Source organism: Myotis nattereri (assembly GCF_964212035.1).
Source record: "Myotis nattereri genome assembly, chromosome: X".
NCBI classification, from domain to species: Eukaryota; Metazoa; Chordata; class Mammalia; order Chiroptera; family Vespertilionidae; genus Myotis; species Myotis nattereri.
Window position 1 is genome coordinate 147,621,048 of NC_138078.1, and position 120,476 is coordinate 147,741,523.

General features: G+C 50.9%; 8 protein-coding genes across 13 annotated transcripts; 5 read left to right on the forward strand and 3 right to left on the reverse strand.

Annotated features, from left to right (window-relative positions):
* Positions 1-6,841: 6,841 nt before the first annotated feature.
* FOXP3 (forkhead box P3) lies at positions 6,842-14,856 on the forward strand. Its single transcript, XM_081115288.1, is given in 12 exon segments — positions 6,842-7,185; positions 7,708-7,855; positions 7,858-7,877; positions 7,880-8,046; positions 8,048-8,103; positions 8,393-8,654; positions 10,062-10,149; positions 10,354-10,434; positions 11,391-11,541; positions 12,161-12,237; positions 13,540-13,641; positions 13,836-14,856. Coding segments are annotated over 12 exon segments (1,512 nt in total). The 5' UTR covers positions 6,842-6,975; the 3' UTR covers positions 13,986-14,856.
* On the reverse strand, positions 14,774-31,355 carry CCDC22 (CCC complex scaffolding subunit CCDC22). 3 transcript variants are annotated; one of them, XM_081115285.1, is made up of 17 exons: positions 31,052-31,355; positions 29,608-29,785; positions 22,580-22,712; positions 21,534-21,640; positions 21,321-21,387; positions 21,067-21,245; positions 18,515-18,709; positions 17,889-17,951; positions 17,684-17,803; positions 16,996-17,115; positions 16,774-16,890; positions 16,568-16,669; positions 16,378-16,485; positions 16,019-16,114; positions 15,713-15,772; positions 15,558-15,632; positions 14,774-15,141 (listed from the first exon to the last, which is right to left on the reverse strand). In XM_081115285.1, exons 1-17 carry the CDS (start codon positions 31,099-31,101, stop codon positions 15,028-15,030), a joined length of 1,884 nt encoding a protein of 627 aa, XP_080971411.1. In that variant the 5' UTR covers positions 31,102-31,355; the 3' UTR covers positions 14,774-15,027. The 3 variants fall into 3 exon arrangements, with proteins under 3 accessions (XP_080971411.1, XP_080971412.1, XP_080971413.1); XM_081115286.1 differs by lacking the exon at positions 16,019-16,114 and having other exon boundaries at positions 31,052-31,208; XM_081115287.1 differs by lacking the exons at positions 16,019-16,114; positions 18,515-18,709 and having other exon boundaries at positions 31,052-31,198.
* A 2,161-nt stretch (positions 31,356-33,516) lies between these two features.
* Positions 33,517-59,670, forward strand: CACNA1F (calcium voltage-gated channel subunit alpha1 F; the record flags this gene model as incomplete). The annotated part of the gene is made up of 48 exons (XM_081081789.1): positions 33,517-33,541; positions 34,983-35,265; positions 35,531-35,636; positions 35,841-35,980; positions 36,224-36,366; positions 36,466-36,618; positions 37,227-37,432; positions 37,545-37,648; positions 38,433-38,623; positions 38,867-38,959; positions 39,072-39,165; positions 39,337-39,363; positions 39,480-39,640; positions 40,549-40,774; positions 41,654-41,861; positions 41,954-42,074; positions 42,187-42,268; positions 43,151-43,196; positions 43,382-43,433; positions 45,359-45,506; positions 45,670-45,799; positions 46,287-46,346; positions 46,484-46,590; positions 46,672-46,759; positions 47,165-47,272; positions 47,359-47,411; positions 48,457-48,603; positions 49,341-49,542; positions 49,640-49,798; positions 51,479-51,589; positions 51,806-51,889; positions 52,690-52,710; positions 52,916-53,044; positions 53,392-53,457; positions 53,713-53,804; positions 54,453-54,612; positions 54,839-54,966; positions 55,268-55,364; positions 55,559-55,661; positions 55,911-56,012; positions 56,164-56,294; positions 56,541-56,675; positions 56,936-57,105; positions 57,763-57,870; positions 57,986-58,113; positions 58,238-58,350; positions 58,910-59,107; positions 59,371-59,670. The coding sequence occupies 48 exons, from the start codon at positions 33,517-33,519 to the stop codon at positions 59,599-59,601; spliced, it is 5,970 nt and encodes a 1,989-aa protein (XP_080937915.1). The 3' UTR covers positions 59,602-59,670.
* Positions 59,671-64,757: 5,087 nt separating this feature from the next.
* Positions 64,758-76,413, forward strand: SYP (synaptophysin). Its single transcript, XM_081115060.1, has 7 exons — positions 64,758-64,794; positions 65,934-65,999; positions 67,149-67,273; positions 69,973-70,168; positions 70,829-71,020; positions 72,634-72,964; positions 76,283-76,413. The coding sequence occupies exons 1-6, from the start codon at positions 64,777-64,779 to the stop codon at positions 72,958-72,960; spliced, it is 924 nt and encodes a 307-aa protein (XP_080971186.1). The 5' UTR covers positions 64,758-64,776; the 3' UTR covers positions 72,961-72,964; positions 76,283-76,413.
* A 3,127-nt stretch (positions 76,414-79,540) lies between these two features.
* On the forward strand, positions 79,541-88,861 carry PRICKLE3 (prickle planar cell polarity protein 3). Of its 2 annotated transcripts, XM_081115111.1 has the most exons (9): positions 79,541-79,673; positions 80,852-80,937; positions 81,666-81,849; positions 84,437-84,550; positions 84,858-84,995; positions 85,697-85,900; positions 85,991-86,177; positions 87,238-87,537; positions 88,072-88,861. In XM_081115111.1, the coding sequence occupies exons 1-9, from the start codon at positions 79,632-79,634 to the stop codon at positions 88,632-88,634; spliced, it is 1,818 nt and encodes a 605-aa protein (XP_080971237.1). In that variant the 5' UTR covers positions 79,541-79,631; the 3' UTR covers positions 88,635-88,861. The 2 variants fall into 2 exon arrangements, with proteins under 2 accessions (XP_080971237.1, XP_080971238.1); XM_081115112.1 differs by lacking the exon at positions 84,437-84,550 and having other exon boundaries at positions 79,548-79,673; positions 88,072-88,854.
* Positions 88,851-92,492, reverse strand: PLP2 (proteolipid protein 2). 2 transcript variants are annotated; one of them, XM_081115113.1, is made up of 5 exons: positions 91,770-92,492; positions 90,346-90,498; positions 90,145-90,240; positions 89,469-89,559; positions 88,851-89,267 (listed from the first exon to the last, which is right to left on the reverse strand). In XM_081115113.1, exons 1-5 carry the CDS (start codon positions 91,863-91,865, stop codon positions 89,245-89,247), a joined length of 459 nt encoding a protein of 152 aa, XP_080971239.1. In that variant the 5' UTR covers positions 91,866-92,492; the 3' UTR covers positions 88,851-89,244. The 2 variants fall into 2 exon arrangements, with proteins under 2 accessions (XP_080971239.1, XP_080971240.1); XM_081115114.1 differs by lacking the exon at positions 90,346-90,498 and having other exon boundaries at positions 91,770-91,975.
* Positions 92,493-95,051: 2,559 nt separating this feature from the next.
* Positions 95,052-98,836, reverse strand: MAGIX (MAGI family member, X-linked). Of its 2 annotated transcripts, XM_081115118.1 has the most exons (6): positions 98,730-98,836; positions 97,822-97,968; positions 97,082-97,164; positions 96,769-97,005; positions 96,519-96,690; positions 95,055-95,591 (listed from the first exon to the last, which is right to left on the reverse strand). In XM_081115118.1, exons 1-6 carry the CDS (start codon positions 98,776-98,778, stop codon positions 95,287-95,289), a joined length of 993 nt encoding a protein of 330 aa, XP_080971244.1. In that variant the 5' UTR covers positions 98,779-98,836; the 3' UTR covers positions 95,055-95,286. The 2 variants fall into 2 exon arrangements, with proteins under 2 accessions (XP_080971243.1, XP_080971244.1); XM_081115117.1 differs by lacking the exon at positions 98,730-98,836 and having other exon boundaries at positions 95,052-95,591; positions 97,822-98,320.
* A 4,862-nt stretch (positions 98,837-103,698) lies between these two features.
* Positions 103,699-113,572, forward strand: GPKOW (G-patch domain and KOW motifs). Its single transcript, XM_081081375.1, has 11 exons — positions 103,699-103,893; positions 104,581-104,735; positions 104,835-104,959; positions 109,079-109,188; positions 109,947-110,160; positions 110,715-110,856; positions 111,462-111,576; positions 111,776-111,899; positions 111,992-112,061; positions 113,023-113,108; positions 113,203-113,572. The coding sequence occupies exons 1-11, from the start codon at positions 103,718-103,720 to the stop codon at positions 113,335-113,337; spliced, it is 1,452 nt and encodes a 483-aa protein (XP_080937501.1). The 5' UTR covers positions 103,699-103,717; the 3' UTR covers positions 113,338-113,572.
* The last annotated feature ends 6,904 nt before the right edge of the window (positions 113,573-120,476 follow it).

Here is a 120,476-nt window from a genome sequence, read left to right on the forward strand (position 1 = left end):
CCTTCCTGGTCAGTAAGAACAGTGATGACCATAGCAATGCCATCTAAGGGGGAACTGAGGCCCGAAGCAGGGCAAATCCTCTGGAAACCCAGCCCTATTCCATTTTTTCCCTGGTGTTTCCCATCCACACATAGGGGTTTGGTGCCTCTGTTTCTTTTCCCGGAGACCCTCAAATAGCTTCTCACTCACAGAGTAGGGTCTGTGAACACCCAGGGCGCCCTGTGATTTATTTGATTTCTTTTCCTTTGTTGTTTTTCCTAACTCTACACACTTTTGTTTAAAAAAAAAAACTGTGGTTTCTCATGAGTCCTGTTATCTCATTGATAGCTCTCACCTCTGTGGTGAGGGGAAGAAATATTTTCAGATGACTTGTAAAGGGCAAGAGAAAAACCAAAATTTCAAAATTTCCGTTTAAGTCACATAATCAAGAAGAGGAGAAACGAGAGAGAGAGAGAGAGAGAGAGAGAGAGAGAGAGAGAGAGAGAGAGAGAGAGAGAGAACTATGAGAGCCCCCCCCACCCAGTGATAATAAGTGCACACAGTCATCGAAAAAAATTGGATTATTAGAAGAGAGAGGTGGCTTCCACACTGTGGGTTTTCTTCTCGGTATAAAAGCAAAGTTGTTTTTGATATATGACAGTTTCCCACAAGCCAGGCTGATCTTTTTCTGTCAGTCTACTTCACCAAGGTGAGTGTTCCCGCTCTTCCCCACCAGATGCGGGTCCAGTGGAAGAGATGACAATGAGGTAGGCACTGGAGGGTCAGAAGTCCTCCATATAGTCCAAACACATGCGGCTACTGTGGTCCTGGTCAGGTAAGGTATTTTTTACAATAATAATAATAAATGCCAGAAGACTGATAGGTAAAGTACTTAATCTATGCTTGGGTGGAGGCAAAGATAATTAAATTGATATGTAGATGGGTAGGATTTTTTAAAATATGTCAACTGCCAATCTTTATGAATTTCAGATCTTTAAACAGCTTGAAATGCTGTCCAGGTATAAGTGGAAATTTCAATTACATCTCTCACCTCTCTTCGTCTCTTCTCTTTTAGTATCGCCCATCCTTCTGTCTCTATTCGCCCTGTCTCACTTATTCCATATTTATCTGACCCGCTCTTTCTCTGTCTGTTGCCCTGACTCAGATTTTCCGTCCTTCTGTCTTTATCTGCTATGACCATTTTTCCTGTCTGTGTCCTCTGTCTTGACCACACTCCATCTGATTCCTTTCCTCAGTCTTTCTCCCACCATCTCACCTGCTCTCTTGTCTTGCCTTCCCACCCAGCATACAGCACAGAACTTTATACACAGTTGGAGCTCAATAACAGTGTGTGAATAATGCTGATGAGGACATTTACATTTTATAAGAATGATCATCAATTTTGTGTGCTCCGATCAAAGGAGGACCATGAGCTGTCGGGTCAGGTTGTGGGCTCAACTGAACTTGTTCTTGCATAAAAGGAGACCCTCCTGGAGGGCACTTGATGCCATTGTCAACTGTGGTTTAACTGTGTGGTCCTAATCCCAGGACCTTGTGTGTGTGTGTGTGTGTGTGTGTGTGTGTGTGTGTGTCCAGAATCCATGTCCAGGAACAGAACAGGCTGTTCAAGGCTGGGATGAGTTCATCTCTGCAGGCTTAGCAAGTGCTCAAAAAGTTTTAGCTGTTAGTATTTTTTAACTCAATTAGAATCACACTATTTATTGGCTTTGTTACTGTTTTATTCAATTAATAGGAGCATTTTTGTAGATCACTAAAAATTGTTTCAACATATGATCTTTCACGGATGTCAAAACTGACCTCACATTGGCATGAACCATGATTGATTCGACCAAATGCCCATCACTGGACATTTGGGTTGTTTCTCGTTTTCCCCCATAGTCATCCCTGATTAGTCCCTTGGATTCCTGAAAATAGAGTTCTTATGGCAAAGGGTGTGTGCATTTTTAAGGTTTTTGACCCTCTTTGCAAACTGTTCTTCCAAAGGTTGTGCTGTTTTATGCTCCCTCTACTCAATCTAACCCTGGGTGGGTATTGTCATTTTTAAATCCTTTACTCAACATAACAGGTAAGAAAAAAAATTACCACATTGTTGAAATTTACGTTCTTTGATTACTTAACTGTTTATTGACTATTTGTGCTTTGGGGGGTCTGGTGTCCTTCATCCTAATAGGGTGTTCATCTTTTTTTCTTATTGATTTACCATAGCTCTTTATTTAAAAGGATATTAACCTTCCATCAGTCCTACATATATAGCAAATATTTTCTTTTTCTATTTGTTCACAGTGTTTTGTGATACTTGTGATGTTTTTATATAGTCAAATAGATTAGCCTTTTCTTCTGTGGTTACTGTCTTTGGTTTTGTGCTTAGAAAGTCCTTTCCCACTTGAAAATGAGATGTGTTCACATGTGTTGGAATCAGACCCAGCCTCACCCCAAGCCATCTGTGTGATTTTTAGCCAGGCATCTAAACTTTCTGTACCTCCATTTCCTCATACATACTGTGATAGTAATAATAGTATCTACCTCAAATGTGGTTGTGAGAATTAAATCTATTAACCATGTTAAGTTCTTAGCATAGGGCCTGGAATACAATAAACCCAAGATCCATATTAGCTATTATTATTTATCTTTTTTAATGGATCTGGAATTTATTTTAGGTTATATGATGATGCTGATATTTCAAACTGGGCAGGGAGGGGTTAGTGGGAAAATGGACTAATTGTTCATTCAATCATTTTATTTTTCCCTTAATTATCCCAGAAACATTTATTAAACCATCTATCCTACACCATCCCCCAGTTTGGGCAGTCATCACAAACTCCATTCCCTGTAGTCATGGGTCTGTGTTTGGGCTTTCTTTTCTGTTCTGTTCCTCAGTGCCTGCTCTTATACTAGAGCCATACCACTTTGCTGATTATTGCTTTGCAACACAATACAATACCCAGCCCTAGGTGTAGCCCTCATGTTGCCCTTTGTTATTCCTCATCATTTCAGGCACCATCCAGAGGCCAGCAACTGTTCTTATTTGGGGCATTCTCTCTCTCTCTCTCTCTCTCTCTCTCTCTCTCTCTCTATATATATATATATATATATATATATATATATATATATATAGTTTCTCCTCTCAGAATCTCTCACTGTCTCTATTGTTCTTTGTCTCTCATTCCCCTGGATAGAGGAGCAGTTGTCAACTTGAAGCTCTACACCTAACAACTCACCTTGACACAGAGTGGAAGGGCCCTGGCCCTCACCTATTCCACACCTCTCCCCTTCCCACTGTATAAGAGGAGCAAATTAAAGCCCAGAAATGGGTGAGAGGGCCTCTCCCAAGTCCTCACAGAAATACATTGGCAGATTTGAGACCCTATCTCAGCTCTTAAGACTCTCAGTGGAAGCGTTGCTCTCTCTCCCCTACTCTGAGCTTCAGTTTACCTCTCAGCATCCATGAGGGGGCAAGGGGACATGGGCTGTCCCCCATCTGTTGCCATTCCTCATTCTGTCTTCTCACAGGTGGGACCCTCACTAAGGCAGGAGGATCCATGGTCACAGTGTGGGGCTTAGCCTCCCAAGAGCTAGCTGGGTGGGTCCCGGGGCCTCATGGGAAAGGAGGCCTCGTGGGCAGAGGGTGGTGTTACTAGGAGGACATCGGTCAGTGGATCTGACTATGGACAGAGTTCAGCCATGTCCCCAGAGTTGGCACCGGTTCCCAGCGCCTTTCCGGAGAGCCTGGTGGTGGTATCTCTACTAGCAAAGGCCAGGGCTTTTCCTGCTTCCTGCGACAAGGCCCTCACCAAAGGTGCACCAGCCTCAACCTCCCCTGTCTTCCTTCCCCATCTCCGGCAGAGTGACCGTGAGTCTGGAACATTGTCCCAGAATGGATAGGGAGTCTGAGGTCCTGCAGTGTCCATTCATAGATCACTGACATTTTGCTAAGCATTTCATGGAAGATGGGGATTGTTATTGTCCCAATTCACATAGGAGCCTGAAGAGAATTGTAGCTAGTTAGTAGCAGAGCCTGGCTCCAGGCTGGAGAAAGGAGAGGGGGTAATCCTGACTCTCCTGCCTTCACAGAACTTGGGATGGAGACTGGGGGAGGGGGGTTGTTATTGCAATTCCAGGCCTGGTAGGTGAAAGACCCAATGAAGTAGTGAGCTTTCTGTCCTTTTGGGAGTTTCGGTATGTTTGGATACCAGGAACATTGGTTCACATACTAAGAAGTTGGACACATGGACCCCATAGAGTCTGTGGGTTTGAGATTCTGGGATCCTTTGAATCTAAGTAATGATGCCCCATGACTCTGGGGTCCTGGTGTAATACCATTTGAAGACCCTGAGGGTCCCAGTATCTGTAGGATCTGCATGGCACTCCTCAAACCTCAAATCTTGGGCCTATTCTTGCCTGAGAAGGGCCAGGTCTACAGGGCCCGGGGCTTGTCATGGTGGCCAGATGGACGTCACTCACCACATCCGCCAGCACCCTCATCACCCCACCTGGGCCACACCAGCTGAAGGATGGGCCAGCCAATTCTCGGAACGAAACCTGTGGGGTTGGGTGTCTGCCCCTTTGTCTTCCTCCTCGGTGCCGATGAAGCCCAGCGCATCCGGCCGCTGTGACGTCAATGGCGGAAAAATCTGGGGAAGTTGGAGGCTCTGACAACCGGGCCCAGATGCAGACCCCGATATGAAAACACAATCTATGTCCCAGAAACATCCTCCATGCGTCTTCTGAGAAATAGTCAGAAAGGGATGCCCCACCAGACAGTGCAGGAAGCTGGCTGCCCAGCCCAGCCCTCCCGTACCCCACTACCAGACAGACCATACCCATGTCCCCTTTCTCAGAATGTATCTCTGCTTCCCTGAGTCAGGCCATTCCACATGTGTTTGGGGAGGAGATTTCTTATAAGCTCTGGCCAACTGTCCAGGCAGCTTCAGAAGTGACCGCAGGAAGCTGTGTGGACCACGCCAGGGTAATGGAAAACATCCACTCACTAGTTTGCTCTACTTCTGTAACAAAGTACCACAAACAGGGTGACTTAACAGAAATGTATTGTCTTGGTTCTGGAGGCCTGAAGTCCTAGATCAAGGTGATGGCAGGATTGGCTCCTTCTACAGCAGTGAGGGAGAAAGTGTCCAGGCCTCCCTCCTAGCTTCTCATGGTTTCCTGGTAATTTTTGGCATTCTTTGGCTTGTAGAAGCATCACCCTGATTTCCACCTTCATTCATCCGCTCATTCCTTCACGTACCTCCTCGTTGTCACTGGTGTTCTCTCAGGCTATTATCCTGAGCCTTCAGAGGCCCAGGCTCCTGCTTCTCACACAGTAATGTTCTAACCCCGAGAGGAGACTAAGAGTTGAGGATCTGAATTTTCACCCCACCTCCTTCAGCACCACAGCTCTGACAACCCCCATGGCTGACAGCAAAGAAAGGAAGGTGCAAGCTGTTCTCGGCAGCTGTTTGCCCCACCCTGTACTGTTGGGTGATGCGGGAGACACACACAGCCCCACAGCAGGGGGCCTGTGAAATGTGGACACACACACACAACCTTTCTGGAGAAAGCAGTGGAGCTCCCAAGTCACCATGGAACTGTGGAATGCTGCACCTGGGTGTCCTCTTCAGTAACATGGAGGTTGGACTGGGCAGTCCCTTCTAGCTCTGACTTCCTCTAGAACTGGGATTACAGGATTCTGGGAAACCAAAGCCCTGCCTGTTGGGAAGTATAGGGTTCTAGAGCCACTATGAAGGGCTTTCTGGATTGGCCTTGGACAGGGGAAGAGGAGGAAGAGTGGGCATTTCAGGCAAGCCAGACGGCATGAGCACAAAGGCTTTGGGGCAGGCTGGGGGTAGATTCTGATAGGGACTGAATTGAGGAGCTCTCACAGGCCCCGGCTCAAGAGAGCCTGTCTCTCCTCGTCTGGCACCTGCCATGTCAGTTCTGTGCAGGGTAGAGCCCAGAGATGACCAGACTCCTGTGCTCAGCCGTCCATTCAGCATTGCCACTAGTATGTCTAATGCCAGACTTCATGTTCACCCACACCTGGATCATCATCACCCCCCTACTTTGTTTCCCCCATCTCCCTCATCCCAGGTCACATCATCTCTGTCCCTACAGCTGCTCTGTCACTTTGACTCTCTCTCTCTCTCTCTCTCTCTCTCTCTCTCTCTCTCTCTCTCTCAGCCCCAGATCCAAGCTACCAGAAAGTTTTCTGACTCCACCTTCCAAACATGCTCAGAATCCACCCACTCCTCACCATCTCCACTGTCACCATCCTGGTCTGTGCTACCATCGTCACTTATTGGGACTGTTGCAGTAGCTTCCTCACTAGTCCTCTATTTCTGCCCTCACCTTCTTAAGAGTCTGTCCCTTCACAGCAACCAGCGGGATCTTTTGAGTCCACATCCCCTGCCACTCCCAGATATGCCCAAGTCACTGGGGTAAAATTATGTTCCCAGAAGAAAATCAGAGACCAGCCCCAGTGGGATCAGCAAAGATTGTGGGATCAGCAAAAGTTGTGTGACCGATGCCAGGTTCAGGGAGGACTGGAGGGCTGAGGCCTCAATTCAAGGCCTCAAGTGGTGGGGGAAGGAGCTGAGACCTACCCTGGCTGAGGCCCCACAAACCACCATGAACCCCCAGCTGCCCTCTGGAGAACACATCCCCACCAGGGCTGTGCCAGCATGTGCAGGCAAGCCACATGCTGAATGGTGCAAGTCTGCACATGGGACATGTGTGTGGACACACACACACACACACACACACACCCATGTTCCTGACACCAATGTGTATGTATGTGTGCATGCACCCATGATTAGAGCTGGGGTCTAATTGTGGGATACTTCGGGACATGTCCCAGCCAATGACTGCTCTGACCAGAGGGGGTGTCCACATGGTTCAGGTGGATGAGTATTTTGCACACCACCAACACATGTATAACTCCTTCCCCTATGTCTCTACAGCCTGACCTTGGACAAGGACCCAATGCCCAACCCCAGGCCTGCCAAGCCCTTGGCCCCTTCCTTGGTGCTCAGCCCATCCCCAGGAATCTCATCCAGCTGGAGGGCTGCACCCAAGGCCTCAGACCTGCTGGGGGCCAAGGGCCCGGGGGCAACCTTCCAGGGCCGGGACCTCCGAGGTGGGGCCCATGCCTCCTCCTCCTCCTTGAACCCCATGCCACCATCACAGCTGCAGGTGAGGCCCGGGGCCCAGGATGGAGCAAGCAGGGTGGAGTACCTGGGCCTACAGGTGCCGACCTTTACTGTGGCACCGGGCGGGGGGCCCGGCTGGGGAACAGGAAGTGGTTTTCTGGGTCCCAGGCAAGTCTGTGACTTATGCAGATGTCACGGGGCTAAGAAAGTCCCCACTTAGCAGGTCTCAGAGATCCGAGGCTCTCCCCAAAGTCCCAATCCCTCTCAGGAGAGAAGACTTTATCATGGTCCCACAGGTATGGCCATGTGTCCCCATCCCCATGTGACAGAAAAGAGGATGGGGCCCTAGAACATGAGATGACAGAGTTGAGGCCAGTTCTGCCACTTATTAGTTGGTTGATCTTGTGAAAGTCACTCAATCTCCCTGAGGTTGAGTTTTTACATATGTATAAAGGGGATGGTCCTAGCACCTACCACGTGAGGTTGTGGTGAGGAGCATATGAATTCAACATTTAGAACAGTGAGGATGAGGACAGCATCTCTCCTGCCTGCTTTCTCCCCCCAGCTGCCCACAGTGCCCCTAGTCATGGTGGCACCTTCTGGAACACGGCTGGGTCCTTCGCCCCACTTGCAGGCACTCCTCCAAGACAGGCCACACTTCATGCACCAGGTATGGCCCGTGACTGGGCAGGGAGGAGGGAGTAGGTGGGGGAATTGGGAGGAGGCCAGGTGGAACCATAGTCCATATATGCCCCCAGCTCTCAACAGTGGATGCCCATGCCCGGACCCCCATGCTGCAGGTGCACCCACTGGAAAGACCAGCTATGATCAGCCTCCCGCCACCCACTGCTGCCACTGGGGTCTTCTCTCTCAAGGCCCGGCCTGGCCTGCCACCTGGTAATACCACACCCCACAGCCCCACAGAATCCCAGAGCCCCCCAAGTCCTTGACTATGAGCAGTGTAGGCTGCTGAATTGTGGCCCTCAAGTGTTAGGTGTCAGCTTTTATCATCTCGGAAACTCCAACCTCCGAAAAATGTCAGGCTCAGAACCTGAAGGGTACAGAACATCAAAATCACGGAACCAGATCTTTGCAGAGTTCATCAAAATGTCAGCACTTGTGAATGGCAGTCTTTGAGCTGTTCCACCAAAAACCTTGGGCGTTACGGACACCAGAGGCTCAGGAGGGTGGGAAGCTCAAAAGGAGAGGCCTTGTCTCTGTCTCCAAAGGTTCCCTGCCCCTTCCTACAGGGATCAACATGGCCAGCCTGGAGTGGGTGTCCAGGGAACCAGCATTGCTCTGCACCTTCCCAAGCCCTGGTGCACCCAAGAAAGACAGGTCAGTGGGAAAAGCTGGGAAGGACCCTTGCCTTGGTATTCCCTCCCCTGACACCTTCTGTCCCCCCAGCACCCTTTCGACCGTGCCCCAGGGCTCCTACTCACTGCTGGCAAATGGTGTCTGCAAGTGGCCCGGATGTGAGAAGGTCTTTGAGGAGCCGGAGGACTTCCTCAAGTGAGTGGCCCAGGCCTATTCCAGTCCAGAGCGGTCCCCAGTTTGTGGGAGGAGGTCTTGGGTGCAGGTCTCAGCTCAGGCCTCACCCCGGTAGGTAGTAATTTGATAAAAGAGGCAAAAGCTGAGCCCTGGCTGCTGTGATAAGTGGTTGGAGCATCGGCCTGCACACCAAAGGGTTGTGGGTTCAATTCCTGGTCAAGGGTATGTACCTACAATCCCAGTACCAGTACATACCTACAATCTCCTACATGTGCAGGATATCCATGTGTCTTTCACATCAATGTCTCTCTCTCTCTCACACACTCCCTCCCTTCCACTCTCTCTAAAAATCTATGGAAAATATATCCTCGGGCCCTGACTGGTTTGGCTCGGTGGATAGAGCATCGGCCTGCGGACTGAGGGGTCCCAGGTTCGATTCAAATAAAGGGCATGTGCCTTGGTTGCGGGCATATCCCCAGTGGAGGGTGTGCAGGAGGCAGCTGATCGATGTTTCTTTCTCATCGATGTTTCTAACTCTCTATCCCTCTCCCTCTCTGTAAAAAATCAATAAAATATATTTATATATATATATATATATATATATATATATATATATATATATATATATATATATAAAATCTCCTTGGTAAGGATTAAAAAAAAAAGAGGCAAAAGCTGAGACTGAGAATTCAAATCCAGGCTCTGTCCATCACTGGCTATAAGATCTTGGGCAAGTTGCTTAGCTTCCCTGGGCCTTGGTTTTCTCATCTGTATATGGGGCATAATAATGTATACTATTATTTACCTGTACTATTATATTACAGACTAAGAAGCAGGCCAAAGAGGTTCAGTGTGTTGATGAAGATTACCAAGTTCCTGAGTGACAGAGCTGGGATTTGAACCCAGGCAGCCAGGCTTCAGAATCCACACTCCTACCTGCTTTGCCCTTCTACCTGTCATGCCAACACACCAGGCTGATTTTATTGATCCCCAAAGTCCCAGCTCCTCAAAATGGCTTTTGCTGCCTCTTCTTAGCCTCATCACAACCAGATACAAGATACCCCCCAGATACTACACACACACACAGTCACACACTTTCTCCAACCCTACCCAACTATCACTGGCAACTCAATGCATCCTATCCTCTTCACCACCAGGCCTTCCCTCCATCTGAATGCCTTTCCTGCTCTCACCTATCTGGCTGCTTCCAGCTTACCTCCTTCTAAGTCATCTCCAACACCCTGGCCAGGCTCAAGTAGCCAGCTCAGGCCTGGCACAAAGGAGATACCAAGTAGCATGTGTTGAAGGAATGGTGTGAGAGGGAGACTGAGGTAGAGGGGTTAGAGGCTGAGCCCTCCCCATTGAGAACATTGAGCCACGAGGCCAGGTCTGCCATGGTCACCTGCATGGACTCTTCCCTCTCCCCAGGCACTGCCAGGCAGACCATCTCCTGGATGAGAAGGGCAGGGCACAGTGTCTCCTCCAGAGGGAGGTGGTGCAGTCTCTGGAGCAGCAGGTAACATGGGGCCGGGGGTGACGGTGGGGGGATGGTGGGCAAACCTTATGTCCACCCTGTGCCAGAAGCTGAGCTCACCCAGGATGGAGACTAACATAAAGGAAGGAAGGAAGGGGGAAGGGCACTCCCAGAGAAGAACATAGCCTGAGCAAAAACATGGTGGAAAGAGGGCAAGTTGAGGTTTCACTGTGCCTGTCCTCACAGCTGGTGCTGGAGAAGGAGAAGCTGGGTGCTATGCAGGCCCACCTGGCTGGGAAGATGGCCCTGACCACGCCTCCATCTGTGGTAAGTCACCCCAGGCCTCATGGCAGCACAGACTGCTGGTGGAACGGGACAGGGAAGGGCCCTGCAGTGTGCAGGGGACCCATCCTTACACCCAGGCCCTGGGATCTGTGGGCCCCTGTTCCCAGCTCCAAACATGCCCAGATCTGAGAACCTGTGCCCCTCCACTTACAACCCCTCTGACCCTAAGCTCTTGAAATATCATAACCTTGTTTTCAAAGCCACATCAAGTAGCTAGACACTTAATGAACGCAGACTGTGTGTCACTGGCAGGACTGGCTGTATAACTTGTAGGGCCCAGGGAAAAATTAAAATGCAGGCCTCGGATTTCAAGGTGGCAGCCACAGAGCATTAAACAAAGGGAGGGCCCTGTATGGCTGGCTGTACAGGTCACATGCCCATGAGGTGGGCCCTGGGTGACGGGTCACAGGCATCACTTCTGATCCCTTGGCTGATGTGAACTTACTCAGTCCTCACGATGCCACTGTAATGTAGGCACTGCTATTATCCCTAACCCCCAGATGAGGGAAACTGAGGCCAGGCAGACATAAGTGACTTGGGTAATAGAGGAGCCCAATTCAACCCCAGCTCAAGACCCCCAGCATTGGTGAGTTACACACACACTCGTGCCCACACCACAGTCTGATAAACACAGCTCATGCTGCTTTGTGGGAATACATATCAGACTGGAGTTGAGAAGAGAGCACCCTTGCTTTTAAGTGTTTTGTTTTGTGTGTTTTTTTAATTGATGAAAGAGAGGGAGAGAGAGACATGATAGAGAAACCTGGACATGTGCCCTGACCAGGAATTGAACTGGTGACCTTTTGGGACAACACTCAACCAACTGAGCCACACTGACCAGGGCATGGCGCCCTTAGTTTTAAAAACACTCACTTATTTAAAATTCAAGTGGAAAGTTTCAGCCTTCAGGTCACCAACCTCTCCCTCATCACACCCAGGTGTCATCTGACAAGGGCTCCTGCTGCATTGTAGCTGCTGGCACCCCGGGCACCACCCTTCCGGCCTGGCCTGGCCCCCAGGAGGGCCCCAATGGCCTGTTTGCTGTGCGGAGGCACCTCTGGGGCAGCCATGGACATAGTACATTCCCAGGTAAGAATAGTCCGTGCCCTGCATGGTGTCCCTGAAACCCTGACCCCCAGACTGACATGCAATGGAGTGGGGCTCCATACTGCTCTTCCCCACCACCACCACCTGGCCTTTGGACAAGCACATCTGCTTGCAAAGCTTCCTCTCCGGGTGTCCGTGGCCTGTAGGCTCCCATTAGGATCTCAGATGTCTAGCCCTATCTCCCCTGGGCACTGGGGCTTCAGCTATTCCATTTGGTCGTCATAGAGAAGGGAGGGAACTACCTATGTAATTTCCAGGGACTCTCCCTCTCCCCCTCAAGGGAAAATGGGGTGATTTGTCCAAGTTTACCAATCCCCTACTACCCAAAACGCCTGGGCTGTGGGTTTACCAGGGATCAGGGCTCTTGAGTGTCATCCTGGTTCTACCATTTAACAGTTACGTCTTTTTGGTGTATAAGTTACTTCCCTTCTTTTAAACCTGAGAGGTTACACCCCATTTTGGTGGGAGTGGTACAGAGTAAGTGACACAAGTTACATCCAGTGCTCAGCAAACAGTAACTGATCATGGGAAGAGCAGAGGGTAGGAGAGGGAGTGAGGAGGTTTAGGTGGGGCCTGACTCCTCTCCCCCCCCCTTGGACAGAGTTCTTCCACAACATGGACTACTTCAAGTTCCATAACATGCGGCCCCCGTTCACCTATGCCACTCTCATCCGCTGGGTAAGCAGGGCAGTGCAGGCCAAGAAGGAAGAGAAAGACGGGGTGGGGACCTGCCTCCCCAACTCCAGCCTCCCTCTAAGCACCCCCAGGGAGGGCTCCTGCATGAAAAAAAAAAAAACTACACCTCAGATGTGATTCCCCATGCCAGCTTCACCTCAGACCTGCCCCCACCCCCAAACCTAAACCATCACCCATGCCAAAGCAGGCCAAATGCTGGCCTTAAACCCACTCCTTTCCTGATGTCCACCTCAACCCCATACCTATCCGCCTTCCAAAGCTGTAAAATCACCCGAACACTAATCAGATCTCTGCCCCTTGCCCTAAACCCCTTCTAGGTATTACCCTAATTCCTTCCCATCCCCGATGTGCCCCAGTATGTCAGCACATCCCCCAGCTAGACCCCATCCCTAACCTCTTCCTTTTAACACCTATCTGACCTTTAACTTCACCCCATCCAAACCCCTTCATCTGAATCTCCCTAATGCCTTCCCAGAACCTTCACCAGAGCCCACTCAGACTTTCAACTTAGGCTCATACCTAACACCAAACCTGAACCTTAACCTAACCCCCACACAATGCCACAGTCTCCTACCTGGCCCCATCCTGACCCTGAACATCATTGCAACTGTAATAACTGCCCCTTAACTTAATCCCATTCCTACATCCAAAACGATCAAATACCCTCACCCTTAGCCTCACTCCACACCTAACTCCAGCCCTGACCCTAAACAACTATACACAATTAACCTCAACTTCACCACAACTAACCTCATTCTTGATCCTGAGCCTAACCACATCCCTGGCCCATAAAATAGATAACTAGGTAACTAGGCCAATCTCTGACTCCTAACCTAATGCCACCTGGCATCCTGTTATATGCCCCATGAATAGTCATAGTCCATCCCCAGCCTGAGTCTAACCAACCCCTTCCCTGACCTTTAACTCTGCCTGGCCCTTTACATCTTCCAAGCCCTTAACTTGACCCTACCCCTAGCCCTTAATCTTCCAAAACCTTGAAACCTCACCCCTATAGAGAACCCCCACTCCAACCCCATCCCAGACCTTTAACCTAACTCCAGCCCTAACCCTGAGCTGAACTCTGCTCTAAACTCAGCCCTGATCCTTCACCTAACCCCATCCTGGCCCATTCTCACCCCACTTCTAACCCTGTCTCTGATCCATCACCTCCACACCATTGCCCTCCCTCCCTTCTCCTGCCCCATTTCCACCCCATGTCAGATGCCCCTCTCAGCCCAACTTTGGGGGAGCACATGCCCTTACCCCCATACCCCTGAATTCCAGGCCATCCTGGAGGCTCCTGAGAAGCAGCGGACACTCAATGAGATCTATCACTGGTTCACACGCATGTTCGCCTTCTTCAGAAACCACCCTGCCACCTGGAAGGTGAGTACCTCTGGAGGTGGCAGGGCCAGGATGGTCTCAAATGCTACCAGTACTGGGCCAAGCCTGGGGCTGGGCTTGCAAACATGATGGGAAGGGGCAGGAGGCTGGTTTTTAGTAGAGACTGCTGACATCAGAGGATGATGGCCCACCCGTTGCCTCCACCCCGGCCTGACTGGCTGCTCCTCCTTCCACAGAATGCCATCCGCCACAACCTGAGCCTGCACAAGTGCTTCGTGCGGGTGGAGAGCGAAAAGGGGGCTGTGTGGACCGTGGATGAGTTTGAATTCCGCAAGAAGAGGAGCCAGAGGCCCAGCAGGTGTTCCAACCCCCTAGCTGGCCCCTGACTGCAAGCCAAGGAAAGGAAGGAAGGACAGGGGCCAACATGTGGGGCAAAAGTGGCTGGGGGCGGGGGTGACAGGCCCGGACATACTCGCAGCGACCAAGAAGTGCGTGCAGGGACCCTACTACCAAGCTGACTACCCACCCCCTGGATCATATGCTCTGCACCAAGGCTGCTCAGAGGGACCTCAACCCCGCATTCCCATCATAGCCCCCCACGACAGGCTCTCCAGGCAAACTGAGCTTTCACAATTGACCACACACACAGCCTGCCTTGGGCACTCACAGGCAACCTAGGGCTGAAAAAAAGTCACAATCCTGTCCCTTGGACTTCATACAAACCCCCAAATGAAGAGCCTGTCTCAGTACACTCACACAACCTCAAATCTGCAGTCACACGGACAATCGCACCTGAGTACGCCTGTCAACCCACATACTCTGAAGCACACTCCCTCAGCCAGTCTCCAGGCCCCTAGGTGCATCACAGGGGGGATGCCTACACACCCACACAGAAGCAGCCTTAGTGCCTTCAGGGTCTCAGGTCCTAGAAAGCCACATAGACACATACCAGTCACACACAGTCTTATGCAGCTCCTACCACTTACACTTGGTCACACAGTCCATTAGAACTCACCTGCACACCACGCACACCCACACAGCGCCCCAGTGGGTCTCGAGTCCCACACGACACACATGGTCACGTACACTGACTCGCCAAAATGTGCCCTGGGTCTCACCTGCCACCCACCCCTGCCCCGCCCTGAGCCCTGTGCCCCCAACCATGCCTCAGCTTACACTGCAGACAGAGCCCCTCATTTATTTGGGATCGAAGGCCCCAACCCCCAGTACTGTCCCCAATAAAGTGCAGCCAAGCTCCCAGTGTCTGGATGTTCACCCCAAATAAGGGTTGGGGTCAGGTGGGCGCCACAGCAGGAGGGACTGGACAACAAACACAGGGAACAGCTAGGGCAAGCGCCTGGCCATCACTTCCAACACCGCAAATCCCTGCTGAAGCCTGGGGTGAGGGAGATCTCTGCCTGCGGCCCCTCAGGTCTCACGGACCCGTCCCAGGAGGCCAGCATTCTCCTGGCGAAGGGCCCGATAGTCCTCTTGGATCTTCTCCAGGTTGCTGAGGGTCTTCTTGCCCATCTCAGTCTCGATCTAGGCAACATGAGTGATGTCCCTTCAGCAAGCAGGCCCTCTTTCCCAGCTCTTGCTTGCCACCCCTCCATCATAGCCACTCGGGGCCCTTCCTGGGCTCCTCCCACCCCTAACAAAGTCTTCTCTGTCCCACTGCCAGGCCTTTTTGTGTGTCATCCCTACGTGGTAGGATTACCCACCACATACATACTCAAGCTGAAGCCTCTGCCAACGCCCCTGGGAGGCAGCCATAGGAGCCTTTGGGGTGGAAGCTGGAGCTCAGAGCAGGCCACCGACCTTTTCCAGGTCAAGTGCATGGCTAAGGGGCAGGGCAGAGACTCCAGCCATAAGCTGTGTCTGCTTCCATAGCCTGTCATGGGACAAACTGAGCTGTCCCCTGGCCTGCCTTGGTTTCCCCTCCCACCCCCAGGCCTCACCTGCTCCTCAAGGTCTCGAACCTCACGCATGATGGTGCCTGTGTCCTCAATGGTCTGGATGAGCTGGCTGCAGTTCTGGGAACAGCAGGAAGACAAGGCTTGCGCCCCCAACCTGGCCCCTCCCCAGCCAGCCCAAGGCATGCTTCTCCACTCACCTCATGCAGGGCAGCTAGGTACTTGTAGGCCTTCCGAACAGCATCATCCTTCTTGGCATCCTGAGCAGACAGAAAGGACCTCAAAGGTATCAGTGGGCTGCCCCCCTACACACCACCTGCAGGACCCCACAAGGCCACCCTCTCCCACCCCCATGACTACATCCTCCATGGAGCAAAGCCAGGCCTGAGCATCAGTGTACCTGCAAGGCTCACATAGGGCCTAGGCCCAAGGCAGCCCATGAGCACATGGGCAGGCAGCAGCTCAGCCCCACGCCCCTCCTCCACCCGACCCCGCCTGCCCCACACCTTGAACACAAGCTCATCAGTCACCGCAAACGTCCGGTCCAGCTTCCCAGACAGGGAGTTGATTTCCTTCTGAAGCTCCTTTGTATCAGACAAGATCTGGCAGAGACCAGGGCCGTGAGCCTATGCCTGGGGTAGGCAGCTGACCAGCTAAAGGCTTTCCTGCACATGAGCTCACATCCAGACAGGGCCTGTGTCACTGTGTCAGTGGGAACTGGAGTATACTGGGTGGGACTGCTTTGGGTCATGGTGTGGCTCTGCCTATCAGAGGGTGTGGAATCCCTGTGCAGCCACACAACACACAGTTGCCCTTTGGGCATGTCTGCCCATAGGACCCACCCTCCATGGCCACGGCAGCGCACCTTAGTGATCTCTTCCTTTTGCTTCCGGATATTGCCCACAATCTCCAGGATGCGCTGGGTGTAGGCCAGCCGGGACACGTCTCTGGGCAGGGTCTCCAGCTCGGACACCTAGGCAGAGACACGGCAGGCACTCCCCAGGACCCACCCCCACCCACTCTGAGCCCCCTCAGGGCTCCAGAACAGGCCTTACCAGCTGCTTATAGATCTCTTCCTTCCTGCGAGCCTCCTCAGCAGCTGCCCGAACACTCTGGTGCAGCTCCTGGATCTCTGCCAGCCGTCGAGAAGATTCCAGCTGTCAAGACCCCACAGGTAGAGGGCAGTAAGCAGAGCATGGGGATGGCCTCCTAGGAAAATACCAAACCTATCCCACCTACAGCCCAGGACCCCACCACCTACCTCTCTGCAATCCTGGAGCTTTCGGAGGTGGCGGTACTCAGCAAGGAGCGGGACCCGGTGTTTTTCCCACTGGCCCGCCAAATGGATGACCCGCTGGGCACTACTCTCTACCACGAGCTGGGAATGGTGGTAGGAGGGTAGATGTCACACAGTCTGGGCACTTCCACCTCTGACCCTCCTGGCCCAGCCCCAGCCCCAGCCAAACCCCAGCCCCAGCCCCACCTGCAGCTTGGCAAGGTTGGCAGCCCCATCTGGCAGCAGCTCCACCGCCCGGCTCTTCAGGCGCAGGGCCTGCTCCCTCTCGGCCATGCTGAGCTCAGTCTGCCGACACTCGGTCTCCACCTGGTAGCCCAGGACTCCCAGTCCCAGTCAGTGGGGGAGTTCGAACACACACCACAGGCTCCCAGCCCACACTGAGCCTGGGAAGCCCTGGCCCAGTCCGAGCCCCCATAGATAATGCCACACCCCTCCAGCCCCTATGAACCCCTTGGCCCCTCCTGAGAGCGACAGAGACTTATACGCAGAAATGGGCACCCACAGGCCCCTGTGACTCCTCCACCTCCACGCTGACCCACAGAAGCCCTGACAAGCCCCCAAACCTCCTGCCCGTACAGACCCATCATGCCCCACAGATGCCCAGAGATGCCCACACATCTCCTGATTCTCAGACACTTGCAAGGCCTGACGAACGCTCACAGGCACTCTCACCCCTACAGGTCCACCAAGCCCTGAATCATGCATCCCCCCTCGATTCTCCTGAACCCTGAAGAGACCACACATCCCCTATAAATCCTTCTGATACCTACAGACCTCTACAGAGTACCTCTCATCCCCCTCAAGCCCCTCTCCCCCACCCTAGCTCTCTAGCCCAGACTTGTGACTGGACCCCAGTCAGCAGCCCCACCCGCACCTGCACAAGGCCGATTCCCAGCGTCTTCATGCTGGCTCCAATCTCTTCAATGTTACGATTCACTCCCTCTAGCTGCTCCTGAAGGGCTTCCAGCTCCTGCTCTTGAGCTGCCCACGTGTCCTGGGAGGAACAAGCCAGTCAGGGTCAGGGTGTCGGGCCCAGTAGACAGGCAAGGGGCCAGGACACACCTCACTGCTCTGCTCACCTGTTCAGGCCACCGGGAGGTGGACAGCACCTCTGACACCTGGGCTGCCTGGGCCTCAGGCTCCTGGGGGAGTGAGGAGGGAGCATCTCGCTGTCAAGGAAGGCCTTGCCCCTCACAGCCCAGCCTCAACAACCCCCATGAGCACCTTCCCAGCCCATTAAACAGCTGATAACCGACAGTCATACCCATGCCCACTCAACAGCTGATGACTATCAGACTGTGACCATGTGAGGATCAAGGCATTCTCTGCGAACTCAGACTAGAGTGTTTGCTCACAAAGAAACCTCCCTGATCCTGACAGCTCCTGCTCACCTGCCCTATCTCTGAAGCCCCAACTGCCCATGAGAAGGATGAGTGCCCCTCTGGGTGACCATCCAAGGAGTGCCCAGAGGAAACTTCCTGGGGAAGCCTGGAGTTTGCACAACGAACTTCCATCCTTATATAGTTCCCACCCCTCCACCCTTTCTCCACTGGACTCCTCAGTACTAGCCCCTAGTTCGGAGAGGCCACACCTGGTGGGAACACAGGCACCTGAGTGGACAAGGTATGGTGTTTGTATATAAAGCAACCATCCAAGCCAGTCTTGGCCCCATCCGCAGGCCCACTGTCCACTCAGGCCCACCCACCAGATGGAAGGTGAACTTCTCTGAATGTGTGAAGCGGGAGCCCTTGGGAGCACCAGTCTTGGTCCCAGCACCCCAGGCCTGCAGCAGCTCTCCCAAGTCTCGGGCTTGTGGGGATGGCCCCAGCTGGCCCCAGGTCTGACGCAGATGTTCAGCCAGGTGCTTCTGCAGCCGTTGCCGCTGAGCCCGAGTATCCTCCTGAAAACAGAACGTGGGGCAAACGGGACAGTGTAGAGGCCTCCTGTTCACCCAAGGCCCTGCCTCTTCCAGGAGCCACCTGACAAGGTGCAACTGACAAATCACTCCCTCCAGCCACTCCCACTGAGGGGGCTTCCAGCCTGCTTTCCTGGCCCACGGGTCTGGGAGGTCTCCTCTTCCTCACAGCCACACTTCTCTCCACCTACTCACTCTTCTCACTGGAGGAGAATGTGGGAAGGTGGTGAACAAAACCTGCAGGCCCCAAATCAGAGAGTGACATGGACAGGATATGTGGGGACAGAGCAGAGACAGAGTCAGAGGTGCTGGTCAGAGAAGGGGGTGGAAGCAGAGAAAGATAAGAACAGGGATAGTTTTGCCCTAGCCAGTTTTGCTCAGTGGATAGAGTGTCAGCCTGTAGAAACAGAGGGTGAGTCAAATGAAACAGTATAGAGTCTCAGGTTCGATTCTGGTCAAGGGCATGTACCTTGGTTGCAGGTTCCCCGGCCCTGGTCAGGGTACATGCAGGAGGTAACCGATCAATGTGTCTCTCTCACATCAATGTTTCTCTTTATCTCTCCCTCTCCCTCCCACTCTCTCTAAAAATCAATGGAAAAATATCCTCGACTGAGGATTAACAGCAACAACAAAAGAATAGGGGTAGTTTTGCCCAGTCAGCATGGCTCAGTGGTTGAGCATCAATCTATGAACCAGGAGGTCATGGTTCAATTCCTGGTCAGGGCACATGCCCAGGTTGTGGGCTAGATCCCAAGTAGGGGGAGTGCAGGACACAGCCGATCAATGATTCCCTCTCATCATTGATGTTTCTCTCTCTCTTGCTCTCCCTTCCTCTCTGAAATCAATAAAAATATTTTTTTTTAAAGAACAGGGACAGTTTTGAGACAACTGAAGCAATGTGATTGTGAATGGTATTAAGAGATAATTGTGCCCTAGCCAGTTTGGCTCAGTGGATAGAGCATCTGCCTGTGGACTGAAGGGTCCTGGATTCAATTCTAGTCAAGGGCACATGCCTGGGTTGTGGGCTCAATTCCCAGTAAGGGGTGTGAAGGAGGCAGCTGATCAATGATTCTCTCTCATTGATGTTTCTTATCTCTCTCTCCATCTCTCTTCCTTTCTGAAATCAATAAAAATATATATTTTAAAAAAGAGAGAGATCATTGTTACTTTTTGTTAGGTGTGAAATGGTCCAGGGATTACATTAAAAAGTGAACGTCCTTATGAGTTAAGTATTTAGAGTTAAAATGACATGTCTGGGATTTGCTAGAAATTAATACAGAAGAAAAGTTGGGGAAACTAGATGAAGAAAGATTGGCAAAATGCTTGTAATTGAAGGTGAGTGACAGGTACATAGGATTCATTAGAACATTCTCTCTACTTCTGTGTTTGAAATTTTCTGTAAGTTTCAAAAAGACAGATAAAGATGGAACACATGGCAATGAGGGGAGACAGAAAGAGAATGTTGCATCTGGGGTGGGGCAGGAACCGGATGGAGGGGGCAATGGCAGGGGGAAGGAGGGAACATCTGTAATACTCTCAACAATAAAGATCTTAAAAAAGAAAGAGACCATTACAGCCCAGGCAGTGTGGCTCAGTGGTTGAGCATCAATCCATGCACTGATAGGTAGCCTGTTAGATTCCCGGTCAGGGCACATGCCCAGGTAGTGAGCTCTATCCCCAGGGGCGGGGGGGGGGGTGTACAGAAGGCAGCCAATTCATGTTTCTCTCTCATCAATATAGCTCTCTCTCCCTTCCTCTCTCTGAAGAAAAAAAAGAAGAGGCTGTTGCAGAGGTGGGCAGAGGGGAGAGGGGACAGATCCAGGTGGACAGAGTGGGAGAGACAGCACAGAAATGAGGAGACAGAGGGGTGAGAGAGAGGGACAGCAAACCTACAGAATGAGAGAGTGACCAGAAGAGATCATGCAGAGACCTCGAGACAGAAGAAATGAGCATCGCAGACAATGGCAGAGGCAGAGAAAGAGTGAGAGCCTCTGGGGTGGGAAGAAGGTAGTAGAAACAGGGAAGACAGAGCAGATCCTGACTGCTCTGGTTGCTAGAAGCTCATGCTCGTTTTCCAGTGAAACGCAGAGCACTATCACCATCCGTGTCTTAAAACAGCAAATTGAGACTCTGAGTAAGGATACTGACTTCTCCCCAATCCACAGCCTTTCTGACTTCAATGTTCTTGCAGGTGGGGAGCCAGGCAGATGCACACAGAGGGGAGACGATGAAAGAGAGGGACAAAGTGGGGAGAGAAGAGGGGCAGAAAACCAATGGGAGATAAAATTGGAGCAACAATGAGCAGGACCTTCTGCAGCAGGAAGCTAAGCATTGGGCGGTACCTGGGTGGGGTGGCGGGATGCCCGGTGGACCCAGTCCTTGTCCCCGGGGTGGTCCTGGCCTGTGTGCTGGCAGAGCTGGATGGCATGGCATTCGAGGAGCGAGGCTACCCTCCCCGCAGGCTGAGGCACCTGGGTAGGGGCCGGTAGTAACAGGGAACTTGCCTGGAACTCCCGGGCCTCTGGAGGCAGGAACAGAGTCAGCCAGGCCCACCTCTACCCTTCTCCCCAGCACCTCTCCACAGTCTCATGCTCACCTCCTTTGGAGCTCAATTCAGGCATGGCCAGCCTACTGGCATGGAAAGGATTCTGGGGGTCCGAGCCCTGGTGGGAGAGCAGAATCAGAGCCTCTAAGATGAACCGTGATGGAGGGCACTGGTGAGAGGGGGCCCACAATGCGAGCACCCAGAAGGGGACAAGGAAAGCCAGGCAGAGACAAGCAAAGATCAACCTGAGTTGGGGGGTCCCACCTGGAGGTGCTGCAGCTTAGGAGTGCGAAGGAGGGGTGGAACCCAGGGCAGAGCCAGCTGGTCCCGAATTTGGCTCCCAATGGCCCGGAGGAGGATAGCTGAGTCACCTATGGGAGTAGGGAGGGTCAATCAGGTGACAATGCCACAACTGCAAAAATACAGACCATGGGAAAATAGCCATCGCTCCCTGACACCACCCCCCAAGATTTGCATACCTATGTAGCTCTCAAACTCACACTCAGTCATTCAAAAAATACTTACTAAATACCTACTATGTACCAGCCACTACTTGAGACTCTCAGGCTCTCAGTGAACATGAGGAGATCATAAGGTCATAAGGAGGGTACAGAAAACTGTCAGATGGTGATCAGGAAAGGAAGATAATACTATTGAGAGGACAATGTCATTTTAAATGAGGCAGTCTGCGACTGGCCTCCCTGATGTGACATGATCAGAAATCAAGAGGCTATCTGGCCCAGCCAGTGTGGCTCAGTGGTTGAACATCAACATAGGAACCAGGATGTCATGGTTCATTTCCTGGTCAGGACACATGCCTGGGTTGCAGGCTTGATCCCCAGTAGAGGGCGTGCAGGAGGCAGCCGGTGGATGATTCTCTCTCATCGTTGATGTTTCTATCTCTCGCACCCTCTCCCTTCCTCTCTGAAATCAATAAAAATATATATATTTGTAAAAGGCTATCTGGGGGGACAATAATCCAACTGATTCAAAGGCCCTGAAGTTGCAGTGCACCTGGCATATGTGAGGGGCATCAAGGAGGCCAAGGGGGTTAGAATGAGGGGAAGCAAAGCAGGAGGTGAGGCAGGGAAGACCCTCCCAGCAACAACTCACCTGCTTCAGCCCAAGTCCTAGCCCCTTCCGCCTGCCCTGTATCCCTTCTCCCAGCCCTAATCCTAGCTCTCCCAAAGACACATATCCCCACCCTCTCTTTGGCAACCTCTTTACCATTTCCACCGCTCTCAGCCCCTATAACACCCAAGAATGCCACCCTCTCCCCTCACTCACATTATGCCCCAGGTACCCCATACCTGCAGGCTGGTCTGCATCCTCAGAGGCATCCGTAGGTAGACGCTCAGCCAAGAAAAGAAGCAGGTCACGGAGGTCAGGTTCACTGGGGTAAAGGAAGTTCTGATAGCCAAGCTCCAAAGGATAGCCCAAGTCCTAGGGGTTGAGGAAAGGGTCCCTATCAGCCGGCAGGCAGGCTTCTCCTGCTCTGGGAGCACTGGGCCTTGACCCTAAATGCTCCCACTGTCTCAACAACCATCACCCTCCGAACTTCTCTTTGGCTCCCCAAGGTCTCTAGGCTTCTGTGGGAAGAGCCATAGAGTGTTCTTGTCAACGTCCCAGAGGGCAAGAAATAAAATTAAAGCTCTAGCATTTCTAACTATGGCTTAAAATCCAGAGACCATAAAATGAAGATGGGTATTTCTGAATACATGAAAAGAAGCAAAAATTTTAAAGGAAAAATATAATAATCCAAGTCAAAAGAGTAATGACATGCTGGAAAAAATAATTTGGAACTCCTATCACAGGAAATAAAGAGCATCTAAAACTAAAGCAAAAAGACCAGCAATGCAATAGAAAAATGCGCAACAGGAAAGAAAAAACAGTTTACCAGAAAAGAAATGAAAATATCCCTTAGGAAGCTGGTGAAATGAGGGAGGATGGATCTTGGCACCATTGTACATGGTATGCATGATGCTTCAGTCTCAAGGATGAGCCAGCGCTGGGTTTTGTGCCTAGGAAAGCCATAGCTTTCAAGATCTCTGAAAGTTGCATCCATGTGAGGAGCACAGCATTTATGGGACACAGAATTGACTTTGGTGTTCAGGACCTCTGGCACCCTGGGGTCAACTGAGTCTCCCGTGGACCAAGGAAAGAGGCCTGGAACAGATGTTTCCTCATGGCCTCAGAGGGAACCAACCCTGCTGAAACCTTGATTTTGGACTTTTAGCTTCTACAACTGTGAGACAATACATTTGTTTTTTAAGCCAAAAAAAATCCCTTAAACATATGCAAATATGTCCAACCTTGCTTATAAGAGACATGAATGGAAGGCACACTGAGAGACTTCACACAAGCATCACCGATCGGGACAAACTGACGCTCCATTCTCCTGCAGTGCACACTGAGAGGGATACACTATCGCCAGGGCTGCGTTCCTACCCCAAACCTAAATCTACTCATTAGAAAACAGAGCAACTCAGACTGGGGGGCATCCCAAACAACCAGCCTGGACACTTCAAATACATTTGTCATAAAAAAAAATTTTTTAAGGATCCAAAAGCAAAAGAAGGCGGTTCAACACTTAAGATTAGACATGTAACAATGAATCAAAATGTAACTCTTGATTAGACTCTTTGAAGTTTAAAAAACCATAAAAGATACTTTTGTAACAACTGGGGAAATCTAATCTAGACCTTAGATACTATTACATTTCATAGCTGTGATCATAGTATTGTGGTTATGCTGGAGAATGTCTTTTTGCTTAGGAGAAACACATTCCGTTTTAGGTATAAAATGTCATGATGTAAGCCACTTTCAAAGGGTTCAGCAAAGAAGTGTGCATGTAGGTGTGTAAAAGAATGGAGCAAAATGTTCCAATGTAGGAACTAGGAGAAGGGTATACAGGTATTCACTGTTCCATTTTCATTTTTCTTTAAGTTTGAAAAAAAATTTAAGGTACAAAACTACACTGAGATACCATTTCTTACCTATTGAAAGGGGGGGGGATCTAAAAATCTGACAATACACTCAGTGGGAGAGGCTGTGGGGAAACAGGCTGGTGGGAATGCAAAATTAAAGTCCCAGTGAGGGCAACTGGCAAAATCTGACCAAACTACACATGCATTTACCATTCCACCTAGCAATCCTACCCCAAGAAGTAGAAATGCCTCCAACAATCTACACTAATAAAAGAGAAAAATGGTAATTGGCGTACGGCGCTACCCTTTTCATTGGCTAATCAGGGCTATATGCAAATTAACTGCCAACTAAGATTGGCAGTTAACTGCCAACTAAGATTGGCAGTTAACTGCCAACTAAGATTGGCAGTTAACTGCCAACTAAGATTGGCAGTTAACTGCCAACAAGATGGCGGTTAATTTGCATATGTAGGCACAATGCAGGGAGGCGAAAGGGAAAGCAGGAAGAAGCACCCTGCCACTGACAGTGATCGGAAACCCAGGGGGGAGCTAAGAGCTAGGGGGAAGCCATGATCGGAGAATCAGGTGCCTTTTCCGCCCTGGCCAGTGATAGCAGGAAGTAGGGGTGGAGCCAGCGATGGGAGCTGGGCACGGTCGAAGCTGGCAGTCCTGGGAGCTAGGGGTCCCTTGCCTGGGCCTAAAGCGAAGCCCACGATCGCGGCGCCCCCCGCTGCCACTGCAGGTCCCCGCTGCCTGGGCCGGACGCCTAGGCCAGAGGCGTTAGGCCTGGGCAGGGGCGGAGCCTGCAACCGCGGGGAGCTGGGGGTCCCCTGCCCAGGCCTGACACCTCTGCCGGAGGCCTCAGGCCTGGTCAAGGGGCCGATCCGGTGATTGGTGATTGGAGGGTGATGAGGGTCAACTCCTCTGGCCGAGGCATCAGGCCTGGGTGGGGGGCTGGGGGTCCCCTGCCCAGGCCTGATGCCTGGGCCAGAGGCTTCAGGCCTGGATGGGGGGCGGAGCCGGGGATTGGGGGGATATGATGGTCCCCTTGCCCAGGCCTGAAGCCTGGGTCAGAGGCGTCAGGCTTGGGTGGGGGGTGGAGCAAGCGATCAGAGGGAGATGGGGGTCCCCTGCCCAGGCATGATTCCTGGGCCAGAGGCCTCAGGCCTGGGCGGGGGCCAGAGCCAGTGATCGGGGGTAAATGGGGGTCCCCTGACCAGGCCTGACACCTCTGGCGGAGGCTTCAGGCCTGGGCAAGGGGCAGAGCCAGCAATCGGAGGGGTCTGGGGGTCCCCTGCCCAGGCCTGATGCCTGGGCCAGAGGCATCAGGCCTGGGCTGGGGGCAGAACCAGTGATGGGGGGAAATGAGGGTCCCCTGACCAGGCCTGACGCCTCTGTCTGAGGCGTCAGGCCTGGGCAAGGGGCCGATCCTGCGATTGGAGGGTGATGGGGGTCAATGCCTGAGGGCTCCCAGTATGTGAGAGGGGGCAGGCTGGGCTGAGGGACACTCCCCCACACACACACCCCCAGTGCACGAATTTCGTGCACTGGGCCCCTAGTTCAAGAATATATATGCACAAGATTACAGTATTCTTTGCAGAATATTGGAAACTCCCTAAATGTCCAAGCATAGGAGAGTGGTTGAATCAACTATGGTTCATAGATACAATGGACTACTTATCAGCTGTAGAAAATATTAAGATCTCTACTATTTGATATGAAATGATTTCCAGGATATACTGTTGGATTTTTTTTAGAAAAAAAAGCTAAAAAACTAAATATATGTTTTCTTTCGTGTAAGAAAGGGGGAAATAGAATATATATTTATATTTGCTTATATCTGCATTTTTAAAAAACTGGAAAGATACACAAGAAACTAAGCAAACAGGTAGGGGTAACGGGGTGAATGCTTGGGATGTAAGATGCCACAGGGTATCACACTACTTCTGTCACACCTTGGTGATCTCTTCTACAGTTTCAGTAGTTAACCACCTTTTACCTATTTCACAGTTTTTTATATTATGATACTCCTGTTCAAATTGCTAGGGTTTCTGTTGTGGACTGGGTCTTTAATAACAAAATAACCTACTCAAACCAATAAATAATTTTTTAAAAAGACACTACATGCTTTGGTGTAAAAAAGATTGGGGTTGAAACCCAGACTGTGCTACTTACTGGCTGTAAGGCCTTGAACTGGTTATTAACACCTAGAAGCTCAGATTCCTAGCTGTAAAATAGAGCTGATAGTTCTTTCCCTGTGTGGCTGCTTTAAGAGATAAAAGGCCCACCAGGGTTCTGGGAAGGGACTGAAAGAAAGCCTTTTTCTTCCAGAGTTGCTGTTGGTCTAGAGCAGTGATGGTGAACCTATGACACGCGTGTCAGAGGTGACACGCGAACTCATTTTTTTGGTTGATTTTTCTTTGTTAAATGGCATTTAAATATATAAAATAAATATCAAAAATATACATCTTTGTTTTACTATGGTTGCAAATATCAAAAAATTTCTATATGTGACACGGCACCAGAGTTAAGTTAGGGTTTTTCAAAATGCTGACATGCCGAGCTCAAAGGTTTGCCATCACTGCTCTAGAGCTACCTGGACTCTGAAATCAGACTTTCCCGAATTCATGTCTAAGTTCTGCCTCTTACCAACTGTGTGACCTCAGGCAAATCACTTAACCTCTCTGTGCTTCACTTTCCTCTTCTGAAAAAAAAGGGATACCAACAGTACCCACCTCAGAAAGTTGTCATGAGAATTAAATGAGTTAACACCATGTTACCACAGTGCCTGGCACAGAGAACACACTCAGAAAAAAATCATTATCATACGCACATGTACAGTGTACTGGGTCACAACGTGAGATATATTTATTTTAGAGGGTCATGGTCAAAAACGTGTGAAAACCACTGGCTTTTAAGCTACTAGACTTTGGGTTTTTTCCGACACCTGCAATCAAAGAGTTGTGACTAATAGAGAAACTCATTCCAGGAGTGGGGTGTGTGAAGTGACAGACACCAAAATATGGAGGTGGCTGAGTCGTTGAAAGTGGTGGCAGGAGTAGGGCATGCGAAGAGGCAGACACCAGAAGGCGGCAGTGCTGAGCCAAGGCGGGCTCCTGGGGCAGCACAGCTGGATTAAGAGACACCTCTGTCTGCTGCGGAAGCACTGAGGTTCAGGGGCCAGACAGTCACATGAAACTCTTGATCACTGAAAAAGCCATAGGCTCAGCCCCGCTCTAAATATAGTGTAAGCAAAAGTAGGTCAACATCAAATCCAGCGGGAGGCAGCACTGAGAGAAGAGAGGAACAGAGTCCTGGGGAAGCCTGACCACCGCCCCCCCCCCCGCCCTGCTACACACACACACACACACACACACACACACACACACACACACACACAACTGCTTCAATATCTCCCACTATGCACTCTCCTTGCCAGAGGACATAACTTCCCCCATACAAAGTGCCATCCTTGAGAATACAGCCCCAGGCCAGGGGACAGAGTGCCTGCCTTGTACTGCCATCAAGACCCCAGCCAGAACCTGAGAACCCCTGAGAGCTAGGTGAACCTGAGAGATAAGGGATGGGCAGAGCTCTGAGGCCTGTTGCTAAGAGACAGACACTGCACAAGCAAGGTCCAAATTCAAGAAAACTGACCATCCTGTCTCCCAGGTCTAAATGGAAGTGTTCACTGTAGTTACTATACTGACCCTCTACCACCATACACTGGGCATGCTAGATGTATCTACATTCATTATGTAGCCACAGGTTGCTGGAATGCAAGCAGCCAAGCCAGGCCTACCCACCACTTATACAAAGGTTATTATAATCTGGCTCTTCATAGATCAACTCACTTTTAATCCTTACAGCAGTTCTATGTGGTAGGTACAATTCTCACACGCACTTTACACATGAGAAAACTTAGGCCCAAAAAAATTAAGAGCCCTTGCCGGGCCCTAACCGGTTTGACTCAGTGGATAGGGCAACGGCCTGCGGACTCAAGGGTCCCGGGTTCGATTCCAGTCAAGGGCATGTACCTTGGTTGTGAGCACATACCCACTAGGGAGTATGCAGGAGGCAGCTGATTGATGTTTCTCTCTCATCGATGTTTCTAACTCTCTATCCCTCTCCCTTCCTCTCTGTAAAAAATCAATAAAATATATTTTTTTTAAAAAAGAGCCCTAGCCGGTTTGGCTCAGTAGATAGAGTATTGGTCTGTGGACTGAAGGGACCCAGGTTCAATTCTAGTCAAGGGCATGTACCTCAGTTGCAGGCTCGATCCCCAGACCTGGTTGGGGCACGTGCGGGAGGCAACCAACCAATGTGTCTCTCTCACATCGATGTTTTCCTCTCTGTGTCTCTCCCCCTCCCTTCCACTATGTCTAAAAATCAATGGAAGCTCAGCCAGCGTGGCTCCGTGGTTGAGAGTCAAGGTTCGATTCCCATCCAGGGCACATGCCCAGGTTACAGGCTTGATCCCCAGTAGGGGGTGTGCAGGAGGCAGCCCATCAATGATTCTCTCTCATCACTGATGTTCCTAACTCTCTCTGCCTCTCCCTTCCTCTCTGAAATCAATACAAATATATATATATATATATATATATATATATATATATATATATATATATATATATTTTCAATGGGGAAAAATATCCTTGGGTGAGGATTAACAAACAAAGAAATTAAGAGACTGGCCCAAAGTCACAGATAGTGAACCAGGAGAAATGACATTACTGGGAGCTCTTGGATTATTAAATGGACACAGGTCTGTACTGCAAAGGTGTGAGTGCTTGATAAGAAGGCATATTACCCAGGTAGAGACAGATTTGGAGTTATTCTCATGAGAGGCAGGTTGTGTGCGACTGCCACAGGGCAGAGTGCAGTGTTAGTGCAGAAACACTGTTTTCAGTTAACATATCTTCCTTTGGGTACCATCCCAACTCCATGTGATCCCGACGCAGCCAATCACAATGCCTTATGAATGACCATGTGAGCCACCTGGGCCAATCTGAATACACAGTGGTTAATTTCGGAATGAGCATGGCCTTTTCTGAAACTGGTAAATGGATACTATAGGGGGGAAATTCTTGGTGCTAAGCTGAAAATGCAGGAGGTCAAGGGCAGTCCAGGCCCAAACTAGATCAACTCTTTTAATGCTTATAATGATCCAAATTTTATCATCTTGATTTCACATTTAAGGAAACTAAGACCTAGAAGGGTTAGGGTCACACAGTTAGCAAGTGGTACAGTGAGGGTCAGAACTCCTCAGGCAGTTTGACCAGAGAGCCAGCAGCCTTAATGCGAAGCCACAGAGGGAGGTGGCAAAGAGGAAAGGCAAGCATTTCAAGGAGCTTGATGACTTTGCGAAGGAGGAAGGAAGAGACTGTGTGTATTGGGAGGAGGGAACTCACCATGCAGGCCTGAGCCAGGCTCATGGCCAGGCGGAAACGGGCAGACATGGCAGGAGGCAGCAGTGGGCTGAGGCTGGAGCCTACGGCAGGGTTGATCACACGCAGGCAGCGGACAACAGCTTCCACAACCAGCTCAGTGGTGAAGGCTCGCAGGGTCTGCACTTCTGGAGGAACAGCCCTGAAGAAAAATGGGTGCAGGCTCGATGTGGGGAGCAGTCAGAAAACAAATCAGACTGTGCTGTGCTGCCTTCTAGAAGCCCTAGTATTGGAGTGGGGGTGAAGAGGATGGCCATGGTTCAGACAGGTCCTGGGTGTTGATAAAGGTGATTTCCATTTGTAAAACTAAGAACTGAGGATGGCCCTAGCCGGTTTGGCTCAGTGGATAGAGCGTCCCAGGTTCGATTCCAGTCAAAAACATGTACCTTAGTTGCAGGCTCTATCCCCAGGTCAGGGCACATGCAGGAGGCAACCAATCAATGTGTCTCTCTCACATCAATATTTCTCTCTCTCCTCCTCCCTCTAAAAATCAATGGAAAAACATCCTTGGGTGAGGACTAACAACAACAAAAAACTGAGGATGTCCTCAGCTCCTAAGAACTTGCTGCAGGAGAACAGAGGGTGGAACGGATCTGAGTTGAGAAAATCTGAAATTTCCCTATGCTTTAAAAGCCCCAAATTTCTGGGGTCTGGGAAGGGCAAGGGGCCCATGTGATATGATCTCTGGGTTTCTGGTCCCCAGATATCATGTTCTCTAAATGTCAGAGGCTCCTGGATAGCTGGGGTTTCCAGAAGTTCCAAATGTCAGGATCCCTGAATTCAAGATTTCTGGATATTAAGACCACCTAGTGTCAAGCAATCCAGAAATCAGGCTCCTTACATGATAGCATCCTGGGTTTTCACAGACCCCGAATGTAGGAGTCTTGTGTGTCTGGGTCACCAGGCCTTGAGGCCTCCAGAATTTAGGCTCCTGGAATTTTATAAGCTCCAGGTGCTGGGAAACTGGGTTTTAAGGTTCCTACATATCCATTCCCAGAGTTTTTGGAATCCCTGAGTGCTACGGTCCTGGGGTTTTAAAGTTCCCTGGTTCTCAGGAGACAGGTGCCTTAGGATCTCCAGGTATCCGGATCCCAGGGTAGTGATCTTAAGATCATAGATTTCAGGGTCCCAGGTCTTGAGGTTCCAACATTTTAATGTTTCAAGGTGTCTGTGTCCTTGATTTGGGGGTTTAACAAATGTCAGGCTTGGGAGGACCCTGGTGTGTGTGTGTGTGTGTGTGTGTGTGTGTGTGTGTGTGTGTGTGTGTAAGGGGAAAGGGTTTTAGGATCCTGGAAGTTGGAGCCCTGGATATCAAGGACCAGGGTTTTAAGGTTCCCGGGTGACTGGGTCCTGAGTTTTGGAGTCCCGGATATATGCATGCCGGGGTGGGCGGGGGCTGTGTCCTTACGTGCCGGCCTGGCGCAGGGAATGGATGAGGATTCGGTCTGCCTCCTCCATGGTGAAGCTGTGTCCGAGTCTGGGGCTGAGTCCAGGGCCGGGTCCGAGAAGTGAACAAGAGAGGCGAGCTGTTGAAACCCAGCCCCGCGCCCGCCCGCGGTCCCAGGAGTGTCACGGGCTGCCCCAGGCGAGCTGGGTAATGTAGTTTCAACAGCGCCTGCAGCTCAAGTGGTCGTCCTGGTGCGGATGTGAGCGCAGGGGTGAGCGAACAATGGCTGCTAGGAGTTGTAGTTCTTCCGCCAACACTCCAGTGGGCTCTCCCAAGTGTGCAAAGGAGAGTATCTCCTGTATGTGCGCGCTCCAGAGCGTCTTGGTGTGCGCGCGCGCGGCGTGTGCGTGTGCGTGCGTGTGCGTGCGTGCGCGTGCGTGCGCGTGCGCATGCGCATGCGTGTTGGGAGGGCGGGACGGAGAGTGATTTCTTGACTCATTCATTTAGGAAGGCATTCGCCTTCTAAATTGTAAAAGTAGGGGTGTCAGGATGGCCGAGTGGTCTAAGGCGCCAGACTCAAGGGACTACTTACTAAATTGTAAAAGTGTACAAGGGCAGGGGCCCTAGCACAAAGGGTGTAGGGTTGAGTCTCAGCTCTTTAGCTCAGATCTTTAGCTCAACTTGCTAACTGTGCAATCGGGGGTAGGTTACATAACTTCCCTATCTTAGTGTCCTCATCTGTAAAATGGACTGCAGTATTCTCTCCACCCCCAGGCCCCGTTTCGCTTTCTGCTGTTTCCCGCGATTAATCGCCATCTGAAAATATTAAGCGGAAATTTCCAGAAATAAATAATTCATAAGTTTTAAATTGCACGCCATTCTGAGTAGGGTGATGAAATCTCGGGCCACCCGGCTCCGTTCCCTCCCTCCCCTCCCCCCGCCCCCAAAGTGAATCATCCCTTTGTCGCTGTATATGCTACCTGCCAATTAGTCGCTAAGTAGCCTTCTCATGATCAGAAACACTGTGGCAGTATTGCAGTGCTTCTGTTCAAGGATCCCTTATTTTACTTAATAATGGCCCCTAAGTGCAAGAGTGGTGATGCTGGCAATCCAGATATGCCAAAGAGAACCATAAAGTGCTTCCTTTAAGAGAAAAGTTATGTATAGATAGCGGGGAGGGGGGAACATAGTATATCTAGGGTTCAGTACTGTGGCTCTTTCAGGCAACCACTGGGGGACTTGATAGGTAACGGGGAGACTAATGTACCTGCTTCCTATGATTAAAACAGAATTAATTCATGTAAAGCATGTTGTACTGTGTGCCTGACACATAATAAAATAAGAAAAGAGTATGTACATTGTAGTTACTAAGTAACCATACATTTAATAAATGCTTTAGTATGTTATACATGTGTATACAATCCAACAACTGATTACACAGTAAACCACCATTCATTAAAAAGACCACCCTAATGCGGTCCTGGCACACCTGGTCTGTGACTTCAATAAAAGACGTTTTCTTTGAAAAAACAAACAAACAAACAAACAAAAATCCTGTCTCCACTGCTCAGTAGTGCCATGTATGTCATAAAGCATGGGTACATATATGTAGGACTCAGGTTTGGAACTTTATTCTGTTTTTAATTACTGTAGCTTTATAACAAGCCTTTATATCTGATATGGCAAATCCTCCTTCCATCTTGTACTTTTTCAAAGGATTTTGGCTTTTCTAGGTCCTCTGTATACCGATATACATTTTAGAGCCATCTTATCAAATTCCATGGAAAAACTTTTGAGATCTTGTTTGGGACTGCATTAAATCTCTAGATCGTTTTGAAAAGAATTGACATCTTCCTAGTTTTTACTATTTCAATTAGTTAATTTAACATATATGTGAATTTATTTTGGTCCCCTTTAATCACTTGATAATATTTGTTAATTTTTTGTATAGAGATCTCACACATATACTATGTTAGATCTATTCCAATGCACTTCAAATTTCAGATACTGTTGGAAAAAAAATATCATTTTTCTTATTTTAATTTCTGACTGGTGCTAGTATATATTTTGTAAAAATATTTTTTTAGCCCGGCTAGCATGGTTCAGTGGTTGAACATCGACCTATGAACCTGGAGGTCAGGGTTCAATTCCTGGTCAGGGTACATGCCTGGGTTGCGGTTGCCGGCTCCATCCTCTGTGTGGGGCCCGCAGGAGGCAGCCAATCAATGATTCTCTCTCATCACTGATGTTTCTATCTCTCTCTCCCTCTCCCTTCTTCTCTGAAATCAATAAAAATAGTTTTTAATTTTTTTTTTTAGTCACTGCCTTTTCTGTTACCAGGCTCTGGCCCACAAATGTCCCATCTTCGACCCTGCTCACCCTCCCATCCAACCCTGTTATGGCCCCGCCCAGTGACCTTAATCTCTCCAAAGCTGGGGGAAGAGAGGGGGGCTGTTTGCAGATGGCTCTTCAACCTTGAAAGGAGGATGTCGGCATCTGAAGGCGGGAAAGGTGAGAGCAGCCTTCCACCCCTGAGGACCCTTTGAGCAAGCCTGGGCTCTGCTCTACCCCTAGCCCCTCTGACTCACCCACTGCCCACCAGGACCCCACCCCTGGTGAACCACCAGGTGACCAGAATCATCCTGTTCCCATCCCAGCCAACCCCAAACACAGCCTTACCTCCAACTAAGCCATGAAGCTCAGCGTGACCCAGACACTGTTCTCTATGGCCTCCCTTCCCCATCCACAGCCATAATTACCAGCTGAAACCCAACCCCAATCCTGGCTTTGACCCCTATCCTAGTGCCTACCCAACTTCAACTCCACAGCCAGCCCCAGGGTTAATCCTAACACAAACCATACGAACCAGAGGGTAAACCCCTGTTAGAGTCCAAACCCCAACACAGATACTGACCTTACCATGCGCTCTAAAGTCACCTCACCTCAACCCCAACTCCTGGATGTCAATGCTGTTAGCAAGTAGTTCTCTGGCTTTTCAGAAAGAGCGCAGATCCATTTTTAAGGGCAAAAAAGAAAAATAGAAATAGAGAACACACACACAATGGCGGTAGTAAGTTGTGAGAGCTTGCTGTCAGAGTCTATCTGGATTTGACTCCCAATTCAACCACTTCATCAAATCACTTAGCCCCTCTTTTTGCATCAATTTCCTCACCTGTAAAATGGGAATAATATTATGTGCCAGACAATCTTCTGAATGTTGAACTAATTTAATCCTCACAACAACCCTATAATGTAGGTTCTCTTATTATCAACCCATTATACAGATAAGGAAATTGAGTCTCAGAGGGGTTATGTAAGTTGCTCAAGGCCACACACAGCTATCAAGTGGTAAAGTCAGGATTGAAACTCAGCTTCTTTCCTCCAAAGCTGAGGCTCTTAACCAGGTCAATCTACTGCCCTTCACAGGCTGAAACAAGGCCATGGGGATTGGGAATGACCTTTGTTGAAAACCCCAATGCAAAACTCAGATCCCATCCAAACTTAACTTCAGCTCCAACCTTGATCCTAATTCTAATCCCAGCTTACTCAAATACCCAGTCCTAACCCTAAATCATAACTCAAGCACACTCCACTCCCACCTGTATTTAAACCCAACCCAAAAATCCACCATTTGAATTTACCCTAAATCTGCCTCTAGCTATAAACTTAATGGTACCCCATGCCAATATAAACTCTACCCCAAGTCTAACACCAAACCCTACTTCACTTGGAACTATAACCTCACCTTCACTCCTCTATAAACTCCCCCTCTATCCCCAATCAATTCCAAAACCAACTCTTACCACCCCAATCCTTAACTGAGGTACCCCTAACTTTTCCTAATTTTACATGCTCTTTTTTCCTTCCCTCAGACAGAGGGATGGAATCAGGTAGGTGGCAGCCATGATTGCCCCCAATATCCTGTCCTTCCTCACTTGATTTCTCCACACAGACATCACCTCAGAGCCCAGTCCAGCCAATGGGGCAGGCCCTGGTCCTGAATGGGGGCTGTGCCCTGGACCCCCAGAATCAGGGGGTGAAATCAGTGGGGCATCAGGCCTGGGGACCCCTAAGCGAAGGACTCAGCACAGTAAGCACAAGACGGTGGCAGTGGCCAGTGTTCAGCGGTCACCCCGGGCGCTCTTCTGCCTCACCCTGGCCAACCCTCTGCGGCAGTCTTGCATCAGCATCGTGGAGTGGAAGCATCCTGGAAGGCCAGGGGAAGGCCTCAGGGGGTGAGGTCACCAGAGTACCAAGAGTGAAGGATTGGGTCAGGATTAGCATGGATCAAGGGTCAAGTACTGGCTTCAGGGGGAATTTAAGAAAAGTGAAGGACATTCACCAGGGGAGTCAGAGTCAAGGCCTTGGTCAGGGTAGGGGCTGGGCATGTGAGGGCTGGTCACCTTGGGGTCAAGGGTGAGCATTGGGTGGGGAGGGCCCCAAGGGAATGTTGGGGTTCTAAGGCTGCTTTGCCGGGGTCCTTGACTGTGTCCACCTGAGGCCCTTCGACATCCTCATCCTGCTCACCATCTTTGCCAACTGCGTGGCCCTGGGGGTCTACATTCCCTTCCCAGAAGACGACTCCAACACTGCCAACCACAACCTGGTGAGTTTTGCTTCACCATGCCCTCCCTGTCAGATACAGCTCCAGTAGAACTACACCTCAAGCCTTCCAACCAGGCCCTCCCCTCAGTGATCCAGATGACTCACCTCTGCCCAGCCCTCTGTTCTGGCTACGCCCTTTGCCCCTACCCCTGTCCCCATCAATCCCCAACCCAAATAACTCTTGGATCTCCCGCTCCGCCCCCAGGAGCAGGTGGAGTATGTATTTCTGGTGATTTTCACTGTGGAGACGGTGCTCAAGATCGTGGCCTATGGGCTGGTGCTCCATCCCAGCGCCTACATCCGCAATGGCTGGAACCTACTCGATTTCATCATCGTTGTGGTTGGGTGCGCGTCTGCGGGGCACACCCCTACTCTAGTTCAACTTTCCATCCCAAGCCCGCTGAATTCGGGGCTCAGGGAAGCGACTGCTTTAAATTGCTCCCATTTGGCAGCCAGAATCAGGAATATTTTAAGCCTGTTTGCATTTCCGGTTACAGAGACTTGTGCTTTTCTCAGGAGAGGAGAGGGATGGGAAGGGGTGCCAAAGCCTGACACCCGCCCACGCCTCATACCTTGCTCCCCCATCAGGTTGTTCAGCGTGCTGCTGGAGCAGGGCCCCGGACGGCCTGGAGATGCTCCGCATACTGGAGGGAAGCCAGGGGGATTCGATGTGAAGGCGTTGCGGGCATTTCGGGTGTTGAGGCCACTGAGGCTGGTGTCTGGAGTCCCGAGTGAGTGTAACGCCTCCCGGGGTTGAAGGTAGGGAAGGGGAGCCGGAAGAGGACTGAACGGACCCCGCCCCTACTTCACCCAGCCCTCGCTCCCCGCAGGCCTGCACATAGTGCTCAATTCCATCATGAAGGCGCTGGTACCGCTGCTGCACATCGCTCTGCTCGTGCTCTTCGTCATCATTATTTATGCCATCATCGGACTCGAGCTGTTCCTCGGACGCATGCACAAAACGTGCTACTTCCTGGGATCTGGTCAGCCAGCCGATCCCTCCGGGGACAGGACGCGCCCCTCCACTGCCTCCTGGGCCAGACCGTGTTCTCAAGGAAACCCTAATTCGCAAGACTCCGCCCCCAGACTCAGGCTCCAACCCCGATAAACAAGCCCTACCCATATATTCAAGACTCCGCCCTCAATCTCAGACTACAGTCGCCCACTTGCTAATAGCTCTGCCCTATCACAAGACTCCACCCTCTAGCCACTTAAGACTCCATCCTGCACAACTAGTCCCAGATATTCAGGCCCTTCATCCGGACCCCACCCCAAGACTTGCCCCCACCCTTTTTTTAAGAAGCCCTCCAAAATTCACAAGACTCCCCCCCCCAGATTGATACCTCACTTTCATTTATAAAATTCTACCCCAAGATTTACAGTCCCACTCCCCAGATCCCTGTGGTTGGGACTCAGCTTCCCAGGGGTTCAGAATCCTGACCTGGCAGAGTCAGGATCTAAGGGTTGTCCTTGATTTAGAAAAATCTAGGACCCTGAGTTGAACTTCCCAGGTGGGTGGAGCTAGAGGGTGGCAGGGAATGTGGGTGGATGTGGTTCTGAGCCCAGAGCCCAGACCCTGTCTTCCAAACAGAGATGGAAGCGGAGGAGGACCCATCGCCCTGTGCGTCTTCAGGCTCTGGAGGCTCTGGGCGTGTGTGCACGCTGAACCAGACCGAGTGCCGCGGGCGCTGGGCAGGGCCCAACGGAGGCATCACTAACTTCGACAACTTCTTTTTCGCCATGCTGACGGTCTTCCAGTGTGTCACCATGGAAGGATGGACGGATGTGCTCTACTGGGTGAGGTGGAAAGAGGTCACACAGTTTAGAAGCTGAACCTGCCTATTCTCCGTGAGCTCAGAGGCAGGAATGTCTGCATGCCCTGAGAGATGCATGTCCTCTCTCTACCCAGATGCAGGATGCCATGGGGTATGAGCTGCCCTGGGTGTATTTCGTGAGTCTCGTCATCTTTGGGTCCTTCTTCGTCCTCAACCTTGTACTTGGCGTCCTGAGTGGGTGAGGAGCCTAGACACAGCCCTCATCCTGCCCCTCAGACTCTGTCTCTTTTTTTCTTCCTGGAAAACTCCTAGGTAACCTTCAAAACCCATCTGAAATACCCCACCATTCATTCAGTCAATATTAAGCATCTACTGGGTGCAAAGCACCATTTTAGGAATGGAACAAGAGACAAAAATCCCTGCCTTCCCAGATATTACATTTGGGGGCTAGGGGGAAGACAGACTATAGCAACATATACAATAAGTAACATATATGTAGTGTTTTATATGGAATATTTCCTATGGAAAGAAAGGAAGGATAAAAATAGGAATAGGAAGGCTTCTGGCCAACTTGGCAGAATAGGGAAAAACACTTGCATACCAATTTTGATCAAATCTACGGTATATTTTGGATTTATGTCACATTTGCAAAAGTTGCAGTTGAAGGTACATTAATTGGTCTTGGGCCTTTTTAAAAGTATGTATTATTGTAGATAATGAAGACATGTTTGCAAAGCCAAAAAAATAGGAATGGGGCTATCTTGCCGTTATAAATGGGACAGTCAGGACAGGCCTCCTTGAGAAGGTATTACTGAGTAAAAATGCGAAAGAGATGAGGGAATGAGTCATGTGGCTCTCTGAGGAAAATGTCCCAAGCAAAGGGAACACTCTGTGCAAAGGCTCCAAAGCACGAATGTGCTTGGCATATTCAAAGAACAGCAAGGATGCCAGTGTGGCTGGAATGGGGAAGGCGAAGGGGCCAGGGTGGTTCCTCCACCTCACCCTCTATCCTCCACCCTCAGGGAGTTCTCCAAGGAGAGGGAGAAGGCAAAAGCACGAGGGGACTTCCAGAAGCTGAGGGAGAAGCAGCAGTTGGAGGAGGACCTGAGGGGCTACCTGGACTGGATCATGCAGGCAGAGGAGCCGGACATGGAAGACCCCTCAGCTGATGGAAACTTTGGTTCTGTGGCTGAAGAGGGCAGGGCTGGCCACCGTAGGCAACCCTAATCTGGCTCATTCCCTACCCCATGGGGGCTGCCCTCCTGAGATCCAGATCTCCCCTGCAACAACTCTAGGCCCAGCCCTCAGATGTGGCCTAGAAAACAGAACCTAGATCCAGATTCAGATCCACCTCCCAACTGTACCCAGAACAGATTCCAAATAATCCACTTCCCCCACACACAGCCCTTACCCTGCCTCAGGCCATGGTCCTCAACTGTCTTCCCTATACCTGCAGGACCACAACTGGCAGAGCTGACCAATAGGAGACATGGCCGTCTACACTGGTTCAGTCACTCCACCCGATCCACACACTCCACCAGCAGCCATGGTGGGTGTCCATCCTGGTTGGGGAGGGGGCAGGATGGGTAGATGGAGGAGAAAGCCAAGGATGGAAACTTGAGGTCTTCCTGTGCTGACCTCTGTTCCCACCCTGCCCACAGCCAGCCTGCCAGCCAGTGACACTGGTTCCATGGCAGAGACTCCGGGTGATGAGGAAGAGGAGGAGGGGGCTCTGGCAAGTTGTGCACGCTGCCTGTAAGGGCCCCAACCCCTGGACCCCTTACCCAGCCCAGAACTCAGTCCAGACCCTGACCCCAGTGCTTACTTTATCTTCTAACCTTGACCTCAGCCCCTGACTTCTGATCCTAGCCACTGACTGACCCTCAGCCCTTTATGACGCTCACCTCCCATAAACCTCTTTTGCAGAAACAAGATCATGAAAACCAGGGTCTGGTAAGTTGAGGAAGTTATGTGACTCCTGGACCCCATGACTCTGTGATCCCCACCTGAGTTCCACAGGGCAGGCTGAGGTAGGTGATCTCAGCCAATGGGTTCTCCTTTCTGCCCAGCCGCCGCCTCCGTCGAATCAACCAGGGTCTCCGGGCATGCTGCCGGCGAGCTGTGAAGTCCAATGCCTGCTACTGGGCTGTGCTGCTGCTTGTCTTCCTCAACACGCTCACCATCGCTTCAGAGCACCACGGGCAGCCCATGTGGCTCACCCAGACCCAGGGTGCGCTCCCCAGCCTCCAATTTCCTTCATCCCAGAAGCTCCAATTCAGGATCCCTCAGGTGCCTCAAACACCCAAACACTGCCTTCCCCACAAGTAAATGCAGAAATCTTAGCCTGTCCCATCCCACCCTGTAGCCTACACTTCTGTAGCTCTTTTTTTTTTATTATTATTATTACTTATTTCAGAGAGGAAGGGAGAGGGAGGGAGAGAGAGAAATATCAATGATGAGAGAGAATCATTGATCGGCTGCCTCCTGCACACCTCCTACTGGGGATTGAGCCCTCAACCCAAGCATGTGCCCTTGACCGGAATCAAACCCGGGACCCTTCAGTCTGCAGGCCAACGCTCTAATCACTGAGCAACTGGCTAGGGCAGAGCCCAGACTCTTAACACCACACTGGATAAGTTAACCCCTCTGTGCTTCAATTTCCCCATCTACAAAATGAGATAGTTATACTATTCACTTTATGGGGTGGGTAGGAGGATTATATTAAAGTGAAAAGTGCTTAGCACATTGCCTGGCCCACATAAAGTTAACACTTTATAAGTGATAGCTCTTACAAGAATTCATTTTCATCTCAACCCCAACCTTAATACTGAGCACACTTCTAACCCCAAACTTCAAACCAGCCCCAGTCCTAACTAAAACCCAGACTCTAACTCTACCCTTGAATTGGAGCTTTTCTGGACTCATAGAGGCTGATTGATGCCCCACCCCAACTCTGCCCTTCGCCCCAACTCCAAGCCCCTCATCCACTCTGATATACAAATTCATCCCAATTCCTAACCCTAATCCCACCCCCAGCCTGTGCCTGGCCTGATACCAGCTACCCCAGATCGTCCCATGACCCTACCTCCTCACATTATCACCCCAGAAACTGGCCAGCCCTTCCCCCTTTCCCCACAGAGTATGCCAACAAAGTGTTGCTCTGTCTGTTCACGGTGGAGATGCTTCTCAAGTTGTATGGTCTGGGCCCCTCCACCTACGTTTCCTCCTTCTTCAACCGCTTTGACTGCTTCGTGGTCTGTGGGGGCATCCTGGAGACCACACTGGTGGAGGTGGGTGCCATGCAGTCCCTGGGCATCTCAGTGCTCCGATGTGTGCGCCTCCTCAGGATCTTTAAAGTCACCAGGTGTGTGTGCGGTGGGGGGGAGGGGTGGTGACTGAAGCCACAAACACAGCCCCAACAGCCCCCACCCCAGTACCAATGATAACTGTATATTTCACCATCCAATTTGCAAATATCCATTGAGTGCCTACTGTGTACCAGGCACCATTCCAGGCCTTAGGGAAATATCAGGAATCAAAGCAGACACAAGTTTCTGCCTTCGTGGAGATTCAAGTTCTGTAGGAAGGGTGTCTACTCTCTTTCCATCTTCTTTCTCAACCTCAACCCTGCCTCTGAACTCAACTCCATACTCATGCCCAACCCAAACCCCATCCCAACCCTCAACTACAACACCATCTCTAGCCCAACCCCCAACCACTCATCATCCACAAGTCCATTTACAACCCCCATACCCAATCCCAACCCCATCTCCAATCTCATTCCTAACGCACAGCCTCATCCCCATCACTAACCACAACCCCCCCATTCCTAGCTCCTAACCATCAGTTAATCTCCAAACACAACCCTGTTCCCAGCCTCAATCTTATCCCTAACTCAGTCATCTACAATTCCAAATACTCCTCAATCCTTAACCCCAACATCGACCCCAGTTGCAATTTCAAACTCCAACCCCAGTCCTGGTCCCAACCTGAAACCCAATTCTAGCTCCATCAATTTCCATTTACCCTCCATCCTAATCTCATTTCCCATTACTCCCCTAACACCTAACCCCAATCTCAACCTTCCCCTCACTTCTTATTCTTGCCTCACCCCAGCTCCAAAATCACTTCTAACCCTGATATCAAAGGCCATTTGAACCCAGCCCACCCCAATGAACCTCAAGCTGGAATTCCTAACTCACCACTGGACATGTCAACCCTGCCCCCTCCATCTCTGCTGCAGGCACTGGGCATCTCTAAGCAATTTGGTGGCATCCCTGCTCAATTCAATGAAATCCATTGCATCCTTGCTGCTTCTCCTCTTCCTCTTTATCATCATCTTCTCCCTGCTTGGCATGCAGCTGTTTGGGGGCAAGTTCAACTTTGACCAGACACACACCAAGCGAAGCACCTTCGACACGTTCCCCCAGGCCCTCCTCACTGTCTTTCAGGTGGCGCCTGGAGATAATGGGATGGGTGGGGCAGGGGCACCCTAGGGTGCAGGGAGGGTCTCAAGAGCTTCATGGTGAATCCCCCCCCCCAGATCCTGACAGGTGAGGACTGGAATGTGGTCATGTATGATGGTATCATGGCTTATGGCGGCCCCTTCTTCCCAGGGATGCTGGTGTGCATCTATTTCATCATTCTCTTCATCTGCGGCAACTGTATCCTTGAAAACTTGGGGGGCTGGATGCTGGCAGGTGGGGTGGATAGAGGGATCTGGGTGATCCACAAGCAGGCTGCTTCTCCATCTTTTGTAGCCTGAGCTCACCCCAGACATCCTGTTGAATGTGTTTCTTGCCATTGCTGTGGACAACCTAGCCAGCGGAGATACAGGCACTGCCAAGAACAAGGGCAGGTGATGTTTGGCTCCAGCCCTAAGACAGTCTCCCCTGAATCCCTTCCTGGGAATCCACACAGACATCCCACACCCCACAAATGCCTGTCACCCTGGCAATCCCCATCCCCACATCCAACCTGCCAGTTTTCGTTCAATCAACATGCATTTACTGAGCAACTACTTTGTGCCAGGTCCTGTTCTAGATGCTGAGGAGATAACAGGGGTCAAGGTAGACAGAATCCTCTCCTTCATGGAGCTGACATTTGAATTGGGGAAGCAAAATACATATAAATGAATATATAATATACTTTAAATATATGTAAATACTATGTAACAAAGAAAAAGAAAGTGAAATAAAAGAATAGAGAGAAATAAAGATTGCTATTTTGTTTAGAGTAGTCAAGGAAGGTCTCTATGTGGAGGTGACAGTTGAACAGAGAGCTGAATAAAGTAAGGGAGTGAGCCATTCAAATATCTGGGGGAAGAATGTTCAAGGCAAGGGGACAGCAAATCAAAGGTCCTGAGGTGATGATAGTCTTAGCACATTCAAAAAAACACCAGGGAGACCAGTGAGCAAAGGAGAGAGTGATAGGAGGTGAGCTCAAATGGGGAAATAGTGAGGCCAGACTTAGGGTGTTCTGGGCCACAGTGAAGACTTTGGTTTTTGCTCTGAGTGGGAACCATGGGAGGGGTGCGAGCAGAGGAGTGATGTGCCAGACTTAGGATTTAACAGGATCCTTCTGGCTACTGTGAGAAGAACAGACTGTGGGGATGAGGGCGGAAGCAGGGAAGTTCTGTGGGGTCTAAGAAAGGTCTGTTCTGACTGCAATGTTCCCCCCTCCGCCTCACCCATCTGCTGCAATCCTTAGCAATCACACATACCCCCATTTCCTCACACAGGGAGAAGAGCACTGAAGGGAAACACCCACAGGAGAATGGAGCTTTAGTGAGTTAGAAACCTGGGCACTGTCTACACCTCATACTACCATCAATGCCTGTCTATGTGTTTGTGTTTTTAACCCCCAACCTCTGCCTATTCAATCCTTCATTATTGCATCCCTTCCATGCCTCCCTTTGTCCATCTCCTGATGTCTCTCCCACCACCAATGACCCCTATCTTCCTGTCCCCAGGTGCCTGGTGAGGAGAATGAGAAAGAGGAGGGTGCAAAGAATGAAGGAGCAGGCAAGTGACCAGGGCCAGGTAGAGGAGGTGTGGGACCCTAGGGACAGCACCCAGGCAGAGCTCTCGACCCCTGAGACCCTCCTGTCTAGGGAGCAGCCATTTCCAAGATCATCTTGAAAATAATGGGCATGGTTTTTGGCCATCAACATTTGGGACATTGAGATTAAAGAAGATTAACAGATGTTTTGTTTTACTGCGGAACTTCTCAGAGCCTTTATTTTATAACTAGAGGCCCAGTGCACAAAATTCATGCACAGGTGCAGTCCCTAGACCTGGCCGGCGATCTCAAAGCATGAGTGTCTGCATGGAAGGGCAGGTCCCAGCTGACCTCTGGGCCCTGGTCAGCACCTGGGCCCCTAGACCCCCATGTGCCCCCCTCCGCCTGAGTCATTGGGCCCTGCCTGGCTCCCTCAGCACCTGGGAGCTGGGCGGCAGCCCTGCCACTGCTGCTGGTCACCATCTGCAGGGAGATCAGCAGGGTGATCGGGCCCCACCTTGGCTGGTGCCACCCACTCACCTGCTCCACCATCCTGCCACGATCCCACTCTTGTCGGGGCCCATCGGGGCCAGCAGTGCCTCCACTGCCACCTGCTGCTGCCAGCGCTGCATCACCAATGCCCACCATGTTCCAAACTAACCCCTGGTGCTCAGCACACATCATAATGAGTAGTTGAACTCCCAGTCGAGGGGACAATTTGCATATTAGGCTTTTATTATATAGGACTAGAGGCCCAGTGCACAAAAATTTGTGCACTCAGCGCAGGGGGGGGGGTCCCTCAGCCCAGCCTGTGTCCTCTCACAGTCTGGGACCACCTGCTGGCTTAGACCTGCTCCCCGGGGGATTGGGCCTAAGCTGGCAATTAGACATCCCTCTGGCAGCCCGGCAGCCCTCGGGGGATGTCCACTTGCTAGCGGGGAGCAGACCTAAGCTGCAGTCGGACATCCGTAGCGCTGCTGAGGAGGCAGGAGAGGCTCCCACCACCACCACTGTACTGGCAGCCATCAGCCTGGCTTGTGGCTGAGCAGAGCTCCCCCATGTGGGAGTTCACTGACCACCAGAGGGCAGCTCCTGCATTGAGCATTGCCCCCTGGTGGTCAGTGTGTGTCATAGTGACCAGTCATTCCCAATCTTTCTGCTGTTAGGGTCAGTTTGCATATTACCCTTTTACTATTTGGGATAGAGGCCTGGTGCATGGGTGGGGGCCGGCTGGTTTGCCCTGAAGGGTGTCCCGGATCAGGGTGGGTGTCCCGCTTGGGTGCCTGGCAAGCCTGGGTGAGGGGCTTATGATTGTTTGCAGCTGGTCACACCCCCTTCAGGGTGGGGGTCCCCACTGGGGTGCCTGGCCAGTCTGGGTGAGGGGCTGAGGGCCGTTTTCAGGCTGGCCAGCGACTGAAGCTCCCAGCCTCTCCTTTTTTTCTTTTTTCTTTTTATTCTGGGATTTATTTACCTTCTATAATTGAAACTTTGTTGCCGTCACTGGAGCTGAGAGCCAGGCTCCTGCTCGTTCCACCTCTGAGCCATGGCCTGCTGAAAGCAGGTATCTTAGGTTTGTTTAGCTTCTATAATTGAAACTTTGTTGCTTTTGGAGCTCAGAGCCGGGCCGCGGCACGCGGGGAACCTTGGCTTCCTCTATCACTGGAGCAAGCAAGCCTCCTGCTCACTTCAGCTGTGTGGCTGCCAGCCGCCATCTTGGTTGGGTTAATTTGCATATCGTGCTGATTAGCACATGGGAGGCATAGCGAAGGTATGGTCAATTACCCTGTTTGTCTATTATTAGATAGGATCGCATGTATATAACTGCGAGGATGGCAGTGTTCATTCCAACACACATTTACTCAGCTCTTACTGTGTCCCAGACACTGTTCTAAGTGCTTTACACACATTTTCTCAATTAATTCCCTCTCTTCTGATCTTGTGGTGCCAGGCATGGAGGAAGAGGAGGAGGAGGAAGAAGAAGAGGAGGAAGAAGAGGGTGCAGGACGTGTGGAACTCCTACAGGAAGTTGTTCCCAAGGAGAAGGTGGTGCCCATCCCTGAGGGCAGCGCCTTCTTCTGCCTCAGCCAAACCAACCCGTGAGTGCTGGGGCAGGAGGGGTTTGAGCAGGTGGAGGGCCAGGGGGCAGCCAAGGCTCAGTGGGGTAGGGTACACATCCTGATACAACAGGCTTGAGCTGCAACCCTTGGGCTTTCCCAATCAACTCTGGGTTCTGACCACGGTCCATTCCCCATTCACCAGAATGAGGAAGGTTTGCCACACCCTCATCCACCATCATGTCTTCACCAATCTTATCCTCGTATTCATCATCCTCAGCAGTGTGTCCTTGGCCGCTGAGGACCCCATCCGAGTCCACTCCTTCCGCAACCACGTGAGCCTTTGGGGGACACTCCCGGGAATGTCCTATTGGGCACTATCCAGCCAGTGTGCAAACAGGGAGAAGACCCCTATCTGGGCAGAAAGAGAAGGGCAAAAATGGCAGCCTTACTGAGTGTGTAGCACACTTGCGGAAGCTCCAAGGAGGAGATCAGTATACAGCTGAAGAAGAATCTGTGCTCAGAGTGGTTGAACAGGCCAAGGGCACCCATGTAGCTGAGTAGAGGCAGAGAAGCCCAAATTTGAACCCTAGTCTTTCTGATGGCCAAGCCTTTTGCCTTGTGGAGCAGTTCTTAATGATCATAAGAAAGAGAGGGAAGGGAGGAGGAGGGGGACAGCAGTGATTACATAGAGAGGTACAAGTATGCACGCGCGCATGCGCGTGCACACACACACACACACACACACACACACACACACACACACACCTAGGATACCCCACAGCCATGACTCAGTGACTTTCCCTCTTTTTCATCCCCCAGATTCTGGGGTACTTTGATTATGCCTTCACCTCCATTTTCACTGTGGAGATTCTACTAAAGGTAACTAATGGGTCCCCAATCATACCTCCAGTTGCCCCAACCACCACCGCAACCCACCTCTCCTGTTTCCATCCCCTTCTACTCCTTCTATTCCCAAATCTGGGGTTTAGCCTGATGACCTCTAACATCCTCCCCAGATGACGGTGTTCGGGGCCTTCCTGCACCAAGGCTCCTTCTGCCGTAGTTGGTTCAATCTGTTGGATCTGCTGGTGGTCAGTGTGTCCCTCATCTCTTTTGGCATCCAGTAAGTGACCCTTCACCCAGCCCATTCCTCCAGAGCTGAGGCAAGGCCTGAGCCAGGGCCTGAGGACTGCGCCCTCCCCAGCTCCAGTGCAATATCGGTAGTAAAGATTCTGCGAGTACTCCGAGTACTTCGGCCCCTTAGAGCCATCAACCGAGCCAAGGGACTCAAGGTAACCCCACCCCACCTAAGTCCACAGGATCCAGGCCTTGCCCCTGAGGCCAAAATCACTTATCAGATTGACCATTTGCATGATGCATGACCACATGTAACCACTCATGCCTGACCGTTGGCCATGTGGCCAGACCATATTCCTTAACCAATGACCACATTTTTCTGATCTGAGTCCCTGGCATGTGGCTACATATCTTGTCTGGTAAACACTTATTCCTGGTTGGTGCCCACACATCCCTGGCCCACATCACTGTCCCTTAACCATGTGTTCCTGACCACACATCCTTGACCCACAATAACATGTCCCTGACCCAAGTCCCTGAGCTCCATCATGCCCATATTCTCTGCCCCATGGCTGCTGTGGCCTGCACTGTCCATTAGTCATATTTGTGGGTACCTGCAGCACGTGGTGCAGTGTGTGTTCGTGGCCATCCGGACCATCGGGAATATCATGATTGTAACCACACTTCTGCAATTCATGTTTGCCTGCATTGGTGTGCAGCTCTTCAAGGTGGGAAGAAACACTAGAGGGAGGCCCAGGCATGAGTCAAGGTGGTGTTGAAGGGTGCACCTGCTTGACAAATATCCTCCCTACAGGGGAAATTCTACAGTTGCACTGATGAGGCCAAACACACCCCCAAAGAATGCAAGTAAGTAGCCAAGACCTTGCCCTCACTGGGCCCAGAACCCTTCCCAAAGGCCACAGAGGCCCCTAGAGCTCACCAAGGCCCCTGAAACCCTTAGAGTTTCCTCCCAAGAACTTCAGAGAGCCCCCCAGATTTTATCAAGGCTCCCAGAACTCCCCAAGCCTCCAAGATACACCATCAGAACTCTCCCAAGAACTGCAAAGGCCCTCAGATCTCACCAAACTCTAAGAGGCTCCTCAGTACCTCCCCAAACCCCTCCCAGCCATCCCCAAACACCATGACACCCATGCACCACTTAATCCCCAACTTCCATCCTATAGAGGGTAGAGGTCAGAAGCATGGACTTTGAAATCAAACATTCCTGGTTCAAATCATCCCATGAGACTTTTCTTAACCTTGTAATTTTTTACATTTCTTAACCTTGCTGAATCCCATTTTCCTTAACTGAAGAATGGTGATTTTAAAAATGTGACTCTCACTGATTTTTTGTGAGAAGTAAATGACTTACCACATGGAGGGTGTACTACAATGTAAAGTTACCAGGTAGCACCATGCCTGGCATAAACTTAGTGATGAACGGGTTGGCTATTATATGTATTACTTTTTTCTGGGTGGCAATGATAATGATGATAATGGTGATGAGGGCTAACATATAGGGATTGGCAAAGGTAGGTTTACAGTTGTAATAAATAATACTACAAGAATAAACGCTGTATCTCATGTACTCACAACTCTAAACTTACTTTTGCCCCACCCTGTATGTGGTGCCAACTATGTGCCACACACTATTCTCACTATTGACTTAATTATACATGTAACAAGACAGTAAATATGTTGTTCTTATTCTTATTTCATGGATGGGGAAAACTGAAGCACAGAGAGGTTAAATGCCCAAGGTCACCCAGCCAGTAAATGGAGGGGCAGGATTTGAACCCAGGCTATCCAGCTCCACCATGATGCCCTGATGCCTCCATGCTGGAAACCTCAGTCCCCTTTCCACAGCTCTCTACCCTTCCTCACCCACTCAAACTGTCTACAACATCTACAGGGGCTCCTTCCTGGTCTATCCTGATGGAGATGTGTCACGGCCCCTGGTCCGGGAGCGGCTCTGGGTCAACAGCGATTTCAACTTTGACAATGTCCTTTCAGCCATGATGGCTCTGTTCACTGTCTCCACCTTCGAAGGCTGGCCTGCGTGAGGAGAAGGGCCCCAGGGATGAGCAAGGGACAAGGAAGGAGTATCTAGGGGACTGGCTTGGAATCTGCTGAAGGATGGGTGGGAGGGTATCTTGAAATGTGATCAAGGCCTTTTGAGACTGGATAGAGTTTTCTGGGGACTGGTGGGCATATCAGAAGACTGGGTGGGGGTCTTCCAGTAGCTGGCTGGGTGCTTTGGGGACCCGGGTGGGTGGGGTCTCCAGGAATTGGGTAGAGATCTCTGAGGGATTAGGTAGAAGTCTAGAGAGGACTGGGTAGGATTTAGGGGGGACCAGGTAGATGCCTGGAGAGACTGGTTGGGAGTCTCAGAGGAGATGGAATGGGGGATTCAAGGGTTTCCAGAGAGTTGTGCAAGTCTTCAGGGTAGTAGTTGGAGATCGCTAGGGAGGTGGAGCAGGGAATTCAAGTTGATGGGACAGGGGATTTAGCAATCTTTGGGGGCTGGTGGGGGAGTTATGGGTAACTGCATGGGGACTACAGGTGGATGGAGAAGGGGATTTGGGAGGTCTGTGGGAGCTTAAGGGATTTGGGAGTCTTTGAGGGCCTAGTGGAGGTCTCTTGGAGTATGTATGGAGGTTCCAGGTGATTAGGTCAAAGGACCTAGGGGTCTTTGGGGTACCAAGCAACAGATTCTGAGATGTCTATGATAAGTGGTCTGGGGGAAGGTCTGAGGGGCCTGGTATATCCCCTCACCTGCCTCCACTGGCTCCACAGGCTGCTATACAAGGCCATTGATGCACATGCAGAGGACCAGGGACCCATCTATAATTACCATGTGGAGATTTCAGTGTTCTTTATTGTCTATATCATCATCATCGCATTCTTCATGATGAACATCTTTGTGGGCTTTGTCATCATCACCTTCCGTGCCCAAGGGGAGCAAGAATACCAAAACTGTGAGCTGGACAAGAACCAGGTGACCTCTGACCCCTGATCCATGACCATCAACCCCCCATATACACCCCCTTGCCTTGGGACCTCACTGCTCACTCATGCCCTGCACCCATATGCAGCGCCAGTGCGTGGAGTACGCCCTCAAGGCCCAGCCACTCCGCCGCTACATTCCCAAGAACCCGCATCAGTATCGTGTGTGGGCCACTGTGAACTCTGCTGCCTTTGAGTACCTCATGTTTCTGCTCATCCTGCTCAACACGGTTGCTCTAGCCATGCAGGTCTGAGCTCCCCACCCTGACCCCTGCCAAATACCCTATTCTGTCTACACAATCCCTTGGGAACCATTAGGCATGGTTTAGGCTGCAAGTAATAAAACCCCCAAGTGACAGAGACTTAAGCTATAAAAATATTTGCCACATCTCTTCACATCTAAGGCCAATAATTGTAAGTTACATCCTGATTTCAGAAATCAAAGAATATGAAAAAGAAATGGCAGATAGCAATTGTAAGTTGCCATTGATTATAAAACACACCCCAATTTCAGAGATTCTAAAATGTGAAAAGATGTACATAACAAGAAATGTAGAGGTAGGCTGTTTGTTCATTGCTCATAAAAGACCCAGTCTCTGTCTTCCTGCTCCACTCTTTTTTTTAAAATATGTTTTTATTGATTTCAGAGAGGAAGGGAGAGGGAGAGAGAGATAGAAACATCAATCATGAAAGAGAATAATTGATCGGCTGCCTCCCACATGCCCCGCACTGGGGATCCAGCCTGCAACCCAGGCATGTGCCCTGACCGGGAATCGAACCGTGACCTCCTGGTTCATAGATTGATGCTCAACCACTGAGCCAGGCTGCTCTGCTCTTTTTAGTGAGTTAGTTTTCATTCTCATGATTGTTGCTTCATAGTCACAAAATGGCTGCCACAGCTCTGGGCATCAACACTACATTCAGGGCAGAAAAAGGGAGAGACAGTTGCACCAGAGGACTCTCCTAATTTGAGCCTTTTATTAGAAAGCGAAAATAGCCCTAGCTGGTTTGGCTCAGTAGATAGAGCAACAGCCTGTGGACAGAAGGGGTCCGGGTGTGATTCCAGTCAAGGACATGTACCTCAGTTGCAGGCTCCTCCCTGGCCTGGTCCCTGACCAGGGTCCATGCAGGAGGCAACCAATCAATGTGTTTCTCTCATATCAATATTTCTCTCTGTCTTTCCCTCTCTCTTCCACTCTCTCTCTCTAAAAAAAAAAAAAAAAAAAAAAAAAGGCAAAAATATTTTTCACAGAAGCTACCCAACCAGCAGCAGACTTATGTTTCTATGTCAGTCAGAACTAGCTGCAAGGAAATGAAATTTTACCATTTGCTACAACACAGATGAACCTAGAGGGTATTATGCTAAGTTAAATAAGTCAGACAAAGAAATAAAAATACCATGTGATTTCACTTATATGTAGAATCTAAAGAACAAAATAAACGAAAAAACAAAACAGAAACAGACTCATAAATACTGAAAACAAACTGACAGTTGCCAGATAGGAGGGGAATCCAGGGGCTAGGTGAAAGGATTAAGAAGTACAAATTGATAGCTATAAAATAGTCACAGGGATATAAAGTACACCATAGAGAATACAGTCAATAATATTGCAATAACTATGCATGGTTCCAGGTGGGTACTAGACTTATTGAGGTGATAACTTTGTAAATTATATAAATGTCTAACCACTATACTATACACCTGAAACTAATATAAAATAATATTGAAAATCAGCTGTAGTTGACAAGTAAAAGAGTTGGTCTCCCCCAGTATCCATCATGGAGGTAGATAATGTGAGGGGTTAAGCCAACCCATTGTGCTATACTACCTCCTCAGACTCCCCTCACTCCTAGCCAGAGAACATTTGACTAGGGGTGGGGGGTTCTCTGCCTCAGGTGCTGTCCTCACACCTGATTTTCTCCTCCAGCACTATGAGCAGACTGCTCCCTTCAACTATGCCATGGACATCCTCAACATGGTCTTCACTGGCCTCTTTACTGTTGAGATGGTGCTCAAAATCATCGCCTTCAAACCTAAGGTGTGCCCCACCTGCAGTGGGTGAATTCCTTGGGGTGGAACTCACTGCAGTGCTCTCAGGAGGGCAGCAGCCAGGGAGCCATGAGAGGGATCCAGATGCAGGCCCATCGTGTGGTCTAAGCTGGGCTCTGTCTCCCCAATTTCCCCACCGTACTGGCCCCCTACCCTAGCTTCCTAGATATTAGAAGACAGATTTCTGCTTTCCTCCTGCCTCCAGCATTACTTTGCCGACGCCTGGAACACATTTGATGCTCTTATTGTGGTGGGCAGCGTAGTGGACATTGCTGTCACTGAAGTCAGCGTGAGTACTGGCCTCTCTACTAACCCACTCTCCCCCTGCTAATCTTTCCTCACCTCAACCCCAGGGCTTTCTTTCAAATGGGTAGAGGAGATGACACAATCCCATCCACCCCACTCATGGAGACTCAGTGCTCCTCCTTCTAGCTCTATCCCTTCTGAGTCCCTGTTGGATTCAGCCCAAATCCCCCTCCACCACCTCCCTCATTCCATTTGCAGCCCACCCTCTGGATCCACCATCACCTAACATGACTTTGTTATTTCTATTATTTCCTTCATTGTTTCTACATCCACCTCCACTGGTTCCATCATCTCTTCTGATTCCTTCATTGACTCCATTCCCTCCACTGACTCCATCATCTCCAACGCTGGGTCTTTCACGTCTCTGTCATTACCACTGACTGCATGGTTGGCTCCATAATCTCCTCCATTGGGTATTATATGGTACTGTTACATCTATTGACAATGCTGCTGGTTCCATACCTCCATCACTGGCTTCTCCAATGGGTCCCCCCATGGGTTCTCTCATATCCATCATCTCCATAAAACAACTGGCTCCATCATTTCCTCCAATATCTCTCCTCCATAATCTCCTGTACCCTCTCCTCTCCTTTACCCTCTTTACCAACTTTTCCCACAACCATCTTAATCCACTACCATATAACCTTCCTCATTGGACCTTGCATAATGATTGTACCATCCATTATCCCCTATAACTGTTCAATAATTTCTCCCCTTGTTCACTTGGGCCTGCGATCACATCATCTCCTCTGTCTCCCCTGTCTTGACCATATCTCCCTCCAGAATGGTGGCCATCTTGGCGAGGTAGCCCCCCATCATCAACAGGGACTCTGCTTTTTCCCCACCCACCCTTTCTTCCTTTTTACCTTAAGAGACCTTATAAATGCTCCCTGACCACCCTGGGACCTGACTTCTGACAGATTTAGGGGCTGGGAGGGCCAAAGCTTGAAGCAGGGAGGTGGCTGGGGAAAATGTGGGCTGAGCATACCCACCATACCCCCAACCCCAGAGCTCTGAGGACAGTTCCCGCATTTCCATCACTTTCTTTCGCCTCTTCCGAGTCATGCGACTGGTCAAGCTTCTCAGTAAGGGTGAAGGGATCCGCACATTGCTCTGGACATTCATCAAGTCCTTCCAGGTAATTCCCCATCCCTTTGACCACCCTTTACCCCCACCTTACCTCTCAGCCTGCTGTTTTACCACCCTCAGAACTGTATCTCCTAGTGTGCCACACCCACCTGCAACTTACCATTTTCAGTTTTCTCTTTTCTAGGCTCTCAATTCCTAACATGCCTTGGCTTCACTGACTTTAGTCTATTGTATTTAATGCTGTGTCCACATTTGGGATATACTGGTAGTCATCACATGGGCACTTGGGGGATGGACCACATCTCTCATCAGGTCCAGGCTTGAGGGAGCAGCGCATTCTGGGGATTATAGTTCTCTGCCTGGACCTGAGTATCTATCTTCCTCTCCACCCCATAGGCCTTGCCCTATGTTGCTCTTCTCATCGCAATGATATTCTTCATTTATGCAGTCATTGGGATGCAGGTGAGTGGGGACCCTAGGGAGCATCCCTCAGGCACTTCTCCAATGAGGGAGGTTGATTAGGAAGAGTCCGAAATTGGGATTGGTGAGTGGAAAGACAGACAGACACGCTGGATGACCCTGAGACAGTCCACATGTCTGTGAAATGGGATCATCAGTGCCTGTTTGTCAGGGTTGTAAGGACCCTTTGGGTATTAGTAGTTGCGAAATGGGTGGCAACCTCTTCACCCCTCTGACACAGCTCCTGTGTGCCCACAGATGTTCGGCAAGGTGGCCCTTCAAGATGGCACACAGATCAACCGAAACAACAACTTTCAGACTTTTCCACAGGCTGTACTGCTTCTGTTCAGGTGACATCTACCCCTCTCTCTGCCACCTCAGTCCCTAGCACGCCCTTGTGGGTCCCAGACTGCCTGAGCTGTGGAAATAACAGGGCAGCATGGGGTTCCATGTTGCCTGGGACCTTTTCTGGCTGTGACCTGAGCATTTGATAATATTCTAGCCTCAGCCATCCTTTTTCTGGCTGTAAGATGTATCCCCTTCTTTGGTCTCAGTGTCCCATCTGTAAAATGTGAATACAACCATCATAAACATTGAATGCCAGCTTTTTATTTTATTTTTTTAAATATATTTTTATTGATTTTTTACAGAGAGGAAGGGAGAGAGATAGAGAGTTAGAAACATCGATGAGAGAGAGAGAGAGAAACACTGATCAGCTGCCTCCTGCACATCTCTCACTGGGGATGTGCCTGCAACCAAGTTACATGCCCTTGACCTGAATCGAATCTGGGACCTTTCAGTCCGCAGGCCGATGCTCTATCCACTGAGCCAAACCGGTCAGGGCAAATGCCAGCTTTTTAAATGTAGAAATGCTATTTGTGCCAGATGTAGCCCCTGGCAGGAGGTGGGTCATCCCATAACCTTTCCAGTCCCCATAATACCATTTGCCATGACTTCAGAGCCTTCCCTCTAGGATGACACCCTCATGTGATCCCCAGGTGTGCCACTGGTGAGGCATGGCAGGAGATAATGCTTGCCACCCTTCCTGGGAATCGATGTGACCCTGAGTCTGACTTTGGCCCTGGCGAGGAGTTTACCTGTGGTAGCAATTTTGCCATCGCCTATTTTATTAGCTTCTTCATGCTCTGTGCCTTCCTGGTGAGGACCTTTCCCCCCATAACCACCACCACTACCATAGGGGCTGGCCCTGAAGGGTCTGGGGATGTCAAATGAGGTGGGGAGCCCAGATCTTCAGAGTAGGTGGAAGGGCTGGCCTGGTTCAGGGATTTGTAACCTAGTGACCATATCATCTTACCTTAGCCTCCCACCAACCCCCTACTTTCTACTCTGCACTTCACCTAATCCCCCACTCACTGGCCCACAGATTATAAATCTCTTTGTGGCTGTGATCATGGACAACTTTGATTACTTAACCAGAGATTGGTCCATCCTGGGGCCCCATCACCTCGATGAATTCAAGAGGATCTGGTCTGAATATGACCCTGGGGCCAAGTATGTCCTCTAACCTCTAACCCCATACTTGGTATCCCAGGGGACAGTGCACTGCCCCACAGTCTCCCAGCCCCAACCTACTCCTCCCATTACCCAGTCAGTAGATGCCCCAGGGTCCCCTGACCCTGTCTTCTGCCCCCCCCCCCCCCCCCCGCCGCAATGACCGCCTTTCAATTCTGCCCTGGCAGACCCTGGGGTGTTGTTGGGGAGAGGTAGTGATGAGCTGGTGGGTCCTTGAGAAAAGATTAGAGGGGGTATCTCCAATCCAGTGGTGCCTCCCACCTACCTCCACCTGCCCAAGGGGCCGAATCAAGCACCTGGATGTGGTTGCCCTGCTGAGACGCATCCAGCCACCACTGGGATTTGGGAAGCTGTGCCCACACCGAGTGGCCTGCAAGGTCTGTGCACCTGCCCACCTCACGCCCCTTGCCTCTGAGAGAGCTGTCCACCATCTGACAGGGGTGGGCAGAAACTTTGCCTTGGGTGAGGAGGGGGTGTTTGGTTGCATCTTCAAAGGTTTCTGCCCCTGGACATTCAGGCCTGCATCTCAGGCATTTGCCCAAAGTGGGTTTCATGTCCCTGGTGTGCACAGAGACTTGTGGCGATGAACATGCCTCTCAACTCAGATGGGACAGTGACATTCAATGCCACACTCTTTGCCCTGGTTCGGACATCCCTGAAGATCAAGACAGAAGGTGTGTGTGTGGGGGGGGGGGGCGGGCAGGAGTGGAAGGATCCCTGGGGAGGTTGCAGGGAGCAAACTGAGTGCTGAACCTCAAAATAGGTGACTGTTTTCTCCAGGCCCATTTCCCCACCTAATAGGGGAGGTGGTGCATGACTGCAGTAGAAGCTTGCAAAGCCCCTCCAACAGTGAGGGAGTGGCTGTGAAGGACTCTTCCTATTGGCTCATGCACGCCCTCCTCCCCCATCCTCTCCTGGAGCAGGGAACCTGGAGCAAGCCAATCAGGAGCTTCGGATTGTCATCAAAAAGATCTGGAAGCGGATGAAGCAGAAGCTGCTAGATGAAGTCATCCCCCCTGCTGATGGTGAGCTATCCTCACCCCAATTCTTGATCCAGCCTCTGAATGTCAGATGATTGCTCACCAGCACTGGCTGGGGAGAGGAGTTTATGCTGTGGGTAGGGTGGGAGGAACAGAGGACCCCTATGTGACCTTGCCTCCTCTCCCTTGCCCCCAGAGGAAGAGGTCACCGTGGGCAAATTCTATGCCACATTTCTGATCCAGGACTATTTCCGCAAATTCCGGCGAAGAAAAGAAAAGGGGCTACTAGGGACCGAGGCCTCCCCAAGCACCTTCTCTGTCCTTCAGGTCTTCAGAGTGGAGCCTGGGTGGGTGGGGGTATGTGGGAGCACTGTGGCAGAGGCTAACTGCTCTCTTGATTTCATGGAGCCCATGTCACAGATTTCGAAACTGAGACCCCAGGACCCACAGAGGGTCAGAGATGGTTGAGGGGACTCCTTCCCCCACCCCACACTCCTGCATGGGAAGCAGGCTTAATGAAAGGGGAGTTTAGACCCTGAGCTATCCCGCTTCCCTATTTTATCACCCTCACAGGCTGGTCTGAGGAGCCTACAGGACTTGGTTCCTGAGATCCGACAGGCCCTCACCTATGACATAGATGAAGAGGAGGAGGAAGAGGGGCAGGGCAGAGAGGAAGAGGAAGATGAGAAGGACCCAGAAACATACCAAGTGAGGAACGACAAGTTTCCACTCCCCCCGGATTGTAAAGTACCCCTTAATCCCCTGAGTAACTTCCACACTGCCTCTAAGAGAAGCCCCCCACCCACCCACCCTGGCAATAGACAAATGTTTATTTGGCATCTACCATCCGCTGTTGGAGGCCAAGACCCAGATACAGCCAGTCCCTGAGGTGCTCACCAGAGACACACCATATGACCAAATGACTTAGATAGAAACATGGATGCAACACTGTCCTGTGACTCCCACAGGCTCCAATGGGCTCCCAGCCCCCATCCCGTAGGAGCTCCCTGATTTCTGTGTCTCTGCCAACTGGAGACAAACTGCCAGATTCACTCTCCCTGGGGCCCAGTGATGATGATGCAGGGGCTCCCAACTCCAGACAGTCCAGTGTGCCCCAGGCTGGATCCTATGCTCACAGGTATGGTCAGGGGAGAAGATTATGAGGGAAGGCAGGGACTAGCCACTGTATGGGGATAACTCAGGGGGCATAGGAGTAAGGCCTTCTAATGGAAATTTGGGGAAAATGAGAGGGATTCAAGGGCTCAGATGGGAATAAAGGATAATAAGATTCATGTGAGAAAGGCAATGCAAAGGTTTAATGCAAAAAGCACATGATATGGGACTAAATGGGTTTAAGTTCAAATCTTGTATCCGCCATTTGCTAAGTGACCTTGGGCTACTCACTTAGTTTTCATGGTCCTCAATTTCCTCACCTGTGAAAGGGGGATAATAATAGCACCTTACTTCATAAAGATAGTGGAAGGATGTAATAAGGTCACTCTTAGCTTTTATACCCCAGCACACCCCCAATTCTTATTTGAAGTTGTCTCTTTAACAGGCCAACTTTGATTTCTTTTTTTTAAATATTGGGTCTTTCCAATGAGAAAAAATGTCTCTTAAAAGAAAGCCCATGTTCACTTTTAAATAACAGGTTAATTTTATGTTAATTTTATTTTAACATAATTAAAAAAAATTAGAAGCCCAGTGTTTCTGTAAGGGAGAGGGAACCAGGGGCCCAGGACCACATACTGATATTTGGGGATCTAATCTGCCTTACTTGCCTCACTTTGCCCAGGAGAAGTTCTGGGGCTCTCATTTTCACCATTCCGGAAGAAGGAAGTTTTCAGCCCAAGGGAACTGAAGGGCAAGAGAAACAGTATGAGGAAGAGGAAGTCCCGCGCCAGTATTCTGGCCACAACAAGTAGGATGAGCCCATGTTTGGGGGGCAGGACTAATGGCACCCCATCGCCCATGCCCAGGCCTGAGCTCACTCCCAGCCTGCCCTCCTTCCCATTCAGGGGCTCCTACATACATGAGCAGGCCGCGACTCCCTCTTGCCCCATCCTTTTGCCACCTCACAGGCCCCAAAGATACATGGATGGGCACTACGCACCACGCCGCCGTCTGCTGCCCCCAACACCTGCAGGTGAGAGCGTGCAAGTGTGCGTGGGTCCTAGGGCCCCCAAGGGCCAGCAGGGCAGAGGTCTGGGGAAGCACTGACATTTTTCTTTGCTCCCCCATCCCGTACCACCTACCATCCTCACCCCCAGGTCGGAAGCCCTCCTTCACCATCCAGTGTCTGCGGCGCCAGGGAAGTTGTGAAGATTTACCCATCCCAGGCACCTATCATCGTGGGCGAAACTCAGGGCCCAGCAGGGCACAGGTGAGGTGAGGTGGGGGCAGCCTAGGTTAAAATTTTTTTATGTGTTTTTATTTGTCTTAGAGAGGGAGGAAGGGAAAGAGAGATAGAAACATTGATCAGCTGTCTCCTACACACACTCTACTGGGGAATGAGCCTGCAACCCGGGCACATGCCCTGACCTCCTGGTTTATGGATCGACACTCAACCACTGAGCCACACCAGCCAGGCAGCCTAGGTTGAATTTATCAGACACACTACATGTCAAGACCTTCTGAAGAACAGGGTACATATGAACTCACACATTCTCACTGTACCTGTGAGGTGGGTACTGTTATTAGCCCTAGTTTACAGATGAAGAAACTGAGGCCCAGAGAGGCTTACCCAAGATCACACAGCAGGTAAGTGTCAGAGCTGAGATTTAAACTCAGGTCTTCCGTGCTTTTAAACTCACCTGTAATCTACACACATTCAGTTTGACTACAGTTGTGCTTGGGGGGTAAGAGGTAGGCACAGAAATGAGTCCTATACCCTCACACTCCACCCATCAATCACTGTCCCTCTGATGTTTATTCTGGTCCAGGGTTCCTGGGCAACCCCTCCTCAGAGGGGTCGGCTCCTGTATGCCCCACTGTTCTTGGTGGAGGAGGGTGCAGCAGGGGAGAGATACCTCAGCAAATCCAGCAGTCCACTTTGCACCTTCACCTGTCTGCAAGTGCCTGGAACCCACTCAGACCCCAGTCATGGCAAGATGGGCAGTGCTGACAGCCTGGTGGAGGCTGTGAGTTCAGAAAGGGCATGGGCAAGAGGGATGGGAGAGAACAAGAGGAGGCGGGGGAAAGGGTCCCCAGTCTCTGTGCTGTGCATGTAGCTCTCCCTTTGCTTTGCAACTTCTGCTCAGCATGATGTGTGTACCACTGTCCCCCATTGACTTCCTTGCATAGCCTCAAGGGTGCATCATTTATCCACACTGACCTCTCTGTGCATGCTGCTTCAACTCCATGCTGTGCCTTCTGTCAACCCTGATCCTATCTGTGGACCCAGGTGCTCATCTCTGAGGGCCTGGACCTCTTTGCCCGAGACCCGCGCTTTGTGGCCCTGGCCAAGCAGGAGATCGCGGATGCATGTCGCCTGACACTGGACGAGATGGACAGTGCTGCCACTGACCTGCTGGCACAGAGAACCAGCTCACTTTATAGTGATGAGGAGTCCATCCTCTCCCGCTTCGATGAAGAGGACCTGGGAGATGAGATGGCTTGTGTCCATGCCCTCTAAATTCCCACCCCTACCCCACTGCTCAATAAACCTCCTGCCCTCTCTTCCCCAGAGGGAGACAGGCGTAGACCACACTCTTGGAGTTTGATGTTTTTGCACTCGGAGCCTAGGGCTGCCTGAAAGCCCCCATCCATCCATCCATCCATCCATCCTGGTTCAGTGCTGAGCCACTGCCCACACATGGGTATTTCCGGAAACCAGGACAGCCAGGTCTGATTACTCAGCGTCAGTGAAGGAGGGAGGAGGAGGAGGAAGAGACAGCAGCCAAAAAAAGCTGGAGGCAGAGTGGAGGTGGTGGGGGAGGGGTGCACACTGGACAGAAATGGAGGAAAAGAGAGGCGACTTGGATGAGGAGTGTGGTAAAGTCAGAGACCCTACAAGGGGTCAGTCGGGTCAGACTAAGGAAGGACACATAGATGAGAAGGAAAGGATAAGAAAACCAGAGGAGAGTTGTGCCAATAGAAAGGCCTAGAGTTTAGAATTAGCCTGGTATAGCCCGGCCAGCGTGGCTCAGTGGTTGAGCATCAACCTATGAACCAGGAAGTCATGGTTCAATTCCCAGTCAGGGCACATGCCCGGGTTGTGGGCTCATCCCCTAGTAGGGGGCGTGCAGGAGGCAGCCGATCAATCTCTCATCATTGATGTTTCTATCTCTCTCTCCCTTCCTCTCTGAAATCAATAAACATAAATTAAAAACATATTTTAAAAAGAATTAGCCTGATATGTGTTATGTCAGGCAGAGGGGTCCTCTAATGGCATCAGGGATTTCAGGGGGGCTAAATTGTTATCACCCTGTCTCCCACATTCCACCTTCTGCCACCTTCTGCCTGAGAAAAAGAAAATCTAAATCCACTGCCAGAAGACATGGGTGACAGCAAAGGATGGAACTCCATGCCCAGGAAGTCCCACTCAGGGCCCAACAAGCTTTTCTAAGACCAGCTAAGAGTAACCCACTCTCCTCTCACACAGATCCAAGAGCTCCTCTTTCTGCTTCTTGCCCTACCTTTAGTCATTGCCCAACCTCTGGGATCTCATTCATTCAGTGAAAGTTTACCCAGCATTTATTTTGTATCAGGCACTGTTCTGGGTTTCCCTCAAAGGAAACTGAGCTGGCTTAGACATGTGACATGACTTGTCCAAAGTAGTAGTCAGCCCCACTCCAAAGGAACTGAAGGCAGTGCTGGGAATGGCATGGGATGGGGTCACCACTAGGCCCCTAGGATTTCCTCCCAGGTCTCAAAGCAGGGGTTTCTCATTTGTAAAGTTTGTGTCAAGTGAGCCAGTACTGAAATTTGAGGAAAGCCAGAATTGGAGACTGGGACTCAGAATACAGAGTGGTTGGGCTGGTGTATTGTGACAACAGCAAGTCATAGGCAGGAAGTAGAGAGTGAAAAGCTGTTAAGGGATGAGGTGGGAGAAGCCACCTGAGGCCAGATGAGGCAGAACCTTTCAATTCTAGGCCCAAAACCTTGGGACTTTTCCTAAAAGCAGTGGGGAGCCATGGGAGGGATTTGAGCTGGGTAGTGACATAGTTAACTGCATTTTAAATAGATGCTCGGATGACTGTGCTGAAAACAGAAGGGAAGGAAACGAGACCGAAGATGCTAAATTGGCAGGAACGATGGTTGTCTTAGCCAGGGAAGGTGGCAGAGGAGATGGTGAGAAGGGAGTGGATTCCAGAGATATGTAGGAGGTAAAATGAAGCATTTATTTGGCCCTGTGCAAAATGCATTACAATGATTATCTTGTTTAACCAGAGCAACAACCTTATAAGTATCATTTTAAACATCTTACATGTCCAAAGTCGTACAGAATATTAGAGCTGGGATTTAAATTCAAGCAACTGAATGTCAAGACCCATGCTCTTCCCCACCCCGCCATCCCTGTAAGACAATAACTGAGGCCGAAAGCGGTTTGGCTCCGTGGATAGAGCGTCGGCCTGGGGACTGGAAGGTCCCAGGTTCGATTCCGGTCAAGGGCATGTACCTGGGTTGCGGGCACATCCCCAGTGGGGAGTGTGCAGGAGGCAGCTGATCGATGTTTCTCTCTCATCGATGTTTCCAACTCTCTGTCTCTCTCCCTTCCTCTCTGTAAAAAATCAATAAAATATATTTTTAAAAAAAGACAATAACTGAGAAGTAGCCATTACATATTTGTGTGAATTTGAGTGTGTGTGTGTGTGTGTGTGTGTGTGTTTAAAAAATAGGTATACATTCAGACGATTCAAAATTCAAAAGGTACAAAAGGATATACAATGAAAAATTTCCCTTCCCTCTGGAGGCAACCAGCATTATCAGATATATTTTATACATGTGTAGGATTCTGTATTTCTAAGTTAGTGGCTAAGAGTAACAGATGCTGGGGCCAGGCTTCCTGGGTTCAAATCCTAGTTTTACCATTTACCAGCTGTGTGACCATAGGAAAATTCTTTCACCTCTCTGCACTTTATTCACCTGTAAAATGAACATAGTAGTAGCACCTGCCTCATAGGGTTGCTGTGAAGCTCTCAGAACAGTGCTTGCCGAAACCGGTTTGGCTCAGTGGATAGAGCGTCGGCCTGTGGACTGAAAGGTCCCAGGTTCGATTCTGGTCAAGGGCATGTACCTGGGTTGCGGGCATCTCCCCAGTAGGGGGTGTGCAGGAGGCAGCTGATCAATGTTTCTAACTCTCTATCTCTCTCCTTTCCTCTCTGTAAAAAATCAATAAAATATATTTTAAAAAAAAGAACAGTGCTTGACACAGAATAGACATAATTTAAAATGTTATTCTCTTTTTTAAAAAAATATTTATTTCAGAGAGGAAGAGAGAGGAGGAGAGCGATAGAAACTTCAATAATGAGAATCATTGATCAGCTGCCTCCTGCACTCCCTACACTGCAACCTTGGCATGTGCCCTGACCAGGAATCGAACCATGACCTCCTGTTTCCTAGGTCGATGTTCAACCACTGAGCAACACCGGCCAGGCAGTTATTCTCTTTATAATTATGATATAATCCTTCCCTTCTCTTTGTATACAATCCCCACATAGTTTGGCATGTCGCATGCCTCAACTAAATTTCTCGGCGACCATCCCATATCTCCACATTGGGGTTTTGTTTTATTATTATTATTATTATTATTATTATTATTATTATTTCCTTACTGAAGATATTTTCCATTGATTTTTAGAGAGTGGAAGAGAGAGGGAAAGACAGAGAGAAATATTGATGTGAGAGAAACGCATCGATTGGTTGCCTTCTGCACACGCCCCAACCAGGACCGGGCTAGGGAGGAGCCTGCAACCAAGGTACATGCCCTTGACTAGAATCGAACCTAGGACCCTTCAGTCCGCAGGCCAACACTCTATCCACCGAGCCACACCAGCTAAGGCTCCATATTATTGTTTTTTATTGATGTGTGTGTGTGTGTGAGAGAGAAACACTGATTTGTTGTTCCACTCATTTATGCCTTCATTGGTTAATTCTTGTATGTGCCCTGACCAGGAATGGAACCAGCAATCTTGGCATAGGGACGATGCTCTAACCAGTGATCGGCAAACTAATTAGTCAACCGAGCCAAATATCAACAGTACGATTGAAATTTCTTTTGAGAGCCAAATTTTTTTAACTTAAACTATATAGGTAGGTACATTGTTATTAACTTAATTAGGGTACTCCTAAGGCTAAGGAAGAGCCACACTCAAGGGGTCAAAGAGCCGCATGTGGCTCACAAGCCGCAGTTTGCCGACCCCGGCTCTAACCAACTGAGCTACCCAGCCAGGGCCCATATCTCTATATTGTTAATGATAGTTGTATAGTAGTTGCAGTTGTATCAGAGTTTACTTGAATGGGCTACAAGTAATGAGCACTTTGGGAGTGTCCACTCTTATTATAAACAGTGCTGCAGTATATCATCTTATACATACATCTTTTAGCACATATACAAATCTATCTGTGTAAATTCCTATAAGTATAAATGCTGAGCCAAACAGTATAAGGATTTGTTAGTTTGCTAGATTTTGCCAAATCACCCTCCTCTACAGAGGTTATGCCAACTTAACTTCCACTATCAACTTATGAGAATGTCTGTTTCTGGGCAACCTGCCAATATTGAGCATTATTGAACTTGTTTATACTCACCACCCTCAAAGATGAAAAACAGTATGTTAGTAGTTTTTATAGGTATTTCTTTTGTATGAGTGAGGTTGAGCATCTTAAATTCCAACTGTATTTGTCCATTGGGTGTTGTTGCATGGCAATCACCATTGCCTTTGGTGGGCCTAGTGTTAGTAGCATGAAGGAGGGGTAATCCAATTAAGGGTGGGCTGGGGAATAAAAAGGACGTAAAGTGTAGAATTAGAGTAGGCAAGAATTTAACTTAAGAGGAAGAGAGAAATAGGGAAGATGGCTAGGAGGGGTTTTAAGATGTGCTTAAAATGCAGATGAGAAGAAACCCTCAAGACTTTGAACTATGGCCGAAACCTGTTTGGCTCAGTGGATAGAGCGTCGGCCTGCGGACTGAAGGGTCCCAGGTTCGATTCCGGTCAAGGGCATGTACATGGGTTGCGGGCACATCCCCAGTAGGAGATGTGCAGGAGGCAGCTGATTGATGTTTCTCTCTCATCGATGTTTCTAACTCTCTATCTCTCTCCCTTCCTCTCTGTAAAAAATCAATAAAATATATTTTAAAAAAAAAGACTTTGAACTATGTTTAAATTTCAGGGACTTTGGGCACTGCCAATTACTAGCTGGGCAACCTTGTGCAAGTCACTTAACCTCTCTGGGGGCTCATTCTCCTCGTCTGTATAAATGGAGCTAATAGTCCCTACCACATACATAGGGCTGTTGTAAGGATTAAATGAGTGAACACATTTAACAAACTCAATAAAGGGCCTGGTAAAATGTGATACTGCAGGACCTAACGGTCCTCCTCTCCCCAGACCTCTACCTGTGTTTTCAGACATAGATCTTCCTTGAGCATTCACAGGGTTCCAGCCTCGGGCTGGAATGGCCGCCAGCTACTTCAGCTTGGCTGATATGCGCAAGCGCAGGTGGCCAATGAGGTGGGGGCACAAGGGGAGGAGCTGTGGTTGTCTGGGCTGTTCTGACGATTGCGCGTACCCCCTCCCCCGCTGCACCCGCCCTTGCTAACAGGCTCCTCCCGCCCCCTGCATTGCTGAAGCTGCTGCTGGCCGACATGGACGTGGTGAATCAGGTACGTGTTCCAGCACCGCGGACAGAGCCCGCTGCAGCCGGGCCTCCCCAGCCTGGGTTGCAGAGAATCCACCGACTTTGAGAGGTGGTGACCAGGTCCTAGCAGCAGACACCCAGCCCCCGATGCTGGGGCTGGGGTCTGCAGCAGACGAGGCGAGGAAGAGGGAGGTGGAGAAAAGGAGTGCGCTCTTTGCCGCAGCGAGGGCTGTCCTCACTGCCGCAGCGGGGAGGGGGGGGGGCACAACTAGGTTTCTTGCAGGAGGAAAACGGAGTCTTGGGGTTAGGGTACAACAAGGGGGAGGGGAGGGGAGAGTAGAAGGAAGATGGGGGTGCTGCGGATGAGCCAGGAAATAGAGCGACAGAAGGCGTGAGGGCGGGGGATGAGGGGAGGGCTGACAGCTGCCCCTCCCAAACAGAGACGTTACCCCGGTAGAGAACCACTCCTTCCCCCAGACCAGACCAAGGAGGTTTTGCCTGTCCAAAAACCCTAGTCTCCCACCCCTGCACCGCCCCCCCCCGCAGGATATATCCAGTGAAGCCATGTCCCAGCCCTCCCCCATCTTAATCAGCCTAGACCCTTTGCCATCTCACTCTTCTTCAACACATTAGAACCTCGCCCCTCTCTAACCAGTACCAACCCCTCCCCATCCTTATCACCTCAGACCCCCCATTACCACCATCTGACTCACGTTTACCGCAGCAGACCCCTCCCCCACCCTAGCCAACCTGACTCTCTCTCTGTTATGACTCACCTTCACCACTCAGGACCCCCTCCCCCACTCTAACGAACCCCAACTCTTTCCTCACTCACTCCACCCTATCCCTTTCTCCATCTGACTCACTTTTACCATTTCAGACCTTCTCCCCTTCACTAACTCATCCTGACTTTACCCCATCTTCCTCACCCAACCCCCTCAGCCATCTATCTCCCCATATCCCCAGGGTCTTCTCTCAAAGAAGGTGTGCCCACACTTTCCCTGAAGTGCCACTTTCTCCTTCTCACCCCCTCTCCAAACGAATGTCCTCAATCCCTCTTGGAGGTCATATGCCCTATCCCCAGGGGTCATCGCCTGGTGGCACCCCTCACCTCCCTCTCCATCCCCAACAACCCCATCCCCTCCCCACCATTTCTCTCCTCAGCTGGTGGCTGGGGGCCAGTTCCAGGTGGTCAAGGAGCCCCTTGGCTTTGTGAAAGTGCTGCAATGGGTGAGTGTCGTCTGGGCCATGGGGAGAGAGAGGGAGGCAGATAGTGGGATCTGGAAGAGCAGGGGTGCAGTTGGGGTGGAAAACAACAAATGGATGGTTGGATTGAGGGTAGAAGGGGATAGTGGTATTGTAGTCCAGGGTAAAGTCCCTGGGGCTTGGAGCCAGAGAATGGATGGGCTGTGAAGTGATGTCACATAAGGCCAAGGGTACCCCCGTTGTGAAGTGGAAGATTGTGACGTCTTATCTCCTCTCCTGAGGTGAGAGAGAGGCAGGGGAGGTGGAGCTTGAAGCTGGTTGCTGTGGGAGAGATGCAAAGCCAGGAGAAAACCTGAGACAGTGAAAAAGATAGAGAATGAGGGACAGGGAATGATGGAGATAAAGAGTGAAATACTGAGAAAAAAAGAGATACAGAGGTAGAGAGAGAAGAGACAAACAGAAAGAGCCAAAGAAAAGAGAGACAGAGAAAGATGCACAGAGAACAGAGATGCAAGGAGAAATAGACACAGAAGAGAGGTGGAGACTGAAAATGGGTGGGGGAGAGAAAGACAGAGAAAAAGAGACACTCAGAGAAAGGAGAAAAAGACAGGCTGATACATAGAGAAAGAGGCACAAGGGAGACAGAGAGAACACTATACAGAGACTGAGTGAAAGACAGCAGGGAGATATAGACAGACAGACTGCGAAACAGAAAGACATATAGAGAAACATACATTCACACACGGGGGGGGGAGACAGAGACAGAGATACTGGAGAGGCAGAGAAACAGAGATACAAAAAGACATCTGAGAAAGACAAAAACACATAAAGAGAGAGATACCGAGAGAAATAGAGACGGAGAGAAATAGAGACGAAGAGAACACAGACAGACGGAAATGCAGAGAGAAACACAGAAACAGAGAGACTGAGACAGAAGAGAGAGAGGAGGGGGTCAGATCATTGAGAGGTACAGACAGAGACATTAGGAGAAAGACAGGAAGAGACAGCCACACCCCTCTAATCAGCTTGTCCTTGGGTCTGATGAGCTCTGATTAGGGGGTGGGGGTGGGGACCAGTCCATCTGCTGTTGCCTGTGCTGGGCCCTGATCTGTCCAGAGGAGGGCACCCCCATCCCAGGTGCACACCATGGCAATCCCATCCTTGCTGCCCAAGGTCTTTGCCATCTTCGCCTTTGCCACATGCGGCAGTTACAGTGGAGAGCTCCAGCTGAGCGTGGATTGTGCCAACAAGACCCACAGTCAACTCAACATCGAGGTTGAATTCGAGTACCCCTTCAGGTGTGCCCCCACCCTAGCCCACCCCTGGGACCCCAACAGACCTGGGAGAGGACGGGGGTGGGGTGGGACCTACCAACACCTCCTCCCCAGTGGCTCCTGCCCAGTCCTTACCTCAGGACACTGTACCTGGTCAGGTCACTACACATGCACTGAGCACCTACCTTGTGCCAGGCACCGCTCTAGGCCTCTATGACATGTGGTGAGCAAGACAGGCATAGGCTTCTCTGCCTGTGGAGTAGCCTCCTCTCTGTCCCACTGCTTCACTAATAAACTGTCACTTAAAAAACAAAAGACGGGCATAGGCTGTTGCCCTCTGATTCTGCTCTAGTGAAAGGGAGGAGCAGGAGACGGGCAATAAAAAAGGTTCTAAAGCAAAAGTATATATAGCCTTCACACAGTATGCACACAACTAATGTTAGCTGATATTAATTCCAACTCATTCATTTCATACACATGTTTCTGAGAATCTGATATATGCCAGGTACTGATCAAAGTGCTGGGGACATAACAGTGAACAAAACAGACCTAGCTCCCTACCCTCATGGAGCCAACAGTATAACAAATTAATTAATAAAGAGAATAATTGCAGATTGGGAGAAATTCAAGGAAAGGATCCTCATGCAGGGTTTTAGGATAGAGAATAATGAGGGGGTGCTGTTTAGCTCCAGGGAATGATTTAACTCCCTCCATTAAACAATTCTGATATTTACTGAGCTCAAGGAAATGTTTACCTCCCGACTGGCAGGGAGATAGAGACCCACAGACACAATTTCAATAGAGGCTTCAGAGGCTCCTCCACTACTTGGACAAATCATGTAACTGCTCTGGATCTCAATTTCCTCATCTACAAAATGGGATAATAATCACAGGATTATGATGAATATTCAATGAATTAATACTTATAAAGTGTTTAGCAAAGTGCCAGGCACACAATAAGCACTCCATATTTGCTAGCATAAGGAAAATAAGTTCAAGGAAGTCAGGAAAAAGGTCATTAATTGAGTTGTAAATTGGAGGGGGATGAGCACTTAAATGGAGGCTCAGGAGATCACCCATGGTGAGAAGGCAGAGTGAAGACAGGAAAGCCCAGCACAGGCTCTGAGCAATGGTGGAAAAAAGGAGGTGCCAGGGAGGTGTGATCTGAGAGGATGGGGGGCAACCAAGGATCCAACAGTTCACAGAAGCCAAGGAAGAAAGTTTGGGAAAGGAGGGGGAGTTGGCAGCATGGGATAGTGCTGAGAGCAGGCCCTTTGCAAAGTCAGAAGACCACAAAAATCTGAAGTCACTCCCCCAACACCCCCCATGCCTAGGACCTCGGGTCCTGAGGATCTGCCCTTTACCCACAAGTCTCCCAGGAAAAATTCTGTGCCATGGGCCCCCTGACCAACTCACCACCATCCCAATACCTCCCCAAGGGCCTTTCATCCCCCCTTGGACATCCCCACTCCCAACCCAGCATACTAGAAACCCAGCAACCCAAACCCAGATTTAACTCCTAGTTCCCAACATCTAGCAGCTGCACAATCTTGAGCAAGTGACTTAACCTTGCTGAACCTCTGTTTGTTCATCTGTAAAATGGGTATAATAATGCCTGCTTTAGAGAACTGCAGGAGGAGGATCATTAGATGAGGCATTTATGCAAAATAGTAGGGAATCAATAAGTGTAAACCTTGGGACCTTTACTACACAAGAGCCCTGACACAACCAGCTCAGTCTCAGGAACCTGCATCCCAATCTGAAGTGCGAGCTCTGTGACCTCACCACCACACACATTTCTCCCTATGACCCCCTCCTCCATCACACCACAAGAAAGGCCTTAGCCTCATACCCTCCCAATCAGCCCCTCCCTCCCTCAAATACACACATCATGTTCCAGAATCCCTTCTCCCCTCCTGTCAGTCTGTCTCTTCCTATTTTGTAGTCTCTGAAGAAATGTAATGCATACATTTCTTTCTCTTGGGGACCTGAAGTAGGATGGAGAGAAGAATCAATATGATAGAGGGGGGAAATAAATGGTTCAGATCACAACTCTGCTATTCCCTCGCCAGCTGTGTGACTTTAGTTAAGTTAATGTACTACACTGAGCCTCTGTATATTTCATCAAATAGACAATGATAGAGTGCATACTACGGTATGTAACTGTTTCAGGCCCTAGAGACACAGCAGTGAAAAAAACAAAGGGAAAACCCCAGCCTTTCTGTAATTACAGAAAAAAAACAAAACAAAACAAGGAAAATGGTATGTCAGTTGGGGTATCACTGCTACAGTGAAAAAATGGAGCAAAGAAGGGAGCTAAGGAGTGCTGGGAGGGAAGAGTTGAATTCAATTTTAAATAGTAAGATGAGGGAAGGCCTCACTGAGAAGGGAACAACTGAGCAAAGCTTGAAGGAGATGAAGGGAGTAAGACATAAAGATATCTAGAAGAGCATTCCAGTGCAAAGACCCTGGAATGGGAGGGTGCCTTGAATGTTCTATGAGTAACCAAGTGGCCAAGGTGTCTCTTAAAATGAGAGATGAATAAAGCTTATTTCATGGGATGCTATGAGCAACCAATGAAATGTGACTGGTATACAGTAGGTGCTCTGTGAATGGTTATTTCCTCCTCTTCCGGGGACCTTGTCAATCGCCGGGACTCATGACTGGGCAGGGAGGAGAGGATTCTTACAGTCTGGGCCACACCTGCCTACCTTTCTATGCAGGCTGCACCAAGTTTACTTTGATGCACCTGACTGCAGAGGGGGCACCTCCAAAGTCTTCCTACTTGGGGACTACTCCTCATCAGCGGAATTCTTTGTCACCGTGGCTGTGTTTGCCTTCCTCTACTCAATGGGGGCTCTGGCCACCTACATCTTTATGCAGAACAAGTACCGAGAAAACAACAAAGGACCAGTGCTGGTGAGCCCCCACATCCACTTGTATGCAGGATCCAGGGTAACCAGTCATGTTCACGGGTCACACCAAATCCCAGACAGGCCCACATGCAAGCAGCCATCATAACAGCCACACATGCGACTGCTGCTGGTGCTGAACACTAAATCATAGTGACAGAGACACACTCACAGCCCACACAGAATCCCAGACAGGCCTACACCTGAAACCTGCTACCTCTCACACAACCACACAGTCTAGATCAAAGGAAGGAGCACACAGAGGTTCACTGTGACAGTCGTGGTTGTCATGCCACACAGACACACTGATTCCTACACAGCTGTACTCATATACCCTCATCCCAGACACATAATGACACATAGTCCCACATTCAGGCGAAAGTGGAAAGACACAGTACTTTTCACAGATTCGACAACCATCCCCCAGAATTCCCCCACACCCACACACACATATCAACAATCACACTCTCACATCCTCTGTGTCACCCACAAGCCCAAGCTAGGAGGGCCACCTTCAAGCGAGTGCTGGGGAAAGGGTAGAGGAGAGACAGACCTCTTCTGAGGGACTCCCCTCTCCCAAGAAAACCTGTGATCTGAGGTGGTCCCACAACCCAGTATGAAGCAGCCCACTCACAAGTGTCATCTTCCTCTCCCCTGCCCATCCTAGGACTTCCTGGCCACGGCAGTGTTTGCCTTCATGTGGCTGGTATGCTCATCGGCATGGGCCAAGGGGCTGTCGGACGTGAAGATGGCCACAGACCCAGAGACCATTATCAAGGGGATACCTAGCTGCCACCAGAAGGAGAATACATGCAAGGAGATAAGAGACCCTGTGACCTCTGGCCTCAACACCTCTGTGGTGAGCCCTGGGAAGCTGGCCAAGCTGGCTGGGGAGGGAGGCTAGGTCACTTATAGTCTGGCATGGGATGTGGTGGAGAGAGAGAATAAGAGAGTTCAGATATCCAGAGAAGGCATACCAACAACAGAGCCTTGAAGGATTAGATAGCAATTGTAACTACTGTGACACCACAAACTGTCCTCAAGAGGGGAACATGAGATCTTCTGTACAATTAAGTTTGGGAGACCTGGATCTCAGCCCCAGCCTCATCATGTAAAATCTCCAGCAACTCAGTACCCTCTGGAACCTTTTTTCTTTTTTAAAAAATATATTTGTATTGATTTCAGAGAGGAAGGCAGAGGGAGAGAGAGAGATAGAAACATCAATGATGAGAGAGAATCATTGATTAGCTGCCTCCTACACGTCCCTCACTAGGGGTTGAGCCCGGCAACCTGAGCATGTGCCCTGACGAGGAATCCAACCATGACCTCCTGGTCCATAGGTTCATGCTCAACCACTGAGTCATACTGGCTGGGCAACATGTATTTGTTTTAATATAAAAGTATGCTTATATACTTTATAGATGTGTAGTTATACATATATTTGTGTATACATATATATGCGCACTTACCCATCTATTAGTGGTACATTTATATATTTAATCAAAGTTTATGCTTAGCCCTATCTGGTTTGGCTCAGTGGATAGAGCATTGGCCTGCGGACTGAAGGGTTCCCAGTTCGATTCCAGTCAAGGGCACATGCTTGGGTTGTGGGCTCAATCCCCAGTGGGGGGCGTGCAGGAGGCAGCCAATCAATGATTCTCTCTCATCATTGATGTTTCTATCTCCCTCTCTGAAATCAATAAAAATATATTTTAAAAAATAAAGAAAAAAAAAGTTTATGCTTAATATTTTACTATATCACAAATTTAGATTTTACTATAGTTTATACAAATACTAGAGGCCCAATGCACGAAATTCATACAAGTGTAGGCCTTCCTTCCCCCAGCTGCCAGCACCTGGCTTCCCTCTGGCACTCTGACCGGGCTTCCGTCACAGCCCAGGCTTCCACCAGAAGGTCTTCAGGTCCAATTAGCATATTACGCTTTTATTATTATAGATAAATGTGCATGTGTAACAGGTAAATGTGCAAATATATAAACAAATGTATGCAATATTACTAGATCCCAACATCCCAGGAATCTGAATTCTTTTTTAAATATGTTTTTATTGATTGCAGATAGGGAGAGGGAGAGGGAGAGAAACATCAATGAGAGAGAATCATTAATCAGTTGCCTCCTGCACACCCTGTACTGGGGACTGAGCCCACAACCCGGGCATGTGCCCTGACTGGGAATTGAACCATGACCTCCTGGTTCGTAGGTCGATGCCCAACCACTGAGCCACGCTGGCCGGGCCCAGGAATCTGAATTCTAACACGCCCTACTTCCCCACCCCCCAAAGTGGTTTTTCTGCACATTGACGTTCATGAGCTGGGACTCGGTGGTCTGGGTTTCTGAAACCACCACCCTTCAGAAGCCCGAGGATCCATGCCTGAAGCGCACTGCCTCGAAGTTACCTGGGGCCGCCAAGGCAACGGGAGTGGGACGACAACCTGGCTTTATCTCTCCGCAGGTGTTCGGCTTCCTGAACCTGGTGCTCTGGTTCGGCAACCTGTGGTTTGTGTTCAAGGAGACAGGCTGGTCCGCCCCGTTCCTACGCGCACCTCCTGGTGCCCCTGAGAAGCAACCAGCGCCTGGGGACGCCTACGGCGAGGCGGGCTATGGGCAGGGCCCTGGCGGGTACGGGCCCCAGGATTCCTACGGGCCTCAGGGCGGCTACCAGCCCGATTACGGGCAGCCCGCTGCGGGCACCGTTGGTGGCTATGGGCCTCAGGGCGACTACGGGCAGCAAGGCTATGGCCCTCAGGGTGCGCCCACCTCCTTCTCCAATCAGATGTAGTCTGGTGAGTGACGGGCGGGCGGTGCGGCCAAAGAGGGTACCTGCAATGAGATGGGCGGGTCACTGAACCAATAAGAGTCCATAGTAAATATTACGTGAACGCAGGCCAGACCAGTGAGGGTGGGAGTTTGAAGGAACCAATACAGAGGCACAGCTAGCTACCGGTACAAGAGCGAAAACCTATCCAATGAATGGAAAGGAGGAGAGTGAGGCTTGAAGATGGGAAGAATTAAGAGCCAATGGGAGAGGTAGAAGTGCAGCTTCGAGGGAAGGAAGGGGACAGAGAAACAGGCAGAGCAACCAATGAAAGGAGGGAATAGCAGAGGGATTAGCGTGGTGGAGAATTAGGGGAGCATCGGAGCCTTTCAGAGAAAAGGAAATGGTCTTAGAAATGATTGGTAAGTCAATATATTATGATAAGGCCAATAGATGGTGTGAGTAGACTGGCTTGAATCATGACGGTCAAACAAGCTCACCAATCCGGGAGGAGGTGATTCCTCTGCCACCTCTCCCCAACTCTTCAGGTGGGGGAGGAGGTTTGGAATTTCAAAAAAGGAAAAAAGGGATGGAATGGGGTCATTGGAAAGGCTTGCCCTACCTGAAAAAGAAAAGTGAGATTTTCCTCATACATGGGGGGGGGGGGGGGGAAGGGGAGAAGAGGCAGAGTGGATGTCATGAGAGGGGTAAGGCAGGGAGGTGGCAACACGTGGATGGAGGTAGCTTTTGGCACTTGACCAGAATGGAAAGGGCAGGGAGCAGTTTCTTACGCATCTCACATCTAATTTGTCAAAAAAAAAAAAAAATCCTGTTGGCTCTACCTTCAAAATATAATCTACAATCTTCCCACTACTCACTGTCATCTCCCCCAGACATCTTACATTTCCACCCCCATTCCCATTCTGTTCTATTCACAGCATTGAGAGAGACCCCATTAAATCTTAAGTTAAGCCCTAGCTGGTTTCACTCAGTGGATAGAGCATCAGCCTGTAGACTGAAGGGTCCCAGGTTCGATTCTGGTCAAGGGCACACGCCCTAGTTACAGGCTTGATCCCCGGTGGGGGGCGTGCAGGAGGCAGCCAATCAATGATTCTCTCTCATCATAGAGATATTTCTATCTCTCTCTCCCTCTCCCTTCCTCTCTGAAATCAATAAAAATACTTTTTAAAAAGTCAGGCCACCTTCCTCCTGTGCTCAGAGCTCTGCCAGGGTTCCAATCTCACTCGGATTGAAAGCCAAAGGCTTCACAGGGCCCTACACAAGCCCCTCCCCTCATTTCTCTGACCTCTCACCTCTTACCCTCACACACACACACACACACACACACACACACACACACACACACACACACTGTTCACACTGTTCCAGCCAGAGTGGTCACCTCGATGTTCCAGGCACAATCCAACTTCAGGGCCTTACCTTGGTACTTGCTTTCCTATTGGAGTTTTACAACCACACACACTGATAACCTCACCTTGCCAGGTCCTTACAAGTCCCATTTCTTACCTCTCTCATAGTACCCTGTGCTTTTCTTTACCACAGTTTGTAATTATTAGTTTATATATATTTTATTAATTTGAGAGAGAAGGAAAGAGAGAGAGAGAGAGAGAGAGAGAGAGAGAGAGAGAGAGAGAGAGGTCAATTTGTTGTTCCACTCATTTATGCATTCATTGGTTGATTCTTGTATATGCCCTGACCTGGGATCAAACCTGAAACCTTGGCATATCAGGATGACATTCTAACTAACTGAGCTCCCCAGCCAGGGCTTAGTTTATACATTTATTGGCTGTCTCTTCCACTAGACTATGGAATGTAACCAAGACATATTCTTGCTGTGCACATACCACTTACAGCACTACTAATGTTAAGAAACATTTATTGAGAAAATAGCAACAACATAGCATGTCTTTTTATTCTTCTCTGCTCAGAATCTTCCCATGACTTACACCTCATCCAGAGTTAAAGCTGATGTCCTCACAACCTAGTCCTATGAGACCCCATTACCTACCTCCCTGACATCACCTCCCACCACTCTCCCTTGCTCATTCCACTCAAGCCCCATTGACTTCCTTGCTGTACCTCAAAAACACTAAATGTGGCCCCACCCAAGGACCTTTGCACTCCCTGTACCCCCTGCTTGGAATGCTCTCTCACCCCCTAGTTATCTGCATGGTTCATTCCTTCACCTCCTTAATTTCTTATTCCAATGTTACTTCTCTGACTATCCTACTTACTACAGCAACCTTCCTTCCCTTACTGGCACTCCTAACCCCTCAGCCTGGTCTACTTTTTGTTCTTCTATTTCACTTATTATCACTTTATGTTATACTAGATAACTTTATTTTATTTTTAAATATATTTTTATTGATTTCAAAGAGGAAGGGAGAGGGAGCGAGAGCTAGAAACATCAATGATGAGAGAGAATCATTGATCAGCTGCCTCCTGCACACCCCCTACTGGGGATCAAGCCCGCAACCCAGGCATGTGCCCTTGACTGGAATCAAACACAGGACCCTTCAGAACATAGGCTGACACCCTATCCACTGAGCCAAACCAGCTAGGGCTATGCTAGATAACTTTATACATTACTAGAGGCCCGGTACATGAAATTTGTACACTGGGGGGAGGTGTCCCTCAGCCCAGCCTACGCCCTATCACAGTCCCAGAGCCCTCGGGGGATCTCCAACTGATGGCCTAGGCCCCACAGGAGCAGGCCTAAGCCGGCAGTCAGACATCCTTAGCACTGCCACAAAGGCCGGAGAGGCTCTCGCCACCGCCACTGCACTCGCCAGCTATGAACCTGGCTTCTGGCTGAGTGGCTCCCCCTGTGGGAGTGCACTGACAACCAGGGGGCAGTTCCTGCATTGAGCATCTGCCCCTTGGTGGGCAGTGCACATCATAGCTACTGGTCATTCCGCCATTTGGTCTATTTGCATATTAGCCTTTTATTATATAGGATGATTATTGTTTGAAGTCTGTCTCCCCTGCTACAATGTAAGCTCCACAAAGATGAGAATCTTGGTTTGGCTCAATACAGATTATAACCAATATAGATTATAACAGTTCCCATTAATGAACATCTTTGGATTAGGGGAATGAGGACCTTAATTTCTTTGGTACCTTACCTAGTGGGGCAAGATATGCCTTCCCAGTAGGGGTAGCTGCGATGAATGAAAGGGGTAGGACTCTGAATGAAAGAAAAAGGAAGAAAAGGCATGTCAGACAGAGGGTAAAGCCAGGGCGAAGGCATACCAGCCCAGCCCCTCCTAAAGGGCTCCACCTGTGTCTGGACCCCTTCTCCTTTCTGTGTCTTTTGTCTCTACAGGTCAGTGCAGCCCAGGAGGACCCCATGGGTGGGCAAGAGCTCAGGAGAAGGCCTGCCCTCCCTGCTCACCCCTACACCCCAGGTCTCCACCCCTCAAGCCAGGAGACCCTTAACTGTCTATATATATATATATATATATATATATATATATATATATATATGAAACATATAGATATCTATTTGTCTGTCTGAGCTCCGCCCCCACTCTGCTCCCCTTATACATTAGGGCCCCCAATCTTTAATGGGCCCCTCTCTTATCCTTAGCCCTTTCCCTGCATCTCTTGGCCCCTCTCTGTTCCCTGGCCCTGTGCCCTGAGGTTGAGGATGATTCTGAAAGAGGGACAGGGAAGAGACAGACCTTGGCTGTGTGGGTAGGGTGGGCTTGACTTCAGAGTCTCTCCCTTCTCTCCCTCCCCTCCTCCCAACTCTGGCCTTGACTTCTCCAGCAATGTTTGAACAACGGCCATTACAGAAAATTCAACCCTGTTTTGGGAGGGAAGGCAGATATTGGAGGACTTGGGATTCAAGGTGGTCTTGGAGAGGGGCTCTGGTATGGAGGGGACTATAAGCAGGGAGGTTGGGTTCCAGACATACTAGAAGTAGAGTCCAAAGGAGAGGGGTGCCCTAGAGCATTCTAGAAAGGAGTTTGGAAGGAGGCTGAGGGTGAGTTTCTAGAAAGATCATAGCTTTGAGTGAAGCAGTGGGTGGACCCCCTGCATGGTCAGGGCTTGTAGTAAGACTTGGTTCTATGGAAGGGGTGTGACTTGGGGGGCTGGGGACAGGGTTTGGAAGAACGCTGAGAGTTCTAGAGGGGGTGTGGCTTGAACCAGGCAGTGGGTGAAGCTCCAAAGTGGGTGGGTCTTGGATTGGGACAGAGTCTACAGAAGGAGTGTGGCTTGGAACATTCAGGAGACTGAGTTTGACTCTAAAGCGAGAAGGCTGAAAGGGTGATTCAGTAATGGGCCACCCTTGGGGTGAGGGCGTGGTCAGGGTTCTAGATAGGGTGGGGCTTAGAATGGGGCATGCTTGGTGGTTTCAGAGGGGAGAGCCTGCCCCACCACCCCACAATGGAACAGTAAAGAATATATGTTTTAAAGTTGGGCAGGTTGGCAGTGGCTAGGGCCTAAGGGATGTGTTTTGTTAGGGGTGGGGGGCAATATTCCTCACTAAGGCTAGGCCTGAGGGGGCCTAGGGAGAGCTGAGAGGTATGGCTTGAAGGGTTAGGGGTGGAATCCGGAGAGAAGCACCCATACATACCCTTCCTTGCCCACCCCCATGACAGCACAGTTAGGTAATCAGAGGACAGAGCTAATGGGCCTGTGGGGCCAGCCCACCCCTCTCCCCCTTTCTCCTGCCTCCTCCCTCCTTCCACACCCCACCCATCCTGGGATGGTTAGAGATCTGGTCTGGAGCCCCTATCCTACACCTTCTGCTGTGTCTGTGATGTCAGTAGTGCCTGTGACTGTGTGTTGCCATTTTGTCTGGCTGTGGCCCTTCTCCCTCCCCTTAAGACCCCCACCCTTGCCCTTGCCCTTCGGTATTGTTTGAAGACTCCCTCCCAGAGGAAGAACAAATACGATTCATTATCCTTCCCTAAATAAACTCCTCAACCACCTAGTACTCCTGGCTCAGATTTCTCAGTGTGTCTTTTTATAAAACATGTTTTGATTTTAGAGAGAGGAAGGGAGAGGGGGAGACAGAAACATTGATGAGAGAGAAACCTTGATCAGCTGTCCCCTGCATGCTCCCCACTGGGGACTGAGCCCACAACCCAGGCATATGCTGATGAGGAATCAAACCTGCCACCTCCTGGTACATGGGACAATGCTCAACCACGCCCACCGGGCCTCAGTGTGTCTTTTTAGGAGGACACAAAGGAAGAGATAGAAAGGATGTGAGAGGAAGCTTCACCACTACTGACCTGCTGGAGGAGGTTCAAGTCACCTCATCATTTTAGGCCCCTCAACAGCATTTGGCCAAGGGATGCCTCATCTGCAGATCATTCTAGGTCATGCTCAGAGTGGCCCTGTGCAGTGCCCGGCTACTGGCCACAGAAAGTTGTCTTTCAAGGACTCAGTTCTAACTCTGGTCCCTTAGCCACATGCCCTCCCCACCTTGTTCTCAAATCCTCAAGAGGTTCCAATAGGACCCCATACTTCACAGGGAGACCTTCCCTCTACTCATATCCTCGGATTTTTCAGAACCTGCTGTCTCTTCGTATCCTTGCCTCCCCTACCTCGCAGCTGGAAAACCGGGAGACCAGGTAGGTTGCAAGACAGGGGGGCGGGGAGCCAATTATTCATCCCCTTTAACCCCGCCCTGGAGCCAGAAGAGGCGGGAAGTGACAGAGATGTGCGTAATGGGGCGGGATGGGGCCTGGAAATCCCTGGCGCCTGCGATGAAAGGCCTGGCTGACCGCCGCCTCCGCCAGGCCTAATTAGAGACCCCAGCCGGGCGCCCAAGTTCTGATTGCTGGCCGGGGACCCCCTCCTCCCAGCCCTGAGGCACAGCAAAGCTGTAGAACATGAAGGAGAGACTCCCAGCTCTGCAACTGAGCTCAGGGTAAAGGATATCTAACTGGAGAGAGAAAAATGGAAGCAGGGGAGGAAAGGCTATTAGACCTTCTCAGGATTTAGGGGGCATGACAGCTGGGCCTGTAAGAATGGGGGAGGGGGAGAGGGCATGGGAACGTGGCCAGTGACTTTAACCTCCTCCTCATAAATCTCAAATAATCCTGGTTCTGAAGGGATGGGAGCAGGGCTGTGTGGGGTGTATAAGATTTATCTCTCTGATACGGACGAGGGAGCACCAGCTAGGGCTGCGATGGAGTTGGGGACCATTCTTGCACCATTCATACAAGGGAAAGAGTCCTTCGGAACATCACTAATGGGGAAGAAGCCAAGAGGTGGCTTTAACCCCTCCTCCAAATAAGGATCGAAGATAAATGGACACGAAGGGCCAATACAACCCCTATCGCCCCACTCCTGACAGTCAGATCGCCACTACCAAGTCTCCCTCCTCCACCACAGAGCTTTCAATCCCTAAAATATCCTGTGAGAGGCCACATGGCTCCTCGGGTTTCTGGGGGGCGCCTGGGGGGGCGCCGAAGCAGGACAGGGGAGCTCTCCCGCACAGCGTTCCTGGGATGCGTGCCCTTCACCTCTAGGCAGGGGGCGCCTTGGCCCGGGAGAGACAGCAGGCCCAGGGGCGGGCGCTGCGGGGCGCGCTCCTCCCCTGGCCGGTGTCAGGTTTACGGAACAGAGCTTCCAGGCAGGACGCGCGGTGGCCTGACGGACGCGAGAATTCCTTTCGCCTGACCCGGCCCGTCCTGACCCTGCCCGGGCGCGCCATGTTCGCGCGTGGGTCCCGGAGGCGTCGCTCCGGGCGCGCGGTGAGCGAGACTCAGGGCCTCGGCGGGGGTCAGGGGTAAACTGAGGCCCAGGAAAGGGGGCAAGGGATAGGGATAGCGAGGAGGCGCTCCACGGAGGGTTTGGGAATCCCCATCCCCAGAATTCCCAGACCGGAGGGGCTGGGGCTGCTGGAAGCGTGTAGGTGAAGGAAGATGGAAATCTGGTGGCCCACGCTCCCTAATCACCCCTCCGCACACCTTTAGCAGCACTCAAAGACCTGGTGTGTTTCCCTCTCGTGTGAATTATGGGAGGGGTCTCTGAGGGCCAAAAGATTGGGTCTTGGGTTCCTGGATCGAGCAGGGACCTTTTGAGCTTCTGCGGGAAGGAACCTCGCCCTGTACCTTGGCTGAAGGTGAACTAAAGAGTGAGGTCCTACACTCCAGGGGTGCCGGGATACTGAGAGTCAAGGGATTGGGATTTGGGGTGAGAAGGCTTCCAGGCTTCCACTTGAGCAGAGAGCCTTTGACTTCCTAGATAGGAGGGTCTCTCTCTTTCTTTGGCGGGGTTCTCTAGGTGGGACCTGGATTTGGTGGTCCAGAGGAGTGAATAGTCCTAGGATATGAGGGGTAAGAGCCAAGGCTTCTTGAGGGTTTCTGAATGGATGGGGGCCTCCTGTTCCATTGCAGGAGGGTCTCCAGTCCCTTGGGTGAAACCAGGGTTTGGGGGAGGGGTTCCTGTGTAGATCCCAGATAAGGATAACGTCTTAGACTTCTACCCTGTGGAACTGGAGTGCTGCTGGCAACGTGGGTGGAGAGGGGGCCTAGATGAAGCCTGGAGTAGACACCCAGATTAGGGACTCTGCCCTGAGTGGGGAGAGTACTCTGAGTTCTGGAGGAGGTGTTTAAGACCTGGAGGAGTCAGAGGCTGCGGGGAGGTGTCCGGGCTGGGTGTAAGGAGTTTGAGGCTGGCCTGGGGAGGGGAGTTCCCTGAAAAGGAGGCATAGAGGGAGGTGGCCTCAGCTGCCCCGCCTCTGCCTCTGTTGTGTCCCCCACCCCCGAGTTCTGTGTGCTGTCCCAGCCTGCCCAGCGCTACCCAGGTAGGACAGGCCCCAGCGTGCGGTCTCCAGTCTTGGAGTGGAGAGGCGGGCCCTAACTTCTCCCTCCCCTCCCCCGTGCCCGCCCCGGCGGGGTCCCCGCGTCTGCCCCCCCCCCCACTACAGCCTCCCGAGGCAGAGGACCCAGACCGTGGCCAGCCCTGCAACTCCTGCAGGGAGCAGTGCCCTGGCTTTCTGCTGCATGGCTGGAGGTAGGTGACCATCCCAGGGCCTTGCCTTTGTCAGGGCTTCCACCCTCAGGAGGGAAACCCTCAGAGACTTAAGCCACGCCCTTGGCATGACCGTGGTCCACAGAGGAAGCTCAATCAGGGAAAAAGCCTCACGCTCTGATTCAGAGCCCCGCCCCCTGACTCATTCTCTATTGTCTGGTTCCCAGGAGAGCTCCACCCACGACACAGTCCCGCCCCAGAAGTGTCCTTCCTCAAGCCTGAGTCCTATCCCTAGGGAGATCTTTGGTCCTCCACCCCCCTTCTTGAGTTTGGAACTCCTCTTCCAGACCCCTGTGCCCTAACTCCTGGAGCTCGATACCCCAAACAATCCATAATGTACTACAGACAGAGCCCTATCCGAAAGTTCTGAGGTTCAGTACAGGCTAGAGCCCACCTCCAGGGAAAGTTCCCCAAAAATGTCCAGAACCTCTCCTGAGGGGCAGCCCCTAAATGTATAACTCCAATCTCAGACTCAGAACCCCAGCCCTACTCAGGCCCAAGTCCCAGAGCTGAAAGTCAGAGCTGGCCTTGAGACCCCACAGCTCCATCTCTTCACCTCCTCCACCCAGGCTCACAGCCCCATCCCCAGACCCAGAATCGTTTGGTGGTGATCATCTGCATGTCCCTGCCCCTCAGTTGGACTTTCTTGGGCTGTCAAAGGGTCCAAGTGGGCTACCCTTAGTAATTGACCCCCATCCTGGCCCCCTCAGAAAGATCTGCCAGCACTGCAAATGCCCTCGGGAGGAGCATGCTGTGCACGCAGTGCCTGTGGACCTGGAACGCATCATGTGTCGGCTCATCTCAGACTTCCAGCGCCACTCCATCTCCGATGATGACTCCGGCTGTGCCTCAGAGGAGTATGCCTGGGTGCCCCCTGGTCTCAAGCCGGAGCAGGTGACCAGAAGGCACCATCCACTGTTGCTCTCCAGTGGGTGCACACACACTCAAGTAGAAACCTATTTCTGGGGCAACACTAGGGTGTGTGGTTAGACTGTGCCTGTCTTTCTGAACCCTCTGACATCTAGAGGTGCTCAGCCCCCAAAACTTGAAGGAAACCCTGAGAGATCACTGGACCAGTTCCTCGGGCCTGTTCACCCATTCCTGTTCTACCCCTTACCTCAGGGCTTATCGTAGCACTTCATTCACATCTCCATTGATTAACCCGTTCTACAGTTATTGAGCACCTACTGCATGTCAGACACTGTTCTAGGTGCTGTGGGGACACAGCAGTGAACAAAATACTATATATATATATATATTAGAGGCCTGGTGCATGAAATTCGTGCAGGGGTAATGGGGTCTGTCTCTCAGCCTGGCCTGCACCCTCTCGCAATATGGGACCGCTGGCTCCTAACCGCTCGCCTGTCTGCCTGCCTGATTGCCCCTAACCACCTCTGCCTGCTGGCCTGATGCCTCTAACTGCTCTCCCCTGCCAGCCTGATCATCCCTAACCACCACCACCCTGCTGTGTGTGTGGGTCCTGGGTGCAGGTATCCGGCTCCCTCCTGTCAGAGTCTAGGGCACACTGGAGGACCCAGAGTCAAGTCCCCACCCACGCATGCGTGCCTCTATATCGTGAGAGACCCAGACCCAGCCGGCCCCACCCCAATGAAGCCCCACCAGCACATCACATCCCCAGCCAGTGCTGGGTGGGGATGCAGCATCAGTCACATCCCCAGCTGGCACCAGGCGGGATGCAGCCTCCTGCTAATTGGTCATTACGGTGTGAGGGCATGGTGACCATTTGCATATGTAGAGGTTAAATTCCTGAAGGGAGCCAATAATGTCATACCGTGTAAGGTCTATGGATTAAAGAAAAGCAGGGAAGTTGGGGGGCGGAGAGAGATGTTAGGATTGTAAATAGGGTGTCCAGGTAAAGCTTTGTGAGAATATGATGTTTGAGCTTCCTGAAGGACATGAGAGTGAACCATGCAGAAATACTAGGTTAGAAAGATCTAGAGAAATGGAATAGCTAATGCAAAGGTCCTGAGGCAGGAGTGTTCTTGGCATGTATGAGGAACAGTGAGAATACCAGTACACTGGAGCAGAGTGAGCAACAAGGAGAGTGATGAGGTGGAGGTGGGGTCAGAGAGGTGGCGGGGACATGGAGAGGACTTGGACTTCTACTCTGAATGAGGGAGAAGCCACAAGAGATTTGTGAGCAGAGAAGGGATATGATTTGTCTTAGGATTTAATGCAGCGGTTCTCAACCTGTGGGTTGTGACCCCTTTGGGGGTCGAACGACCCTTTCACAGGGGTCGCCTAAGACCATCGGAAAACACATATATAATTACATATTGTTTTTGTGATTAATCACTATGCTTTAATTATGTTCAATTTGTAACAATGAAATTAGGGTCACCACAAATGAGGAACTGTATTAAAGGGTCGTGGCATTAGGAAGGTTGAGAACCACTGATTTAATGGGATCCCTCTGGCTGGCAAGTGTAGAACAAACTGTAGGAGTGAGGGTGGAAGCAGGGTACCAATGAAAGTGAGAGCACTTCAATAGCCTAGGTGGCTGATGATGGTGCTGGCAGTAGAAGGAGTAAGTGGTGGTCAGATTCCAGTTGTAATTTTAAAGTAAAGCTGAGAGATTTGTTTGTGGATGTGAAAGAGAAAGGAGTCAAAGATGACTTTAAAGGTGGATTGATCAGACCAAGGCAGGAGCATGTTGGAGGTCTAAGAGCATAAGTTTGGTTTGGGCATCTAGAGTTTGAGGTACCCATTAGACATCTGAGTGGCCACTTTGCTTGGAACTCAAGGGAGAGATCATAGAGCTGTAGGCATGCATTCATGAGGCCTTAGCCATGAGATGGACTTATGGTAGTCATGAGGTTCCAAGGGAGTGAAGGGAGACAGAGGCAAGAGGACCAAGGTGTGAGACTGGGGACCCTCCCACATTTAAGGGCCACTTAGTTGAAGAACTAAAAGAAGAACAGAGGAGAAGCCAATAGGTTTCCTTTTGGTAAGAGGAAACCCAGGACGGTGTGATGTCCTGGAAGCCAAGGGAACACAGTGTTTCCAGGAAGTCATTAGCTATGTCCAGTGCTACTGATGGGTCAAGTTGGATGAGAACTGAGACCTGAACAATTACTTTAACAGTGTGAACGTCATCAATGACCCTGACAGGAACAGCTTTAGAGGAAGGGCAGGGAAGGCTGACTGGAGTGGGGTCTAGAGAGACTGGGAGGAGGGGAAGTGGAGACAATAAGTGCACACAGCTCTTTTGAGGAATTTTGCTGTAAGGGAAGGAGAAGCAGTAGCAGGAGGGAAAAGTGGGGTCAACATGAGCGAACTCTTGACATGTTTGGGAGATGACAGGAATGATCCAGCCCATAGGAAGAAGAGATGGAGGGAGTCAGTAGACATTTCCTTCTGATGATTTTAATTTTCTCAGAGAAGTAGGGACCCACCATCCCACTGCATTCCAATCACCCCTCATCTCAGTTGTTTTCTCCCATCCCCCATGTCCTCCCAGGTATACCAATTTTTCAGCTGCCTCCCAGAGGACAAGGTCCCCTACGTCAACAGTCCCGGGGAAAAATACAGGATCAAGCAGCTGCTGCACCAGCTTCCCCCACACGACAGTGAGGTGAGGAGAGAGAAGACAGGAAGGGCATGTCAGGTAGGGGGCACAGCCTGGGCAAATGCCTCACAGCTGGAAAGAAATGGGCAGGATCAGAGGTGAGCTGATCTGAGATGAACGGTCTGAAGGGCAGGGGACATTCCTTGGCAAAACCACACGTGGGACTTGGGAGAGATCAGGGATGGGTATTTCAGGCAGGAAGCACCATCTATACAGAGGCATTGAAGTAAACTTTTTGAGCATGGAGGAAATTTAAAAGAGGGTTGGGGGGGCAGACAACTGGAAGGAGCCTGTTTGACCCTCACTGCCTCAGGCACAGTACTGCACGGCACTGGTAGAGGAAGAGAAGAAAGAGCTCAGAGCCTTCAGCCAGCAGCGGAAACGGGAGAACCTGGGGCGTGGCACGGTGCGCATCTTCCCAGTGACCATCACTGGGGCCATCTGTGAGGAGGTGAGCCATGAAAGGCCTCGAGGGGTGAGTGGTGCCTTTGCTCCAAGCCCTGGGTTGCAGGACCCAAGTCCCTATCCCCCTGTTAGGCAGGGACTGCCTCTAAGGCCTTCCTGGCCAGCGATGTCTGTGTGTAGGGCTCCCTGGTAGATGGGACTTGTTCCTCAGATCCCTCTGTTGGGTTGGGCCTGTCTCTAAGGAGGCCCCAATGGACCTTCTCTATTAGTTTCCTGCCCTCCACACGGTGGATGTGGGGCTCTCTGTCTGGTCCTCTTGTGGTGGAGACTTGTCCTTAAGAACCCACCCACAGTGGGAGGGCCTGTCTCTAGAGCCAGGTGGTGGGTGGGATTTATCTCTAAAGCACCCTCCCCTCCATGGTTGAAGCCTGACCTTACATCCTACTGTTAGGTGAGGTTTGTTGCTAAGGTTCCCCTGGGCCTGGCCTGGCTCTATGGTTTCAAGACCTCCTTTAAGGCCACCCACGATGAGTAAGGCCTGTCTCTAAGGTTTCCCACAGGCACAGGGTCAGTTTCTAAGGCACTTTCCTCCCACCATGTAGGCAGGGCCTGTCTCAAAGTTACCCCATGGGTAAGGCCAGTCACAAAGGTCGGCCATGGGGAAGGCCCTAGTATGATACACACCTTAGCTGATCCCCTATCTAACCATGTTGGTGAGGGTAACCGTGCCTATCTGTCATCTGGCAGTGCGGGAAGCAGATCGGAGGTGGAGACATCGCAGTGTTTGCCAGCCGAGCAGGCCTGGGTGCCTGCTGGCACCCTCAGTGCTTTGTGTGCTCCACCTGCCGGGAGCTGCTGGTGGACCTCATCTACTTCTACCATGCTGGCAAGGTCTACTGTGGTCGCCACCATGCCGAACGCCTGCGTCCGCGCTGCCAAGCCTGTGATGAGGTGATGCTTTACTGCCCAGGGGAGGGAGCGGAGGGCGGGCAGGGCCAGGGAAGGCCCTGCTGACGGCCACAGATGTCCTGCATCCCCCAGATCATCTTCTCCCCTGAGTGCACGGAGGCCGAGGGCCGGCACTGGCATATGGGTCACTTCTGCTGCTTCGAGTGTGAAGCATCCCTAGGAGGGCAGCGCTACGTCATGCGCCAGAGCCGTCCCCACTGCTGCGCCTGCTACGAGGCCCGCCATGCGGAGTACTGTGATGGCTGTGGGGAGCACATCGGTGGGTGAACATGGCATTGGACAGGGGGAGGGATTAACATCTCGGCCACAACCCCCTTCCCCCTCCATTCTTTCTGTCCTCCAGGCCCTGCCACCATTATCCCCATACTTTCAGTCTAGCCCAAGCACCATAGCTCTATACCTTTCATTGCAGGTCCCATCACTGATATCCCCCATCCGGCCATACTTTCTAAACCTTCCTACACAGTAATAGGCACCACTACACATTTGGGCCCACCTCCAGAGTGCCCTCTAATTCCCAGTACCCCAGAGCTACCCTGTTGGCCTAGCGCCTAAGCTCCTAAGCTGTACCCTATTCTCTAAGACTCTCCATCAACCTAGCTCAGTGATTTTCAACTCGTGTGCAGCAAGAGTTTTTAAAAATATGCAATGCCTAACTAATTAGTCAGGGGCACTGACCTCTTTTTCCTTAGTTTGTAAAAAAAAAAAAAAAAAAAAAAGGACAACAGCCAACACAGCAATAGCCGTCTGGTGTGAATGAATCAAAATTATACCTATTTTTTGTCAGATCAGCAAAAAATATATTTTTGGTGTGCTGCAGAAGTTTAGTAATTAGTTTTTGTGTGCCATGAGATGAAAAAGGTTGAAAATTGCTGGCCTAGGTACATCATACTTTCTACCACACCCTGCTCTCTAAGATTCACTTCTTTCCCACCAAGGCCACGCCCTACCACGCCTGTCCGCACCACCCAGGCCTCTTTAAATCCACTGTCCTTCCATCTGAAGTCACCTTACTGTCTAAGCCTGACCCACAGCTTAGAGTCCAGTGCACAGTTCCCACTCTGGGAGGGAGGACCCTGGGAAAGAAAGAGTAGGGGAGGAGATGTTAATCAGCCAGTTTGAGGTACCCTGGGGTGAGGACCAAACCTCGGATTTCCTGCTTTCCCCAAAGAAGGGTGCCATTTTGGAGAGGTGGGGGATAGGAGGAGTCTTGGGGTACCCTGCTTCAGATTCCTGCTCTCTTCAGAAGGGCCCCATTTGAGCAGGGTGGGACATGCTGGGGGGCTGTCTTAGTTTCCCCCTTCACGGTATCCCCACAGGCCTGGACCAGGGCCAGATGGCTTATGAGGGCCAGCATTGGCACGCCTCAGACCGCTGCTTCTGCTGTAGTCGCTGCGGGCGAGCCCTGCTGGGTCGCCCCTTTCTGCCACGCCGGGGCCTAATCTTCTGCTCTCGAGCCTGCAGCCTGGGGTCCGAGCCCACGGCCTCCGGGCCTGGCCGCCGCAGCTGGAGCGCGGGCACAGTCTCCGCACCGCTCGAAGCCTCCACAGCCTCTTTCTCTGCTGCGGAGGGGCCGTCGGAGACCTCCACCAAAGGCACCAGCACTGAGGTCGAGCCTGGTGAGTTAACCCTGGAGTCCTGCCCAGCCCCTCTGAATCCCTCCCCTACCAACCCCTGGTCCCTCTGTGTGACTCGCCCAGTCCCTTCACCTGCTGTACCCCTGGCCCCGCCCCCAAACCATCCCAGGCCTGGGCTGCACCCAAACTACACCTCCTCTTGAACCCTGTCCGCTCCCTTCTATACAAGGCCCTCCCCTACCTCAACTGGTACCTGCCTCAGCCCAAGTTCCTCCTCCTTTTCTCCAAACCCTGTACCCTCCACCCTATGGAAAACCAAATCTGCTCCAGCCTATGCCACGCCCCTTCCACCAGAAGCCACGCCCCCTCACCCACCCTGTCCTGCTCCTCCTGCATTCCAACTTCCCTCCCCTCCACTCAGAGCCTGTCCCAGGCCTCCTAATTCCCGGACTCCCTACTTCGCTGCCCTCTCCGACCCCTGCCCCCACTTTCCCAGTCCTGATGGAAAGGGGAAAGGAGAAGGTCCTCTGGGAGGAGGCAGATACATACGAGGATTCCCTCCATCTCTCTTTCCAGCTGCGGGCCCCGAGGAGCCCACCCGCTTTCTGAGAGGGGCCCCTCACCGCCACTCCATGCCCGAGCTGGGGCTCCGCAGCGTCCCTGAGCCACCCCCAGGGACCCCCGGCCATTTGGACCCTGAAGATGATTCTTTCAGTCGCCAAAGTGCCCCTCGAGTCAGCTTCCGGGAACCTCTGGTGTCTGATGGAGGCCCTCGGCGGACCCTGAGTGCGCCTCCAGCTCAGCGCCGCAGGCCTCGCAGTCCCCCTCCCAGGGCCCCCACACGTCGCCGCCACCATCATCACCGCAGACGCAGGTCTGGCAGACTTCACCACCAATGTAACTTAGGATCGGACTCCGAATCTTGCTCCAGCTCCCCCTCCAGCTCCAGTTCAGAGTCCTCGGAGGATGATGGCTTCTTCCTGGGGGAACGCATCCCACTGCCCCCGCACCTGACCAGGCCCCTGTCTGCTCAGGACACTGCAACAAAGAACCCCAACTCTCCATCTCCAATGGTCCCCGAGAACTCGGGGCCAGGAACACCTCGTCAGGCCAGAGACAAGAACTGCATAGTGGCTTGAAGGCGAGGCTGTCCTGGAGGGCTCTATTTCTCCATTCTCAAGACTTGAGAATAAATCCCCTTCCTTTCTACCTCTGTACTATTGAAGTGTCTTAATATTTGGTGTAAAACAGGCCTGGCTTCTTTACCTCTTTGCTCCAGATGCTTCCCTTCCCTATTTTCCCCCTTCTGATGCTTGAGATATCCACATTTGGTCAAAGGATTAACTTATTCATTACCATATATTCTAACAATCTGTTTATTATTTATTCATATTTATCCCTCCACAGAAACACCTCCCACACTGAGGTTATTTGCAGTGTGTCACACCTGGGGCCTGGAGTCTGAAGCTGAGGCACCCTTCTCCCTCATTTTGTGGTTTAGGTGGGGGCATAGTTCTGGCAGAACTAGTGTCTGCTTCTAGATACTTCAGTAGGGGAACCTAGGCACACCCAAAAAGGTGGCCACACCCAGGAGGGTTGATTGGCAGGCTAGAAGACAAATTCTTCAGATAAAGGCACTTTTACCTCAATAGGAGGCTGGGAGTTGGCTAGGAGCGTTTGTAGGGGTGGGGAGCAGTGATTTCCATGGAAGTTATTTGCAGGTTGCAGAGAGAAATCAAGGGAGTTCACCTACACCGGGCCATCTGTAGGGTCTGCAAGTGAGGAAAAGAGAGAAAGCAGGTTGGATCCATATGCCCACTTTACAAACAAGAATACTGAAGCTTATGGCGCTTGTTGGTACTAAAGCCATAAGTAGCAATAAGGGACAGAGCTGGCATTCATGCCCCGGGGAGTCCCCTTTCCTTCTCTCAACCTCCTCAACAATACCCCCCTACACACACACACTTACTTACCAGTAGGGGCTGCTGTATGTCTTTGCTTCTTCAAGGGGAAAGTGAAATAGGCATCATAGCCAAAGAGGCACGCAGCAATTAGGCCCACCACCTGGAAATGGGGATGAAAGTGAGGGGCGTTGGGTTAGGCTGGTCAGCCTACTCAGCCTCTTACCTCCTTGTATCTACTACCTCCGGTGACTGCCCCATGAAGGGATGGCAACTAAAGCCCCAGGTTGGGAAGCCAGAGAGCCCCAGGAAAAGGTCAGGAAACTGGACTCTACCCCAACTCTCCCTTCTACTAGTACTGCTCAACTCAGGAGAGCCATGTGGTGGCCCCACATACAAGTGGCACCATTCCCAGTGTACATTTGAAACAAAGTTCTAGCAGATGGCAGTCTAGTGTGTTGACAAAGATACTGTGTCAGGCCAGGGATGGCCCTTTACAGCAAATATTGATCTTGGGAGGAAATCAAGGGTCTGGCCAGACTTTCCTGGAGACCCTGAGGACAAGTGTGGCCTGTTGTGGATCATACACTTTCTGCCAGAAGCAGAGACAGAAATGGCCCCTAGGTCCTCAAATCAATCTCTCTCTCTCTCTCTCTCTCTCTCTCTCTCTCTCTCTCTCTCTGTGTGTGTGTGTGTGTGTGTGTGTGTGTGCGTGAGCGCGCTTTGGAGCTGCCTCTAAAGTCTTTACCCCGGCGATGATTTTGGAGCTGTTATTGTGCTCCACGAGCACAATGATGGAGATGATCAGGTAGAGGATGGCCGCTATCAGGGTTCGGAAGAAATCCTGTAAGGAGTAGAGAGAGCAGGGAAGTCAGCATCCAGAGTTCCCAGGACAATCCCAGGTGCTGAGGCCCCTCCCTAGCCTAGCCACTTCTGTCCCCTTTCTCACACTCCAGGGCCAGTTGATGATCCCTATCCTGGTGTTCAGGTCACACATGTAGATGACATAGAAGACAGCAGCAAGGACCATCTCAACCACTGACAGAGAGACGTATGCTGATGTGGAAGCGATGAAGCAGATCAGAATCACCAGGCACAGTATCTGGAAGGATGACATGAGGAAGGGGACCTCCATCAACTCCCTGGGCTGAGGGGATGGGTTAAAATCAGGGGTCTCTTGGCCCAATCGGCATGGCTCAGTGGTTGAGCATCGACCTATGAACCAGGAGGTCACAGTTTGATTCCCAATCAGAGCACATGCCCCAGTTGCAGGCTCAATCCCCAGTGTGGAGCGTGCGGGGGGCAGCCAATCAATGATTCTCTCTCATCATTGATGTTTCTATCTCTTTCTCCCTCTCCTTTCCTCTCTGAAATCAATACAAATATATCTTTTAAAAAATCAGGGGTCTCAAACTCAGATGCCTACCAGGACATCTGGGAAGATGACAAATAATCATAGCTAAACACTTACTGTGTGCTCATTGTGTTCCCAATATTGTTCTAAGAGCTGTACAAGTATTAACTCACTTAATCATCCCTACAACCTAATAAGCTGGGTACTGTTATTAGTATCTTTATTTTATAGATGAGAAAATTGAAACAGATATTAAGTGACTTGCCCAGGGTCACCCAGCTAGGAAGGGTACAGTTGGGTGCCTCGGTTTCCCCTTTTCCCTTCTAAGATAGGGGCGGCCTGCTGGGAGTGGCCCCGCCAGGTGTTTTGTGAGCAGTGCTGGAGCTAGCCTGGGGCGGGCGGGACGTGCAGTTCCCCAGGCAACCCCTTTGGGAAGCAGTGAGAGTAACACCAGAGGGGCAGGGCTCCGGTTAAAGGCACCGCACCCTTTCACAAGTGACTCAAATGCGGCGTCCACTTTGAGGGGGGGCGGGAGCAGCGAAGGCCCTCCCGCCCCACCACAGAAGGGCCAGGAAGAACCAGAGAACTGCTGGGCGCCCAACCCGGAGGACTAGCTCGGGGCTCCACCCCAACAGGCCCCGCCCCTGGGCGTCCGGCCAGCCCGCCCGCCCGACAGCGCTCGGGCCGCGCCACGCCCTGCCACAGGAGGTCCCCCATCTCCCAGCCCCCTATGGACCCTTTCGTTGAGCCCACGGATGGGTCCACGCGGTCTCCTTCCACTGCGCTACCCATTTGCACCATGGACCCCTGGCCTCACCCCAGCAACTCCCGACCACCTTCTCCAAACCCCACCAACTCGCCCTGCACCCTGGTTTCGGGCCTGGGCCACTAACCCACTTCCCCCGTCCCTCTGCCCAGCACCCGCGGCCACGCGCCTTCCTCAGCCTGGGCTGCCGGGTTCCGCGTGATCCAGCCACTCCACCCCGCCCTTGCCCACCCGCCAGTCCCGGGACTCTCACAATCTCAGCAAACAGAAGAATTCCCTTGCGGGTGCGCGCGAAGTTGGTGCAGGCAGCCCAGCAGCCGGGGGCCGAGAAGCGCTCGGAGTCCGCCATGGCGTGGGCCGGAGTCCCTGGGGGCGCGGACGATCTGCTCAGTTTCTCGTGGGTTCGTGGACACTGCACACCCAGCCGTCTTGCCCTCCGTTTGGCCGGGAAGGGGGCCCTGGGGCGAAGGAGGGAGTGAATCACCAAGCCAAGCAGAAGCGGGCGGGGCCTGAGGGGGCCGGGCCAGGTGGCTGCCGCCCCGGAAGCCCCCTCGCCCCGCCCGCCAAGGATCGTCCCCACCCGGAGCGCAGCCACCCGGGGCGCCCCATCTCCGGAGGTGCCAGCCTTTGAGACTTGGCACTTCGGGGTACCTTGAAAGGTAATGGTGAAACCCTTTGCCCTTTTAGAATGCAAATGTTCCCAGGGCTGCCTCAACTCAGAACCCAGGGGAGTTTGCCTTAGGGAAGGACTGACTGGGTTTCCTTAGCTGTAAACAAACAAACAAATAAACGGTGGAGGCCCTGGTGAAACCCAGGTCTATTGCCAGAATTCGGAATATTTCGAATTTTGGAAAATTTTCCCAGTGCAACCCTAGCTGGATTGGCTTAGTGTCAGCCTGCGGACTGAAAGGATTGCAGGCTTGATCCCCAATTAGGGTGGAAGCAGCTAATCAATGATTCTCTCTCATCATTGATATTTCTCTCTCTCTGCCCCTCTCCCTTCCTCTCTGACATCAATAAAAATATATTTTAAAAAAAATATTTTCCCAGTGCATATACGGTGTATTACTTAACAGTCAGTGGTGGGTGAAACTGCCGTGTGTGTGTGTTAAGCATTTTAATATTTCCTCAAGCAAAGGCGTGGACGTTCACTATAAGTGGAATAAAGTAGGACAGAAAAGTGTGCCTCATTAAGCCAGATCCGGTTTTGTAACAAATGGTTCCAAACTGTGGGGAAACTCAGTTTCCAGAGCTGTGGGGACTTGGGAATTGCAGATAAAGGATCTCGGACGTGGAATAAACCTCTTGGCAGTGATGGGAATTGGACTGCACTGGTGCACAGGCCAAGAGGAAACAGGGCCTAGTGAGCATCTGCTCAGTCAACGGGGGCAAACACTATGAATAGTGTTCGAGCTCAGGGTGTGTCTGATACTCTGTTCTGCAATCCTAGGGAAGTCTGCTTTTCCGGTTCTGAGGCAAGGGGCTCCTCAGCCCAGCCCTCGATGAAGAATGGAAAAGGAACAGGAGTTTTATTGCTGGGGGCTTGGCCACGATGGGGGGAAGGCTTTTGGGGTGCCAGGCTGGGTGACAAGGCTGACAGCATTTGGAGAGTGTGTTGCCCTGAGCTAGTAATTTCTCCTGATTCAGCCTGGGTTTCTGCATGTGAGACAGGCACCTGGTTAGGTGTGCTGGGAGCACACACACGCTCTAGACTGGACATTGGTTTTTCTTTTCAGCTCATTTGAGAAGGAGAGAGCTGTGGCTGGAAGGCCAGGATAGTTCAACCGAAGGGCTTTCACGCTCTCCTTCCCTTAGGCTCTGGTCCCTCAAAACCAAAGAAGGGATCCCCTCTTTCAGCCCTAAGGAAGCCCTGTGAAAGAGTGATTGGATAGCAGAAGGGGTGGATGAAGAATACTTTCCTAGGTCTCAGTGTGTGCTTTCCAACTGTGTGAAGACTGAAGACGTGCTTGAGTTTCTAGAACATAACATACTCTGCTCTTCATCGGGGCCTTTGCACCTGATGTTCCTGCTGCTGTCAATGCACTTGTCCAAGTTCTTTATACATCTCGCTTCCGGTCATTCAGGTATCAGCTCAAGTGTTATGTCTTCAAAGAGGCCAGCAACCCACCATAATTACCTTCCCCAACATAACCTCCTTTTGCTGTCTTCATAACTCTCCCTTCTTTCTGATATTATTCATTTTCTTGACTGTTCTGACATGTCTACCCCGAGTACATCAACTACACAGGGATTAAAATCTTTATGTTTTCCCCCCAACATCTCCCCAGTGCCTATCACACACAGCACAAGGTAAACAGTTGGAGTCCATTAGTACTTGTCAAATACAGGTGAGATTAAGGCTTGGGAATCAGGCCTTCATTAGATCTCGGTTAGACAACCCCTCCCCCAGCCATATATAGTCTTTGGGCCTCACTTCCCTCCCCTATGAAATAGGCACATCATATAGATGTGTAACCTGATGGATACAGAAGAAGCCAGTAGCCCGGGATAGGCTAAGTAAATGGTGGCTTGGGTTACTATTATTGGTCTCCTGAGCTGGGATCAGGAGGCCTTTCCTTACTTCTGTAGAGCCATAACTAACCCAGCTCTGAGTCAGGGGCAGTGCACGCCCCCACAATGTCTACAGTGCTCACCATTCAAGGGTTTACATCTTCACCGCTTTATACCCCAACTCCCAGCTTGGCTTTGCAGGTCCTTCTCGCCTCCCCAGCTTCCCTCTTTGTTGGGGAGATGGGGCCAAGTGTTCAGAATGTGGTAACAGCGAAGGTGACTGGCCACTTCTGGCCTCAACTAGCGCCGGCTTTGGGGCTACCCAGCTCGGAGTCCCGCTGGCCATGGAAGCCTGGGCTTTAGGGCTCTCTTCCCAGGATGGAGGAACTGGCCTCTCCCAGGCCCGGGAACGCCCAGCGTGTGGCATGTGCACACAAGCCCGGCTGCAGTTCGTCGCCATCTAGGGAAGAGGGGGGCGCAGCGCAAAGGTTCTAACAGCTTTTTTTAGCTGGGCCCGCTGACTCACACCTTCCCCGCCCCGCCCTGCCCCGCCCCAAAGGGGCCCAGGGCCCCAGCCCTGGCTGTGAAAGTGTCAGGCCGGAAGTGAGAGACCGCAGGTCCCGGCGAAGGAAGCCACCCAGCTCCTAGCCCTGCTATCCGGCCCGCCTTGGAGAGTCTGGATGATTCAGGGCCAGGGCTGTGGGTAGACTGGTGTACTCTCGCCACAACAGGCCCACCTCTGCATTCCCCACGCCACGCGCAATAATTATCTGAGCTCTGAACACCTCCGAGAAGGTGACATCAATGAGTGGACTGAGAAACAGGAGTTGGCAAAGGGATATGGAACGGGGAGAACCCAGCCAGGCCAAGGACCGGCAGAAGCAGAGACCCCTCTAGAGGCATGAAAGGAACAGTACTTGTCAGTGGTTGCAAGAAGAAGCCTTTCTCACCTCGGGATTGACCCTCCCCCCTCCTTTACCGGGTGGACTGGGGAGCCCCACCCTGCCTAGAACACCTGGCAAGTCAAGACAGAGCGGACCGATTTATTACCTCCCCCGCCCGAAACAAGAAGCGCAAGCTGGCGGTGAGGGAGGGCCATACCACTGACACCGCGAGGGGAACTCGGGCTGGTCGACTGAACAGCAGGAGGGGGGACGAGGCCAAGTGGCAGTTCTGCTGGCGATGCTAGTGCGCCGTGCACGGAGCCCGCGGGATCCAGGTGGGGCAATACCAAGTGAGCACGCAGCCGTCAGATATGCTCAGTGCCTCCGCCTTCCAGCTGCCATCTCCAGGGCCAGCTGCGTGGCCGCTGGGACACCTAGGGCCCGCGAGAGCCGTTCCTCGCTCGGCACCAGCCAGGGTCCCGGGGAACCCGGGGATCGGTCCTCTGGGTCCTGCGTGCGGCGCTCCAGAGGAACCGCAAGGCCGTCCCCTGCCCCCTCTGGGCTGGGCTCCAGGCTGGGCCGGGTCTTGGGCGTCGTACGGGATTGAGGGTGATCAAGTGGGGAAGCGCTGGCGCTAGGAGACCTCGTAGCCTCTGGTCCCCCAGGATCTGGGCTGCGATCTGGGAATAGTAGGAACGCAGATTAGATTGGGGGGGGGGGGGGGCGTTGCATGGAGAGTTGGCCCCTTGCCCGAAGGTGGCCAGAAGACTCCAAATGCTGAGACAGAGACCCCGCCCCTTGTAAAAACCTTCCATCAGGGCCTGGACAGGTCCTTCAGGAACAGACACTACCCCTCAGGACACACAGCACCTCCTTTCCAGAAACCCTGCCTCTCCTGGATCCAGAACTCCTCAACCCTCAGAAATCATTTCCCACCGAAACCGGTTTGGCTCAGTGGATAGAGCGTCGGCCTGCGGACCGAAAGGTCCCAGGTTCGATTCCGGTCAAGGGCATTTACCTGGGTTGCGGGCACATTCCCAGTGGGAGATGTGCAGGAGGCAGCTGATCGATGTTTCTCTCTCATCGATGTTTCTAACTCTCTATCTCTCTCCGTTCCTCTCTGTAAAAAAGCAATAAAATATATTAAAAAAAGAAAGAAAGAAATCATTTCCCACAACCCCCAAAGGAAATAAAACCCCTCCCATCTAAGTCCCTAAAGTCTCCCATTGCACAACCCACCTCCCTCTACTCCCAACCCTTCCCCTTATGAGCCCTTGTCTTTAGGAACTAGGTCCCCTACCCTCTGCATCGCCCTCCCATCCCCTTCCCACTCAGCCTTCCCCTCCAAGGGTCACGCTTCCTTCCGAACACCTGCTTTTCACCCAAACCCCTTCCTCCTTCCTCCCTCTCAGTACCTTCTCATCCCTGGGACCCTCCCCTCCTCACCCCCACTTTTGAGGATGCCATGACCCCCTCACAGATACCAAACTCCCAACCTTCCCCACTGAGACCACCAAACCCTTCTCACCCAGTACCCCAGCCCCTCTATTCTGTGACTCTCTCCTTCCCTTTACAGATCCCAGATCCCTTTCCCCTGGGAAACCCACCATCTCCTTTCCGGGGTCCTCCCCCCCTCTCAGGCTTGCTGGGGTGGGTCTCAAGAGGTCTGCTCAGCACCAGGTGCAGCCGGGGGCCACCACTGCGAATCCGCTCCACGACCTGGGCGTGGGTGAGACCCTGAGTTGACTCTCCGTTAACTTGAAGCACGAGGTCACCAGCCTGTAAGAGTACAAGGCGAGGGGTGTTGTAGGAAGGGCAGGTGGAGAGCACCCTGACCAAGGAAGAGGGCGGGCTCACCTGCAAGCGACCACAGCGCTGTGCTGGCCCATCCTTCAGCAGCCCCCGCACTGCCAGGGGAGTGTCCCTGGCTGAATCTCGGCCTCCACTCAGCGTGAGGCCAAAGCCTGCAGAACCGCGAACCAGCTCCACACAGAATGGACCAGAGGCCTGGGGCGACTTTGAAGCATAACGTGGCTTAATCTGAGTCACTTGGGGTGGCCCAGTGGATGTCCCCAAGGTCTCTGACCGACGATGCTAGAGTAAGGACAGGAGTGTACATACGTTGCCAGTCTCCAGGCAGGTGGCCTGGATTAGGAGGACTAGGTGGTACCTGGGGCCGGTGTTCCACGAAAGTGGGATTAGGCAGGCGACTGTCCGTGACCTCTATGTCTGCAGAATCCAGATCACTAGTGGCTGGGGAATGAATGGAGGGAATCCAGGGTTGAACTCCATGTAAACGGCCTAGGTCCTGCCCGGTGAGTTACCATTCTAGCCTCATCTCATTGACTTGCCTCTGGACTGCACAGACTCAAATAACTGTCCTGACCCTGATTTAATAATCCCAGCCCTGGCTATTTGAATCATTCCCCACACCTTCCTACCTCCTTCTAATTACACTGGGACCTTGCACCTCATATAAACCATAGGCCCACCTTGGAGGGTACAACTCCAGGCTCCACCCTCTAATAGCCTATAAATCTCAACCAATTCCTGACATTTTGAGATCCCAGCCACAATGCATTTATAGGCTCCACCTTCTACACCAGTATTCCAGGCCTGCCCTTAATTTGGTGCTCGCTCTCCACCTTCTCCAGGCCCTGCTTCCTCAGGAATGACATTCAAAGCCTCCCTGATGGGGATCCTCACACCCTCAACTAATCTTCCAACACTCACCTACTGCCTTAACCCTCCCAGTGTCACCTCCTAGGAATATTCTAGGATAACCCAAGGCCCCGCGCCCTCGAATCTCCCTCCAAGACCTGTCCTCCTAACTCACACCAGCCCCTGGGAGCCCAGCTTCCAGTCCGCCCCCGCTCCCGGCCCCCTCACCAGCCCCCACCCCGCACTCACCATCTTTGGGGCGCAGACCCAATGTGGCCCCCGCCCTGCGTACCAGCGCCGCCACATCGGCCGCGGCTCTGGCCGCCAGGGGGCGCGCGTCCAGCCGCGCCAGGAGCTGCCTGGCGCTGGGCCCCACAGGCTGGGGAACACGGCGGCCTGTTCCGGACCGGTGGGGAGAACGGGTCAGCGAGACCCCGAGCCTCGGCGAACCCCCACACTCCCCGACGTCCGAAGACATAGAAGGCCCGGCAGGATCCCCGGAGCCGCCTCCCCCTCCCGCGGGAGTTGCGGAGGTCGCCGACTGTCTCCCTCTTATCCCTCCCCCCACCCCACCCCGCGAGCCCCAGCCTTCTCGGGTACACGCGTCGACCCCCCGACCGCCTCCACGACATCCCTGGGGACAGCTGTTTGGCCCCAGTATTCCTGCACCCTCCGAAGGCCCCGTGACTGTCCCTGAAACTCTCCGAATGCCCCTTCCTCACCCTCATTCCAAACTTTACCCCGCAATACGAGAGGGTCCCCGACTTCCCCAGATGTCCCACGAGAACACGGTCTCCCCGCTCCCCGTGGCCTGGGACTCCCGACTCCCCCTCCAGATGCCCTGGCCCCAGATTGCCCCTCTGCTTATCCCCAGGGGCCGCCCCTAAGCCCCCGAAATTCATCAAAGACCCTGGGCAGGCCCCTCCCACACATCTTCCCAGAGACTCCTGAGAGACGCCCTTCCCCCCCATGCAGGCGCGCAGCCCGGTGGCGCGGGTGCGGCAGGGTTCTCGAGCTCAGCCCGGGCCAGGCCGCTGGGCCCCTGCCACCCGAGTACCAGGCTGCCTGTTTACCACCTGTCAGAAGGCACGGGAAGGAGCACACAGGCGGGGAGAGGTGTGCGGGAGACGCGCCTCCCCCTCTCCCCCACCGCCTACCTCCTCTGCTCCCCCTAGGGTCCGTGGCGCCCCTCGTGTGCGCCTCCATGACCCAGAGTCGCCCGATGGACACACAGCCTGCCGCGACGCGCTCCGAGCGCCCGCGCGCGCTCACCTGGCTGCCCGCCCGGCCTGGCCGAGGTGAGGCCGGCCTGTTCCGTGCCTGGCGCCCCAGCCGGCAGGGTGACCTACCTGGCCGCCGGCAAGGAGGCCTGGCTGTGGGCGCCAGCGCTTGGCCTCCCTCTGCCTTCTGTCTGAACCCAACCTTGCCAGCATTCTCTGTGACCTTAGCACCGCTCCCTCAACCCTAATCCTTGCCACTTTCCCCAGGTTTGCAGCCCTGGTGGCATGCCTCCCCGAGAACCCCTGCCCCTACAATTCATCCCTGAGGCTGTCCTTGTACACCCCACTCCTTCACAAAATCCCCAGGACTAAGCATCCTCCAGTCGAAGAAATTCCCCACCTGCAGACCCTTGAGCACCCATCCAATTGGCAAGCTCCCCGTCCCATTTCAGAGCACTGAGGCTTCCCAGTGCTTGGCAGCCTGCCCTCACCATCCATGCATTCTGGCCTTTCAATCATGCCACAGTTTGCACGTCCATCCCACTCACGGATCTACAGAGCCTCAGTCTTGTGTTTCCCAATCTACCTCCCCTATCCACCAGTTCAGGAAACCCCCAGCGCAGGAATGGAAGCTGCCCTCTCACCTTTAGAGCTGGAAATATTGAGAGTGGGGTTTAGCAGTGAAGGAGGTTCAGTGTGTCCACCCCGCCCTTAGCGCCGAGGCTGACCTTGAGGCCCCTTGAGCAATCTGGGGCCACAGCTTGGGTCTTGAGGATTGCCTAGGGCAGTGGTCGGCAAACTGCAGCTCATGAGCCACATGCGGCTCTTTGGCCCCTTGAGTGTGGCTCTTTCACAAAATACCACGTGCGGGCGCGCATGTACAGTGCGATTGGAACTTCGTGGCCCATGCGCAGAAGTTGGTATATTGTGGAAGAGCCACACTCAAGAGGCCAAAGAGCCGCATGTGGCTCGCAAGCCACAGTTTGCCGACCAATGGCCTAGGGCAGTGGTTCTCAACCTTGGCTGCACATTAGAATCACCTGGGAATCTTTTTAAAATCCTGATTTCTGGGCCTCCTCCTCCGGAAATTCTGTTTCTTTATTACTCATGTTGTGGCCCCACCCCATCACAAAGAAACAGAATTTTCAGAGGATGAGACCCAGAAATCAGGATTTTAAAAGGATTCCCAGGTGATTCTAATGTGCAGCCAAGGTTGAGAACCACTGCCCTACAGTGAAACAGTCAGGGACCAAGTGAATGCTAGGGATGAGCTGCCTGAAGCCGGTGCTGTTGTCACCTGGCTGCTGGGCCCTGGGCAGGTGCCTGAGTCCCTGCAGCCCTGCTTCCTCCTCCATGAAGTGGTAGTCACAGGCTGTCTCTCACTGTCCCCATTCCTCCTTCCACTACAGTGACACTGTGCCCAACTGCTCCCCCTCTCGGGCCTATGTCCCCAGACATCCCACACCTTTTCAAATCCAGAAAGAGCTTCATTTCTCCCCTCTCATTGGCTGGTGTCCCCTCCCACCGAGGTGCCTTCAAAGCGTCCTCAAGTCCAGGACCTAACTGCGTCTCAACTGTCCAGGGGACCTGCCCTTCCCCGATGGTTTTTTTTTTTTAAATATATTTTATTGATTTTTTACAGAGAGGAAGGGAGAGGGATAGAGAGCTAGAAACATCGATGAGAGAGAAACATCGATCAGCTGCCTCCTGCACACCCCCTACTGGGGATGTGCCCAAAACCAAGGTACATGCCCTTGACTGGAATCGAACCTGGGACCCTTGAGTCCACAGGCTGATGCTCTATCCACTGAGCCAAACCGGTTAGGGCTCCCCGATGGTTTTTGAGCCCCCAACCCTATCAGGCTCAGGGCTTAAGCCCTCCCATGGCCCCAAAGGTTCTAAGGGCAGCCTCTCCCCAGCCCACTAGTTCCTCAGTAGGGATTGGCTGGCAGATATTCACTTCAAAGTTACTGAGTGCCTACTTGCGCCAAATCTGCACAGCCATGGGTGAACCTGAGAGGGGGCGGTGAAGGATGGAGAAAATACAGACAAGAGAAGAAAGCTGGGGATAAGTGGGGCGCTCCTTTCTGATGAACAGACAGCACCATGGCTTGCGGGCCTAGTCTTTATTTTATAGCCAGGCAAAGTAAGGGTGTGGTCAAGAGGTTTACAATGTTCTGGCAGGCTTCGAATCTACTCAATTACATGCACCTGATCAAGCTTTGTTTACTTTCTGCACCTCCTCAGCCCATATCACTCAGCCACGTGGGACCACAGGTTCGGACCATAAGGTTAAGCTTACAACTATCGCCTTTGGCTGTAATTGTGCTGGGACTTGCACGTGGCTTTGCCACGAGAGGATTGTGCCCTCTCATTAGTCCCAGGCTTGAACCTGTCCAAATGCTGTAGCCCAGTGGTTCTCAACCTTGGCTGCACATTAGAATCACCTGGGAATCTTTTTAAAATCCTGATTTCTGGGCCTCCTCCTCCAGAAATTCTGTTTCTTTGTTACTAATGTTGTGGCCCCGCCGAACCGGTTTGGGTCAGTGGATAGAGCGTCAGCCTTCGGACTCAAGGGTCCCGGGTTTGATTCCGGTCAAGGGCATGTACCTTGGTTGCGGGCACATCCCCAGTGGGGGGCGTGCAGGAGGCAGCTGATCGATGTTTCTCTCTCATCGATGCTTCTGACTCTCTATCCCTCTCCCTTCTTCTCTGTAAAAAATCGATAAAATATATTTAAAAAAATAATAATGTGTGGCCCCACCCCATAACAAAGAAACAGAATTTCCGGAGGAGGAGGCCCAGAAATCAGGATTTTAAAAAGATTCCCAGGTGATTCTAATGTGCAGCCAAGGTTGAGAACCACTACTGTAGCCGCTCTCCACACTGACTATGTGCAAAGCTCTGTTGGAGGCTGCAGAATTCCCAGGTAACTTGGGCTCCAGTTCTGCATCTCATTTTTAGGTGTCAGGTCTCAGCATGGGGCCTATAACTTCTCTGCACTCCACTTCCCCTTCTCACACGTGGAATAACAACATCCCCTGGGTGGAAGGACCCCAGCCCAGGGTCCAGGGATAAGAGAGGCACCCCGGGGTAGAGCGAGGCCAGGCGCTGGCGCCCACAGCCAGGCCTTGCAGGATGCCAGGTAGGTCACCCCGCCGGCTGGGGCGCCAGGCACCAAACCGGCCGATCCCATCAGGGCCAGACCAGAGCAGGCGGGCAGGTGAGCGCGCGCGGGCGCTCCAAACGCTTCCTTGGCGGGCCTGCGTCCATTTGGGTGACTCTGGGTCATGGAGGCGCACACGAGGGGCGCCACGGACCCTAGGGGGAGCAGAGGAGGTAGGCAGTGGGGGAGAGGGAGAGGCCCCGCCTGTGTGCTCCTTCCCGTGCCTTCTGACAGGTGGTAAACAGGCAGCCTGGTACTCGGGCAGCAGCAGCAGGCAGGGGCCCAGCAGCCCGGGCTGAGCTCGAGAGCCCTACCGCACCCGCGCCACCGGGCTGCGCGCCTGCATGGGGGCGGGGGGAGGGGCGTCTCTGGGGAGATGTGCAGGAGGGGCCTGCCCAGGGTCACTGGGTCTTTGATGAATTTCGGGGGCTTAGGGGCGGCCCCTGGGGATAAGCAGAGGGGCAATCTGGGGCCAGGGCATCTGGAGGGGGAGTCGGGAGTCCCGGGCCACGGGGAGGGGGGAGACCGTGTTCTCGTGGGACATCTGGGGAAGTCGGGGACCCTCTCGTATTGCGGGGTAAAGTTTGGAATGAGGGTGAGGAAGGGGCATTTGGAGAGTTTCAGGGACAGTCACGGGGCCTTCGGAGGGTGCAGGAATACTGGGGCCAAACAGCTGTCCCCAGGGATGTCGTGGAGGCGGGCGGGGTCCACGCGCGTACCCGCGAATGCTGGGGCTCGCGGGGTGGGGTGGGGGTAAGGGGGAGGGATAAGAGGGAGACAGTCGGCGACCTCCGCAACTCCCGCGGGCGGCTGGGGGGCGGCTCCGAGGATCCTGAGGGGTCTTCTATGTCTTCGGACGTCGGGGAGTGTGGGGGTTCGCCGAGGCTCGGGGTCTCACTGACCCGTTCTCCCCCACCGGTCCGGAACAGGCCGCCGTGCTCCCCAGCCTGTGGGCCCCAGCGCCAGCAGGCAGCTCCTTGAGCCCCCTGGCGGCCAGAGCCGCGGTCGAGGTCCTGGCGCTGGTTGTGTGGTTGGTGGGGGGAGGCCCAGAATGGGCCTGCACCCCAAGGACCTGCGTGTCATTGTTCCCCCACTGGATTATAAGCCTCTAAAGAAGAGGGGGTCTATTTTATTTATTTTTATTATTATTTTACATTTTTATTGATTTCAGAGAGGAAGGGAGAGGGAAAGACAAACATCAGTGATGAGAGAGAATCATTGCCCCTACTAGAGATGGAGCCTGCAATCAGGGCATGAGCCCTTGACTAGGAACCTTCTTTGCGCAGGCCGACACTCTAAACACCGGTCGGGGCTATTTTTTAATATTTGAACCTAGAGCTTGTCGAGTATTAAATCTTGCATCGGTGGGCATTATTTACATGTCTATTTTGTATTATTTTACACAACTGGCATTCACAGATTTTTTTCCCCTTAATTATTTATCTTACCTACACTTTCCATGCCAGTAGGGCATAGAAACATGTATACAGTACGCGATCAATAAATACTCGACAAATGCCTACACCACCCCTTACCACCCCTAGCTCCCGGAGCAATTATATTTCCCAGCATGCTTGGCGCTAAGTGCATCTCTGAAGTAAAAGAGCCGCAATTACTTCCCACGGCCCCTTATTCGCCCGTCGATGCCGCAGTGCTTCGTGGGAAAGGTAGTTCTAACTCCCGTCTTCCGGCCCCCGGCAAACTGAGCCCAAACTAAACTTCCCAGCAAGCAGCGCGCGGGCCGGGGAAGAGGAGCAAGATGGCGGAGTCTGAAGATGGTGTTTCGCGGCCGGCGGGACCCTCTACTGCCCCAATTTCGTTTAGCTTCAGTCGTACGGCTGCCCGAAGACGGCTGGCAGACCGGGGACACGACCCGGGTGCGGCTCCGGAAGAGAAGGAGTTCTTGAAGACCGTGGAAGGGAGGAAGCTGCACAGGTGAAGCGCTGGGTCTTTCATCCCTTGGAAATCGGTGCGGTGGGCGCATGGGGGAGGGCGCAGTCTGAATTGATTGTCTCGGTGACAGCGGCCTGGAAAGCCTGAGTACCGCGTGAGCAAATTCGTGGAGGAGAGAAGGCGGGCGTTTGTAGGACAGTAGGAACTGAGCCTGATGGCCCTGGGGATTGACGAGAGAGAATACATCCTGAGAGGGGGGTGTCTTTAGGATTTGGGAGCCCTGAGGTGCGTGCGTTCTGAAAGAAGAAAAGGAGGAGAGAATGACAGGACCCTAGTGTCTCAACTGAAATGGTGGGGCTTCTCCGATATGGGAACGGAATGGAGCGGCAGATTGGAGGGAAGCCATCCACGGCTTAATTCGGAAAGGCCGGTGTGGAGCCTGGAGCTCTGGAGAGAGTCTGAACTGAAGATGGTGATTTGTGGGTCATTGTGGAAGCCATGGACCGAGGACTGATTCCTGAAAGGCACAGTTAATTATTGGGGGTGGAGGAGAGGATCCAAAGAAGGTTCTCCAGTTATATCCAGAGATGTAACTGACGAACCAGACAGAGCCTGGCCCATTGACCTGGGGGTGAGTTTGGCTCTGTGTTTTCTCTGAATGAAGGGGTGTGGCTCAGCACCCACTGACCATGCTACTCTTCCGACTTAATCCCTTTGTGTTCACATCAGTGTGAATCCCTCAGAAGCCCCCAAGGAGCTCGTCATCCCTTTGATCCAGAATGACCTTCGAAGGCAGCCACTAACCCAGGCCCCTGGCCTATCCACAGATATTGAGGCCATTGGGGATGGGGTGCTGTCCCAGGCTGTGAAGGAGCTCATTGAGGGTGAGTGATCCATCTTTGCCTTGCCCCGGTGAAGGAAGAACACTAGAAAAGTGGAAGGGTATGGGTGGGGCCTCACTGCTCCCTCCCATTCTTCCTTAGAATCCAAGAAGTCTCTGGAGGAAAGAGAGAATGCGGGTGTCGACCCCACGCTCGCTATTCCCATGATCCAGAAAAGATGCACCCCCAACGAGGAAGGGGCAGGCAGCGAGCCCCGGGCAGAGACAGTGAGCTGGCCCCTCGCCCCCCTCCTGCCCCAGCCTCTCTTTTCCCTATCTGCCAGGCCTTCCCTGCACAGAGCAGGGAAAGTCTGTGTGTGTATTAGAGGCCTGCTGCCTACCCCTTCCTCCTTCCATCCTTTGGAGTGTTTGAGGATCACCAAGGAGATTGATGTAATGGGGTTAGAATGAGTGAAGGGGAGGGGTAGTAGATGAAGTCAGAAATGGGAGCTAAATCAAGTAGGCCCTTGTGGGCCATGGTGAGGACTTTGGATTTACTCTGAATGAGATGAGAACCATGAGCAGAGAAGGGACAAGGTATGATTTGACAGGATTTCTCTGGCTGCTGCAAGCCAAACAGACTGGTAAGCAGAGATGGAAGCAAGGAGACCTACTGGCTACAGATGATGGAGACTGAGACAAGAATGGTAGGAGAGAGACTTGGAAGGACCGCTAGGGTTTAATGAGAAAGGGAAGAGCAGGGTGAGTACTCCTAATGGCAGCAGCAACCCAGACAACGGCATTTTGGCAGGAAATCGATGTGATGTGTGTCCAACATCGAGGCAACTTGTGTGTCTGGAGTGAGTATAAAGAATTGAGGGAATTAAAAACAAGAATTGAGGGAGTGATGATGGGATTTGAGACCATGAGAGGTGAGGGTTGTGTCTACAGAAGGAACCAAGTCTGTCTTTCATACCCATAGACCTGCATTTTACCTCTTCATTCACAGTTTTTTGCAGTGCTTTTGTTGTTTTGTTTTGAAATTTTTATTTATTGATTTTAGAGAGAGAGAAAGGGAGAAAGAAGGAGAGAGAGAAACATTGAGTTGTTATTCCACCCAATTTATGCATTCATTGGTTGAGTCTTGTATGCATCCTGACTGGGGATTGAACCCACAACCTTAGCATAGAAAGATGATGCTCTAACCAACTGGGCTGCAGTGCTTCTTTGAAGCCTAGTTTTGTTTTTTTGGTTTTTGTTTTTAAAATATATTTTATTGATTTTTTACAGAGAGGAAGGGAGAGGGATAGAGAGTTAGAAACATCGATGAGAGAGAAACATCAACCAGCTGCCTCCTGCACACCTCCTACTGGGGATGTGCCCGCAACCCAGGTACATGCCCTTGACTGGAATCGAACCTGGGACCTTTCAGTCCGCAGGCCGATGCTCCATCCACTGAGCCAAACCGGTTTCGGCGCCTAGTTTTGTTTTGTTTTGTTTTGTTTTCTTTTCTTTCTTTATTTTAATGCTCACCTGAGGATGTTTTTCTACTAATTTTTAGAGAGAGTGGGAGGGAGAGAGAGAGAGAGAAACATTAATGTGAGAGAAAGACACATTGATTGGTTGCCCTCCCACACTCCCCAACCAGGGCTGGAGATGGAGTCTGCAACCGAGGTACATGCCCTTGACCGGAATTGAACCCAGAACCCTTCATTCTGCAGGCTGCCGCTCTTTCTACTGAGCCAAACGAGCTAGGGCTGGAGCCTAGTTTTCTTACAGCCCCAGACCACCATTTCTTTTGACTGAACTGTTCTCATCAGTCTTCAGATGTCTTCTGGTTTCTCTCATCATAAAAAAAGTGAAGTGACTTTCACTTCACTCTCCAACCTATTCTAGCTTTGGCCTCATTTCTCTCGTTTTCCCTCCTCTTGCAGTTCCATCCATCCTTCCTCTCCCTCAGCCTAGAAACCTTATCATCACCTTTGACTCGCCTCTTTATTTCATACCATATATAATCTGTCAGCAGAATCCTATCATCTCCCTTTTCAAAATACATCTAGAATCTGACCACTTCTCCCCATCCACTGCTGGCATGCTGGCCTGAACCACTAGCATCTCTCATCTGATCTATTACAGTTACTCACTAGCTCAGGGGTGGGCAAACTTTTTGACTCGAGGGCCACAATGGGTTCTTAAACTGGACCGGAGGGCCGGAACAAAAGCATGGATGGAGTGTTTGTGTGAACTAATATAAATTCAAAGTAAACATCATTACATAAAAGGGTACAGTCTTTTTTTTTTTTTAGTTTTATTCATTTCAAACGGGCCGTAGGTTGCCCACGGCTGCACTAGCTGGTCCCCCTTGGGGCTGCCACCCTCTTGTGACTCCTGACCAGCTCTCTTTTATATATATTTATTGATTTATATATATTACTGATTTTTTACAGAGAGGAAGGGAGAGAGATAGAGAGTTAGAAACATCAATGAGAGAGAAACATCAATCAGCTGCCTCCTGCACACCTCCTACTGGGGATGTGCCCGCAACCCAGGTACATGCCCTTGACTGGAATCGAACCTGGGACCTTTCAGTCCGCAGGCCGATGCTCCATCCACTGAGCCAAACCGGTTTCGGCGCCTAGTTTTGTTTTGTTTTGTTTTGTTTTCTTTTCTTTCTTTATTTTAATGCTCACCTGAGGATGTTTTTCTACTAATTTTTAGAGAGAGTGGGAGGGAGAGAGAGAGAGAGAAACATTAATGTGAGAGAAAGACACATTGATTGGTTGCCCTCCCACACTCCCCAACCAGGGCTGGAGATGGAGTCTGCAACCGAGGTACATGCCCTTGACCGGAATTGAACCCAGAACCCTTCATTCTGCAGGCTGCCGCTCTTTCTACTGAGCCAAACGAGCTAGGGCTGGAGCCTAGTTTTCTTACAGCCCCAGACCACCATTTCTTTTGACTGAACTGTTCTCATCAGTCTTCAGATGTCTTCTGGTTTCTCTCATCATAAAAAAAGTGAAGTGACTTTCACTTCACTCTCCAACCTATTCTAGCTTTGGCCTCATTTCTCTCGTTTTCCCTCCTCTTGCAGTTCCATCCATCCTTCCTCTCCCTCAGCCTAGAAACCTTATCATCACCTTTGACTCGCCTCTTTATTTCATACCATATATAATCTGTCAGCAGAATCCTATCATCTCCCTTTTCAAAATACATCTAGAATCTGACCACTTCTCCCCATCCACTGCTGGCATGCTGGCCTGAACCACTAGCATCTCTCATCTGATCTATTACAGTTACTCACTGGCTCAGGGGTGGGCAAACTTTTTGACTCGAGGGCCACAATGGGTTCTTAAACTGGACCGGAGGGCCGGAACAAAAGCATGGATGGAGTGTTTGTGTGAACTAATATAAATTCAAAGTAAACATCATTACATAAAAGGGTACAGTCTTTTTTTTTTTTTAGTTTTATTCATTTCAAACGGGCCGTAGGTTGCCCACGGCTGCACTAGCTGGTCCCCCTTGGGGCTGCCACCCTCTTGTGACTCCTGACCAGCTCTCTTTTATATATATTTATTGATTTATATATATTACTGATTTTTTACAGAGAGGAAGGGAGAGAGATAGAGAGTTAGAAACATCAATGAGAGAGAAACATCAATCAGCTGCCTCCTGCACACCCCCTACTGGGGATGTACCCGCAACCCAGGTACATGCCCTTGACCGGAATCGAACCTGGGACCTTTCAGTCCACAGGCTGACGCTCTATCCACTGAGCCAAACCAGTCAGGGCCTGACTAGCTCTCTTAATTAATTTCTTGCCAGCCCTCTCTGCCTCCACATCTCTGTTTCAGTTAGGTTGACTTTCATGATGCTTTTCACGCACACCAGATCTTATTTGCCTCAGGGCCTTTGCTCTTACTGTTTTCTCTACTTGCATCACTTTCTTCTCACATCCTCATGGCTCCCTGTTATCTCCGTCTGGTCTCTGCTCAAAATGTCAACTCAGTGACACTCCCTTCTTCATCTCTCTTATCTCCTTAACCTGCTTTTCTTTCCTTCAGATAACTTATCACCACCTGATATACCCTGTTTTATGTATTTCATTTCTTCTGTGTCCTACAATTAGAACATAAGCCCACAAGGTCAGGATTTTTTGTCTGTTTTGTTCATTGCCTTATCGCCAGCACCTAGAACAGTACCTGGCACTGCATAGGTGCTTTGTAAATATTTGTTGAAGGACTGAACTAGAGGCATAAAGTGAGGGATGGCAAGAGGAAATCAAAAGTTACCCTTAAGCTGATTGGAAAAGAAGCATTGAGGGTTACCCAGTAGGTGATAGCAAATGCACTTCAGAGGCCTGCTACTGTAAGCAAAGTCTGACTGTCCTTCCTCCTCCTGAACCCACAGGTGCCCAAGGAGGCCAATTACGAGGCAGTCCCTGTGGAGGCCTATGGGCTGGCCATGTTGCGGGGCATGGGCTGGAAACCTGGCCAGGGCATCGGTCGCACCTTCAAACAGTGAGTTCTGGGGTAGGGCCATGGGGACAACTGACAGAATAGTAAACGAGACCCCTGCGGTTACTGCTCACCCAGAACCATCTAGGCATGGGAAGGGCACATTACCACCCTAACCAATTCAGTAGTCTCTTCCACTGCTGTTTCAGACTCCTATTTGCCCTTTGAAACTCCATGATTGGATCCCATTTATGGAAAGATTGCCTCTCTGGGCATCAACTTCCTTGTCGGAAAAATGGGGATAATAACAGCATTGACTTCCCAGGTCTGTTGTGAGAAATAAGTGAACTTATACATGTAAAGCACTCGCAGGAGGTCCTGGCCCCAAATAAGCATAGACTAGGCATTGCTATTACCACACAGACTTACAGTCCCTCTCCACAGTTCTAAACTCCAAAAAATTCTGAAAACCAAACTTTTTTTTCATAAATGCTTTGGCAGCCAAATGTGACCTGAATTGACATTGTTTTATAATGTATTTCTCCTGCTCAGTATGAATATTTGTATGATTTCCCCTGTAGAAATATTAGTGTGTTTGGTTATACTATGGATCTTATGTAATGGGTGGCATGTGTAACATGTTATGAGGTTGAATCTAATGAAATTGCTGTTTCTGTAGGTCAAAAGTGTTCCTACTATGAGATGGGGAAGTATACTCTTGAACATTTTGAAAGGGTGGGAGTTGGGTAGGGTTTGGGGGACAATGGAGCATTGAAGACCTTTACATACCCCACCAAGCCCATATTTTGTGCTCTCTACAGAGTGGTGAAGCCTCGTGTCAACTCACTGAGACCTAAAGGGTTAGGACTGGGCGCCAACCTGGCTGAGGTCCAGGCCCTGGCCCCCACTGGCCCCCACCATCCTCGGAAGCCCGGTGAGGAGCAAGAGAAGGATAAGGAAGACCAGCCTCAAGGACTGGTAGCTGGAGGAGCTGTGGTGGTTCTCTCTGGCCCTTATCGAGGACTCTATGGGAAGGTAAGGAACCAAGATGTGCCAGGAGCCCAAAACAGGCAGCAGGAAAGATTGATGTGAGGGTCAGAACGAAGAAGAATTTGGTTTGGGAGAGAAAGACTGGAAGTCCTTGTCTTTTAGGCCTTATTTGGTAACTCAGGACTATTTGCTGGGCCTTTCTGAGCCTCAGTTTCTAACTAAAGGGGAGAGAATGCCATATGCCACAAGTGCATAAGGATTAAATGCTTAAAATATGTCCAAGCCCCACAGTCTAGTGGGGGGAACAAGGGACTAGGCCTGGTCCGAGCCCTCAGGGGTCACAATCTGGTGGAGGAGACACAGGGACCAGTCCCAGACCTCAGGGTCAGAGTCCACCTTCAGATGTCAGTGGCCATCCCTCAGACTCACCTTCCAGGACCTGGCCTGGACCAAGCCTGGTCCCCACTCTCAGGGGTCACAGTCTGCTGGGGGAGACACAGGGGTCAGGCCGATTAGAGGTAAGGGTGGAAAGCTTGGTCCTAGAAATGTAGGTCGAGTCCACTCAACCTTTGCCTAACTACTTCTTCCCAACACTTTAGGTGGAAGGCCTGGATCCTGACAATGCCCGGGCCATGGTTCGCTTGGCCATGGGGAACCACATGGTGACTGTTAGTGAGTACTGCCTACAGCCTGTCTCCCAGCAGGAATTTGTCAAGAAGTCCAAGAACTCCTTGGATCCCAGTGAGTGAGCCTCTTACCCAGCTGGGGATGAGAGGGCATGTCTTGGGCTCACATGGTGTGTGTGTGTGTGTGTGTGTGTGTGTGTGTGTGTGTGTGTGTGTGTGATCTGCGGGCGGGGGGTGGGGGGCGCGCAGCAGTGAGAGTGGAGATAGTGGTTTATTCAGTTGGACTGAAGAAAGGTTGATCTAGTAACCCTGAGTCTTTAGCCTCTTTCTGAACTAGAAAAAACGGGTGTGGAAACCATTTTCTACCCTCAGGAGGTCTATTTAGGGTGGTGAACCTCTCTTTTGCTAGGGGGTGAGAGCAGCTAGGACTACGGCATAACTGGGGAGGAAGGCACTTTAGGCATGTCGGCAGAATGGGGCAGTTTGGCAGATGGGAGATGGGTGCCAGCAGAGCTCCCCAGGACTCCTAGCCCACACTAGGCAGGTGGCTTGGGCAGGCACTGTCGGCCCAGGTTGTGGCGGTTGAGAAAGGCTTCCTGGCAAAGGCATGCTTGGAAGAAGGGACACTTTGGCGGATGGGAGGTGGTCTGAGGCTGAGATGTGGCTTGGGGGGAAAGAGTGAGACATTGAAGGTCTTTCCTGATTCTCCCCCTTGAATAGGCCATGTGAGCAAAACTTCCTCAGGGCAACAGAACGGAGCAGCCTCAATGAGGAAGGGTTCAGAACTTCCCACCCAGCAGGGAGCAGAAGAGAAGCGGAAACACCTTCCAGACCGGTGGGGCCCTGGGCATCTGGGATGACGGAGGAAGGTAGGGGTGTGGGGAGGCTCCAGCAGTCAGAGAAGGCTTCCAGGGCAAGACAGGTACATAGAAGGAACTAGAAACGGTACTATGGGTGGGTTTTACAGCATCGGCCAAGGTGGGGCAACTGGAACGCACGACTGACTAAGCCTGGTGTCTGCCCTGTCTCCACAGACAAGATGAGCCTCCAGCCAAGAGTGAGAAAGCAGCCTCGAGGAGGCAGCACTGGTTGCACAGGGACCTGCGTGTGCGCTTTGTGGACAAACTGTACAAGCGCGGCCAGTATTACAACACCAAGGTGGGCACCCGCAGCCTAGGTCCCCTTCCTCCCCCAGGAACTGGGCCCCCTTCGCTCTCTAACATTCTCATGTCCCCTGACCCTCTCCCCAGATGATAATCGAAGATGTCCTCAGCCCAGATACTTGTGTGTGTCGGACAGATGAAGGCCAGGTCCTGGATGGTGAGTCTGAGGGATGGCCACTGGGTTATCATCATCCTGGAGGCTGATCAAGAAGACTGTCTTAGCCCTAGCCAGTTTGGCTCAGTGGCTAGAGCATCAACTTATGGACTGAAGGGTCCCGGGTTTGATTCCGGCCAAGGGCACATGTCTGGGTTGTGGGCTCAATCCCCAGTAGGGGGCATGTAGGAAGCAGCAGATCAATGATTCTCTCATCATTGATGTTTCTATCTCTCTCCCTCTTCCTTCCTCTCTGAAATCAATAAAAATGTATTTTTTTAAAAAAGAAGAAGGCTGTCTTAGACAACAGCCTGCCCAGGCAAAAGCTGGGAGGTTGAGGGTTTTTTTTAAATATATTTTTATTAATTTCAGATAGGAAGAGAGAGATAGAAACATCAATGATTAGAGGGAATCATTGATTGGTTGCCTCCTGCACGCCCCCTACTGGGGATCGAGCCTGCAAGCGGGCATGTGCCCTTGACCAGAATCGAACCTGGGACCCTTCAGTCCACAGGCCGACGCTCTATCCACTGAGCCAAAACAGCTAGGGCAGAGTTGAGGTTTTTTGCAAGGCCCAGCATCCTCTAACACAATGTTACGTACCTGAGCCCCGCTTCCCACATCTGCAAAATTATCCTGGAAATGACCCATTTCTTCCTATTGTAACTGATGCCTTATGTGGGTGTGTATTGAACTCCTCATTCAGGGCAGGGCTTAAACATGGTCACAGTAGGCAGTGTCTTGTTATCACCACCACCCATCATTGTATGTAAATGCTCCCTTTCATACAACTATTGCTAGGAACTGCTCCTTAGGTTTCCTCATCTGTGAAATGGGTGTAGTGGGACTCCCATCTGTCAACAGGGTACAGGTGGCTCCAGAGAATACAGGAAAGACCCTTCTGACAGGACCTGGCTGGGCTGGCCCTTGGCTGCAGACTTCACTCCCCTTTCCTTCTCTGCAGGCATCAGGGAATACATGCTCGAGACCCTCATCCCCAAGGTCCAGGACAAACGGGTGATGGTGGTGCTGGGGCCACGGGCTGGAAGGGTGAGTCCCGGACCTGGGAATGGGCAGTGGGAACATACAAGGGATGTCCCAGGGTCTGGGTTGGCCTGGCTGACTTCAACTGTCCCTACTCTAGGTGGGCCATCTGCTGAGCTGGGACAGAGAGAAGAGCCAGGCTGTGGTTCAGCTGCGGAGAGAGAATCGGGTGGTGGAGCTTCACTATGATGCTGTTTGCGAGTACATAGGCCCCACTGACTCAGATGACGACTGACCCGTGGACCCATTCCATTCCCCAGTTGCCACTTATTGTTTGGTTGTGTTGTTTTTTTCAGTTACCAGTTCTGTACAGTGTGAAAAGCCTGCCTTTGTCACTGTTCTGTCCTGCATTTGCAATATAGCCCTGTGACAGGGACAGGGCATGAAATGGATAGGCCAGAAGGGAGGCTGGAAACAAACCTAGTATTTATCAGCAGTTCATATAAAATAAAAAGCATTTCAAATACTTAGACGAAGAGCTCATAAATGGTATGCTGAGCTGTGAGTGGAGGTGGGAGGTGCGCCGAGGTGGGAACCACTTCATTTTTCAGCCCTACTGCCCTCCTTGGGCTGCCAGACAATTGAAAGGATCCATTCGCTCACAGACTCACTCAGAACACAGAAGCTATTAAATCTGTCCCCTCAGCAGATACTACGGAGTCTGGAACACCACATCTCTGCTTCTCATCTTGGTCCAGAGCATAACTTGAGTCCAATGATGGCAGTCAAGAGGAAGGGAAGCATCTACCCATGAATGGGCTATGTTAGCACTGCTTTCCAAAGGAGCCATTTAATTTCATGGATCCCATTTTAGTCCCAAAACTTTGGCTTGAAGGTAAAAAAATTTTTGCCTTGCGGCCAGGTAGCTCATTTGGTTAGAGTCATCCCATTAGGCCAAGGTTTTGGGTTTCATCCCTGGTCAGGGCACAAAAAGAATCAACCAGTGAATACATACATAAGTGGAACAACAAATTGATGCTTCTCCCTTTTTTTAAAAAAGTTTGTTTTATTGCTTAAAGTATTACAAAGAGTATTACATATGTCTCCCTTTTTTCCCCCCTTGACATTCCCCCGGCCTCCCCTACCACCCAGTGTCTTTGTCCATTGGTTATGCTGATATGCATGCATACAAGTCCTTCGGTTGATCTCTTACCCCCCTGCCTACTGCCCCCACAGCCCTCCCCAGCCTTCCCGCTGTAGTTTGACAGTCTGTTCGATGCTGCTCTGCCTCTGTATCTATTATTGTTCATAAGTTTATAATGGTCTCTATTATCCATGAATGAGTGAGATCATGTGGTATTTTTCCTTCATTGACTGGCTTATTTCACCTGGCATAATGCTCTCCAGTTCCATCCATGCTGTTGCAAATGGTAAAAACTCTTCTTTTTTACAGCAGCGTAGTATTCCATTGTGTAGATGTACCACTGTTTTCTAATCCATTCATCTGCTGATGGGCACTTAGGCTGTTTCCAAATCTTAGCTATGGTGAATTGTGCCGCTATGAACATAGGGGTGCATATATCCTTTCTGATTGGTGTTTCTGGTTTCTTGGGATATATTTTTAGAAGTGGGATCACTAGGTCAAATGGGAGTTCCATTTTTAACTTTTTGAGGACACTCCATACTGTCTTCCATAGTGGCTGCACCAGTCTGCATTCCCACCAGCAGCGCACGAGTGTTCCTTTTTCTCCACATCCTCTCCAGCACTTGTCGTTTGTTGATTTGTTGATGATAGCCATTCTGACAGGTGTGAAATGATACCTCGTTGTTTTGATTTGCATCTCTCTGATGATTAGTGACTTTGAGCATGTTTTCATATGTCTCTTGGCTTTTTAAATGTCCTCTTTTGAAAAGTGTCTATTTAGGTGCTTTGCCCATTTTTTTATTGGATTATTTATCTTCCTTTTGTTAAGTTGTATGAGTTCCCTATAAATGTTGGAGATTAAACCTTTATTGGTGATAACATTGGCAAATATGTTCTCCCATGCAGTGGGCTTTCTTGTTGTTTTGTTGATGGTTTCTTTTGCTGTGCAGAAGCTTTTAATTTGGTGTAGTCCCATTTGTTCATTTTCTCTTTAGTTTCAAGTGCCCTAGGCGCTGTATCAGTGAAGAAATTGCTTCAGCATATGTCTGAGATTTTGTTGCCTTTGGATTCCTCTAGTATTTTTATGGTTTCCCGTCGTACATTTAAGTCCTTTATCCATTTTGAGTTTAGTTTTGTGTATGGTGTAAGTTGGTTCCCTTACTTTCTCTCTCTAAAAAAATAAAAGCTGAGAAGGGCTCTGTCTCAGGTAGAATTTGGTTGCTCCAGGTAACTGGATTCTCAAAAAGGTTATTGTCAAAGAATCCTCAAACTTTTCTGTTTAATGGTCTGAGATACAAAAATCAATGAGGGAAGTCAGAGTTTAGGCACAATTGGTTTTTTTTTTTAAATTGTTATTGATTTTAGAGAGAGAGAAAAAAAAACATTATTTTGTTATTCCACGTATTTATACATTCATTGATTGATTCTTATATGTGCACTGACCAGGAATGAAACCCAAAACCTTGGCGTATCAGGATGACTCCAACCAACTGAGCTACCCAGCCAGGGTGGCACAATTGTTTCTAAATCATCCCCAGTCACTAAGTCATAGATGTAATAAGTAGGATTTGAGTTAGATCTAGGCCACTGGTACAAAGTCCTGATGGGTCAGAATGTGGCACAGGGCTAGAGAACTTAAAACACCCCTAGAGCAGATAGTAAAGATAAGCTACTGTCCCCACTGCCAAGCAGAGGCAGACTGCTGTTTAGAGCCAAAGTGAGAATACTGGTAGCTATGCGCCTCTAAGGTAAGGTGATTATGAAACCTTCCAATATTTAGTAACCCCAACATGAAGTACACTTGCACAGGCTGACTTTTTGGTCATTTCCTAATTAATTCCAGAACTCATCTGTTCTCAAGATTGGCTAAACAGGCTTGTTCAAGGAGGCAGCAGGCACAAACCCTACTCAGTTAATCTATCTCCAGTCATTGTGAGTGGGTGCACTACCCCTGGAATTCCAGGCTTGGTTGTATTTTTAATCCGGGTGAAGGGTTGGGATTCTAGAGCTTCCCAATTTGTCATGTCCAGTACTCAGCTTCCTCTGCTGTATGTGCTTCACCCAGTCAAGAAGGCCTATTCCTTTCTCCAAATCATAATAAACCCCTTTGGTAACACCCTCGAGAAGGGCCCGGATCTCCCTGGGGAAAGGCACTGGTCCCCTGTGTCTGCCCTGCAACATGGCATAACCTGGCAGTTTTGGACAATACCTTCAACTCCTCCATGCACCGTGATACTTAAAATAGATCTTTCATCAGATTTTGATTTCCTGGAGTTAACATTCCTCCCAAGCCTGTCGTTGAAAACGGGGCCTAAAGTTATTGAGTACTGCCTTGTGTTCAGAATGCCTAGCCTACTCTGCCTCAGCCTTCAGTCTTGCTCTCACAGAGCCTCAAGGTCACACACAGGTGAGAGCTTAGGGCCTCCTCAGTTCTTTTCTGGGTGTGTTTACAGCCTTGCACATGCACCTGCATCTGTCCTTCCAGATCCCCAGGAATATATCAGATCTTTTCTGAAAATTTTTATGTATTGATTAGAGAGAAAAACATTGATATGTTGTTCCACCTATTTTTGTATTCATTGATTTCTTGTATGTGCCCTGACTGGGGATTGAACCCAAAATCTTGGCATAGCTGGACAATGCTCTGAGTCTAACCAAAGGCCCTACCCAGCCGGAGCTTCAGAGCTGTTCAAACCCCCTCTGGACATTTTATTCCCTAGCTCTTACTTTCATGTTTATTGGTCAACCTCTTTTTTTTTAAAATATATTTTATTGATTTTTTACAGAGAGGAAGGGAGAGAGATAGAGAGTTAGAAACATCGATGAGATGAGAGAGAAACATCGATCAGCCGCCTCCTGCACATCTCCTACTGGGGATGTGCCCGCAACCCAGGTACATGCCCTTGACCGGAACCTGGGACCTTTCAGTCCGCAGGCTGACGCTCTATCCACTGAGCCAAACTGGTTTTGGCTATTGGTCAACCTCTTGTTTGCTCTAACTCTTATCACCACGGCAGGCATCTGTGGAGTTAAACAATGACCACCAACTGTTTTGAAATGGTATGCAAACAGTTCTGAGTCAGGTCAAAGATGAGCTCTGTAAGGGGAAGTGTCTCGGGAACTGCCATACAGGTGACAATTATCTGGGTCTCACACCCACTAGAATGGCTACTATTTTAAAAAAGAAAAGTGTTGGTGAGGATGTGAGAAATTGGAACCTTTATGAACTATTGGTTGGAATATAAAACGGTGCAGCTGCTATGGAAAATAGTATGACATTTCCCCCCAAAATTAAAAAACAATTACTATTTAATCCATCAATTCCACTTCTGGATATATAGCCAGAATTGATTTTGCATACCCATGCTCATAGCAACATTATTCTCAATAGCCAAAAGGTGGAAGCAGTCCAGTGTCCATCAGTGAATAAGCAAAGTGTGGCATATACAAAATAAACAAAAAAAGGGAAAATGTGGTAATACATGCAATGTTATTTATCTTTTAAAAGGAAGGAAATTCCAATAAAAAACTAAGTAAAAGGAAGGAAACTCTAACACATGCTGCAACACAAATGAACCTTGAAGACATTTTGCTAAGTGGCATAAGCCAGTCACCAAAAGACAAATTTTTGTGGTATCCAGAGTAGTCAAATTCATAAAAATGTAAAGTAGAGGGTTCCGGTGGCAGCAACTGCAGCGCATGGCGACCCTAGGACATCCTGCTGGGGAGACACCGGCAGCCCCAGCACCAGGACACCCCGTGTGCAGTGACACCTCCAGGGTGCATCCCTAGGTGGTGAAGGTGAGGCAGCTTCAGGAAGCAAAAGAAGAAGAAAAGCTGGGACAGGAAGGCCTGCGAAAAGCCAGCCCCGGAGGAATCCCCTCCAAGCCCAGAGGCCCAGGCGGAGCAGCTGGCTCAGGAACTGGCCCGGTGCGAGGAGCAGCTAGAACTGGGCCTCAAGATGCAGAGACCCAGCCTGCGGGCTCTCAAGACAGCAGCCCACTCTGCCTACGTGCAGCCTGTAGGTGAGACCACCAGAAAGAAGATCCGAAGGGTCTGCAGGCCCCGCCTAGAAAGGGGAACCAAGGCCACCCTGAACATTCCAGATGAAGAGTTTAGGTTCAATTTCTTTTAGCCTCTCCTCCCATCTTGCAACTGCCCCTCTCCCCCCAGGGCGTAGGGGTTTGCCTTTAGAGGGATGCGGGTTTGGTCTGTGCCTGGAGGGTCAGTTAACCTGGTGCCATGGCTGCTGGGCAAATGTGAGGCCAGCATATTGAATACTGTCTGACAAGCACAAGACCCCATTTGTAGGTTTTCAGATGAATGGTTCCTGCTGCTAGAAGAGGAAGGTCCATTGAAAAGGCTTCTGCAGTCAACTGAAGTGTCAGCATGTGGCAGGAACGTCTTGCTCAGTTTACAGGGTTAGACTACGTGGCTGAGGGTGAGGGGGAAGCTGCATAATTGCACATTGGTGCTCACTTAGGAAAGGCATGCTGTTACACCGGATGGTGCTTACGTAAAGAAAAAAATAGTAAAAATAAAAACAGAAACAAAACAATAAAAATGGAAAAGTAAAGTAGAATGATGGTTGCCAGGAGCTAGGGGAGAGGGAAATGGGAGTTGTTTAATGGGTATAGATTTTGCAAGATGAAGTTCTGGAGATTGGATGTAGAACAAGGAAAATATCCTTAACACTACTGAACTTGTACACTTAAAAATAGTTAAGATGGTAATTTTTTTAATTTCTTTTTTTAATATATTTTATTGATTTTTACAGAGAGGAAGGGAGAGAGATAGAGAGATAGAAACAGCGATGAGAGAGAAATATCGATCAGCTGCCTTCTGCACATCTACTGGGGATGTGCCCGCAACCAAGGTACATGCCCTTGACCAGAATCGAACCTGGGACCCTTCAGTCCGCAGGCCGACGCTCTATCCACGGAGCCAAACCGGTTTCGGCAAGATGGTAAATTTTATGTAATATGTATTTCATTACAATTAAAAGTACATGAGCCTAGCCAGTGTGGCTCAGTGGTTGAGCATTGACTGATGAACCAAGTGGTCCCCGGTATGATTCATGGTTAAGGCACATGCTTGAGTTGCAGACTCTATCCCCAGTGGGGGGTGTGCAGGAGGCAGCTGATCAATGATTCTGTTTCATCATTGAGATTTCTCTCTCCCTCTCCCTTCCTCTCTGAAGCCAATAAAAATCTTTAAAAAATAGTGTACAATTAAATGGTTTTTTTTAGTATACTTACAGAGTTATACAACCATCAACACAATCAGTTTTAGAACACTTTCATAACCCTCAAAAGAAACCCCATACCTCTTTTCAGTCATTGCCCTTTTTTTCCTCCTCCTACCTCAGCCCCAGGCAACCACTAATCTACTTTTTGTCTCTATGGATTTGCCTGTTCTGCACACGTCATATAAATGGAGTCATACAATATGCAAGTGGCTTCTTTCACTTAGCATACTATTTTCAAGGCTCTTGCCATTGGTTGAGATGACAGAGACAGGAGGGTATTTGAGCCAGGGAAATTCCAGAGATCTGTTTGGATGGTCTACATTTGAGATGCCTTATAAGGCATACATGTAAACATGTCAAACAGGCCATAGTATATATATGAGTCTAGTGTTCAGGAGAGGTCTAGCATAAAAGCCTAAATTAGTGGATCTTCCAAAAAATTTGCAATAATTAAGGCTATGATACAAGATGAAGTCACTTAAGGAGACAATATTGTCTACAAAATTAAGGGGGCCAGGATCATCCCAAGGATACTCCAATAATATTTGGAAATTGGATAAAGATGATTAGCCAGAGATGTCAGAGAAACCCGAGAGTTGAGAGCAAGAGACTGTGGAATGTGCTGGGCAATCACAGGAGAGGGATAGGGAAGTAAATGCTGCTTTGGCATGATTATTACTTATCTTGTTGATAAGTAATAATCTGGTTGAGCAGTCTCAGAGATATGGGAGTGACAGAAGCCAGACTGAATTAAGTTAAATATGATCTGGGACATGAAGAAATGTAGCATGAAGAAGGCCAGAAGACTGGCTTTGTTGAGGAGCATAGCAATGGAGTCCTCCATGGATGATGACAACACAGTACATGAAACCATCTGGCCACCAGTAGGGGAACAGCTGAACAGTGCTACATTTATTCCATGGAATGCCATGAATCAGTTTAAAAGGATAAATAAAACAGATGTCCACTATATATAAATAACTTTTAAAAGAGAGAGACAGACACATCGACTTGTTGTTCCACTTATTTATGCACTCATTGG

Bases quoted from the DNA above. Each gene is read 5' to 3' on its own strand.
- CCDC22 (XM_081115285.1), bottom strand. From the start codon at position 31,101: ATGGAGGAGGCAGACCGAATCCTCATCCATTCCCTGCGCCAGGCCGGC. The intron at 29,786-31,051 runs GTAAGGACACAG...ATTTTTCTTCAG, and splicing joins TCCCTGCGCCAGGCCGGCAC to GGCTGTTCCTCCAGAAGTGC. The intron at 16,670-16,773 runs GTAGGTGGTGGG...GGGTCTTGACAG, and splicing joins AGCTCCAGGATTGCAGAGAG to CTGGAATCTTCTCGACGGCT.
- SYP (XM_081115060.1), top strand. The intron at 70,169-70,828 runs GTGAGCCCCCAC...TGCCCATCCTAG, and splicing joins ACAACAAAGGACCAGTGCTG to GACTTCCTGGCCACGGCAGT. The intron at 71,021-72,633 runs GTGAGCCCTGGG...ATCTCTCCGCAG, and splicing joins CTGGCCTCAACACCTCTGTG to GTGTTCGGCTTCCTGAACCT.
- PRICKLE3 (XM_081115111.1), top strand. From the start codon at position 79,632: ATGTTCGCGCGTGGGTCCCGGAGGCGTCGCTCCGGGCGCGCG. The intron at 85,901-85,990 runs GTGATGCTTTAC...TGCATCCCCCAG, and splicing joins GCTGCCAAGCCTGTGATGAG to ATCATCTTCTCCCCTGAGTG. The intron at 86,178-87,237 runs GTGGGTGAACAT...GTATCCCCACAG, and splicing joins TGGCTGTGGGGAGCACATCG to GCCTGGACCAGGGCCAGATG.
- PLP2 (XM_081115113.1), bottom strand. From the start codon at position 91,865: ATGGCGGACTCCGAGCGCTTCTCGGCCCCCGGCTGCTGGGCTGCCTGC. The intron at 90,499-91,769 runs GTGAGAGTCCCG...TCATCCTTCCAG, and splicing joins TTCTTCTGTTTGCTGAGATT to ATACTGTGCCTGGTGATTCT. The intron at 89,268-89,468 runs GTAAGTAAGTGT...CCTCACTTGCAG, and splicing joins ACATACAGCAGCCCCTACTG to ACCCTACAGATGGCCCGGTG.
- MAGIX (XM_081115117.1), bottom strand. From the start codon at position 98,050: ATGTCTTCGGACGTCGGGGAGTGTGGGGGTTCGCCGAGGCTCGGGGTC. The intron at 97,165-97,821 runs GTGAGTGCGGGG...TTCATTCCCCAG, and splicing joins GGGTCTGCGCCCCAAAGATG to CCACTAGTGATCTGGATTCT. The intron at 96,691-96,768 runs GTGAGCCCGCCC...GTACTCTTACAG, and splicing joins AGCGCTGTGGTCGCTTGCAG to GCTGGTGACCTCGTGCTTCA.
- GPKOW (XM_081081375.1), top strand. From the start codon at position 103,718: ATGGCGGAGTCTGAAGATGGTGTTTCGCGGCCGGCGGGACCCTCTACT. The intron at 104,960-109,078 runs GTGAGCTGGCCC...CTGAACCCACAG, and splicing joins GCGAGCCCCGGGCAGAGACA to GTGCCCAAGGAGGCCAATTA. The intron at 113,109-113,202 runs GTGAGTCCCGGA...TCCCTACTCTAG, and splicing joins TGGGGCCACGGGCTGGAAGG to GTGGGCCATCTGCTGAGCTG.